Source organism: Phyllopteryx taeniolatus, chromosome 15 (genome assembly GCF_024500385.1).
Source record: "Phyllopteryx taeniolatus isolate TA_2022b chromosome 15, UOR_Ptae_1.2, whole genome shotgun sequence".
NCBI classification, from domain to species: domain Eukaryota; kingdom Metazoa; phylum Chordata; class Actinopteri; order Syngnathiformes; family Syngnathidae; genus Phyllopteryx; species Phyllopteryx taeniolatus.
The window spans coordinates 19,071,364-19,208,373 of NC_084516.1; the positions used below are offsets into that span (position 1 = coordinate 19,071,364).

At 42.3% G+C, this 137,010-nt stretch overlaps 7 protein-coding genes across 14 annotated transcripts; 5 read left to right on the forward strand and 2 right to left on the reverse strand.

Moving 5' to 3' along the window:
• The first annotated feature begins 875 nt into the window (after positions 1-875).
• On the forward strand, positions 876-21,085 carry c6 (complement component 6). Its single transcript, XM_061747588.1, has 23 exons — positions 876-1,346; positions 1,455-1,627; positions 2,184-2,314; positions 2,769-2,907; positions 3,024-3,094; positions 4,605-4,686; positions 8,515-8,682; positions 8,761-8,917; positions 9,314-9,458; positions 10,485-10,626; positions 11,084-11,222; positions 12,107-12,286; positions 13,628-13,871; positions 14,506-14,628; positions 14,721-14,887; positions 14,995-15,220; positions 17,064-17,232; positions 17,366-17,477; positions 18,707-18,839; positions 18,938-19,132; positions 19,311-19,398; positions 19,500-19,744; positions 19,839-21,085. The coding sequence occupies exons 1-23, from the start codon at positions 1,224-1,226 to the stop codon at positions 20,018-20,020; spliced, it is 3,534 nt and encodes a 1,177-aa protein (XP_061603572.1). The 5' UTR covers positions 876-1,223; the 3' UTR covers positions 20,021-21,085.
• Positions 21,086-24,411: 3,326 nt separating this feature from the next.
• c7b (complement component 7b) lies at positions 24,412-35,390 on the reverse strand. Its single transcript, XM_061799573.1, has 19 exons — positions 35,300-35,390; positions 35,012-35,058; positions 34,739-34,800; positions 34,413-34,488; positions 33,864-34,005; positions 33,599-33,743; positions 33,006-33,144; positions 31,960-32,088; positions 31,601-31,844; positions 31,248-31,361; positions 31,002-31,168; positions 30,174-30,402; positions 28,501-28,672; positions 28,286-28,373; positions 28,025-28,157; positions 26,045-26,236; positions 25,241-25,337; positions 24,989-25,149; positions 24,412-24,603 (listed from the first exon to the last, which is right to left on the reverse strand). Exons 3-19 carry the CDS (start codon positions 34,792-34,794, stop codon positions 24,431-24,433), a joined length of 2,457 nt encoding a protein of 818 aa, XP_061655557.1. The 5' UTR covers positions 34,795-34,800; positions 35,012-35,058; positions 35,300-35,390; the 3' UTR covers positions 24,412-24,430.
• Positions 35,391-39,510: 4,120 nt separating this feature from the next.
• On the forward strand, positions 39,511-54,486 carry ghrb (growth hormone receptor b). The gene is given in 10 exon segments (XM_061799574.1): positions 39,511-39,699; positions 40,800-40,878; positions 46,708-46,843; positions 47,781-47,959; positions 48,105-48,283; positions 48,502-48,646; positions 50,251-50,341; positions 50,556-50,625; positions 51,227-51,530; positions 51,533-54,486. Coding segments are annotated over 10 exon segments (1,782 nt in total). The 5' UTR covers positions 39,511-39,660; the 3' UTR covers positions 52,093-54,486.
• Positions 54,487-55,649: 1,163 nt separating this feature from the next.
• LOC133490051 (coiled-coil domain-containing protein 152-like) lies at positions 55,650-64,409 on the forward strand. Of its 3 annotated transcripts, none has more exons than XM_061799581.1 (8): positions 55,650-56,129; positions 56,294-56,399; positions 57,396-57,464; positions 57,676-57,740; positions 58,153-58,288; positions 59,592-59,719; positions 61,905-62,006; positions 62,940-63,925. In XM_061799581.1, the coding sequence occupies exons 1-8, from the start codon at positions 56,067-56,069 to the stop codon at positions 63,024-63,026; spliced, it is 756 nt and encodes a 251-aa protein (XP_061655565.1). In that variant the 5' UTR covers positions 55,650-56,066; the 3' UTR covers positions 63,027-63,925. The 3 variants fall into 3 exon arrangements, with proteins under 3 accessions (XP_061655565.1, XP_061655564.1, XP_061655566.1); XM_061799580.1 differs by lacking the exon at positions 62,940-63,925 and adding an exon at positions 63,952-64,409 and having other exon boundaries at positions 55,651-56,129; XM_061799582.1 differs by lacking the exon at positions 62,940-63,925 and adding an exon at positions 63,952-64,409 and having other exon boundaries at positions 55,655-56,129; positions 56,304-56,399.
• On the forward strand, positions 63,985-72,345 carry nim1kb (NIM1 serine/threonine protein kinase). 4 transcript variants are annotated; one of them, XM_061799578.1, is made up of 4 exons: positions 63,985-64,124; positions 67,363-67,654; positions 68,972-69,240; positions 70,159-72,345. In XM_061799578.1, exons 2-4 carry the CDS (start codon positions 67,381-67,383, stop codon positions 70,921-70,923), a joined length of 1,308 nt encoding a protein of 435 aa, XP_061655562.1. In that variant the 5' UTR covers positions 63,985-64,124; positions 67,363-67,380; the 3' UTR covers positions 70,924-72,345. The 4 variants fall into 4 exon arrangements, with proteins under 4 accessions (XP_061655562.1, XP_061655563.1, XP_061655560.1 ...); XM_061799579.1 differs by having other exon boundaries at positions 64,020-64,128; XM_061799576.1 differs by lacking the exon at positions 63,985-64,124 and adding an exon at positions 64,746-64,870.
• A 36-nt stretch (positions 72,346-72,381) lies between these two features.
• LOC133490052 (growth arrest and DNA damage-inducible protein GADD45 gamma-like) lies at positions 72,382-74,546 on the reverse strand. Its single transcript, XM_061799583.1, has 3 exons — positions 74,211-74,546; positions 73,896-74,103; positions 72,382-73,804 (listed from the first exon to the last, which is right to left on the reverse strand). The coding sequence occupies exons 1-3, from the start codon at positions 74,522-74,524 to the stop codon at positions 73,691-73,693; spliced, it is 636 nt and encodes a 211-aa protein (XP_061655567.1). The 5' UTR covers positions 74,525-74,546; the 3' UTR covers positions 72,382-73,690.
• LOC133490053 (growth arrest and DNA damage-inducible protein GADD45 gamma-like) lies at positions 73,815-79,030 on the forward strand. 3 transcript variants are annotated; one of them, XM_061799586.1, is made up of 4 exons: positions 73,815-73,887; positions 77,413-77,717; positions 77,825-78,032; positions 78,124-79,030. In XM_061799586.1, the coding sequence occupies exons 2-4, from the start codon at positions 77,617-77,619 to the stop codon at positions 78,235-78,237; spliced, it is 423 nt and encodes a 140-aa protein (XP_061655570.1). In that variant the 5' UTR covers positions 73,815-73,887; positions 77,413-77,616; the 3' UTR covers positions 78,238-79,030. The 3 variants fall into 3 exon arrangements, with proteins under 3 accessions (XP_061655570.1, XP_061655569.1, XP_061655568.1); XM_061799585.1 differs by lacking the exon at positions 73,815-73,887 and adding an exon at positions 74,107-74,136; XM_061799584.1 differs by lacking the exon at positions 73,815-73,887 and adding an exon at positions 74,374-74,530.
• The last annotated feature ends 57,980 nt before the right edge of the window (positions 79,031-137,010 follow it).

Below are 137,010 nucleotides of genomic sequence, written 5' to 3' on the forward strand. Positions count from 1 at the left end.
CACCTTCCAAAAAGTTCAACTTTCATCTCGTCAGTCCATATAATATTCTCCCAAAAGCCTGGGGAATCATTCAGATGTTTTTTTTTGTTTTTTTTTGCAAAAGTAAGATAAGCCTTTCTGTTGTTCTATTTGGTCAGCAGTGGTTTTCGCCTTTGAACTCTGCCATGAACGCCATTTTTGCCCAGTCTCTTCCTTATTGTTGTGTCGTGAACACTGATTTTATCTGAGGCAAGGGAGCCCTGCAGTTCTTTAGAAGTTGTCCAGAGTTCCTTTGTGGTCTCCTGGATGAGTCCTTGCTGTTCTCTTGGGGTAGTCTTGTAGGCCAGCCACTCCACATGTTTCTCCATGTTTGCTGGAATGCTAAAGCTTTAGAAATGGCTTTTGTAACCCTTTCCAAACTGATAGATGTCAATGACTTTATTTCTTGAATGTTCGGGAATTTCTTTGCATTTTGTTGCAGCTTTTATCCGACTTGATTTTGTCGGGACAGGTTGTGTTTAGGCGCTTTCTTGATTGAACAGCTCTGGAGGTAATAAATAAGGCAAATTGTGACAAGGGCGCTAATTACTGTTTCACACAGGGCCAGGTAACTTTGAATAGTGGTTTTGTTTTTTGTTTATAAACCATTTAAAAATAGCCTTATAAGTTAACCGGAGTTATATTTGTCTGATGTTTACATTTGTTTGACGATCTTAAACATTCAAGTAGGAAAAATATAAGAATGCCTGGAGAATCTACTTGTACGGCAATAGTATAATTGCAGCAACTTTGTTCCTTCCCACCAGCGTTGATTTTAAACGGCACTTTTATTGGAGCAAACAGGCAAGTCACTTTGAAGGCAAACTCTCGTGTCTTGTAAGGTCGAAGCAGACAACAGTGTCATGGCGATGAGCACTACAGAATGCGGCCTCTGAAGGGTTAACACTCAGCCAGGCGGGCGCAGGCGGGCGCAGGCGTGCGGCGGAAGACGTCGGAGCCTCCCCCTCGGCCTTCACGAGCGGCTGAAGGTGACTCGATCTCCTCTCGGCTGGGGGATGCAGAGGGAGCTGCTGGCGGCGCTTCCGCCCCGCTACACCGTCCTCAACCGGGGAACATCTGTCGGCACGAGCCGGGGCTCCAGACGTTGACTGCGCTTGTCTGCAGCGTCCGAGGCGGCGGCGTCTTTGTGCTCTGCGGAGAGGACACAGCAAGCCTTCAGAAGAAGACGGGCGCTCTCTGCATGCATGAGTTCTGCACCGAGCGGGCGGAAAAAGCGCCCCAGATCTGCAGGCAGCGTCTTGCCCATCACCAGAGGGCTGCAGACGGAGTCGGAGCTCCGGGAGAGCACCGTGGACGGCAGCAGGATGGTGAGTGTTTTTTCCACGGTGTTTTCACATTGTTTCCAAAACACCGTGCACGTAAACAGTGTCCGTGCTGGTCTGCTAGAAAACGTCACAGCGATGCTTTGTGTTCAGACTGTGCAGGAATTCAACACCCTGGTGGCTCTGTACCGAGAACAGGTCATTTCTGTGGGTGAGATGTCAGCCGACTGCCCATCTCTGCGGGCTCAGATGCACTACACGCGGGCTAAAGGATGCTCCATGGCCCGGGCTGCGCACCAAGACCTCGCCCTCATTGCTGTGTCTGGGTAAGCGGAGTCAAGCTGATAGATAACCTTCTTGCAAGTTGTAGACACGTCAAGCCCATTCCCACAGACACTCCATGCAACGTCTCCAAGTTGTCCCAGAATCATGGAAGCTGTTTCGGCTCCAAAACAGGCCCAACTCCCACATCTGCATGTATTCTGTCTTATTCTGTCACATCCAATACATTTGCCCGACTAACGTGTATGGTACCTTACCTACCGCATCACATGTATCCTGCGGCTATGTAAACATGAACTGGCACCGACATGACAATTACCAATGTAACACCAACCAGAAGTCAAAGCCACTATAAAGAAATGTGCTGTATTATTGATTCGTAACAAGCCAATACCTATTGTCTGTTCCGGAATCTCCCCTTGATCATTATTCTTTATACAATCAGTGCTCAGTGCATCATCTTTATTCACCCTGCGGTTAGGTTACGACTATTCTATGTGTTATTATGGTCACATTAAAGGGGTAAATGTCTTAAATGTCCTTCTGTTTTACCAACTGTGTGCCCCCCGCCCGCCCTCCCCTCGTCACCCGCCGATGCAGTCCAGAGGATGGAGAGATCCACCCCGAGATATGTCGGCTCTTCATCCAGCTGCAGTGTTGCCTGGAGATGTTCATCACGGAGATGCTGAAGTCCATGTGCCTGCTGGGGGTGCTGCAGCTTCACAGAAAAAGTACCTTGACCATACAGTGCTGGGGCAACGTCACAATATAGGCAGATCGTACAAACTCACAAAAGGAGCATTGCAGTTCTAACCTAATACCTGCGTTTTTATTGGTGAATTAAACAAACAAACAAACAAAGATACGTTTGTAATGAATAAATCATCGTTTTAATCGTTTGGATAATTCACTGAAATTGGATTGGATTGAAGACGAAGACGATTAAATGGTGAAACATCAGAGGGCAGCAAAGATCTGACATTGGCCGAACAGGTCAGTCTTGACTTCATGAACAATGATGTTTAATAACGGAAATGAACATGTGATGCTTCAATTTCAAACCATTCCAAAATATATGTCGAAAATGGAGCCCATTCACGTTTATGTATATATTTTGTAATTGCTTGATGAAGATTTGTCTTTCTTTTTACTTCAAGAAATATTATTCCGTGTTTGTCCCTCAAGGAACCGACTCAGAGCCGAAGATGGACTTCAGGGTGGACGAAAGTTCGGATGTTCCCATCCTGGAGGACCGCTCCTCCTCACCCATTGACTACCCTCATGATCCGTGGCTGGTGGGAGTCCATATTGAAAACATAGAGCGGTACGCAGACTTTGATTGAGTGCTATAGCATGGATCTTTAATGAAGATACGATAATAATATTAATAATAAACCCCAAAAGCAGGCTTGTCCTGACACGTTGTCTTTGTATTGGCAGAGATATGCAGGAAATGAGAAATCTGCTCAGCAAACTCAGGGAGACAATGCCTTTGCCACTGAAAAATCAAGGTGTGTAACATTTGTGAAATATGATTTTTACAACTATTCCTGCTCATTGTATAGCGAATGAATGGAAGGAATTCATGTGATAGTAGCTTTTGATACACCACAAAAAGGCTGGGCTCTGAGGGTTCAGTTCAATTCTATTTATAGCGTCGAATAATAACAAATGTAATCCCGTGGTCGTTATACACATGGTGCCTTTCAATGAGCAAGCACTTTTGCAGGAGTGGCAAAGGAACATCTCTTCAACCGGAGGGAGTCATACGTGCAAAGACGAATCGGAGTGAGGAGTTCCATGAGAATTGCATTTATGGTGGAGAACAATAATATATGCAGGCTGCGATTAAAAAGTCAATTGAGATTGGCTCGAGCTCACCCGCGACCCTAATAACAAGCGGTATATAAAAGGGATGGATGGCTATACAGTATACAAGTTATCGTCGGATTTACAGCTAGTATTACAACTGCTATTGTGCTCAAAAGAGTTCGAAACCTAATGCATAGTCGTGATAGGGTACGAATGTGAATGAACAGGGCAGAGAGAACTTTGGCGCAGTAACAAAGTTCAATCGGATCAATCAGGGAGAATATAGTTACTGCTTCATCTTGTTTACTTGCGAACTAACGAACAAACTAATAACAAAAACGAGATCTCGCCTCTCATCAATTGCATTTGTTGGAGATGCTGCCTTTTGTGTTCAAAATTGGAAAACAATACCTGGTTCCCGTATGAATATATGACACAAGTATGAGAATCCATCTATTTATTTTTTTATACCGCTCGTCCTCATTAGGTTTTTGGCCTATCCCATCTGACTTTTGCGTAAGCGGCAGTGTACAACCTGGACTCAATTGATGAAAAAGTGGGGATGTGGCTGTTCAGATTTAACCAATCACATTCAAACTCTTGTTAAATGGGGAGTCAGCGCACACCTGCCACCATTTAAAGTGCCACTGATGAAACACCAATCGAGTTCAGCTGTTCTAGTAGGCTTTACCTGCGTTTTTTGTTGTTGTTGTTTTTAATTTGGAACTTTTGATAATTCCCTCCAACTCGACTTAGGCCCTATGCAGAACCATCTTAAGAAAAACATCGCCAAAGAATGATGCTGTCAGCACCATGCTTCACAGTAGGTATGCTGTTCTTTTGGTGATGCTCAGTGTTATGTTCGTGCCAAACATACCTTTTGGGATTATTCCCAAAAAGTTCAACACTGGTTTCATCGGGCCGTAACACATTTTCCCACAGGTGTGTGGAAGATTTCAAGTCTTTTATGTGTCTTTGTAAGATAAAGTTTCCGTCTTGCCACCCTGCCCCCTGCCCCATACCCCAGACGATCGTTGTGGGATGTTCTAAACTTTCCATCAATTTTGGAGGCACATCCAGTATTTGGTTTTGCCATATTTTCTCATCTTCCCTCTGTTCAGATGGTACATTTATTTATTGGTCTACTTGAACTAACTTACTGAATGATCAATTATGGAACTGTCACTTCTTCTGTACGTCATGTCACAGATGACAGCAGCTTGTTGAACCTGACTCCACACCCGCTGGTCCGCCAAAGGAAGAGGCGCGTCCCTGGACTCTGCTGCATGGTGTCTGGTTAACGGTCCGAACTCAATTCATTATGTACTGTATAGCAACAATTTTGGTTTATTATTTTCCTTCCACAGTACACTATAGTTCCCCGGTTAGCAGACATTCCGCTAGCATTTAAGGATGATTGGCTTTTTTTTCTTTTCCCATGAACTGCACTACTAGTGTCACATCAGCCATCTAGGCTTTAGTCCTGTTTTGAGGAGGTTAGAAGGTACTTATCTTTGCATTAATACATATATATTGAATTCAATTGTATATATTTGGGCTATGCACAAGCATTATAATTTGTATGTTGTTTACCCTCTGTGTCATAATGTGTGTCACAATACACAGTGTTTTAGTCGCAGACATTGTATGTTTCACAGCCGTTACACACTGTGGACAAAATAGCGTATCAGTGTTATGTTGCATACACACAACTGGTTCCAATTATGTGTTTCGTTTTAGAGAGTGTGAATGGGAATTACACTTAGTATCTGATAAGTCAAACCGTGTATTTCTTTGTAGCTGCGGTTCACCGTTGATTTCACCCTTATAGTGTTGACGCATGGTTGTATTGGTTGCTTGGTCTATCTGGTGCTGACTGTCGACAATGACCATCTCAAACTGCAAGATTTATTAGCATGAAAATGACTTTTACTGATCCCCCACTGTTGCCGTTTCCACCGCCAGTTCAAGATCCGACTGTCCAGTATCAAAAATACAATGAATTCAAAAAATTCCAATCCAAATTTTCCATTGACTACCAGTTCAAACAAAACTGGCCACATCTGACCTTCTCTGTGTCTATATTATTCCCCCTGAACCCTGAGTGTTAATCGTCAAAGTCTCCATTCATTAATAAAGATGGAATTACGTCATGAGTTTTCTATTATGCACGCATGACTTGAACATTGCGCCCACTAGTGGACAATAGCAGCCCTTGCAGTCGTTTTCATTCGCACAGCATGCCAAACATCTTATTCAGCTTCATATCATTTCATTTGGAAGAGTCCCCACCCTCACATAGACGGAACACAATTACACTACAAGACTAAATTCACGTATAACATTGATCTGTTCGTTTATCACTGAATGTAAATGCAATGTATTGTATTCATTTGTAAAGTTGTTTACGTGCAACCTTTCTTTTCATGTGTGATAGTATATATATATATATATATATATATATATATATTTTTTTTTTTTTATTATCATGGCATGTATTGTGTAGTTAGGGTCCTTGTAGACAAGCATCAGCTATGTATGTACAGCTTAATTTTATAATGTGAATAAAGTTTTCTATCCAGTTGGGGAGGTGTTTCTTTTGTTTACTTGCTGGTTAGTCATTGTACAAAAATTCCGATATTTCAATGTTTTAGCTTCAAATTCATCTATTTATCCATGGACTGACATAGCTCCTTTTAAATCTGATGTCCACATATTATCCATCCATCCATTTCTATAACGTTTATCCTCATTACGTACGCCATGTCAAAGTCAGGCCCGGGGGGGCCAAATCTGGCCCACGATGTAATTATATTTGGCCCGCAAGACCACATTAAATGTGTATTAGAGCTGGCCCGCCAGTATATAGCACATGTGGCACGAATGTTACAAATCCCAGAATGCTTTGCTAGTGTGTTGGCCCATCAGTCTAGACCGGCAAGCGCCCCTTCCCTTTCTGTTGCAGTCGTTAGCAACTATGCTACCAGTGTCCTCGAGCAAATTTGCACTTCCCCTTCCCAAAAATGGCCAAATGAAGATTGTCGGTACCCCCCTACCCGCCCTCGAGGACTTGCACGCTGCCAGAACTAAGACAAAAGCGTGCAAAATCCTCTTGGATCCTCCACATCCTTGGTCACCAGCTCTTCCAGCGCCTTCCCTCAGGTAGGCGCTACCGATCAATGCAAACTAAAACTAGCAGACATTCCAACAGCTTCTCCCCTCTCGCAATCAACTTCTTAAACAGCTAACCTACAATTCCATTGCCACATGCTGCCAATTTTTTCGTCTTGAGTTTGTTGTCACATTTCTGTCGGGCCAATTATACATTACTCGTGCACTCACTGTAGTAGTCTCGCAAAACAACAAATAAATACCACTGATGTCTTTTATCGCAAATTTGTTTCTCGTGTTTAGAATATTCAAGTTTGTTTATTCCAGATTCAGTCTTTAAGCAAAATTTAAGTTTGTTGTCAATGATAAACTTTAACGCTACATTTCTACTTAGAAAGGAAACATGCACATCGCAGTGATTTTTCAGTAAATATTGAGTTTGGCTCGTGACCTTGTCCCAATTTTTTATTTTGGCCCACCGTGAATTTGAGTTTGACACCCCTGACGTAGGGTTTCACCCCTGATTTTTGGCCCAGAGGTGGGCTGCACCCTGGACTGGTCCCCAGCCAATCGCAGGGCAGGTTATACAAACAACCATTCACACTCACATTAACGCCTATGGACAGTTTAGTCTTCATTTAACCTAACATGCATTTTTTGGGGAAATGTGGGAGGAAACCCAGGCAAGCACAGGAAAAACATGCAAAAAGCAGGAGTCTGGATTCAAACGTCAAAACTGTGAAGTGGATGTGCTCACTCGGCCTAACCCTCACAGGTAGGCACAGATACTACAGTACTGTAAAATGTGAGGATGGCGACTCTAAGTGGACAAAAATAATGCCTGCACCTCACATGTATATACAGTAGGATGCCACCTGAAACTTTGAAATACATCTACAAAATAAAAATATTGTCACGACTTTTTTTGATTTTGTCGTTCACGTGGGTAGTGTGGAGCGTAACCTCTGCGGTAAACAAGAGATTAGCGTGTGATGAATTAACATTGTATGTGCCGTTAGAGTTTCAAGTTAGTACTCTATTGGAAAAGATGACGATTGGAATCATTGACAACAATATATATATTATGTGACTTTTTGAAGTCCTCTTGCTCATTTAGCATTCATAACAATTCATCTAATTTGCAATTATGTAATGAATAAAAAAGATTTTGTGTAAGATTATGCAAGCACAGGATGAGCGATGTTCTTCTCCCACATTGTGAACGTGTCAAAATTCAACACGAAACATCTGGAGCACATCTTGCAGACGGGAAACTCCCCTGTGTTTTACTTCCCGTAATTTGGAAGGACAATTGGTTTATGTGACTTCATGTTCAGTATTTTGTTATCAAAAAAAGGTATGCTGGGTTGAGACATTTTAGTATCCTGAGAGTGAGCTTGGTCCAAAACAAGCTGGATTCCTGGAGAAACTCCAGAGGGAGGTTTTATATATCTGTCAACACAAACTTGAGTTCAGATTCAGGTCTGCCTGCAGTGCAGACAACATCCCATACACGAAAGTTATTTGCTAAGACGGCAACCCTGTGTGCGGTGAGTCAGACTATTGAAACCATCTCTGTATTGTGTACAGTATTGTATTGTTTTTTAACTTTATTATAAACCACAGTTGTAACGATGCATGCAGAAACATTAATTGGAGAATAAAAGTGAATGGAAACATTTTTTTTTCTTTTTCTAATGACCTGTAAATGTAATAGCATATTATGCATGAACAAAAATGGTGTTATATTAGGAAATATTAAATGTCTAGTAAATAATGTATAATAAACAGGACAAGCGGTATACAGTATGTATTGATGGATGAATGAGTGGATGAATGGGTGATTACATTTAATATGTACTGTAGTGTAATTGAACCCAGTTTAACTGTGTGTGCGTGCGTGCGTGCGTGCATGCGCCTACTCGTGAATTACATCAATGTGAAGAGTTCACTTGATGCATCTATTTGAATGACGTAATTATGTGATGGATATCCACTTTTCCTTTAGAACCTTTCTTGGAACTCTCCTGATGGAGCCTTCCGCTGGTTGGTTCCCGCTGCTCTATCTCCTCGGCTTGATATCTGCCGGTCTGTCTTGTTTTTGTGACCGGTACCCCTGGGGCTCATGGTCCGCCTGCTCCCGGACATGCAACCACGGCACACAGAGCAGACATAGGTGAGGCACATGGGTTGACACGGAACGCTTCGAGATAGGTACACCATGGATTCTGATGAGAAATATTTGGTTCAACAGGAGCTTTAAATATGATGATTACTACTGGAAGAGCAGCTGTCGTCAGCTGTGCCAGAGACATGACAGGAGGGCTTGTAATGTGCAGGCTTGTCCCATAAATTGCCTGCTGACAGACTTTGGGCCCTGGTCTGACTGCTCGCCCTGTGCCAAGAAACAGGCAAGACACATTGCAAAACCCGTACATGAAGTTCCTTTATCTGTGAGAGGCTCCAGCTCACCCTCGACCATAGCACTACAGAAAATGGACGAATGGAGGGAATACGCAAGTCTGTTGCCATCAAATTCCAAGTTAATGATGATTTGCTAAAAACAATCAACTTGATCAGTTTGAACATGAAAAATCTTGTCTTTGTAGTGGATTCAATGAAATATAGGTTGAACATGATTTGCAAACCATTGTATTCTGTTTTTATTTATGTTTAACACAACGTGACAATTGCGGTTGTACATTGTATCAGGTGTGTGCATGTAAGCCTGTGAAATCAATAAGTATCCACACATTTGGTACGAAACATTGTCCTAATATCTTTTTCTTTTTATGTTGATGTCATAGTTACGGACCAGGTCCATCCAAACACCATCCCAGTTTGGTGGTGCATCATGCAGTGTGGAACTGATGGAGGAGAGGCCCTGTTATCCTGCCACAGAGTGCAAGTTGCCACCAATCGACTGCCGCGACAACTTCGAATGTGGCAATGGTATAGGCAGTGTGCATTATATTGTCATTACAGTTTTACTCAAACTGTGGCCTCCACTTTTAAAAGGTTGTTCCACTAGCTGCAATACCTTTTCTATAGCCAGGGGTATACATAAGGTGCACACCAGCATTAAAAAATATTAAAAGCCCACCAGATTTGATTGTATCACATTTGTAGCAGTCGACGAGGCTGACGTAATGTTGTCGTAGACGAATGATTTGTTCAAACAAACACATCTCTTAAGCTAACGTACTGAATGGAATCACTTCACGAAGTGACTAGTTTGCTCACAACGAGTAGGGCCAAAATACCTGTTGACAAATCTTATTGAGAGTTACAGAAATCGTTTGATCGATTGTAATGACTGCCTCAAAAGTTCATCCATCCATCCATCCATTTTCTGAGCCGCTTCCCCTCACTCGGGTCGCAGGCGTGCAGGAGCCTATCCCAGCTGTCATCGGGCAGTAGGCGGGGTACACCCTGAACCGGTTGCCAGCCAATCGCAGGGCACATAGAAACTAACAACCATTCGCACTCACAGTCATGCCTACGGGCAATTTAGAGTCTCCAATTAATGCATGTTTTTGGAAACCGGAGTGCCCGGAGAAAACCCACGCAGGCACGGGGAGAACATGCAAACTCCACACAGGCGGGGACGGGGATTGAACCCCGCTACTCAGAACTGTGAGGCTGACGCTCTAACCAGTCGGCCACCGTGCCGCTGCCTCAAAAGTTACGCAACATAATTAAGGCTTCTGTCCAGGTCAATTTCTGAAAAAATAATAAAGGCCTACATCTAGAGCATAGATGCATATTTATTGAACCTTTCTTTATCCAGGTCAGGCAATTGAGTGGCGATTCTCATTTGCATTGCAAATGTAATATATGAGGATACGGTATGAATGTAAAATAAATGTATTGCGGCTTAAATGTGTTCTTGTTTTGAATTATTGTATTGACATTATCTTGCTTTATGAATACGATCAAAAGTTTCAATTTCATCCAGATTTGATCTCATACCGTCAGGACGCTGCATCAACGCCACGCTAACTTGCAACAAACAGAACGACTGTGACGATAACTCTGATGAGAGGGACTGTAGTGACTTCAAAGTTGTTTGTCCAGCCGAGAAGAGAGTGGCTCCTGGTGCTGACCTGGTGGGGAATGGGTAAGATAAAGGTCAATACATCCCTGCTGAGCTTCATGTCAATCGTTCTTGCATTCCGTCCTGCTGTGCCCATAAATTAAATTCCTTTCTGTCAAGTGCCTCCAGTCTACTGCTTCTCCAAAAAACAAGATTATCAGTTGGACTGAACACCCTAACTTGTGCACGCATCCCAGTGTTGAAACTAAAACGCAGTGTTGTTATCTTGATTCTCCCCCACAGCTGAAGAAAAAAAAAAAAAAAAAAAAGCCAGGGAGAGCTGGCAAAAATCAATCAATCAATCAATACAAAGTTAAGCAGACAAACAGCACTTTAAGGCTCATAACACATATTTAGGAATACACTACCTTCGTTTTAGAACACAGCACCATCTGCTGGATTGCCATTTGCTTGCCCCAAGTAAAAATCACTAAAGTAACAAGTGTTCGAGATTCAACAGCTCACTAATTTACTTTGGAAGGTTCGATGCGCTTGCAAATGAGCCGAGGGGGGTTGTCCTGGACAACATGTTTATGGGAGGAAGTTGCATCATCAGGAGGCCTCAGAGCACGCTGCTTTACCATCGGATCCCTCACAACTTTGAGAGCTTTGACATTAAGGTAACGTGAAATACCTCCTTCTCCATTGTGCTGTGTTACTTTAGCAATCCAAGATTTTTAAAGGGGGTCAATACAGTTTGGAGGCAATATTTGATAATAAACCAGCCCCATCTTTGTTTGTATTCTTTATATTATTTTTACCCCACTTGCACAATCACTTACATATTCAGTCAAGGAAACAACAAAATATGCAGTAATTGCCCAAAACATACAGCAAATGCTCGATTTCCTAAAATCCCATTTAGCGGGCTCTAAATTGCATTTTTTCGCTAACAGATTGCGCACGCTGTTGGTGCACAACTTGCAAGTGATTTACCAAGAGTGCAATGTTTTACTAAGATCCCAAACGGGGGGCTCTAAACTGTGTGTTCACTCACTCTAACAGAATGTGCACACTGTTGGCAACAGGTGTAAAAGTAGCGGAGACTGCCATATTTAAAAGAGGGTTTTGCACTTCGCACTGATGGGTTTCACAATGGACAATATGGGAGAGCACTGCAAGTTTGAGGAATGGAATTGGAATTGTTAGTGGAAGAGGCAAATGAACTTATTCCTGAGGTACAGAAACTAAATGGATTGCTTCTGTGAAGGTGTGGTTCAGTTCTCACTCAGTGAAGTCTGGTAAGTCTTGTAGTGTGTAATGTTAGTTCAAGCCTGCTTGACCACCAGCTCAATGCTGAACAGGATAAGGGTTAGAAAACAGATGCATGGATTGCCTTGTGGTTTCAAATGTTAATCACATTTGGAAAATATCTATGGTGATACTATTATTCACATAAAAAATCTTAGCAGCCTATGCGCTCTCATAGAAGGTCCAATTAACATACGTTGCTTAATAATATGTAAACAAAGTTGTTTATTTTGTTCTTGTTGTGGTCATACAGGTTGGGGTGACTGAAGACTTCAGCACGGATCCCAGCCCTCTGCACTCTGAGTCCATTAATGTGAAGAAGTCCATTTCCACTGAAGAAGAGAGAAATAAACAGATCTTTGGTCGGCACTTTTTCCCCCCTTTGACGTCACATATAAAATCAAAGGATGCATTTGAAGCATCAAAGAAAACGGTGAGCGAGTCCGACAAAGTGCAAATATTTATGCCTATGTTGGAATGCTTGGGCCCCCAATGACCTCATTTAACTTCTTGACCTAAATCCTGAACCTGAGTCTAACTGTCAAACACAGTTCTAATGCCTTTCTTTTATGTGTGTCTATGTGGAAACATCACCTTTCTCTAGAAGAATGAATCAAAAATGTAGAAATGCAGGACAACTTGCAAGACTTGAATTGAAGTTTGGAGCAGTAAGGGGAAAACATTTATGTATACATACAACTACAGTACATACTGTATACATATCCATGGAGTAAATAAAAAACATAGACCATGCAGTTGCATTGGTATTTACGAAAATATTTTTTCCTGAAATGATATATATAGTTGACTGCAAAAGCTTGTAGGAAGGAATGACGCAGTATACTGTTTGTTGGAAAAAGTTGAAATATTTTCAACTATGTTCAATTGCGTCGCAAGCCTGCAAGTGCAACATTTTCATCCATCCATCTATCTTTGTACTGGTTAACCTACCATGCATATTTTTGGAATGTGGGAGGAACCCACACAGACATGCGGAGAACATGCAAACTCCACAAAGGAAGGCCAGAGCCTGGATTTGAATCCATGACTTCTGAACCTCACCACATGGGTTCCATTAAAAATTAATAGAGGCAAACCAACATTACCTGCCTCATCTGGAACCGATTAGAGTAAAATCTTTAAAATTGGATTTTTTGTGCTACTTTAAAGGCATATTGGTATGAACTCTGAATTGTACAATTAACAGGGAGTTTGACATACAGTCATGGGAAAAAAAATATTAGATCACCCTTTTTTCTTCAGTTTCTTTTTTAATTCCTGGTACAAATAAAGGTACATTTGTTTGGACAAACATAATGATGCCAACAAAAAAATATCTCGTAAGACTTTAATTTAAAGCAGATATCAAGCCAATAGCCAACAGCCAAAATCACTGGGAATACAATTAAACTGAAGCATGTCAAATAGGACATAAAGTACAGCGTTATGGAATCGGCTACAGTTTTGTAGTGTTCATTGTATTCTTCAGGTAATTGTACCATAGCGGTACCGGGCATTAAAATGAACAAGAAATTGAAGAAACAAGGATGGTCTACTTTTTTCCATGACTGCATATGTTCTACTGTTATATCTTTAAACTGAAGTCAACTGATGTTGAATGCTAATGCATACCAAAAATTATAAACGAGGTGTTTTAGACTGAATCTCATGAATGAGCTTTTATCAAATGACAAATATTGAATGATAACCCGATGAAAGTTTAATCTACCAAGCTATCTCAAGTTGACATAAATGTTATCTTTTCTCTTGTTAGGATTCCATGTTTTTCCGGGTGCATCAGGTTCTGCCTGTGTCTACATTCAAAGTGCGGGACCCAAGCGATTTGGTCTTGTCTGTACCTTTCCTCAAGTTCCTCCATGCTCTTCCCCTCCGGTACAACTATGGCCTGTACAGGAACATCTTTCAGCACTTTGGAACACACTACTACAGCTCAGGCACACTAGGAGGCCTCTATGACCTGCTCTACCAGTACAACCGAGAGGAGCTTACCAGTTCAGGTACAATTTGTTAAAGCCTAGAGGATAAACTTCAAAAAGACCCCCTAGGTTACAATAGCAAACAAAGTTGCTCCAGTAACGTTAGTTCTTCATACTTCCTAGAACTAAAAGGTTCTGCTACCCATTCAACTTACAGATTGTTGTGTCTAAAGGTTATTACAAAAACGTGTTTGTGTTCTATATGAACCTAAACTTGATTTTTGACAATCCACTGATCACACTTAAATATCAGATGAGCGTTGAGTAAATTACTTTCTCATTAGATGTTAGTTATTAACACTGCCAGTCCTCCATGTTAACATGAACATTTGAATTCAACAGCCGTCAATGGCAGTGAATGAGTTAAAACATTAATTCAATGTGAGCAATAAGAACTGCCTTTTACAGAGATAACGCACTGAGGCTGAACACGGTGGACTCTTCCATACATACCGGTACCTGCATATTTAGACAATGTTCTCAGCAGTCCATGTCTGCTTTGAATTATCATAAACATCCAAAATACTTAAAATGATTGCTTAAATGATATGTTAGATTTAACCTGTAACGCAGGAATTTCTACAATATACTAAATTGGAAAAATACTATAAATGTGTTCCTTTTGTGCGGTGACATTATGGTTCCTCTCTAACAGGTGAAACAGAGGAGCATGTTAAAGGCTGTTTGGGCCGAGAGACTAAATGGACAGTTGTCCTCTACACTCCACAGAGGGCTCTGCCGATGTGCTCTGACAACAAAATGACTCAAAATTATCAAGGTTCCTGCCACACAACAAGAACAAATATCATTAATTTCCTGAAAAGGGTATTGTTAGAATACAGTATGTTCTCACTTTTTTGTGCGGGCCAGGCTCATACATTCAGGCAGCGGAGAAGTCTTACTCTGCGGTGAAAGGCGGACGAACCAGAGAGGCAGCATCTCTGGCTTGGGAGAGGCAGGGTCCACGTCCTGATCAAAACTCCTACAAGAACTGGGCCAAGTCTGTCCTTGATAACCCCGCTGTGGTGGATTTCAAGGTTAAATAGAAAAGTTAACATTCTATCATATCAAATGTATTCTGTTAAATTCAAAGAAATTAACTTGACAATAAAAAAGGAACAACTTTACATTTGTGATTGTCCAGGTGCAGCCAATCATAGATCTGGTGCAGGGGTTCCCCTGTGCAGTCACAAAGAGGAGGCAACTGAGGAAAGCCTTGCTGCAGTACATGCAAGAGTTTGATACATGCAAGTGTGCCCCCTGTCCCAACAATGCCCAAGCTTTTCTTTCTGGTACTGAGTGCAAGTGTGCCTGCCAGACTGGTACATTTGGCCCCAACTGTGAGCAGCGTGCTCCTGACTACACTTCAGGTATTGTTTACCACTACAGAACAAACATCAGACACATTATCTTCACCTCTACATTATATGCAGATCCAACACAAGAGCTGTATTTTTTCCCAAAGATTTTTTTGATGCCACTCTACTCCTTGAGTGTCACCTTGTTGTGGTGGAGGGTTTTGTGTGTCTAAATCATCCTAGGAGCTCTGTTGTCAGGGGCTTTATGTCCCTGGTAGGGTCACTCAAGGCAAACAGTTCCAAGGGGAGAGACTATAAAAAGTATGGCTCAAATGTCCTCCTATGATGTTGACAATGACGATGACAAGATATGACAATGTTGGACCTAAATTTCCCTCGCTGGCCACTGGGACTCTTTCTGGAGCTATGCTTGGAGGTGGGACTCAAAGGTGACTTCCTGACGGCCGTGCCTGCAGCCATAAGGTCCAGCGGCCAGCCTGAACAGCCATTGTGGGTTTCCCTTAACTTGGGCTCACCATCTGTGGGAGGGGCCAAGGGAATCAAGTGCAGTGTGAGCTGAGCAGTGGCTTAATGCGTGGACCTTTGTGTTCTGATCTCCGGCTCCAGAAGCTAGCACTTGGGACATTAAAATTTACCTTGCTGGCCTGCAGGACCCTGAGCTGGTGTGCAAAGTCAAGAGGTTCTGACCAGATATGGTCAGGTATGTCTCAACACACAGCTTGGGCTCTGGAACCAGTCCTTTTCAGCGTGCTTTGGATGTGCCAAGCAGGTGTGGGCATATTTAGTGCCCCCAGCTTGGTGCTTGTACATGTTCAACCCTCTGGATGAGAGTGGCCTTTCTCCACCTTAGGACCTTGAGAGTTTTGACTGTAGTTTGTGTCTATGCACCAAACATTGAGTCCAAGTGACCTTCTTCTGTGGAGCCGTTGCTGAAGGGCCAGACCATAGCTGTGGCCATATGGTGGTCAGTGTCTGTCGTGGCAGACATCCAGAGACCCATTGGTGCACATCAATATTGAGGGATGCCATCAAGCTGCAGAAGGACACCTATTGGACCTTTTTGGTCTGTAGCACTCTGGAGACAGCTGATAAAGGCAGGTCAAGAGGAATGTGCTTTCAGCAATTACTAAGGCAAAAACTTGCTTGTTGGAGGAATTCAGTGAGGCCATGGAGAACGACTTCCCGATATCTTAGAGGTCTCTCATCCGCCAACTCAGGAGGGGGGATCGTTGCACCATCAGCAGTGTGTTTCGTGGCGATGGGGCGCTGGTGACCTAGATTAAGAACATTGTGCGTTGGCAGAGAGAATATGTTAAAGATCTCTTCAATTCCACCGACATGCGTTCCAATGAGGAAGAGTTAGGGCGTTCTCCCAACTGTGGGGTTGAGGTCTCTGAGACTCTAGATGTTGAGGGGCTATGTTAGTTGACAGGCCTGTGCTATGTCGCATGGACATTGGGGACCGTGCCTCGGGATTAGTAGAAAGGGTACCACCACCCCAAAGATTGTGTTCCAACTACAAGGGTACTCCACTCTTCAGCCTCCCTTGGTAAGGTCTATTTGGGGGTCCTGTAAAGGAGGGTGCATTGGAAAGTCATACTTCAGATTCAGGTGAAGTAGGGTGGTTTATCTTCTGGCTGTGAAACAGTGGAACCATCATTGGGGTCCTTGCGGGTGCATGAAAGTCTACCAGTCTACATGTGCTTTGTGGACTTAAAAGAGGCATTGGACTGTGTCCCTTAGGGAGTTCTGGGGAGGGTGGTCCAGTAGTACGGGGTACCAGTCCCCCTGATACAGGCTGTGAGTTCCATGTAAAACTAAATTACAATAATAAAATAGAATTGTTCAAATAATACCTCTATGTTTATCAACTTGGACGGTTTGATTCTCACAGAGGAAGTAGATGGTTCCTGGAGCTGTTGGGGCCCGTGGAGTCGCTGTGCAGCCTCTATGAAGAGACATCGCAGAAGGAGGTGTGACAACCCTGCCCCCTTGAGAGGAGGCCAATCCTGCGAGGGTCCTGACAGTGATGAGGAACCATGTCACATCTCCCTTTTCAAACAGTAGGGGAAGTTAGAATGACAACACACATGTACAAATAGTCATCTCTGCCTGCTACTATTTTTATCTCACAATGACAGTGATTTTACAACCCCAGCAGTTAACATAACTGTTCATGTATGTTCTTGAATCTAGACATGAAACATGTGACAATGATGATGACTACACTACGGGATGGAGGGACGAGCTTCCTCCTGGTGTGCAGGGTTGTCCCAGGCCAAAGCCGCCTGAAAACAGCTTTCTCAGGGTAAAGACTATATCATTCATAAACGAAATTTGCTTTTACTCTTTTGGAAATCAATAGTTGGGTCTCTGGTGGCCCGCCAATCAAGTGTGAAATTACACAAACAAGTACATCTTTTACTTAGCTATTAAGTTATGAAAATGTAAAATGTAACAAATCTAAGCTTGCCATTCTGAATTCTGTCGAATTGTGACGTAACCATTAGGCTGATTTACAAACAATACCGCCCGAATGCTGAGTTTCTCTTCCAATGACTTGGCAACCGGACTCAAAATTTGCTAATTTCAAGTTGCCAGCTCACTATCATGCCAAAGCCAAAATTAAGCAGAGCCGTAGTTTTAGCACAGAATTCTCCAAAATCTCTTGGTGTGCTAAAGCATTCTGAGTTCATTTCACTGGAACTAAGCAGCCAATATTTTAGACACTTCTGTGCTCTCAACTTCTGTTCCATCATAGCTATGCAGCGTTGCACAAAGCAAGGTCCATCAAGACCGATGACAAAGTTTTGTGTGGATGAACACGACTGACCTGCACAGAGCCTTAACCTCAATCTGATAGAAGCAGAGATTGAGAGCCAGGCCTTCTCGTCAGTGTGTGACCTCACAAATGTGCTTTTTTTTAGAAGAACACACACCTTAACCAAGGAGTATTGGAGTATTTCGCTGGAGGTAGTCCAGTTTGAATGAAATATGATGCTTAACATTTTTGATGATAGCCTTTTAACTTATTGTGAGAACATAACATTTTTCATTATATTTTGTATTTGCTTTTACTTTGCTTTGTTTTCCTCTGTTGTCTGAGAAACGCAATTACCTCACTTGGATAAATAAATCTTGAATAAATAAAATAATACATTTTCAAAGGAGACAGGACTGGAGAAAGTAAAATAATAATGTTTTCTTATAATTGTATGATTCAGTTGTATGCCACTATGGAAACCCAGGTATTTGATTTATCCAAGATTTTATGGTGAGCTAGTTTTATTTTGATCACTTTCATCATCATCAAATTTGGTTTGTATCAATAATTATGATCTCGGCCTTCGGTTTTGACACATTTTTTACTCATTGATTTACAGTAATATAATTCAGAAGAGACAAAAGATTTGTTGAACAGCTTGTGTGGTGCATACACAATCAGAGGCTGTTTGGTAGGATACATTGTGGTCATCTATGATAATTTATTTCAATTTTTGTGCTCTTTTTTTCAACCTTTCTATGTTTTATTTCTAGAAAGCAAAGCAGTACTATAACTTTGGTGAGGATGAAGACTTCCGTTGCTTCACTGGATTTGACCTGGAAGGTTTCCAGTTCATCCATTGTCTTCCTGATGCGACATGGACTCAACCAAAAGGAAGTTGCCGCAGTGGGTTTTGGATTCTTAGAATAGAACAGACGAGAATAGAATTTGTCATATAATAGTCTGTTTTTCTTCTGTAATTGCATGTTCTCCTTCACTTTTAGGAAAGATCTGTCTGCCCCCTGATATCCCCGATGGCATGATGCTGTTCCCGAACAAAGAAGAGTACAAAGTGGGTGATTCAGTGAGTTTTAACTGTGTTGAGGCGGATTTGTTGCCACTGCCTCGAGGCTCTTACCGGTGCAGCAACAGTCTCAACTGGGAACCTCGCTTACCTACAGGACTGCACTGCAGTGATGGTATGTGCATGTAGTTTTACAGTTTGTGTCAGAAAAGTAATTTGGTTTATATTGTCTCGTAGTTGTGTCTTTTTAACAGTTTATATACAATTGAAATGTTTAATCGATTAATCTATTATGAATTATTTATAGACATCTTTTCCCCCAAGAAACAAAGGCTTCTCTTGTTACTTTATAGCGGAACCATTTGAACCTGACACTCAGTGTGGTCCAGGTGAGAAACGTCAAGGCTCTCAATGTGTCTGTATACAGCGGGAGAGCTGCCTGTAAGTTTTTAGTAAATATTCTTTCATTTTGTTCACAATACATACAGTAACGTGTGTGTGTGTGTGTGTGTGTGTCTGTGTGTCTGCGTGCATGCACCCAGATCTGAACCGGAGAATCTCTGCATCCTAAACATTGACATCAACGTCACTGTGCCGATGTCCCTCTGCTCCTTCCACGCTGGCCGTTGCCACGGCGATCCACTCTTCTTTGTCAGCGAAGGTGCCTGCGACACTTTGGAATCGGATAAACTGGAGTGGGCCAGGTTCAGAGCCAAGTTTTCCTCAAAGAGTTCCGTCCAGAAGTCGTGCGATCTTGACACGTGTTACGAATGGGAAAGCTGTTCAAGTGAGTGAGACAGCATTTTTTTTTTTTTGCATTCTTCCCAACTGATTGAAAACAATGAAAACAAATGAATTGTCTGTCCTCCATTTGTTTTCAGCATCTAAGAAGTGTGATTGCATCGCTGCTCGGGACTGTCCCAGAGTTGAGGAGCACAAGTTCTGTCTGATGCTGACCAGCATCCAGAGGACTCGCAGCGTGGACCTTTGCTCCATGGCTGCTCTGAAGTGTGCCAACTATCAATTTGAGATCCTCAATGAAGGTGTCTGTGAATCCAGATAACCCAAAATGACTTCATTATATACGACCAGAAACATTGGTGAAACATTACTCCAAAATGTGCTACAAATGTGTTGTTATTGTGAGTCTGTTAGTCTACTGTTAACATCACCACTATACTGCCCCAACCAATTCCAATTTGTTCAATTTTGAAAACAAAATGTCCTATGGTAGTTAAAACTGTATGTAAAAAAACAAAATCATATATCCATATTTCTTATGACTTGCGAAGAGCATGCACAGGAAAGGGAGGATGTCACACACGGCCAACTTTTGGGTGTACATTCCATTCTTCTTCTTTTACTACTATAGTTTACCTTTTGTTGACTAGGCCATATTGTGCTGAGCAGCCTGGACATAAAGACACATGTAATGAATGTCTGATCATATGACTAATTTGCATAAGAGACCAAGCCAACTGGTCTTTGTTTTAGTTTTGCTCTTTGGTATTACTGGTACACATTTGTTATGGCATCACAAAAGCAACCTCAAAAGTCAAAGAAAATTATGCAAATACACTTGTGAGGTCGCTCACGAAACTGAAAGTCCCATAAGATTTGTCGACGTCTCTTGTGACGTCACAGATCATGATGGTTCGACCTTTTTAGGTTTTTATGAAGATTTCAAAGGAATACTTTTCCCATAAATATTGGTTGAGCTCCTAAGGATAAGACTTTGGAGGTTCCCCCATAATATTAAAAGACCAGCAAGCACGTTCATTGAGGTTTTCAACAAACTCAAGATGAACTACCTAAACTAGCCCTACCTAAGTGTGGTGATGTAAATCATTTGAGAATAAACTACTTTTGAAGCATTTTGGGAATTTGACATCCAGGTGGAAAAAAATGTGTTTCCATACAAAAATAATTCTAAGACTCTTTTTCATCTTTGTTCATTTTAGAACGTGCATAGGCACTGTCAAGTCATTTTAGCCTATTTAGTATATGAGATACGTACTAAATAAACTCTGTTTGCGCTTACCACTTTTCGATGGCATAAAATGTCACATTATGGTACACATTTACTTGGACATAATAAAATATAAGGATGCACCATTCTAAAACTGGACTGTGTGACTGAAAGACATGTTTCATCCATCCATCCATTTTCTGTACCGCTTTATCCTCACAAGGGTCGCGGGCGTGCTGGAGTCTATCCCAGCTATCTTCGGGCGAGAGGCCACCTGAATTGGTCATCAGCCAATCGCAGGGCACATATAAACAAACAACCATTCGCACATACATTCACACCTATGGGCAATTTAGAGTCTTTAATCAACCTACCATGCATGTTTTTGGGATGTGGGAGGAAACTGGAGTGCCCGGAGAAAGCCCACGCAGGCACGGGGAGAACATACAAAGAACATACAAAGAACATACAAACTCCACACAGGCGGAGTTATTTGAACTGTGAGGCAGATGTGCTAACCAGTCGGCCACCGTGCCGCCAACATGTTTCATATTTATATATATTTTAAATATATATTTGTATAGATGTATTTGTGCAACAGGGGAGTTTGATTTACAGTACTTCCTCTGCGGTTATTTACAGTATATTGTGATGGATATTTATTGGAAAATGCAATACTTTAAGTTGCAAAAGAGTCACGTTCAATTTTTATGACGTATTCTGGGAAGGTAGCTACACGCTGTGAGAAAGGGACACAACGAATAGCAAATAGGACAGGACGAGACAGGACAGCGGTAGTTAGCCAGGAAAACGTTAGTCATTAGACATATTATAGAGTTGCTGTGCAGACACAATAAGGATGGGCGAACTAGCTCCATAGGACACTACCCATACCCAAGGACCCAGGGGCGGTCAATCGACCCAGTTGGACAGGAGGACGCCTGGAACCCACTGCCGCTCCCACAGCCAACCACCACCGCCAACCACTGGCCAGTTTGCCCCACCATCACTAACCCTCAAAGTTGAGGTTCGATGCTCTTCATCCACTCCCACCCACCTCCAGGAGAGCAGGAGGACACCACCCGCTAACGGGGCCATCTGTAGGAGCCAGCTACTGCCCATGTGGGAGGGCAACAGCCTGCAGTTGTTGAGCCAGTGACCCGTGCCATCTATAGAAGAGGTTCTTTAGCGGCGCCTAAGAGGGGGGACAAAGATAAGGGCTAAATGGGGCCGTCGCGGGGTGGCTCTTAGGGTGGTTGCGGTTGGTGGATTGATACCCTCTTTAGGAAGTGACAGAGCAGACTGTCCTTCTTGAGGAGACTCAAATAATTTGACATCTGTAACAGGCATCAATGATCTTCTTACATTCTTCGGTGGGCAGTGCACAAACCTAGAGACAGTGACTGAGAGGAAGATGAAGGACAGAATCAGGGACATCTTGGCCAACTCATTTTCCCTTCTCCACGATGAACTGTAGCCGATGGGCAGCTACTTTAATAAGCGCATCATACCACCAATGAGCAGAACTGAGCGCTTGAGGTGGTCCTTTGTGCCCACTGTACTGTACTGTACACGCAAACTGTACAACAGCAGTGAGCCACAACTTATCAGTCCACCCATTATTACCAACCTCAACATACACATAGACTCGATGCCTGGTTTAAAATCTGCTGTTATCCGAATCACAAAGTCACTTTGTTATTAATAAAAAGTTGTGAATTATTTTCCTTTTTCTTTTTAGCACCTTTCTGTATACTGCTTTATTCTGTACTGCTGCAGCACACAAATGTCCCCTGTGGGGATCAATGGATCAATACAAGATTATTATTATTCTTATCGTTTATTCTTATCGATTATTATTCTTATCTTATTATTCTTATTATGGGGTTGCCAGAGTGTGTCATTCTTTTCCATGTAAGTTTAACTCCTCCATACTCCTCTCTAAAACCAACAGCCCTCACGTCTTCCCTCACTACAACTATCTGCCTCCTCATGGGTCTTCCTCTAGCTCTCTTGCCTGGCAGCTCCATCCTCATCATCCTTCTACCAATACACTCACTCTCTCTCCTCTGGGCGTGTCCAAACCATCGAAGTCCACTCTATCTAACTTTGTCTCCAAAACATCGAACCTTGGCTGTCCCTCTGATGAGATCATTTCTAATCCTATCCAACCTGGTCACTCCAAGAGATAACAGGGCTGATCCCTGATGCAGTCCCACCTCCACCTTAAATTCGTCTGTCACATCTACAGCACACCTCACCGCTGTTCTGCTGCCCTCGTACATGTCCTGTATTATTCTAACATACTTCTCTGCCACTCCAGACTTCCGCATGCAGTATCACAGTTCCTCTCTGGGTACTCTGTCATAGGCTTTCTCTAGATCTACAAAGACACAATGTAGCTCCTTCTGACCTCTGTACTTTTCCATCAACATCCTCAAGGCAAATAATGCATCTGTGGTAGTCTTTCTAGGCATGAAACCATAGTGTTGCTCGCAAACACTCCTGTCCTGAGTCTAGACTCCAGTACACTTTCCAATAACGTCATTGTGTGGCTCATCAACTTTATTCCTCTATAGTTGCCACAGCTCTGCACATCACCCTTGTTCTTAAAAAGGGGCACCAGCACACTTTCCCTCCATTCCCTTCAGGCATCTTCTCACCCGCTAGATTTCTATTGAACAAGCTGGTCAAAAACTCCACAGCCACCTCTCATCAGGACCAACTTTCTATGTTTCATCCTCGAGTGCCTTTCTAACTTCCTCTTACTAAGCATTGCTACTTCCTGGTACACCAAACTTGCCTTATAGTGCACACTACTGGCACCAGCCAACACATTTCCATCTCGATCCTTAATCACCCTAACCTGCTGCACATCCTTCCCATCTCTATCCCTGTGTCTGGCACAACCTGTAGAGATCCTTTTCTCCTTCTTTAGTGTCCAACCTGGCATACATGTAATCATATGCCTCTTGTTTGGCCTTTGCCACCTCTACCTTTGCCCTATGTCGCATCTCAATGTATTCCTTTCTCCTCTCCTCTCAGTGTACCAGCTCTTCTTAGGTAACCTCTTTGCTTGTATGATTTCTTGCATGATTTCCTGTAACCCGGGCCATGACCGATACAGTATGGAATTCTTTGGCTGAACGTTCATATTTGTTTGGCAAAGTTTTAAGCCGGATGCCCTTCCTGATGCAACCCTTTGCATTTATCCAGGCTTGGGACCAGTCTACAGTGTGCACTGGCTTGTACCCCCATAGGGCTGCATTGGATCAATACAAGATTATCTTGTTTAAAAATACAAGATTATCTTGTTTATACAGAGTTTTAAGCTTTTAATTTGTCATATTAATAAAATCACATTTCTTTTGCCATTTTTCCATTTTGCAAACTGTTTCTTTCTGGAGCTTTTTATGAAAAGAAAGTCATGGCCTTATAAGTGGCTGTTGGACATTAAACATTTGCATTACAGAGAACAATTATGATGAGGGAAATTAAGTATCTTTATTGGGGACATGCGTCAATGTCAATCACAGTGAGCTGCTCCCCAGCACACCTCCTGGACCCCACTTGACATTCGGTCATCGTCATTGCAACACTGCCAACACCTAAGGTCACACACAGGGGGGGCGAGTCTTCTGGGCACTCTGATGCATTCTGACATTGACAACTTCCAGCTAATTGTAGGAAAAAAAAGGGGAAAAAATATACAGTAAGTGTAGTGGATTTTCATACTCCAGTTGCTTTCTACAGGAATGAGGAAATCAGCTATATATTTAAATAAAGAAGAAACAATAGTAAATAAATGAAAAATAAATATACTAGTACTGTACTTTGTTAAAAACAAAACATTATTCTCAAATTCTTCACATAACCTTCACAATTGTTCTATGAGTTTTCTCATAATTACATCAAATTGAGTTTATGGATCTGGCTGAAGTCCTATAAATTCTGATTCAAATCTGTATGCATTTTCTTTCACAACCTATGTTGCAACAGGTTAAGACCTGCAAATTGTATTCAAGAAAATTAACTAAAAATTGTTCCTAAATCTTGACTCACCCTGACATTTTGTTCCACTGGCAGTCTCTTTTGACCATTCACACTCGGTATCATTGACCAGCGTAAAGCTGCGGCCCAAACATCGCAGAGCTCCAAGCTGGCAAACGCCAAGCACCCGAGGCTGGCTCGAGCTTACTCTGGCACATAACTCCAGAGAAGTCCTGCAGAACATATGGAGAAAACCGGTAAACTACTTCAATTCACTATTCAGTAATTTAACCCACTGAATACATTTGGACAAAACGTACTTACGGGCACTGAACTGGCATTTTACACACACACTCAGTTTTTCCAACATTCTCCCACAGTTTACACTTCAGGCCAACATGAGGAGTAGGAGCTGTGGGGCCTGATTGGGAATATAAGTGTTAAAACTCAGGTTACACTTTAAATACAAGCAGATGTTGGATTATAGTAGTTACATAAAAATACAAGGGGAAATGTTAACATAAATAAAAGGTTTTCTAAGTACAATTGACACAAGATTGGAGCCTTTTCCAGTTTATGCTCACCTGATGAATTTAATATAATAATATTCCAGCCATTTGGATTCACTTACAAAAAAACTGTTCATGTTACCAAATAATCGCGGCAAAACTGCAATATAGCATGGTTGGTCAGCTCTCAAACACTTTTGCATTCCTTCCACCTATTTTCTACAGCCTATCCTTGTTCAGGGGCATGGAGAGACAGATCCTATCCTAGTTGGCTGGAGGCAAAAGATAGACTAGAACATTTGTAGTCCCAAGGGCACGTGCCGTATATATAAAAAAAATCATTCTCACTCGCATTCCCATCTTCAGTCATTGAATGTGAATCACTCCTATGCTTCGGTTATTTGAAGACTGGAAATATTGCACAGGTGAGAAAAAGAATGATTATTTGTCTCGTTGTGCCCTGAGATTGGCTGGTGACCAGTCCAGGGTGTAGCCCACCTCTTGCACCAGGGATAGGCTCCAACTCACTCCTAACCCTAATGTGGACAAGCGCTCTAGAAAATGGATGGATGAGCTTTAATAGAATGTATGAGGCAATGTTATTTATTACCACTTTCACCTTTACTACAGTGAGCTGCAGAGGGAGAAGGAGACCATTGCAGACTGGGACTGCAAATGACGTCTGACACGTCACCAGTCAGCACCAATCCCTCGGGACATGACAAGGACATCCTGTCTCCGATCTGATAGTCCACTTTAGTGGGCGTGGCCATAACATCACTGTTGAGATGAGGAATGTTACATGTAGAACCTGTGAATGAATGTGAAGGAAGTGTATTTCAGGAATTATGATGAACTTGAGACTGGTTGACAGTGGTACATAATCAGAAAACAAAGTCTTACTTAAAGTTACAGTATAACAATATTGCTTTGAACTCAAGGTACATTAAACACAGGTGTCACTTTGCCAGCATTTTTCCAGATGAGGAATGTGTAACCACAAGAATGTGTCACTAAAAACCCTTACATTTGGTACAAGTATCTAATTCCAATGCTTCATGGAAAATTGTTATAGTGGGATAAATATGTGAATGGAAGCACCCTCTAATGGGAAGTCATTAGGGCTTCAAACTTATTTCCATAGGGCACTAGCTTGTAAAAGGGAGAATATAGTAGGTAAATAATGAACCAACTCAGCAATTTCTTGAACTCAAATGGACTTTTTTGACAAATTTCAATCAGGTTTCCAAACTCATCACAGTACAGAATCCATTCTTATCAAAGTGATAAATGATATAAGGTTGAATACTGACTCAGGAAAAGTGTCAATTCTGGTCTTGTTGGATCTCAGCGCAGCTTTTGATACGATAGATCATAATATACTGCTGAATAGGTTGTAAACGTGGGTAGGACTAAATGGAACAGTCCTTAAATGGTTCAGGTCCTGCCTGGAGGAAAGGAGTTACTTTGTAACCATGTGTTCAATCTTATCAAATGGCAATGACCTATGGGGTCCCTCCAGGGTCAGTTCTTGTGCCCCTTCTGTTCAGCCTGTATATGCTACCCTTGGGTCAAATTCTTCAGAACTTTAATTTTGACTATCATAGCTATGCAGATGTCACACAGTTATATCTAGCAGCGTCTCCAGATGACTATAGTCCAATTGAGTCTAAAACAGATAAATAACTGGAGGAGCCACATTTTTCTTCAATAAACCACAACAAAACTGAGATAATTGTTTTTAGCAGTAAAGAAGAGAGGATTACTGTTAGTAAATACCTGGAGTCACTCTCTTTAAAAACCAAAGACCAAGTCTGAAACCTTGGTGTTCTGATAGATTCCGACCTGACTTTCAACAGTCATATCAAATCAATTACTAAAACTACCTTCTACCATCTGAAAAACATATCCAGAGTGAAGCCTTGCATGTGCCAAGCAGACCAGGAGAAGCTCATCCATGCTTTTATCTCAACAAGACTTGACTATTGTAATGGTCTTCTGACTGGACGGGTGTCACCCCCACCACCCCCGCCACCCGCCCCCCCCCCCCCCCCCCCCCCCCCCAAAAAAAAGAGCATTAAACAACTGTAGCTCATTCAGAATACTGCAGCTCAGGTTCTGACCAGAACAAAGAGGTCAGAGCATATTACTCCAATTATAAAGTCTTCACACTGGCTCCCAGTCAGCTTTAGAATAGATTTTAAAGTTCTGCTGCTGGTCTATAAATCACTAAATGGTTTAGGTCCTAAATACACGACTACTCTTATGTTTTGTTCTCTTTGTTTTAAATGTTTGTAAGCTGTTTTTTTTCTTTGTTTTTAAATGCTTTTAATCATGTAAAGCACATTGAGTTATCTTGTGTAAGAAGTATATCAATAAAATTTGCTTTGCTTTGCTTTTGCTTTGCTTACTTGCTGCAGTGTTTATTATAGTCTTATAAAGATGAGATTTATATTGTATCACTAAGGCCAGAATCAGACTAGCCAACCTGCAACGTCAAATCAGTGCTTCTAATACTAGTGGCAAAATGTAATGATGTTGTACAATCACCCTTATTATATTAGGATTACCTAATGAAGTTGCTTAATAGTAGACTTACTTTTACAAACCACTGCTCCAATCTTCCAGGTCTGACTTTCAGTACATACAGCCAAAGGGTTTCCACTGAGGTAATAACCTTCTATGCAAGAGTACTGCACTGTGTTTCCAGCCAAATAAAAATCACTAGGATCCTGAAAAAGACACAGGTAGTGGTACACTTATTGGCTATACAACTGAAGACATAGCCAAACATCGTGACCTTTCCAATTATGTGAAATCCAGACAACAGACGACAATATATTAGTCACACAAAGTTCACCTGGATGAATCCATTTCTGAGGTTTGGAGGCGGTCCACAAGTCTTTGGTGGCGTCACAGACAGACTGAAACATTGGGGCTCCATCATCCTGCACAGAGGTTATAGACAGAAAACACAAATTAACATCCTCATTGTTATTTGTTGTCATTTTAATTTTGCAATTAGATCAGCTCAATAATTGCTTAATGTGTGTGTGGGAATCTGTGTGTCCTTACTGTAAATACTGTATGTCTGCGTCCTCACAGGGTAATTGCTCTATAGGCACCCCAGAGCAGTGCTGGCCACCTCTGCTGGCGCTGGGGTTATTGCAACTGCGTGACCTTGACCTTTGACCCCCAGAACAAGAATTCCAGGATGACCAGCAACTCCAGCCCCCGTGGATCACCCCTGGGAAAAGATTAGATTAACACTTGAAAGGGACATACTTCATGTACGTATGTGGAAAATGTATTTGGCATTCATTGTATTGCCATCAGTTAGTTATCAGCAGAGGTGGGTAGTAACATTTACTCCGTTACATTTACTCAAGTAATATTTTCGATAAAATGTACTTGTCAGAGTACTTTAAATGCACTGTACTTTTTACTTTTACTTGAGTATTTATGTGAAGAAGGATCGATACTTTTACTCCGTTACAATGATCGACATGCCATATCCATTCATGCGTGTACGCGTCTATTTTTAGACTCCATCTTCTACTTCCGCATAGGGCACCCATTGCGCCAATCAAACGTGAACACTAATGTTATTTGACTCCAATTCACGCAGTTACATGACCGCGCACGTAGCCTTTGCGAGCCAATCAAAATGACTCATTTTGGGGGGGAAAAAACAGCCGTGCAAGTGTGTTCACAGACCAAAAAACAACAGCTTTGTCATGCAGCTCTTAAATTGTGACTGCCCAAACTTGGATATTTCAGCCCACTTCTAACTTGGGAAAACACCTTGCGGTAAGTTGCAGATGTTTTTGCTGTTGTTTTGGCAGTGGCTGTGGCAAAATTAGCACACGCACGCACACATACACACCTACACCCACACAATCACTAAGTCTGGTCAGCAAACAGCTTCTTCATTAAGTCATTTAAGTGAATAAAGCAAATCATGTTTCTGTAGGGCCCAATGCATGTGTTGTTGGGTTTTTGGCAGTTCAAAATTGAAATGGTAGCAGATGTGTGTCGACTCCCATATATTATTTTTTATTATTTGATGTTCGTGCGCTGATTTAAAAAAATTAATAAAATAAATCAGAAGTTACTCACAAATTACTCTTTTCTTGAGTAGTTTTTTTCATTGAGTACTTTCTTATTCTTACTCAAGAAAATTTCTGGATGACTACTTTTTACTTTTACTTGAGTCATATAATTCTAAAGTAACAGTACTCTTACGTGAGTAAGAAGCACATATAGCCAGTAGCTACCCTTTAGCGCTACACCTGGTTGTTAGGGTAACACAAAGCCATACTCACTCGCGTTTAAACTTTTTTATTTACCAACTCCTTTTTAAAAATATATTGCATAATATTTGCAGTTTTTAATATCTCTTTCCTTGGCTTTTGATTTTAATTGAGACCTTCAACATTTCTCAACAATTTCAAAAATATTTCTGTGACATTCTTTTGTCAAAAAACCCAATGGATCAATAACTATAACACAATTTTCACCCTTTTTTTCTTGCCTGTTTTGAGGGGGCAATCCTTTCTCATGCCCACCTCAACTGCAGCGCCAACGCTGAGCATGACTTACGTACGCTTCGATTAACACTCTTCTGAGGAATGTTCTGCACTCTGATTACCGTTGCGTAACCAAACAATAGGGTATAGGTTTAAGTTTATTCCTGAGAGATCTAAATGTTCATCTGTTTTGTCCAAACAGTGAGTATCATCATTTACCTGGTTGCTCTCCAATCACAGCTCCATGCTCGCATGCTCGTCCTGAGGTTCCAGGGCGGCAGGTGCACCGACACTCCGAACCAGTTAGAAGCGCTTGGCCATTGTTCTGGCAGGGTTGGCAGTGACATGGATGCTCCTCTGCCAAGTATTCTTCAATGGCTCTTTTCAGGTGAAGTCTCTTTAGTCCTGCACACTGCACCTCCTTTATAAGCTCATACACGGGGCGCAGCTGGAATACAAATTTCAAGACGATCAATAAACCATTTTATTACTTATTGGTCTACCAAACCGATGCCACAAAACGTTTGCAGTGGCAGAAGTGCACTGTATCACAGGAAGATGATTACTAGCTATTTTGTGCTCAAGCCCCTGTAGCTAAAGATAAAAACAACGACAACAGCTTTGTTTTGAAAATGGCAGAAGGTAATAACTATATTTCTTCTAATAGTAAATTTGAAGTAACTAACAATAATTTGTGAGAGCAGCCTGGGCTCCCCTAAAAGTTGTCAAATGTTATTTAACATTAAGCTATGTTTAATAAAGACAATGGTGAATGTTAACTGTGCAAAAACTGACAGGGTTCGCATTCTGTTATTAATTAAGTTTTGAATGCCCACTATTATTATAGAGTACTTAGGCAATAGGTCTAGAAGTGTTTGTTTAACCAAATTCAAAGTCAGTTGTCTTATTGCCCAAAGTCTAAAAGCTATGTTTACTTTTTTTTTTTTTTTTTTGCACACTGGTTCGTATCAGGGTCTGATCAAGCTTGTTTCTGATGCATTCTTTGACCCCCAATCATGTCAATACTGTCAGTGCTTACTGTCATACCTTCTGGTCAATGACGTCAGGAAAGTCTTTAACAGAGGAGGCCCAGTTGTCATAGGCCTCTCCATTTACTGCTGGATTTTCAAGATCTAGAACTTTCAAGACATCTGAAAATGATGGATCTCCTCCAAACGTCTTCACCTTAATGGGCATCTTGGTCACACCTCTTTCTGTTGAGAATACACAACTTGACAATGAATAATTGTCCACAGGTAATGCCATCTTAGCACGCCAAATACATATACTCACCTTCACCAAATGATATAGAGTTGGAGAATTTTTCACAGATGATTTTGACTTTTTTCCAGAACAGCCGTCGTTTAACTTTTCTCCAGCAGTGCTTGTAGTCTATCTGTGTTGCGCCTTTACACAATTTCAAGAGCAAGACCACATTACATCAACTGCCTTTCATCACAATTTAAACAAGTTACAACAATCTTTGCTCGACAGATTACTTTCTACATAAATTCTCCATATTAGGTTACTCAAAAAGTAACTCAGGTTTGTGTTTATTGAAGACAAAACTTTGTTTTCCCTTCACTTTACCAAAAAACAATTAGCTTCTTTTTTAAAGGCCGACAAAAATATTTAGAGGCTCTTACTAGATGATACAAAAGTCTGGCGGTCTAACTCCAACAAGCCTTGGTATTCGCCTCCAAGAGAGCCTTCAGAGAGATAATGTGTGCCGTACGTCTGCAGCAGTCGACGATAGGCAGCATAGTTGTATGTGAATGGAAGTGCGATTAAAGCCTTCCAGAATTCTTCAGCCAGGGTCAGATACTGAGGGGCTGAGTTTTGGAACTGGGCCAACTCCACTTTATTCTTTAGTATTATAAGTCTCTGATTCTGTTTGATAGGGGTGAGAATTGAATGGAGACAAAGGAAAGCAAGGTCAGGATACATAGGCTACAAACCCCATCGGCATAAATCCTTTTTTAATGCAGATTAACCAAATTGTTACCTTTGTTTCTGTGAGCTCTTTGTGAAAGGTGCGACGGTCATGTCCCACTAAAGCGTTGGCCTGGATGTGTTGCATGTAGGACCAAGAACTTTCGTAGGATTCGTCACTCTCCTCATTGTCTACTTTCACCTTCAAAACCAAAACATACTGTATGAACATGACAATTCAAATATAAACATTTGAAATATTATGCTACCCCCTCCTCTACCATTCTGCACATGCACTGTTATTCCTGGATTTGAACAGCATCTTCATATTAAGAGTAGTTAACTTATTACATTTTTATGACTTATCACTTAAGAATGTACAAAAAATCCCAACAGAAGGAAGAAGTTAAATACTCTAATTACTATGTTGTGACAATTAGACAATGCAATTGATCATCAGGGCCTGAGCAGCGACCTCTGCAATCTGTTCAATCACAGAGGTTGTTATCAGCATGACTACAGCAAAATCAGATCTCTTCACATTTCTCTGGTGGATTGTTGCATGGTTTTATTTACTATGTTTATATTTCAAGAAGCCGCCACGGTAGCCGACTGGTTAGTACATCTGCCTCACAGTTCTGGGCACCCGGGTTCAAATCCCGGCCCCGCCTGTGTGGAGTTTGCATGTTCTCCCCCGTGCCTGGGTGGGTTTTCTCCGGGCACTCCGGTTTCCTCCCACTTCCCAAAAACATGCGTGGTAGGTTGATTGAAGACTCTAAATTTCCCGTAGGTGTGAATATGAGCGCGAGTGGTTGTTTGTTTCTATGTGCCCTGCGATTGGCTGGCGAATGGTTCAGGGTGTACCCCGCCTCCCGCCCAAAGATAGCTGGGATAGGCTCCAGCAGCCCGCGACCCTAGTGAGGATAAGCGGTAAACATTTCAAGAACATTATTCATTAATTTTAAGTTAATGAATTAATTTTAAGTTCAGTTTCTTAAATGAGGAAGGCGGGGTTGCCGCTGCTGCTGTTTTTTCCATGGTGATATACTGTTTTGTTTTTTTGTTTTCATATCACAAGCACATGTTTGTCAGTGACTACATTAAATATGTTTTACTCACCTCAAAGTTGTACCTGAGAATGTTCTGTGGAAGTCGATAATAAATTTTATGGTCACCACTGAACACCGTCCTGCACTGCCCTCCAAAACTCAGAGTATTGATCACACCTGCTCTCAGCTTCCCTGTAAGCACGTCATACCTGGTAATAGCAACAACGAAACCATCAAATTTACAAAAATCAATCTATTATCTAAAACAAAAATAAAAGTAAATACCGCAGGTTTGCACAAATATGTAGTAGCACTAGGAAAGCACAACTATGCTAAATAAAAAAGTGTTTATGTATTCAAAGACCTGACGAAAATCAACCTTTGAAGGCAATAGACACAGACAAAGATTAGAATGGAAATGTAACACAACCGGCTGCTCTACGTGATCAGTTAATAATATATTTGTATTTAAAAGTGAAGTTACTTAAAAGTGAAACAACAAAGCTAGAGGTGTCCTAGTAGATGTTACGTTATATAGGATTATCTGAAAATCAACTAACAACTCGCATACAGCACTTAGCTGCGGTGCTACATAAAGTACATACATACAGAATACATACATACAGAATAGTTGCTCCTGCGGTAGAGGTTTGAGATACTCACCCTCTGCCAGTCAAATCAGAGTTGGGCGGTGTTTTATCAAGGCCGCATATAAACTGACTGTCATCTTCATTACAGCCTCTCTCATCTAGACCATCTTCACAATCCTGGTCTCCATTGCACACCAGAGACTGGCTAATGCATTGACCTTCATGGAGGACATTTAAGAAGTTATACTGGCAACATTTAAAGAAAATCTCCAAATTCAACAAATTTCATTTTGTTTTAAATGGAAAAATGTTTTTGATGGTTGATGCTTTTAGCTCACCGGATGTGCATCGGAACCTTCCTCCACACCCTGTTTCTAGAGGACACTCCTTTTGTGGGACACAAGGATGAGATTCTGTGCTTTCTCCTGAACATGGCACACCCCAAAACTGGGCGTACACACCCACGTGTCGAGTGCGCACCTAATGGAGATAACGCAAATAAAGCTGTAAAAAAAATCCAATTAAAATAAAAAAAAAATAATAATAATAAAAATGTACACAATGTGTATGTAATAAGCACTGCTAAGATTTTAGGCAAAATACTGTAAATTCTGAAAAGATTAGGTTGTCACACAAACAAAATGAATACAAAATTACAATAAATATAGTCATAGTATAGTGATGGATGCTGACATTTTTTTATTGATGCTGAATACGTGACCATAATAACGTACATTTAAATTAGATGTTATTTCAAGAACATGCTTGCAGTAAGTAAATTGTAAATAACAATAGCTTGTTATTATTGTAATTAAGCTTACATTTAAGGCACACCACTACTACAGTTCTATTCCATGCAAAATATTATGAGTGTATGTTAGGGTTACCTTCGTTTTGGTGCAGCCATCACACTCTGACCAATCTCCAAAAGACCCCCATCTGCAGTTTATTGGCTGCTGACAGCTGAAACAAGTGAAATACAGTGATTAAAAAAGGAAATCTCATATACTCGAGCTTTTTCATGGATAAATGAGATTATGTATCAAGTACTAGCTTCTCTCATTGATGCTTAGGAAAACAGCTAACAAACCAAATTAAATATTGTTGTCAAATAAATGAAGCAGTAGTAAAGGTCCATAGAGTATCATGGAAAAAATAGTTTAAATGTCGTGACATAGTATCTGGCCATCTTGTAAGGTTATTCATTACTTACCAAACGGGAAAAAGAAATGCAAGCAGCAAAGCCAACGAAGACAAGGCTGCAGCCATCTCCAACTGTTACCATATAAGAAGCACATTAATTGGCTAATTTGAATAATGTTACCAGCAATGAAAGCAAATATTGGTGGATCAAATTCACTTTGGTATCTAGCATTCAGGTATTTTAATTTGAGCTCTGAAACAAAACTGACATCATCAGAATGAAGAGCCTTCATCTGATACAAAGAGTAATTAACCATGAAGTACAACAAAACAGAATGTTTACCTTCGTGGTGTCTTCCTTAGATGATGGTCTTGTTCAGCGTTGTAACCCTCAGTGTCATATAAGCAGCAGAGAGAGATTACTTAACACAAGTCCATATTTTGGAATTCCCCCCACTGGGGAAAGTCTCATCTATCAAATAGGACCAAGCGCATTTCAAATGGCTCAGTACACACAGTGAGACATGAACATATACAGTGTTCTTTTCCAAGATTTCCGTTCAGATCATTCAAGTTAAATATTTCGAGTGTCTCCAACAACGAAATCTCATTTTCACTTTAATAAAGTTACTGTATTCTCATCGTGATTGAAGGCATATGCCGCATACTACTCGGTCAGTGCTCCATAATAGGAACTGTTGCTTAATCATTGTTGATTCTGAATAGGAGCATCAGCAGCTGAGTGTACGGGAACAGGACAAAGGTCAACACATCCCATTTGGTAAGCTGTGTGTTTATATTGCTGAATTAAAATAATCACACAAAACAAGTATGCATTTATTAGATACAAAGCAATGCAACTGAGAATTCAGTGGAAGGAAAACGTATGTGAACCCTTTGGGATTTCTCAAATCTGATCTTTATCAAAATCACAAGAACAAACAGATAGTCTGCTTAAACTAATACCACGCACAATTATATGTTTTCACGTGTATTCAAAATAACGTAAAAGTTCACAGGACAGGGAGGAAAAGGTAAGTGAACCTCGAGGCTATGGATTCCTTCAGAGCTAATCAGAGTCAGGTGTGAGCCAACTTGGAGTCCAATCAATGGGTCCGATCAATGAGACAAGATTGGGGGTGTGGCTTAAAGCTGCTCTCGCCACAAGAAAAAACACACCAGGTTATCTCCTGTGAATATGTATTGCCCTATGCCTAACATGCCTCGCTCAAAATAACTCCTCTCAGAAAACCTACGATTAAGAATTGTTGGCTTGTATAATCCTGGAAAAGTTGACAAAAGTAACTTTTAAAAGTAAGTTTTAACGTTCATCAGTCCATGCTTAGACAAATTGCATATAAATGGAGAATGTTCAGCTTGTTGCTTCTCTTGTGGCTGTCTGTAAAGATGACTGACTGGGCGTTACAACAGGACAATGATCCAAAACAAAGAAGCAAATAAACAACAAAATGGCTTCAGAAGAAGAAAATATATGTTTTGGAGTGACCCAGTCAAAGTCCTGACAACAACCCAAATGAGATGCTGTGGCACGACTTCAAGAAAGCTACTTACACCAGACATCCCAGTAATTTTGCTGAACTGCAACAGTTTTATAAAGAGGAATGGTCAAAAATCCATCTTGATCATTGTGCACGTGTGATCTGTAACTGCAGGAAACGTTTGGTTGAGGTTCTTGCTGCCAAAGGAGGGTCAACCAGTTAATCCAAGGGTTCACTTACATTTTTCTCCCTCTCCTGTGAATTTCGACATTCCATCCATCCATCCATTTTCTGAGCCGCTTATCCTCACAAGGGTCGCGAGAGTGCTGGAGCCTATCCCAACTATCATCGGGCAGGAGCCAGAGTACACCCTGAACTGGTTGCCAGCCAATAGCAGGGCACACATAAACAAACAACCTTTTGCACTCACATCCACACCTTAGGGCAATTTAGAGTTGTCAATTAGCGTACCATGCATGTTTTTGGGATGTGGGAGTAAACTGGTGCGGCCGGAGAAAACCCACGCAGGCACGGGGAGAACATGCAAATTCCACACTTGGGGACGGTGGACCCCAAGTATTTAAAGTCCTCCACCCTCGCTATCTCTTCTCCCTGTAGCCTCACTCTTCCCCCGCTACCCTTCTCATTCATACACGTATATTCTGTCTTACGTTGCCTAATCTTCATTCCTCTGCTTTCCAGTGCATACCTCCATCTTCCTAACTGTTCCTCCGCCTGCTCCCTGCTTTCATTGCAGATCACAATGTCATCTGCAAACATCATGGTCCACGGGGATTCCAGTCTAACCTCATCTGTCAGCCTATCCATCGCCACTGCAAACAGGAAGGGGCTCAGGGCTGATCCCTGATGCAGTCCCACCTCCACCTTAAATTCCTCGGTCACACCTACAGCACACCTCACCACTCTTCTGCTGCCCTCGTACATGTCCTGTATTATTCTAACATACTTCTCTGCCACTCCAGACTTTCACCTGCAGTACCACAGTTCCTCTCTGGGTTCTCTGTCATAGGCTTTCTCTAGATCTACAAAGACACAATGTAGCTCCTTCTGACCTTCTCTGTACTTTTCCATCAACATCCTCAAGGCAAATAATGCATCTGTGGTACTCTTTTCTAGGCATGAAACCATATTGTTGCTTGCAAATACTCACTTCTGAGTCGAGCCTCTACTACTATTTCCATAACTTCATTGTGTGGCTCATCAACTTTATTCCTCTATAGTTCCCACAGCTCTGCACATCATCCTTGTTCTTAAAAATGGGCACCAGCACACTTTTCCTCCGCTAGAATTCTATTGAACAGGCTGGTCAAAAACTCCACAGCCACCTCTCCTATATGCTTCCATACCTCCACAGGAATGTCATCAGGACTGACTGCCTTTCCATTTTTCATCCTCTTTAATGCCTTTCTAACTTCCCCCTTACGAATCATTGCCACTTCCTGGTCCACCACAGTTGCCTCTTCTACTCTCCCTTCTCTCTCATTTTCCTTATTCATCAACTCCTCAAAGTATTCTTTCCATCTGTCTAGCACACTACTGGCCCCAATCAACATATTTACATCTCTATCCTTAATCGCCCTAACCTGCTGCACATCCTTCCCATCTCTATCCCTCTGTCTGGCCAACCTGTATAGATCCTTTTCTCCTTCTTTAGTATCCAACCTGGCATACATGTCATCATATGCCTCTTGTTTGGCCTTTGCCACCTCTACCTTTGCCCTATGTCGCATCTCAATGTATTCCTTTCGCCTCTCCTCGGTCCTCGCAGTGTCCCACTTCTTCTTAGCTAACCTCTTTCCTTGTATGATTTCCTGTAGTTTGAGGTTCCACCACCGAGTCTCCTTCTCTCCTTTCCTGCCAGAAGATACACCAAGTACTCTCCTGCCTGCCTCTCTGATCACTTTGGCTGTAGTGGTCCCGTCTTCTGGTAGCTCCTCCTGTCCACCGAGAGCCTGTCTCACCTCTTCACGAAAAGCTGCACAACACTCGTCCTGTCTCAGCTTCCACCTCAGAACTACTTTATGGATCTCCTTCCAGAATTTCTCTTTCACCTCTAGGTCACATCCTACCTGTGTGGCATAGCCACTAATCACATTATACATAACACCCTCAATTTCAAGTTTCAGCCTCATCACTCAATCTGATGAGATATTCTTAGCCAACTCTTCTTTTAAAATAACCCCGAATCCATTTGTTTTCCCATCTACACCATGGTAAAATAATTTAAACCCTGCCCTAAACTTCTAGCCTTACGGCCTTTCCACCTGGTCTCCTAGACACACAATATATCAACCTTCCTCCTAATCATCATGTCAACCAACTCCCTAGATTTTCTTGTCATAGTCCCAACATTCAAAGTCCCCATATTCAGTCCTAGGCTCTGTGCTTTCCTCTTCTCTTTCTGCCGAAGAACCCGTTTTCCAGCTATTCGTCTTCGACCCACACTAGCTGAATTTCCATCGGAGCCGTCAACCTGCAGGGCGGACGTTGTTAACCCGGGCCACGACCGATCCGGTATGGAATTCTTTGGATGAACACTCATATTTGTTTGGCAAAGTTTTAAGCCGGATGGATTTATCCGGGCCTGGGGCCGGCCTAGAATTTGCACTTGTGCCCCCCATAGGGCTGCATTACCACAACATATGTATCAGGTCAAGTTAAGATGAAATAAAAAGAAGATGGCATATGTATACCATCTTCTTTTTATTTTAGCTTAACTTGACCGTCTGTATTTCTGTTGTCGTTGTTTTAACCTACTGTGGTCTATTTTATTTATATTCATTAAGTACCACCCATTGTTTTGTTTTTCTAATTGTGAAAGAAACTTTGTTTTACATTATTGAATGTTATTTAATGAATGAATTGGGAATTTTGTGGTTCAATACATGGCATGACTAATAGGTATTATGGGCGGTATCATCAAAAACAGTATTATAATAGAGATTAGATGTTAGAAAATTCTTTTTTCATTGTGTTTTTCTTATCTGGTCTTCTTTCGTGAGTGACGGTGCTATCGTGACAATGACCTGAATGCAGTTCAGGTAGTGCGGCTTCAGTTGCCAATCAACTTACCCTGCTTTCCTATACCCTTTCAAAGTAGAAATGCTCAGTTTTGGTAGTTGTTGGTGAACATAACTGTTCTTGCGGCTATTTTCTCGAGACAGTGCAGGCATCCTAAATTCGGTTGTCTTCACTACGCGCACTTCCGGGAAATCTCACTTTTTTTTTTTTTTTTTTTTTTTTGTAGCGCTTCCCAAATTTCACCAACAGGTGGCGCGCGCAACTCCAAGTCTCCGTTTCACCCAATTGTGTCTGTCTGCACAAGGACTGCTGCTGCACTCACAGCTTTTTTTTTTTTTTTTTTTTTTTTTATACAACGAAGCATACGTCGACCTTGTAAACATAGGCAATTCCCTGGTGTTATGGAGGGAGTTGAGTCTTCCAGTTTGGTGTAGTTAAATCAACGAAAGCGATGGAATCTTGCGGGTGCGGGACGCTTGTTTGCTCAGCGGTGAGTGAGTTGAGTCAGCTCTCGTGTCTTCTCTCCGTGTTTCTGCATGTTTACTCCTTGGTTTAACCATCTAGCCATCAAATTTACGGACTGTCTAACGTGCTATAAAAAGGCAAGTGACAACTCCGCTGTTTTTGATTGGTTTTTTTTCCCCCCCGATTGTTTTGACTTTTCTCTGGGAGTGTTGCGCAATCCTCCTCAGCACATATGGGAAAAATCCCGTTTTGCAGCGAAAACTATCTGGAGATGTAAAGAGAATAGTCTTTGTAACCTACACAACGTGCTGTTTGCTACCAAATAGCGTCCTTCAGCCTGTTCCACCAACCTAAAAGTTGCTGAAAGTGAAAATGCCGACGAGGTTTACTAAAGCAGGTTTAACCCACGTCTATTTGAGCAATGACCAGATACTATACAAGAATGGGGGAGGGAGGTGACAAAACTCCACATTGTAATTTCAACGGCGTGAGGTCATTTATGTACTCTTTCCCGTACTGTATGTGTAATGGGCGTCCTACGAAAATGCAGTTAAATTGTCAACTGTCAAGCGCCTTTGAGCAAGGCTTTTGTTGTTTGCTCATACTGAATTAAAGAACCTATAGCATCCAGATGGGCTATATTTCACGAACATTTTCACGAGTATTTTTTTACTCAGGAAAATGATTTCCAATAATATCAATCTGTTCTGGAGCAATCGCTGAATAACGAATTGCACTAGGAACGCCCCTTTTACATCGACAAAATTGATATGCCACCATGTCTTATTGCAAAAAAAAAAAAAATAATAATAATAATAATAATAACAGCCAAAGTGGGGACAGATCAATAGCATCGTTTTATGAAGAAACTAAGAACGCATCCTAGTATAAGGAAATATGCCCGTCTTCAGTCGCTGGCATATCAGCAGGCAGATTTTTGGCCTGAATGTGGCTGGGCCAAAATCTGTCTGAAAATCTTATTAGAGTGTGGAGTGTATTCTAGTTCCCGTCGTCTTGAAATAAAAGGAGTAAGGAGTGTCCCGGACTCACAGTGCAGATTGGCTATGCCTTGTGGTTGGAGCTACGTGGGTTGCACTGAGCACAGTTCCCATGTTTTCTCCACAGGTCAAGATCATGGCTGCTGTTCTCGTTCTATTTCTTCACTTTCTCACTGCTCCAGCATTGGAATCCGCTTCTGACAAAGGTATGTTTTTGAGATAAGGTTTTATTTACACACCATTGTCTTTGGCTTATTTGTTGAAGATACTCTGATAGAAGGGTCTTAGCATGTTGGCACAACTCATAATGAGGTACATTCATCATGATTAATATAGAGTATATTGTCTTTTGGATTTGAAACACCTGTTGAGCGCACAAATGTTGCATGTACACTCCCTACAAACTGCTTTTCTTGCTTTAAATGCATGGGAAAGAACACTGCTGCACTGGTAATTTGCTTTCAATAGGTTTACAAGAACATTTACAGTAAATAGTGGAATATCATACAGCCTGTTGAATTGGAGAGTCCTGCGTCGGTGGTAAAAAGTGTTGCACGACCACAAAGCCCTCCACGTGGAGAGGATCCTGCAGATTTCTAGGGAAGTGGCTTCCCAGGAATTCTGCAGAGCAAAGAGAGCTCCACTCTAACAATGGCAAGTTGTTTAATGTGTCCGCTTTGACCATTCAACCCTTCTGGGACAGAGGAAAAGCTTTGTATACATGGATCCTGTTTTATCCACCGACATATAGTAAATTAGATCCCCAATTGACCATTCGCATCCGGACATCCTGTGCTTCATCTGTTATGTAACTCGGTCTGTTTACTGTGGACGATACATTCCTCTCGACTGTCGACCATAGGTTTTAATCTTGACATTTGTAATACATGTTTAGTAGAAGTCAGTGATGGTGTAGTGGTACACTCACTTTGTCCCACATCCCCAAGAAATGCATGCTAGGTTGATTGAAGACTCTAAATTGTCCATAGGTGTAAATGTGACTGTGAATGGCTTTTTGTTTATATGTGTTCTGCAATTGGCTGGCGACCAGTTCAGGGTATACCCTACCTCTCGCTCAGAGTCAGCTGGGATAGGAGCCAGCATGCCCGCGGCCCTAGTCAGAATAAGCGTGCCAACACCCTGAGGTTTCCCAGGCAAAGTTGGCGCATAGAATACTGTCCTGCGCAGCTCCCTGTATCGCCCATATCAGAAACCGCTCCTAATGTCACTCAACACAAAATGTAGCTTCTTTATCTACATGTTTTGCCCATAATTTAAGTTACAGGTAAATTAGTTCAGTAGCAGAACGGCAAGTGCAATCACCAATAGGCTAGAGTTGTCCGATCTGGCCTATGTGCATGAACTGATGAAGCCTGCTCAGATGAGAGGCGAAACATCTTCTTAGACAGCCAGAACAGTCCAGCTGCACTCAATTCAATGACCTGAGAATGAAATGACCTGGATACATGAGAACATTCGCAGGCACTAAAATCGGTGTTGTGAGTTTTGGCTGAATGTGAAGGATCTGCCACAATTCGGATCGGTGACTCTCCACAACATGTATGCACTGTGAGCTCACCAGGAAGCCGATGGAAGTGGTTCTACTTGGCAGATGTTAATAAGACAGTGACACAGTAATTATTATCAGGCCAGTACAAACACAAAAGCTGTAAAGTATTATAATTGGCTTTAGAAGGTATTGCACATTGTCATTCAGAGAAAGTGTGGGAAAAAAACAAGCCGTTTCCTGCTCTTCTGTAAATCACTACAAGTAAGTGCATATGAACTCGTCTAAATATGATGAAGGAGGATGTCTGGTTTCACGCTTAAGCCTTTGGTAGCCTGCAGTTAAATAAAAGAAAGGGGGGCGGCGGGGGGGAGGTTTGCCTAGCTTCAGAAGGAGTAATTGGTAATACATATTGCTATCTTAGAAATGTGTTTGGACGCTGTACTAAGTGCGAACAGACTGACAGTCTAGTGCGCACTTGTTCTCTCCCAGAGATTGAGCAAACACATACTTTGGCATGGAATCAAAGAAATGCAGTCTGCTCAGTTTACAGGTTGACACTATGATAATTATGTGCTCTTAGAAAAAAAAGCCTGTTTAAATCTGTAGTACGGTATTTCACAGCCATTGTCAAAGTACTCCCCACAAAACAAAGTGCAGTATGTAAAAAAAATGCGAATATGCAGGTCGGGAAAAGTACCACATATAAAAGGGGATAGGTTCCCCCGAAAAATCCATAAACAGTTGTATCCGCAACTATGCGGTGGTCCACTTCATAAAGGATTTGTTAAGCAATGTATGTACTGTATGTATAGAGGAACGGTATCGTTTGTATTGTAGAACACCTTAAGCTGTATTTTTTTTAAAAATTTTTAAATCAAGCAAACCTTCGAGTTTCGGCAAATTAGACCAACCCACAATTGCTTAAGTCTACAGAGGCCATTTTGTAGAACACTTCTTTGTGAAATTTCAAGGCAAACACACTTGATGGATGGGGGGAGTGGCCTTTTTTTGGGGGTGCATTTTTTATTATTTATTCTTATTTAAAGATTCATTTTGCACTGAAAACTGTTACATATTGTTTGTTGAAAGGTAGTGCAATAAAAATAAAGATTTTTCGCTAACATGAGGAATACTCATGATTAATAATCGTGATTACAATGTTGAACATCCATCCATCCATCCATCCGTTTTCTGAGCCGCTTCTCCTCACTCGCGGGCGTGCTGGAGCCAATCCCAGCTATCATCGAGCAGGAGGCGGGGTACACCCTGAACTGGTTGCCAGCCAATCGCAGGGCACATACAAACAAACAACCATTTGCACTCACATTCACACCTACGGGCAACCTACCTGTTTTTGGGATGTGGGAGAAAACCGGAGTGCCCGGAGAAAACCCACGCAGGCACGGGGTGAACATGCAAACTCCACACAGGCGGGGCCGGGGATTGAACCCCGGTCCTCAGAACTGTGAGGCAGACGCTCTAACCAGTCGCCCACCGTGCCGCCCAATGTTGGTCAAATAATCGTTATTATTATTATGGCCATAATCGTGCAGCTGTAATTAAGAAGTTCCAAAATTGCATTGCTGATTCGACGATATGTGATGATCATTTTCGTTTCGGCATTGAAAAAATGCCACCTCTCATTTTGCCTGTGATTCTCCCTGTCGCAAATACTGCTGTGTGTTTTTTAAAGACGCAAAAATTAGCCACCATAATTTGTCTCAGGCGCATTTAGCAGACGCAGTCTAGATTAGCTTCCACATTTGTATGCGTGAGCAATCAAGTCTGCGCCTGTTTTTGCACGTGAAAACCTTTAGTAAACAAGGCCCTACACGTTTTGTTTTAAGGCACAATAATCCCCCCTTGCCACATTTGAACAGCTTTGTGTTTCCTCCTTCAAGCTTGGGGGTTGTCTTAGTTATTCCTACGACTACCGTATGCTTTTCTGCACAGAGATGTTGTTCTTGGAATTTGCAGAAGCCACTCCCAGTTTAAGGGTCACCAAACTAGGATTGGTTTCGACTGTTGCTTTTACCTTCCATCTTTTTTTTAGCTGTTTTTTTTTTTCCATTCCTGATAATGTTCAGATGTGTTTATCCTTCCTTTTGATTTTGCTGTCTCTTGGGTTTGCTACATCAGTTACAATTGCTTTCTTGTGCTGTCAACCACCACAATGTTTTCATTGGCCACCACTAGCTCTATATATTACGTAAACAGTATACACACACACATACTACTCACAAAAAAAGTTGGGGATATTGGGTGATATTTCAGGATGAATCGTGTGCTGCGTCCCACACTTTAAGAACCAATAAAGTGATTTGACATACTGTATGTACACTTCTGGGACTGTTGGATCCATGGACCGAACCTCAGCAAGCACTGTGAAAATCATATGGATTTTTCCCTTTATCTTGAGCGCAGCATATTTCTAAGGAGTCACTCGTCTTGTAAACAGATTATATTACCTCCTGACACCTCTAACCCTGAAGCCGTGGAGCCAGCAAAAGTCATCAATCATCTTTACTGAGTCAGTGTTACCTCAGATCTTGTTCTCACTTTGCTTCTCACTACTCAGCCCATCCAGACTTGTTATAGTCCCTCTCTGCAATGTTGGGTTTGGCTCACTGCTACTGCTTTCCCAGAAATGTAAACAGGAAAGGTTTTGAATGAATCTAATTCAAAACTAATTATCAACTAATTATCCAACTGGTTACGTCTGTCAAGAGTGATACAGGCAGTGTTTTCAAGGATTCACAGATTTTTATTGTCAGTGCTTTATATATCTAGGACATGCAGAAGAACTGAAATGTCATTTCTCTCTCTCTCTGTTGTAACAAGTAACACAAGATGAAAACAAATAACAATACAAACTGTATTTTTTTTTTAAAACTGTATGTTTGTAAGTTGCTTAGCAAGATTTTAAAAAATCTACAACACTGATTGCCATGAAACTGTGGCTCTATGGCATTTGTGGCAGGCAAGAACCCATTTAATTGTAATGCAAATGGCAATTTAAAAAAAGCTGCTATACAAAGTTATTTTGCCTTACCACTGTTTGTTAAAGGATCCGTCGATTCACTGCCAAATTAATTTTTGTGTGCTGCGAACACAAGTCATGGTGTTACTGGGCTCATATTTACATTTTGTATGTTTTTTAACAGTACTTGAGATCTCAACACAGACCAGAAAGTGTATCTCTTTCTTCAGTGATATTTAAGTTATGTTATTTTTATCATATATTCAATGACATTGAAAAGAGAGCTTCATTTGAGTTTGTCAGAATTGCAGGTGGCAGTAGTGTGCATTTAGGGACGGAGCTAGGGATGGGGTTTAAATAACATTATTTGGAAGCATGGCTTAAGCGTCTGCGGTTTACGGTTGACTAACAGATGGATAAAAAACTGTTGTTATTGTTAATTGAATATTTATAGTGCCAATGAAAAGGCAGAATTTTTGGGACAGCTTTTTTTTATGCATATATTTAACATTTTACAGGTGGTCATAATCTTTTGTTCACTTTGTGTACTGTATGCAAACGCAAAGCAAATCAGTTTTGTTGATGACAGCGTGGTGGTGGTCAATGTTTAAGCAGCCTTTCGTAAGATTGGGATCGGTACACGAAAAAGGTCCGAGGTTAATTTTTGATACTGTAACCTGTTTTATTGATAGCTATAAGCAGACACACACTTTCTTTGCATGAAAGATTTTTGATGCATGTTAATCGTGATAAATTCATGTGTTGTGTTCTTTATCACACAATAGTTTGGAGTGTCTGAAAGGCAAACTTCTTTTAAGTATATTCTTAAAACTCACTTACGGTTTGGCTTTTACTTAATTATTGATTTTTGCCATGTTCTATTGATTCATTTGCTTTTTTATACTGTTGAATACTGTTTTTGGTAAAAATGTATAAATAGCTATTGTTATTTTATATGTCAATGTTCGAAATGTGATACATTTTTTGTAAGGCTGGATCTTAAGGTGAAAACCTTTGTGAAGCAATGATGTAAGGCAATAAGGTGACAGTACCTAACATATCCACGGGCCACAATTTTACCCTAGGTTTACCCACTGATTAATGTGCTACAGCCTAGTAACTGATTAACTTGGTGCGCAACAAACTAATGGTGGCTAATATTCCCTGGTAAATGTTTGTTCATTGCTTCAACAAGTGAGTGTGCGTGAATAGAGGAAACACTGTGTTCGGAATCAAAATAATGAGAACCTTTTTGTTGAGCTCATAAAGCCTGTAAAACCTCATCTGAAAAAAATGTGTGCCATTGTAGACAGAAAATAGTTGCTTCCATAAGAGGTGCGGTGGCCATGTGGCAGTTTTCGTTGAAGAGCAGTAAAATGACTTCCAGGAAGCTTGGAATGTTTGCACTGTGGCTTACTAAAAGCTTCAGTTGCTCCACTAAAGTACAGCACAGCTTCCTTCAAAGGAAAAAGAATAAAAATAGCTCTTTAACGTGTCATATTTTAATGCTTTTCTCTCTTGTCGTTTCCTTTTTCGCTTCCCTAGACTCACCGTTTAAGTACCCACATCTCACGAGCTGTGTGTCCACCAACATGGAGACTTTCTACTGCAGATGGGATGTTGGAACCTGGCAGAACCTCTCAAAACCAGAAGATTTGCGCTTATTCTATATTACCAAATTGTAAGGGGAAACGTTCAGTCCTGATTAACAAAGTCACTATATTCCAACAACAGGGTGCATTTTTTGTTGTTGTTGTTATTGTATGTTTTATTTGAAATTTGGCTTCGTTATGAATCAGTGCATTCTCAGAAAGTCGTGCTTCAATGGATAGACACCGATTGGCCTCCACTTACAGTATTTTGCATGGTCTGTGTTTAAAAACACATCCAACATATACATTTGTACTCATACAACTCTCCCTTTATCATGCATAAGATAATATGACAAAAATAAATACTTTGCATATTGTCAAACCCCCTGCACACTCACATCAGTGGTGAATGGTCAAAAAAATCCATTTACCATTTAAACTTAAGCCAATTAGTTACTATTTTACTTTCACTTTACTTTAACATGCGGGGGTACTTCAACCTTGTGTATGCACCTGGAGCAATGTGTGTGTTTTTACTGCTGGCCTTCCCCCAGTCACAGCACAATTTGCGTCAAACAAAGCGCATTTGCTGACATGCTGTACAAGAACACTGCTTGGAAGTACAGCATTACTTTTCTCTATGTTGGATAAAGATGTGCTTTTCGTTGCTATTCTTAACATTATTTGGAGGATGCCCGGTGAGATGCAATGTGGTTGTCTACAATGATGCATTTCAATTTTTAATAATTAATGACAAAGGCGTAATGCAGAGGCGATTCATGTTAGTAGATGTGCTTTACATCACTCTTTTGACAAAAAGCAAGTGTGCTTTTAGTAGCATATATATACACACACATAAATAAAAGTACTCTACCCTAACTTTGAAAAAAGAACGGTTCCACGGTAAGCAATTGCTATCCACAATGATTAACATGCTCATTGTTCCCACACTAAATTGTTACTTCCAGCCACCTCTTAATTTACAGTGTAGATGATCACATATTGTATTCTTTACCATCCTTCCAGACCCCTGCATGCATCTTCTAAAGAGTGGAGCGAGTGTCCTCATTACTCCATAGTAAGGTTAAACGAGTGTTTCTTCAGTGAAAACCACACATCCGTTTGGATAGATTACAGCGTTCAACTCCGCTCAAGGGATCAAACCATCCTCTACGATGAGAAGCACTTCAATGTCCAGGACATTGGTAAGTTTGATGCGAGACCATCTAGCCACCATTATCCAGTACAGCAATAGGTGATTGAAAATATGATTTCAAACAAACCTTTGCCCTAGACTCACTTAAAATATCATACAGTAATTAAAAAAGAACTCTATACTTTTCCTTGCAGTGCAACCGGATCCACCTCTCGGCCTAAACTGGACAATGCTGAATGTGAGTTTGACTGGTAGCTTCTATGATATAATGCTCAGTTGGAAGCCGCCTCCATCTGCTGACGTCAACATGGGATGGATGACTTTGCAGTATGAGGTCCAATACCGTAAAGTACATTCTGAACACTGGGATACGGTGGGTGTTAAATCTGCTTTATATATATCTTTTTTTAAAACTATACTATATTTATGTGCTCTATAAAAAAGCAGTATTACAAATATTGTAAAGGAAGATTATTCTACATTTAGACAAGGTTATTTGTTATTTAGTTTCCTTGTTTATTAATATGACCTAATATTTGAAATATGAATGCAAAATAATTTCAGAAAGGTGACTTATTCTGTTGACCACAGGCTGAGCTTGTAAAAAGCACACATCGCTCCGTGTACGGGCTTCAAACTAATGTAAATTATGAAGTGCAAGTCCGCTGCAAAAAGCACGGTGAGAAGAAGTTTGGAGGGTTCAGTGACTCTATATTCGTCCACGTCCCATCTGAAGGTAAAAACCAAACACAGCAGTATATGGGGACACTATACAGGAACATTATAGGGGAATATTTCACATTATCATCAAGTACAAAAAGGGTTGCTTCAGGAATGCTAGATCAGGGTACTTAATCAGAATAACTATTTTTTACTGGCTTCTAGATTTTGATTACAAATATTAATCGTCAGGTAGCACGGTGGATGACTGGTTTGCACATCTGTCTGACAGTTCTGAGATTGCGGCTTCAAATCCGGCCTCGCCTCTGTGGGGTTTGCATGCTCTCCCCGTGTCTGCATGAGTTTTCTCCGGGTACTCCGGTTTCCTCCCACATTCCAAAAACATGTTTGGTAGGTTAATTGAAAACTCTGAATTGCCCGTAGGTGTGAATGTGAGTGTGAATGGTTGTTTGTCTATATGTGGGGTGATTGACTTGGCCAGTCTAAGACCTTCCACTTTTTACCCCTGATGATTTGTTGTGCTGGCAGTGTGTTTCGGGTCATTGTCTTGTTGCATGATGAAGCTTCTCCTGATTAGCTTGGGTGCATTTTTATGTAAATCACCGGACCTTAACCCAATAGAGCATGCATTTTACCTCCTAAAGAGGAGAACCCCCCAGAAACAAACAAGAACTGAAAGAGGCTGCAGTAAAGGCCTGGAAACGCATTTCAAATGAAGAATGCAACAATCTGGTGAAGTCAATGGGCCATAGGCTTGATGCAGTTATTGGAAGTAAGGGTTATCCCACCAAATATTAACTCTTATTCACTTTAAGTTAATTTAATCATGTCTGTTCCATTAGTTTTGCTCACTTGAAAAGCAGGTGGGTTCAAACAAAAGGTGCTTTGCCCTGAGTTGTTTAACACATCTTGATGTAAATACCATGAAATAAAAGCTGGAATTCTGAACTTTTGTCTCTTATTAATCTTTTGATCTGAAACCCAAATGTTTTTGGTATATAACAAAAACAAAGGAACAAACAAAAAAGGAAATGACCTTGCCGTTCCAATACTTTTGGAGGGGACTATTCATCCCTCCATCCATCCATTTCCTTTACTGCTTATCCTGACTAGGGTCGCGGGCGTGCTGGACCCTATCCCAGCTATCTTCGGGTGGGAGGCCGGGTACACCTTGAACCGGTTGCCAGCCAATCGCAGGGGACACGAAACAAACAACCATTCGCACTCACAATCACACCTACGGGCAATTTAGTCTCCAATCAAACTACCAAGCATGTTTTTGGGATGTGGGAGGAAACTGGAGTGCCCGGAGAAAACCCACCCAGGCACGGGGAGAGCATGCAAACTCCACACAGGCGGGGCCGGGATTCGAACCCCAGAACTGGGAGGCAGATGAGCTAACCAGTTGTCCACCGTGCCGGCGGAGAGGACTCTCTCTCTCTCTCTCTCTCTCTCTCTCTCTCTCTCTCTCTCTCTCTCTCTCTCTCTCTCTCTCTCTCTCTCTCTCTCTCTCTCTCTATATATATATATATATATATTTTTTTTTTTTTATATATATATATATATACCACACATGGAACTACCACACACAGGAATGAGCTTTTTTACTTCTTTTGTTTGTTTGTTTTTCTAAGAACTGTACTGTTTTTTTTTCTCCAGCATCAAGATTTCCTTTGGTGGCTTTACTCATCTTTGGCACCTTGTGCTTGATAGTCATCCTGATGTTGGTTATCTTATCGAAGCAGGAAAAGTGAGTGATAAGCAGTTTCTGCCATTGTGTCAAAACAACAGTTTGCGACTTTTTATTGGACATTCTCATGAAAAGCTACTGTACAAGTTTATAGAGGACTTGTTTAAACAAATAAAAAACAGTGCAATAAACCAACAGTGTGCGATAATATGCCAGCTCAGATGTGCTTGTTATATTTATTTGCATTTGACAGTTTCCCTTTTGCTAACTAAAGGTTGATGGTCATTCTTCTACCACCTGTTCCTGGACCTAAAATAAGAGGAATTGACCCTGAACTACTAAAGGTATTCATCCACGGTTTAATACTTGATATTGATTAAAAAAATACATTATCACCTGTAATAAGAGGCAAGAAGTGCTTAATAACATGACCAAGTACCCTCTAAAAAATACTTGGCTCGCCATCATGACCAACATTAAAACTCGACAGAGTTTGCACATTAACACTGCACTTAAATATAGGGGGGAAATAACTGTACTTCAATAATGAAGTACAACTGCACATAGTAGTTAAATATAACTGTACCTAAGTTAATGTCTATCACCACCTTGTGATAGAACCAACAAATGATGGCACCCAGCTTGTTGTTCTAATCCATGAGTTGCCAGCTCTTTATTTGCTTTCGAGACGCCCTGTGCCTGTATTGTTTTCCGCTTGTAAGTGACAGTATTGGTTCATTATCACTGGCTCTGTGGTGCTCCCCTCCGTTAAAGGTGTTTTTTAGTAGCAAGCACCTTATTTTGTGGGAAAAGCCCATGTTACGAGGGCAGGACCCATTTTTGACCAATGTCTGTATATGTGGTTATATATTGATATATTTGATGTGATTATAAAACAAAAGTTGTCAACTTCTGTGTCAAATTTGTATTTTTATAATCCCATAGAAAGGGAAGCTAAAGGAGTTTACATCTATCCTGGGCTCCCCCCCTGAACTGAGGCCAGAGCTGTACACCAATGACCCCTGGGTGGAGTTCATCGATCTGGACTTTGAGGAGCAGAGCGACAGACTAACGAACCTGGACACTGATTTCCTCATGGATCGATCCTTGTTCTCCAATTCCTCACATCTTTCCATCGGTTTCAGGGATGATGACTCGGGCCGCGCAAGCTGCTGTGATCCTGATCTTTGCAGTGATCCGGAAACATCACATTTCCATTCCCTCGTCACAAACCAAATCCACCACAAGGAGCCAGCTGCTGCGCTGCTGCCGGACCTGGCTCTGCAAGCCCAAGCACCACAGCAGGAGAGCCTCCTTCAGTAGTCCCTGTCAGAGAAGCACTGTACACGCAGGTAAGCGAGGTCAAGCCTTCTGGCAAGGTGCTGTTGTACCCTGAGGATGAGATGGAGGAAAACACACTCAAAGACTCCAAACAAATTAAAACAGATGAAAAAAAGCTCCTGCTAAATACAGATCACAGAGGTTACACCTCAGAGCTCAATGCAGGAAAAATGAGCCAATCTTTGCCGACATGCAATGTCAGTGACTCATGTTCAACAGGGGAAGATTTGAGTTCTATCACATGTTCTTCTTCAGAGGACTACCATCAACCTTCCCATGAATCGGTTACAAATCCCACATCCCACTTTCCCCCTACTCCTGTCTATACTGTAGTAGAGGATGTCGATAGGCAAAACAGCCTTGTACTGACACCAAATTCAATACCGGCCCTGCAGCTGACAGTCCCCAAGGCCATGCCGACACCGGACGGCTACCTGACCCCCGACCTTTGGGGAAGTATAACACCATAAACCTGAAGCGACCTATCTAAAGTTAAAAATATTCAGTCACCAGTAGAGACAAACTCCTAAAACACTCTTTATGATTAATGACTGAGTCTTATGCTTCAGTGTTGAATGTCACTTCGCCTAAAATAGAAAAGGATGACCGTCCTGCCACCAACTCTACAGGCTCTGGTTTGAACTACCCCGAGTGGCAAGAATGCTTATTAATGCAGAAACAAAAGGGAACTCAAGAACTGGAATCTGTTGCTATAATTCTATACTGTGAACCCCCACATATTATATACCCTCCATTGTTTGCTGGAAGTCTTGGCTATTTGCTGTTTTTGTTCAAGAGCAAGAGAAATCAAACTATGACTTTGGCACCATCTGGTGGAATCGTGGTGTTGTTGTTAGGTCTAATTTGTCGATGGTGTTTCTCTAGTCTGCGTTTGAGATGTCCTGTTATGTTGTCGGTCCGTAAATGCACCTTATACACAGTCAAAGTGAAATTGAAATTATGTTTTTGTTTCTCTCTTGTACCAATAGCCAGTGTAATCTACTTTACCATTACAATTTGCCTGTATTTGTAACATTTACAATTGTGTGTAAATGCCAAAATGTGAGTTTAATGACTTAACACTGTTTGTGTTAAGTGTCAGTGCACGTATCGCTGGTGTCTGGCCGAAACGTCCTATATTCAAATTTGGTCAATTTCATCCATCCATCCATTTTCTGAGCCGCTTCTCCTCACGCGGGTCGCGGACGTGCTGGAGCCTATCCCAGCTATCAGGAGGCGGGGTACACCCTGAACTGGTTGCCAGCCAATCGCAGGGCACATATAAACAAACAAGCATTCACACGCACATTCACACCTACGGGCAATTTAGAGTTGTCAATTAACCTACCACGCATGTTTTTGGGATGTGGGAGGAAACTGGAGTGCCCGGAGAAAACCCACGCAGGCACAGGGAGAACATGCAAACTCCACACAGGCGGGGCCGGGGATTGAACTGTCCTCAGAACTGTGAGGCAGACGCTCTAACCAGTTGCCCACCGTGCCGCCTGGTCAATTTCATTTTTCAGAAATTCATGCTATTGGTATGTCCCCACACGGGTGTGTTATTTTTTATTTTATTTTATTTTATTTTATTTTTACAAATTATTGACCAATCTAAAGTATTTAAAATGGCTTGGTCTCTTTGACAATGCAATGTTAATGGCTCACAAACAGTTTTTGTTTTTTTTGTTTTTCTAAAAAGTGATGGTTTTGGACATATAAGGATTTTGTCCGACGCCAGTGATATGTTTCCCCATGTGTGATGTCACATCAGTTTGTCCTAGCGTGTATTTTATGGTAGTGTGCTAGCTAATACTATGACGGTGGTTTGTGTTGAATAATTTTACTGAATATTTGTTTATGTAACATTGGTTTGTAATTATGTACAATTTAGAAGCATGGTGTTGATGCTTTATGATCCTCTTTTAAGTGCTTTGCTCTCATCTTGTGGCATATACAGTATGTATGTATTTATGTAGCAAATTGCAAATGACTTTTTGGGGGGCTTCAATTGTTCACAGATTTTTGCTATTTGCAGCAGGGGGCGGTCCTTATCCCTTTCAAATAGTAAGGGCTCACTGTATTATGCTACCCTTTCTGAATATCTCTCCATCATTAAATTCTAGCCACTCTAAGACAAATTATTAGCCATCAGCTCTCGGACAGGGTGTCATTTCCCTCTTTTCAGTAATTAAAGGCCTCTGTACAGCTACAGTCATGAAAAAAAACTGGAATTTTACCACTGACATTTTAAATGCATGCATTTCTTCATATAAACAGGTACTGTATATCCTGAAAACATTTCTACGTATACAGGGTGTTTGTATTCCATATTCTGAGTGAACATTCATGTTAACAAACTATTCATTGTGCACTTCAGTTCCAAAAGCGTCTCATAATGTGTTAGTAAGTTTTTATACAGCTACAATAAAAGTGTTTAGCTACAGATATACTGATATCCTGATTTCTGAGCTTCCTGAGCACTCCCTGCATGTGTATGTTATCTGGTTCTTCTGCTGTGTAATTCATGCTATACTTAAGACTGAAAAAAGTACATTTCTCTTTAGTGATTGTCAATAATCATATTCATTTCAAACAATTTTGCCTACAAACTTCTGAAAAATTATTCAAAAATAAAATCCAATGATCAGCATATCCAATCCTCGTTGATCTTTTTTTAGGTATATTTACTTGCATATTTATTTTTCTGACCACTTTTTACTTTTACTCCCTACATTTGTAAACAGACATCTGTACTTTCTATTCCTTACTTTGTCAAAACAGGCTTGATACTTTTTTCATCCTTCGGGGATGATGACACGATGATGGCTTGGCACAAATAAAATGTTTTCCTCTTTTATTAACTTGTTCCTTAACAAATTCCTTGTGTGTTTTGGACATACTTGGCAAATAAAGATGATTCTGATTCTGATTAGTGCTCATACAGAGAAAAAATAAAGCACTGAACACTGCTTTGAGATAAATTCTGACACGATAATTTGGATTGAACAGACAACAGGGCCCTGAGCTTTTGGGGGGGCCCCTGGTCTTCCTGCAAAGGGCCAAAACCCCCCTTGTATGTTTTTTTTAGATAAAACAGAAGTTTTGAACGCCAGAAGCATGTGGTTTTTAGGCTACCACAAGACACATACTTCTTCACCACAAATCATTCTTGGAGCTGACAATATCAAACAATTCTCTTAAATAAGGCCATCTCGTTTCTCGGAATCTGTTGCGCCATCGTTAATGCTCCTGTTTACATTTTGTTTCTGTCCCTAAGTTTTTCTGCCTGACATCCACAAGATATCAACTGCAGTTGACTTTACCTTTCTCTAGTTACATCCTTATTTACATTGTGTCATCATCCCCGAAGGCTGAAGAAAGTAATAAACCTATTTTGACAAAGTAAGGAGTCGAAAGAATAGATGTGTGTTTTCAAATGTAGGGAGTAAAAGTAAAAGGTGGTCAGTAAAACAAAATACACAAAAAAAACACAAAAAGATACTGTACCTCACAAAATCTACTTAGGTATAGTAACAAAATGTATATATATAAAAATAATCAGATGTAGTACATTCGGTAAAAACATTATTTATCGTGATCACAAGAAGGGTAAAAGGTCAAAATCTTCATTGAGACCTCAATACTCCTAAGGTTGACTTCCTCCCATGTTTTCCATCTTCATAATGTTGGTCTGATTGATTTTGTACACAACCTGCTCCATTTTTGAAACTGGAAGACCCTTCACATTATCAACATCGAAAACAAGAAAGTCTTTTTCCTATACAAAAGATGAGTGGAAAGACATCATTTTGGAAGACGATCTTTTGGAAGTGGATCTTGATCAGGAATACGCACAGAACACAGACACGCACAAGCTTTTCTCAGATATTCATCAACTTTCTGAAAAAGATCTTAAGTTAAATCTTCATATGCATATGATAAGCCTGTCTTATTATTGGAGGAAAGATTGCGTTTGTTTGACTGTAAAAAATTGTTTTTAATTTTTTATTCAATTACAGTTCAGTCTCTACTTTTTTGTTTTGTTTTCTAAACACATCTTTACGTCTACTTAAGTACAGTGTGAGTACAGTTGCCACTTCTGCCGTTTTGGTGTTATACAGTGCATCTTACTTCATTAATTCCTACTAAGTGAAAATAAATCTATTTTATATTTATAATAATGCAGCTATCGTGTAAATTCAAGATGGAAAAAAATGTGGGCCTAATGGGGGCAATCCAACTTTGAAAGTCCTTACTCAGATGACGTTCTTCTTTCTTTTTTTCTTCGTTTTTTTTTTTGGTCTCGTGCGGTAGCTAGTTGTAGCCGTTAGCCTTAATTGTTGCTAAGCTAGCTGTTACTTGGATGCATTTTAGTTTTCTTCTCCCTTGTTCAAACAATTTGAGACATTTTAAGGTGTCATTCTAACTTTTAGTGTACTATATGGCTCTGTTAAACGGTGTAAATCTTGATAAATTAATAGAAGAATACACCGTACTTGAAAATGTAAGTTAATGTTTAACTGTCACCACAGGTAGTTTGGCACGGTACTGGATGTACAGTACTGTATTTGAAGGCCCGTGCCTTTGCTGAATATTCGATACAAACTCAAAGAAATAAGTGCCATAGAAGAACATTGTCATAGTCTAATCTTTACTAATACAATACAGACAATTACAGAGTTAAATGGCAAAGCCATCCTGTTGGAGACGATGCTAGACGACGCTAAAAGACACGTGAAATGTTATGAGACCAAGGAAAAAGTTGCCACAGAAGGTGAGTTCCTGTTTCAAAAACAAAAATCATTTAAGCCTGTCCTGTTCAGCCGTATGGCGATGCAGAATGGTTGGATCAGAATGTGCTGGAACGGTTTTGCTGTGCAACAGGGGAATTTGAAATATTCCCTCTGCTTATTTATTATTATTATGATGTCTATTGAATATTCAGCCGGACAGAAAATGGTTTTAGGGGACAGACAGAGGGACAGAACGGACAAGGGGGAAAGTGGTGTGAACTATAGCTGAACAATAATTAGACAGTCTAGCTATTTGACCGCAAGTACCTTTACAACAGTCAAATCGTTTTCTTATTTGTAGACGGGGTGCGTGTGTGTATTATTAGCGGTCCCAGCACACATCTTGAACTTATTAGTGAGTGAACACCATATCACATTCCTTTTTTATTTTCAAGCTACTGCGTATGATGTTGATGTGGCACGGCTATGTACAGTATATGATACCTTTTAGGCTATATACTGTACTACATTGCCTTGGTGATGTGTTTTTTTTCTGAGGCGTATTTCTATCGTCTACTGCATGCCAGGTTACTGCAACGAACGTCCTCAGGTTGGATTGATTTCATCCGCAGGCATGCAAACATTAATATAAAGTTTTTATTAATACTGTCTGAGAAGTATTCATTTAGGTATATGCTTGACACATGACAACTGTGCAACATCATACTGAGAGCTATTATAATCAGCATCCTCATCTGTGCAAAATGTGTGCTTTTATTTCATAATTTGCCACGTTTATATACCAAAATAAGCTAAAGATAACTGAGATATAATGCGTCTACGTATTAGATTCTGCAGGTGTATCTAATGAAGTGACTGGAAATACCTAATAATACATACAAAGAAAAGACCTTATGCCAAGCCACATTATTAGACACACTTGATCTGCAATGCAATTCAGCAAATCTACCTAATGATAGGATAACTGACTAGTAGATCAAACACACTCCATTGTGTCTTTGACCAACCTCTTTCAGAAAGGGATGCCCTACTTGCCACAGTGAACAACCTGCAGCAGGCTTTACAGGAGCAGTGCGAGCTCAGAGGTAACACAAGTACATGTGTTGTATTAGGATAAGTGTTATTACATATGGCCATCCCTCGTAAACTAGTCAAAGATGATTTCAATTCCTTTCTGTAGGGCGTATCCCCAATGTATTTTGATTGTTTGTTATATATATGACATCACAATAATACAATTGAGGGTAGAATATGGCTCATAAGAATAGTAATGCAAATATCTTCTCCATGTTCTAGTGGCGAATGAGACATTGAGGCGCAATATGGCAGTCTTGAGGCAACAAAGTAAAAGAACAGCAGAGGTAAAAACTTCAATAAGTGAAGACTGGACTTTATTCAAGGGCTTAATTTCCACTATATGGTTGTGTGGCGGTGTTGTGGTTTATTCGCCTGACTTGTGGTGCAGGTAGGGTGAGATTACGCCACTTACCAATGATGTGAATGGTTGTATGTGCCCTGCCACTGACTAGAACCAAAGTCCAGGGTTTGGCTAGTTTGCCTTTAGCCTGTTCTCTGCTGCTGCTGTTCTCTTCTGTGAGCCTGAACAGGAAACTCAGTCTCGAAAATGGATGGATGGATAACTGTTTACTAGTAATATGTAACCTAAATATGTATCCTATGCGCAAATATTTAACTTGTTTGCATTTTTTATTAATTTATTTTGGACAGAAAAACAATTATGTGGTTGTGTTGTATGTTGTTTGTTATCGTCAGGATGGAAAGGCTGAGATCCAACGACTGCTCGGTGAAATGAAAGCACAGACAGAGAGCCACAAGAGGGGGCTAGAGACTGTAACGCAAGAGTGCCGGCGACAGCTGGCGCAGGCCCACAAAGAAGGTTTTAGTCAACGTAAGAGCAGTAAACATTACTCTCACACTACCTCACTGTGTTAAGAGCTTTTTCACTGAGCTCTGCTACTAAAATAATCCAGCCATATGTTACGTGAGACATCAGTAGTCTGGAGGAGAATGCATATTGCACACATGAGGGATTCGGACAATGAAGTCACAATGTAGGCAACTGTAACATTCATGTATCACAAGCTTGGAGGGACTGCGCAGTTGGCTATTTCTCAAGCAAGACATTGTGTCCAAATTCTTGCCAAATATAGGTCAAATAGGTATTGAGAAGTTGACCAATAGTTCACAAAGCATAATCAATAACCTGATCAGTTATGTAAAGGAGGGAAGTTGTACTGTGGTGATCATTCCACTGGCATGTTTTCTCACTTGTTTAAAAATACTTTAAGATATACTACACAAAGGTCACTGAAAATAGTTTCAAAAGTTCTGGACAGGATGTATACTTGTAACAGTTTATTCTTACTTATGTTGTCATTATTGGTGTCTATTATTATTATGATTGGTATTATTGGTGTCTAAATCCTTTTTTAGATAAATTCATGAAAAATTAGGACAAATATGTACTAAAAGTTTAATTAATATGTGTTGAATGGGAAACCATATCTTATCATATCAAAGGTAGTTAACAAATTCCTAGAGCTAGTGAGTAATTGTTAAGAAAATACACTGCTTATGTATTACCCCACCAACCAATGTAATTGGGGTGGGAGATATAATTGATTCATGGATGGATTGGGCTGCAGGAGTAAACTATTCTGAATGAAATATTACGTTTCATATTGTTTTAATAACATTTTCTTTTTAATAAAAATTTAGACTCAAATCATGAATCGTTTATTTCTGCAATGGTAATACACCAGTATTTAGAAGCTCTTTAACTAAAATGATATTTTTAATGCTGAAATATATTAATTTTATGCATGAATTGTTTTGTTCTACCAGATAAATTGAAAGAAATGTTATCATTTCTGTATCAAATATTATTATTTATTCACATTCCTAAACAGAAATATAGTTGGCTGTTGTTGACTGTTATGCTTAATGCATTTCTGACTTTTCAGAAAATCTCCGCAAGCCAGTTCAAAATCACCTATAAAAAGGTCAAATCAGTTTGAAATGTATCATTCCAGTTCAAAATGGTAAAGCTTTTGAGAGCATACTAAAATTGATTTCACATTAAAGCACTTCGTGGTGATTGATGTACTCGTCTCTTTTTATGACAGGAGGTCTCATAAATTTGTCAAGGACTGTATGTAGAGTATATTTAGGTGAGATGTCTTTTACTGCAGTGCAAGCCAAAGAGGCTGAATTTATGAAGTTAGTGGAGCAAAAGGATCTGGATCTGGAGGAGATGAGCAGGAAGCTAAAGGACCAGGAGAGAAAACAGCAAAGTGAGCTTTTGAAGTTGCAAGTGGAGGTAAATGGAATTGAATTCCTCCAACAGTGCTGCTGTGTATTGTAGATATTTTGTTAAAGTTGTGTTCATGGGCCCACTAGCCAAAATGGTAAATACAGAGCTAAAGCAGTAGGTAGTAGTGTCGTGTATTTGTTAATGACAAAGATATCATGAGAAGTAGGGCTGCATGATATTGGGGAAAAAATGACATTGTGATTTTCTTTAACCCTGCAATATATATTACGGTGTTAAAAAATACAGGTTTACATACATGTAACGTGAAAACCAGCGCGCATTTCTCTTTTTCCCTCTCTAGAAAAACTATGCTCAGTCGAGCACAAAAGTATAGGCTCGTGTTACATCACAGCGCCGGATAGAGCCGAAGACCGGAAGGCACTAGAATACAACCCAAATTCCAATGAAGTTGGGACGTTGTGTTAAACATGAATAAATACAGAATACAATGATTTGCAAATCATGTTCAACCTATATTTAATTGAATACACTGCAAAGAAAGATTAAAATATATTTAATGTTCAAACTGATAAACGTTATTGTTTTTAGCAAATAATCATTAACTTAGAGTTTTATGGCTGCAACACATTCCAAAAAAGCTGGGACAGTTGGTAAAAAAGACTGAGAAAGTTGAGGAATGCCCATCAAACACCTGTTTGGAACATCCCACAGGTGAACAAAGCTAATTGGGAACAGGTGGGTGCCAATGATTGGGTATAAAAGAAGCTTCTGTGAATTGCTCAGTCATTCACAAGCAAAGATGGGGCGAGGTTCACCTCTTTGTGAAAAAGTACGTGAGAAAATAGTCGAACAGTTTAAGGACAATGTTCCTCAACGTACAATTGCAAGGAATTTAGGGATTTCATCATCTACGGTCCATATCATCATCAAACAGAGAATCTGGAGAAATTACTACATCTAAGCGGCAAGGCCGAAAACCAAAATTGAATGCCCGTGACCTTCGATCCCTCAGGCGGCACTGCATCAAAAACTGACATCAATGTGTAAAGAATATCACCACATGGACTCAAGGACACTTCAGAAAACAAATGTCAGGAAATACAGTTCGGCACGACATCCGTAAGTGCAATTTGAAACTCTACTATGCAAAGCAAAAGCCATTTATCAACAACACCCAGAAATGCCGCCGGCTTCTCTGGGCCCGAGCTCATCTAAGATGGACTGATGCAAAGTGGAAAAGTGTTCTGTGGTCCGACGTGTCCACATTTCAAATTGTTTTTGGAAATTGTGGACGTCGTGTCCTCCGGGCCAAAGAGGAAAAGAACCATCCGGACTGTTATGGATGCAAAGTTCAAAAGCCAGCATCTGTGATGGTATGGGGCTGTGTTAGTGCCAATGGCATGGGTAACTTACACAATGCTGTGGCTCTCGCCCCAAGTGTAATCTGATCCGACATGCTTTCATTCATCACATTCTGAAAAGAGATACAGTAAATGAAGGTCTGTAATTATTTGTCGTGTCCTCATTAATAGTTATCATACAAAAAAAATAAGTGTATAACAATCTGGGCTGCTTGTGTATGTTGTTTAATGGGTTATAATTCACCGTGTCATTGGTGCTAATCCTATTGGCATGTCCAACCAGGTCGCTCTGCTGGTCACTTAATAGTACATTCGATTGACTGCATATCAATACACCAACATTATGCAGGATCCTGGAATGTGACTATTGTGCACTCCTACATTGCGGTGACAATTCTCAAACGATATATTGTGCAACCCTAAACAGAAGCTAAATAAGCCAAAGCAATGAATGTAAGTGCAAAAGAATAGAAATCAATGACATACATTTTTTTAATCATTTAAATGATGATGTGGCAATGTTTGTACAAGCACTGAAGACAACTCTGAACAATAACTGTGATGATTGGTGACACTAGTGCCAACACAACAGATCCAGGCTTGTCTCCACTAATATTATAGAGCCGACGACAAAGTTAGGTGATTCAGGGTCACATGACAATGACAGGAATGCTAGTCTCCTCATTACAAGGCCGTGTACTATCAAAATTATTGTTGATGTTGTTATTTTAATGTTAGTACACATACAATTGCTTTAAAGTTGAGTAATTTAGCACTGTAGTTATGCTTTGATTTTTAATGATATTGCTACATGTGTGCCAAGCATATTGTTTTTTTTTTTCTTTTGTTTGTTTTTTTTGTTTTCGTAGTTTGGTGAAAAGTTGGGAAGAATTCAGAATACTGCTCAGATGAGCCAGTACCAGCAGAAAAACCATGACTCTGTTTTTACTGCACAACATTTCTTCAAGAGGGTAAGCATGCTTTTTTTTTTATTCTGCTTAGAGCAATGTTCATGTTCTAAAACAATGTTTGTTTGGACCTTTCGTCAACCCTTAAAGGTTGCCTTCCATCAGTTTTTATGAATTGTATTTTTATCATCTGTGATGTCCTTTAATGCTTTAATATAATTTGGGTTGCAAATGGCCAAAATGTTCTTTTTGAAGTTATTCTAGTTGTTCTTTTCCACCTGGCATTCGAGACGGCCGGATTTCTCATTAATATGTGACATGTAAATGAGCTTTGCTTTGATTGGATCGCTCATCATCCGCAATTTAAATATGGAAAACAGCTTGGCTCTGATTGGTCCATGTCACGGTGTCTGCTACCGTTACGCAGTGCTTCTCAATTGTTTTCTGTTACGACCCCCCCAGGAAGAAGAAAAAAATTTGCGACCCGCAGCCCCCGCGAGTACAGCTCTATATAACATTGTATATAAAGGATAATATAGTCTAATCGTTATAAACATTGAAGAAAGTACAAAAGAAAGATATAGATCAATTTACAAAATATTTTGTTTTCAGTCTGTAACAGAAAATAAAGTGCATCAATTTCCCTGAAATAGAAAAGAGCGAGCGCAACGAGAGCACCACTGCCATTTACTGCAGTGGATGTGCAATTAGACTTTATTCTAGTACGGCAAATCATGTTCTTCAGGGTCTCACACGCCCCACATGGCATCGCAACGCGACCCCCCAGGGGATCCCACCCCACTATTTGAGAAGCACTGCTCTAAAAGCTTGGGGCGGCCAAGCATTCATAGCGACATCACGTCCTTCAGTGCTACGTTAAGTTTCGTGTCCCTCCCAAGAGTTTGATTGGGGGATTATTTATACTGTACACACTGAACGTGCATTCGCCTCATTTGCACCACATTGATATGCTCCTCCCACCTCGGTCCTCTTCAGCGGGTCGTCGGCGCGCTCACGTCTGGCGAAGGTGTGCTGGGAGCGGCCACGGCCAGCGCGACAAGTCATCGCGGTGGGTTCGTTTGATTTAGATTTTTGTCTTCCCAGTTCCACTCCACATACCAGCCCCTCTGCCCCCTGACCCTCACGGCCCCTGACAGTATGCTGTGAGTGGCCACGGCGGCCAGCTGGTCGCCCATCCCGGTACTATCATTGTCAAGCACAATTCACCAAGCGTTGGATTGTTGGCCCACTTACTCTATAGGGAACCTGATGGGTGGGTGAAAATTTAAAAGAGAGGGGGGATATTTTTAGGTTATTCATGCTTGTCATCCGCTCCCATTCATTTGAATTGAACCTGGCACAATGAATGATCATTGCTGACGACAATGAATGCAAGCTTCACTATTTCATCCAGTGTTACATCATAAATTATGAATATGGTTTAGTATTGTTTTAAAACACAACATGTCAACTTTGCAGACTGCATATGTATGGCTAAAGACTGGCTTGCTTAAAACCTGGAAATGCCCTGTTGCCGTTCCACTTTGTTGAGTGGGTGGGTACCAACCACGATGTGGGCAGGTACTTGAGTATGAATTGTCAAAGCTACATGAAACAGTCTGTGATTTCAAATTCACCCGTTTTGCCAGCCTTATGCTGTTTATTGTCTTTTGCCTTCAGTCGACAAACCGCATAGATGTCAAACCATGTAACAGACTCATTTTGACCAATGTGCATAAAACAATAGAACAAAAATGGATTCTGATGGAAGGATTTGACAAACATCTGTTATTTGTTATTAGATTCATTTTACTTAGAATAGATAGGAAAATGCCTTACTTCCATAGTGACTGTAGGCCAGAGAATAAACAATCGTTGAATTTTCAAAAAAAAAAATGGAGGCAGTCTTGTAGGTCATAACTCATACAGTATATTAGCAAATGTTCTGGGAAATGTAATCTTTGTGTCCAGGATGTGCATGTTTCTATTAACTGTGTTTGTCCTTTAGAAGCTGCAGTTCTTCCAGGAAGAGAAGAACAAGGAAATTGGGGCTCTACGTCAGAGAATAAAAGAGCTGGAAGACAGCCAGCGTACTGCCAGCCTCTGCAGCCGTTCGAAGAAAAGAAGGACCTAAATTGTTTAAGGCTAATAGTACTAATGGGCGGCTGCCATGTCACCTCTGTAGGTTCGAGCAACAGTTCACTCGTCTTTAAATTTTACATTTCCAGATTCTTTGAGTTCAGGTATTTGACTTCTCATAGGGTCATTTAACAAGAAAATCATCTCCCATGCACCGTGCACTGTCATACATTGATTTGCAGTTTCACTGCCATGGTGGCAGGTGACCAGAGTACTGAGATCACAGTTAAACAGAGGCTGTATTTCTAAGTCTTTAATCCAGTCAGACACCTGCATCGGTTCATGGCAGGCAGGTGGAGCAGTAAGTAGAAAAACACGAGACCAATTGCCATTAAAAAATAAATTCTGTTGATGTTTTCCCTAGTTATTTCACTGCAACTCATTTCATGATTGATTTCTTGAAGTTAACCTCAACTCAAAATCACTGATGCTGTTGTGACACATTTGTCTGACTTTGCAGGGTTCAGTTCCAACTCAGCGATGGGGTGAATGTGAATGGTTGTCGGTCTTTCTATGAGTCCACTGGATGAATGGTGTAGAAAATGCATGTATGGATGCCTAGTTCAACTCATCTTGATTTTTGATGGTGATTTGTATCTCATCCTCTTTGTGAAAGAGGCGGAGTACACCCTGGCCTTTCCATCCACCTCTAAAACAGATCTATGCTTGATGAGCTGAACATGTTTTATGGAGTGTTGCGGTAAAGGTTCACTGTACTGCTATCTGTCTCAGTCTTCTCACTCTACTGCTCACCATGACGAAACACCTGAATAAAGAAGCTTCTCCCGGTGAGGCTTTGTAATCTCTTTATCTGTGCTGCTCAGACAGTGTTTGAGAGGGAGCCTAGTGCTAATCTCACCAAGAACATTATTATGTAATACTGTTGCGTAACATTTCATCTCACAAAAGCTCAGATAGAGCAGTTGTCGCCACATTCCACACAGCTACACGGTAACAAAAAGCATCCATATTTCCTATGACTGACGTGATCACATTTCTTAGTGATAAGGTTGGGCCTCATTTGTTGTTATAAGATGACATCAACCTTTTAAAAGGGTTGGGACAGACTTAAACTAGAACAGGATTACAGCTCATGACACGAGTGTAGTACGTCTTCCCTCAATGAGGCAAAAGACTAACGGGTGGGCGGAGGTGAGGGGTGTGGCCTGAGAAACCTTCCTCCTCATCAGAGTGTTAGAGTGCATCGGAGGGCTGTGATGGGTTAAGATTCCTAGGTTTGGAAATTAATTAAAATGGACACCACAATTTTGTTTTGATGACATTCAGCAGTTTGGAAACTTGGTAAGCACGTACATTGCTTAAATATGTCCGATGAAAGCCTTGCATCTATCTGTGTAGTGTTATTGTTGGATAATACAGCAGGGGTGTCCAGACTAAGGCCCGCGGGTCATTTTTTTTTGGACCCCGCAGCATATACAAAAAAATAACATTTGACAAGGCCCGTAATGCTATTGGTTTGGGTGTTGAGAAAAAGACTGGGGTGGTGGTCCCCTTTTTTAAGAAGGGGGACCAGAGGGTGAGTCCTGTGGGGGGTACCGAACCCCCTGATATAGGCAGTTCGGTCCCTGCATGATCAGTGTCAGAGTTTGGCCCGGCAGTTAAGTCAGATTCGCTTTCGGTGACGGTTGGACTCCGCCAAGGCTGCCCTTTGTCACTGATTCTGTTCATAACGTTTATGGACAAAAAAATTTTAGACGCAGCCGAGGCGTAGAGGTGGTCCGGTTTGGTGGCCTCAGTATTGCATCTCTGCTTTTTGCAGATTATGTGGTTCTATTGGCTTCATCAAGCCGTGATCTCCAACTCTCGCTGGAGCAGTTCGCAGCTGAGTGTGAAGCGGCTGGGATGAGAATCAGCACCTCCAAAACTGAGACCATGGTCCTGAGTCGGAAAAGGGTGGAGTGCCCTCTCCAGGTCGGGGATGAGATCCTGCCCCTAGTGGAGGAGTTCAAGTATCTCGGGGTCTTGTTTGCAAGTGAGGGAAGAATGGAAAGGGAGATCGACAGGCGGATCGGTGCCACTTCTGCAGTGATGCGGACTTTTTATCGGTCTGTTGTGGTGAAGAAGGCGCAGAGCCGAAAGGCGAAGCTGTCAATTTACCGGTCGATTTACGTTCCTACCCTCACCTATGGTCACGAGCGGTGGGTCGTGACCGAAAGAACAAGATCCCGGATACAAGCGGCCGAAATGAGTTTCCTCCGCTCTTCCTTAGAGATAGGGTGAGTAGCTCGGTCATCCGGGAGGGGCTCGGAGTAGAGCCGCTGCTCCTCCGCATTGAGAGGAGCAAGATGAGGTGGCTCGGGCATCTGATTAGGATGCCTCCTGGACCCATCCCTGGTGAGGTGCTCCAGGCACGTCCCACCGGGAGGAGACCCCGGGGACGACCCAGGACACGCTGACCCAACCTCAGATAAGCGGAAGAAAATGGATGGATGGATGATGAAGAAAATGGGGGGTGGTGTGACACCCATATCCCCCATGTGTGTAATTCACCTTACAACTACTGCAATTACCACTACTACTAATAAGAAATGGGATTGAAATATAGAATAGGGTTTTTGTCGATATGCAGAGAGAGTATTGACAACTAAAATAGTAACAAAATCTCTCTTTATAATGCCTCATAAATAAAGAGAAAGTTTCAGAAGCAAACGTTTTCATCCACTTTCTGCTCTGTGTCAAGGTCTAATTTGTGAACATATTACATTATTGATTTATTATCAACTTCAAGTAAAGACAGCTTTGAAGAGTGTCAGTTTATTACAAATTGCTCTTGTTTTAGTTCTGAATATGGGGATCTGATTAGGGCAGAGGCAGATCTATTCTAGTGGGATACAAGGCTGCGCATCACCCCAAAATCATGCAAAATCCCAAACTATTTGTCTTTTTTCCTTTAACAGAAAGCTGTGTTGTAGCAGTCTCTCAGAATAACTGTCATGTATAATTGCTTGATGGATTGCTTTTAGTGTTGAATAAACTTGAAGAATGTCAAAGTCGCCCTTACGTCCTTTGATTTATTTTTTTTTCTATGCGGCCCTCGGAGCAAATGTTTAGACATGGCTGGTGTACAATACGATGTAATTAAAATGTGATGTTACATTCAAAAAGACTAAGTCCAGTGGTTAACTTTTTTTGCACTCAAATGTATTTGTGTTATTAGTTAAGACTTAGTTGCGTTTGCGGTGACATACTGGAGATTTGGAAGTTAATGGAAAATGGTTCGACTGTTTATAATTTACTAGGATTATGATTATGCTTGCAGATGAAAGCATCATAAAAAATGCCTGCTGGACAGATGCGGGTAGCAAGCCCCAAACTTCATCACAGCCTTTACAGCCTGACAGACAGCTCAGACCCTGACCAAGACGGTGAGGAAGCAGTTGGACCGCTATGCCTTACCCCCCTGCAGAAGCTCACAACAGACATGCACAAGGACGACAGAATCATCAAGGAACTGGTCATCGGCCGCAGGGTGGGCTTCTACAAGGTTCGAGGGGAGATTGGTCATGGGACTTTCTCCAGAGTCAAACTGGCTTTTCATGCTCTGACAAAAGGTACCACTAGCACAGATGTCAGTATTGTGAGTTTGTTATGTAGTGCATTCATCGAGATGTGTGTGGGTCGATTGTTTGTTGAACGTGTTAATCATAGCTCGACACAACTGTTACTCTTCTTTGGCTTTGGATCATGGATGCTTTCCGTTCAGTTGCACAAATACTTTGGGATGCCCTAATACATAGGTGCCAAACTCAAGGCCCGGGGGCTAGATGCGGCCCGCCACATCATTTTATGTGGCCCGCGGAAGCAAATCATGCTCGTCAACGTCCGTGCTTTTTGCTAAAGTCTGTACCCAAATTCCAAATTGTCATAATAATAAACAATAATGTGTTTAAATATTGCATTTTTATGTTACCAAACTCTTCTTCTCCAGTAACTTAAACAATACTTGAACAAACTATTATCCTTGTCTTCTGATTTTAAAACTAGTTATCCCTCAATTAGTTATGTACTGGTAATAATATGTTTTGGTGATGATTCAACATTTATATGTTTCACTGTTCTAACGGCCCCTTGAGGGAAATCATAACTACAATGCGGCCCGAGACAAAAAAAAAAAAAAAAAAAAAGAGTTTGACACCTCTGCCCTAACACATTCACTAAGGTCTGCAGTGTCAATAGAGAATTTCAAAAATATTCTCTGGACAGGCTTTGGGTTTTTTGTTTCAATAAACGTTTTTAAACAAATCATACTTTTTTGTAAAATGTAGTAATGTCGCGGGCAGCGCCGTGATTGAACGGTTACCACATCCGCCTCACCGTTTTTGAGGTTGGGGGTTCGACATCTCGAGATTACGGAGTTTGCATGTTGTCCCTGTGCTTGCATAGGCTTTCTCAAGGTATATTCCGGCTTCTTCCCTCGTTCCAAAAACATGCATGTTAGATTAATTGAAGACTAAATTGTCTGTGAGTGTGAATGTTTGTCTATGTGACCTGTGACTGGGTCGCGACGGGTCCAAGGGTGGACCTTGCCTCTCGCCTGAAGTCAGCTGGCATAGGCTCCAGCTCACACGCAACCCTAATGAGGATACGTGGTATAGAAAATGGATTAGTGTATAGTAATGTTACTGAAATAAATCATACAAAAAAATCCATCAATAATCAGTTCATTACTACTAGCTATCACCATCACCTGTCTTGGTTGTGTGACCAGAATTTGTATTTATTTAATCAATCATGCAACTATGACAAATTTGAATTTGTTTCTGATTTGTCACATATAAAATTGTCATTAATTTTCTATACCTGCACTCTTGTGAAGTTATTTATCCTGGCAGCCAGTGTGGTTGAAGTCCTATCATTTGTCCTCATAGACAAAGTGGCCCTTAAAATCCTGGACAAGACAAGATTTGACAATCAGGCCCAGCGGCTTCTCTCCAGGGAAGTCAGCAGCATGAACTCCATGGAGCACCCTAACATCATCCGTCTCTATGAAGTGGTGGAGACGCCAAGTCGCCTCTACCTGGTGCTTGAGTACGCCGGTGGAGGAGACCTCCACAACAAGATCTGCAATGAGGGAAAACTTGCTGACAACACCAGCAAGGTCACATTCTCACAGATCCTCTCTGCCATTAAATATATGGTGAGTCAATGCAGTGAGCAACTGCACTAGTCACAAAACGTAAGGGATATTCAGCTGTCGAGTAACATTTCAGGACGAACCTAAAATGCGCCATAACCGTTACAGGTAATGTGACCTTCTCTCAACTTTTAAGTGCACCTCTCCAGCTGTTCAACGTTTCCAAACATTGTGTTCAACTTGCTGTTCTCTAACAAGTACCGGAATGGCAAAAAAAAAAAAGTTACATTTTCTTTTAAATTTCCAAGGAAGTCCACTTCTGCACCCTTTTTGTGACTCTTCCAGTCGTTCTGTATCTCTGTTGTAACCTGTTGATGGATGACACACTGTGACAGTCTAAGCTCAGTGGCCACTTCAGAAGTGTTCATCACAGAGTTGTATTTTTTTCATTGCTAGTAAAATGGGCGATGGCTGTATTCAAGTTAAAAGAGCAAATATTCCAATAAGATTGCTTGAAACTGCGACTAAAAGGGTAAAACATGCAACAATTTCATCCAGTCGTATTAGTGCGAGTGCATATGTTTTATTGCTCCCTGTAACATAGGCACGATATTAGACATTGTGGTTGAAAGTTGTCCTCTTTTTCACCGGTCTGTAGATTCCGCATTATTACCCGTTTTGTCAGCCACTCCTTGTACAGACCAATTTCATATTCACAGTAAAATATTTAGCTACTATAACTCAAGTTACTGATACTCTTTACTTCATATGAAAGTATGGTATGCCAATTAAGACAACTACTCATGCAAGGTCATGCTGCACCCCCCAAAGTAGTATGCAACCAAATTTTGTGCCAGTGTGACCAAGTGAGAAAGTTGGTCACACCAGTGCTACCAGTGGAAAGGTTATAGCATAGCCCTGACATGCAATAATAATATTTGCAAGATTAAGAAATTAAAGCAGCTTTGATTTACCTTGCAGCACAATAATAACATCATCCACCGGGACCTGAAGGCAGAGAATGTTCTGTTCACCGGCAGTGGCTGTGTCAAGGTGGCAGACTTTGGATTCAGCACGCAGATTTCCAACCGCAATGATGCCCTCGACACCTTCTGCGGCTCACCCCCATATGCCGCCCCGGAGCTCTTCAGGGACGAGTGCTATCTGGGCCCTCCAGTGGATGTGTGGGCAATGGGGGTCCTACTTTTTTTCATGGTGACCGCCACCATGCCATTCCGTGCTGAAACCATGGGCAAGCTGAGGCGCTGTGTCATCCAGGGCGTGTACAGTATCCCCCCGTGGGTTCCTGGTCCCTGTCAGAGACTCATCAGGGGCATCTTAAAGGCAGATCCCATTGAGCGTTATGCTGTTGACCAGATGCTGGGTTGTGATTGGCTTTTACCTGTGGAATTCCCTTGGTCGTTGGCATCTCCGGAACCAGCAAGCCCTCTGCAGGGCCTGTTGGATTCTGAAAGTAGGGACCTTGTGGAGGAGGAGGAGATGGAGGAGGTCCGTTGCTCACTAGAGAAGCTCGGGTTTACCTCAGCACACCTACGGAACAATCGACTAAATGACCGCCGCACCCCTGTTGCAGGGGTCTATCGAATCCTGCTGCACCGAGTGCAGAGGAGGAGGGGCTGCGACAGCCTGCCGGTGGTCCGAGGGATGGTGAGCGACCCTAAGCGGGAGGGACTTAGAGCATACAGGGGCCTCAGGCACACGTCCAAACTCTGTGTGCTTTCATAATATGGTATGCAGGTCTGCTTTTTATTATACCGCTTTTGTATTCGCATTGATTTAAATACTGTTTTCAATTTCCCCCTATCTTGAATTACCCACTCGACCAATCATTAGAACACATTAAGAGAGTAAGTTTTCAGTTTTCAAGACCCTAGATGCCAGCTTAGCCCTTTTGTATAAGCAATGTATTTAAAAGAATGATTTAACATTTACAGTACATTATTGTCGAACTCAAATAAATGTTTGCTGTCGCGCTCTCCAGAAGAAAAGAAAATGAAATTGTCACTTTGGTAATATTTCATATTTATGCAATATTTCCTTGCACTGAAAAAAAAAAACAGCAATGAAATAATGCAAAGCTTGAGTGTATCTTTTTTTTTTTTAAAAAACAATAACAAAAATATGTGCCTGGTAAAAGAAGATCGAGTTCTTGTGCATCTTTGGAGATGTAGGAGAATTATATATGAGTGTATGTGGGTGTGTGCGGTGGCAGTTTCTTGTATGTGCGGCTGCACTGGGGGGCATTTCTGGGGAGCAGTAACCCGCTTCCCAAAAAAAAAAAAAATGCTCCGTAAAATGGTTTTCTTTTGGCAAAATGTGAACGATTGCTGTTTGTATGGAGAATTTGTATCCCCTTGTGCAGACATCATAAGGAGTCTTCAAAATGTTGCTAATAAATGTTGACGTGAGATGTTATCAACGATTGCAAGTTGCAATGTTCTTTACATTTTGGATTTAATTCAATTGACGTTCATTTTCTTAGAACAATGCCAGTAGTGTGTAGGTCTACTGAAAGTTGAACAGTAAAAGTACTCAATGTGCACTTAAACCGGCCCTTTTTGTAGCTGTTTGTGTTAGTTTACTGTATTAGTTGAATTAACATGTAGCATGTTCATGCATGCCGAGTCCATGCATGATTCATATCAAAATTATATACAGTATTTGTGTGCAACAGCAGGAGCACTCTTCAAATATTTTGGAGCTTCATCGGCCACTGAAGATGATGGACACCATCCATATCTCCACAACTCACATTGATTTTTTTCCTTGATTTAAAAATATTTTCTGTTGGTGTATTTTTATTTGTTTATAATTGAATATATTTTAAAGAAAATATAAGGTCCACTCCTGTGTGTGAGTGTGTGTTTGTTGGGGGATGTGTGTGTTAAGAGACACCTTTTTAAAATCACACAAAATCAATTGGAACATGTAAACATTGAACTCCATAATCTTTTGAATTCCTTTTCATTGTGTCTGATTCACAATAGAACCATTTTGGTCCATGATAGCAACTACAGGGGTAGTACACTTGGTCACTCAGATGATGATCACATGAATGTGCAAATATGAATATTTCTGTAAATCTCAAACAATAACAAAGGCTGCACTGTGTGCTTAAATGACACAGTCAGTAAGCCAACCGGCTAGTCGCGTAGGTCGTATTAATATGACTTACCTACTTACTATTATTCTTCCGGCATCGAGCAGGTGGCCGCTGCACCCGAACGGAGCTGAAAGTGCGCCTTTATGTGGCCTGTTTACCAAAGTTTCACCAAGTTCCTGCGAGTAAACAATAGCCACGACAGCAGCTGGCAGGACCCCAGATGCCGCACGGTGGGACCCCTCTCTTTTTCACAACCGGCCCAAACCAGCTGGCCCCAAAGCCAACTTGTCCGTTTTTTGGTACGGGAGAGCACACTAAAGCCTCCCTCAGCCATGCCCTGGCCGACCCCCTCCTGCAGCAACAGCAGATGGCGTGGCGTGGCTGCGGAGACATCTGCAGGGCAGACAATGGGGGCTGTGTCCGGGCCGCTGGAGCTGACAGGCCCGGCCGGAGCTGCGCTATTGTGTCTTTACACATGCAGATTAGACGAGGGGTTGGCGAGGGGGGCGTTTTTTTTTTTTCTGTCTTGTGCTGCAGGGGGACCGCAGTGAGCAGATGACAGACCAGAGCCCCCCTCTCAGACAAATTTGCTGAGTTTGAAACTTTTATTTGCCCTTCACCCCTCCTCTATGAGCCCTGTATTCAAGCATTACTATTTGCAAAAGAAAGTGAAAACACACACCAAAGATTATGATTTCTGCTGATGTCTTTTTTTATTCTTTTCCATTTGTAAATTCCAACAATATCAGATTTTCTTGTTTTTTTTTTTTTTTACATTTTTTTCCAAGAATGAGAATGTACAATACTTTCATATTTAGCATTAATTTAATTCAGCCGGATTCTAAAGTGAAACCTTTAGAGAACAGGCATGTATGTTCTCTTTTTGATATTTATCTTTTTTTTTTTTGTCATTGTTAAACGTCTAAAGTGAAACCTTTAGAGAATGAAGACAATTCTGGAAAGTGGGAAAGATTTTCGCTGACTGCAACTGTTGTCACGCTGCTCAGCCAAGAGGCCATCTTGAAAAAGTCTCTTCTTAAGAAGTCCTCTTCCTCAGCACCGCTTCTTCTCCTGCTGCGCGTGCTTCGACGAGCGACGCGCGCACGATCCGTGAGACCGCAGCACGCACGCGTCGCTTCTCCTTCCTCTCCAAACCTCATCCGCACAAAGAATGAGGGTCGATGATGTGTCGCTCTCGAGGCATACCTGACCTCATTCACACAAAGAATGAGAGTCACCTCGGCACGGACGGACCAAGAGGCGACGTGCTGCCTGGATTGGGAATCCTCCTCGGGAGTATCCAGGGACGAGCAGAGACAGCCTCATCCTGTCCGTCAGGATGAGTGTTTCCTAGATGACGAGCTTCACAGAGAAGAGCCCGATCCCGCATCAGCGCCCGGGGAGGCTGATCTCGGGAACCCAGTCGTTCAGACGCCGGCTCTCCTCACAGAACAGATGCAGCTTCTCCAGAGAAGGGTCCTCCCAAGCTCCGTCGGCTGGGTTCTGTTCCGCCAGGAAGAGGAGATGGAATTTACACAAATTGATTGCAGCGGCGTGGGAATCGGAATCCCGCAGGCGGATTCGCTGTACGTACCGTGATGAGGACGCAGTGAGCATCTTCGAGATGCTCCGACTTGTCGGCGACAATCTCAGCCAGACGCTGCATGTCGCTCACTCTGACGATGCTGATGTCGTTGTCGAAGCAGAAGGACTGGATGAGGGTGAAGTGGATCTGCAGAGCGATGTCACACTCGAAATCCTCGTCCACGGCCAGCACGCAGAAGGACGCACTGTCTGGATCACTGGGGAAAACAGAGAGCGAGAGCGAAAATCCAGTTAGCTATCATCTCCATCGTTACTCAGTCATACAAATTTGCGAAAGTTCGGTTATCTTAAATACAATTCTTACAGATTCATCACTTTTGCGCACTCGTAGACCCCCACGGTGAGGGAGTGGTTGTCCATGGCGGTCACCAGCACCTCTTCCAGTGCTTGGCCGGTGCACTCGGCACGTTCGGTGGTTTTCTGGGTCAGAACTTCCTCAAGAGTCATGTTGATGACGATGCCGAGACTCCTCCAAGGCAAAGGGAGTTTGGAAAGGCAGTGAAGCAGATCCGCAGAAAGAGCAGGCTGTTCTCGGAGGAGAGGCTTCCCTCTTTTATACAGAGCAGCTCGTGCGGGGCTGCCAATGAGCTGCTCTCCGATTGGCTGCAGCCGCGCCATGTATTGGTATGATAATGCTATTGTCACACTTCTGGCTCGTGGCAGATTGATGGAGGTCGTCGAGCCACGCACGCCCCCCCCCCCCACCTAACCCCTTTTGGGATGCAGCGGCTACAAATACCCTCATTTACGCACGCACAAAAGCGCGCGGCGCTTCTTTTGTGCAACTTGCAAAAGACAGAACACGTGACTCGGTGCACGCGCGTGCTCGTGGAAGACATATACCCGCTTGCATCACTTAGAGGAATCGATAGTTCTGTTGTTTTCAATCAAAGACCGACACGCGCGAGTTCTTGCGGCCACAATCCACCCCGACAGAAAATGCGCAAACGAAGCTTCATGCAGTTGTATCGCTTTTATGCAGGTTTGTTTTTATCTTAGAATTAGCGTATAGAGAAAGTGTGCAACCCCCCCCCCCCCCCCGATCCGAGCCTCAGCAGTCCACGGCGAGAAAAGGCAGGTGGACGATGCCATCTGTGGGCTCGGGGCTGCCCCCCCCCCCACCATAAAACAGTCCTATTGTGTGCGCAGAAGCCTTCTATTGTCACAGCTCCCATACAAATGGAAATGAGCAGCGCGTGCCAGAAGCTGGTGCGTGCTGCTGCAGGGGTCACGCAGACCACGTGATCATCAGCTGTCCACAAAAAAATCCTTGTCTGCTTCTTTTTATTTAATTACTCTGCTCGAGGCTCCAGGGACTGGAACGTTTCACTTTTCTGCATTTGGTCATGTGCGACCCAATTTTTTGTATTTATTTATTTTCTTGCTTTGATTTGTTTTTTTTTTGGTTTTTTTTTTAAACGTGTAGTTAAACTCGCATTGTCCGCACAGTATTTCACCAAACTCTGGTGAATGATACTTCATTGCTGCACGTGTTGCATTCGTACCCCTCCATTACATTTGACTGAGTCATAAACGTGCATAATAATAATCGCAGAGTCATCAGGCGTGTGGCCACTGCTGTATGTAAATATGGGAGTGATTTTTAATGCTGCGGGTGAAAAGGCGGCGCAGGACTCAGGTTCGTGCTGATTGATTCCGTCTATTGTTGAACTGAAGGCAAAACGACAGATGGAGAAGTGTCGCAATGAGCCCCCCCCCCCCCCATACTACCTCCGTCCTACATCTTTTGTCCACGACTTTGCATGCGGTGCCCTGTCTGAGTTTGGATTCCATTTGATCGGCAAAAAGGTTTCGGTCCAAAGTGCAATCTGCTGTAGATGATCAAATCACCCGCAATGTGTGCTGTAAACATACGGAGGGAATGTTGAGACAACAAACGCTTATCGGGCCATTATTGCACCAACAACAAGAAAAAGAAAGTGTTTACTCGCAAAGTGGCAACTTGCAGTTTCTGCCCCGCACGTGCGTGCGTGCACGTCGCCTCACGCACCAGCTGACGGAGGCGCAGTCCAACGCGGATCTGTTTGAGACTTTTGAGGATTGGCCGCGAGGCTTTGTGGCTGCAACACATGTGCTTGGCGGAGGTGTTGCTCGGGGATGAGCTCCTGATCTGTGGTGACTCCCCCCCCACCCACACCATCATTGGAGCGCTGCCGTGCAAAAACGACTTTTTGGGGGAGGTTACACACGTTTGAGATTCAAAATAAAATTTAAAAAAAAACAAGTCAATGACGCTCAGTGGCGCTCATCTTGCTAAAAAGTCGCAATCTAGCGTACGACTGCAGAACCACGAATCGCCTATCTTGTGTTTTGGTTGCAAACTTTGTAGTGAATGAATTAACTAATGAATGAATGTAAAAGTGCCCTGCACGCGCGCAGCAGGTGCTGGCTGACTTCCTTTGTCCGCCCTCCCCTCACCTTCCCCAGGGGGGACAGATGGCGCCCCTCGGTCGTCATGGAGATGGATGCAGACAGAGAGATAAGACCCGGCGGTATAGCTCCAGATGCCACGCGCCTCGAGTCAAGTCGGTCTTTACGTATGCAAACTAGTGGCGCGTGTCGCTGCATGCAACTTATTACATACGTCTTCCGAAGTTGTAAAAGTCCGACATGCGATTTCATTCATGACACAGCCAGAACATGCAAGCGTGTTTCCGAGAATAACTTGCCAAGAGCAGACCGAATTGGATGACTTTTTTTTCTTTTAGGATTTTATAGGACAAGTGCAACACTGCATGAACACCGCATTGAGTTACCGTGAGAAATCCAAAATGTTGCAAGGGTGTACACTGTCTTTTTCATAACTTCTCCTTCTTTCATGTTATTCATCTTTGGTGTCACTCAGTTACCAAACTACTCTCAACAGCTTTTTTTTTTTGTTTTTTTTTTTGAATTAACTATTGTCACAATTATGATTGCTTTGACAAACAGATGCAAAAGTTTGCAAGTTTAAACAGTCTGGAATTTAGGGACTCAAGTGTCAAGTGTGACTCGTCAATTCTAATTAAAAACAACAACAATAAGGAAATAAGAAAGTGATGTTTTTAAACAACTAAGAATGTTGAGATGCATGCACCCGTTGCACCTGTAACATGAAACGCGACTCACTTTCACATCAGGCTTTCATCATGAAGTTAAAATCATTTCATTTCAAACTTCTTTTCCGTCCTTGTATGACACTTAATTACGGTCAAATCTTCCTTCAAACGTCTGTGTAGGCTAGAGTCAATAACAGTAAAGTATGACACTATAATTGATCATTTCTAGTTCCATATTTCTCTAGGAACAATCTTTATGAGCAGACTCACAAAATGATTTTATACGACGTTACGGCATCCAAGTCATTAAAATACGTTCAAATCACGAACTAAACATGTCGGTTTGGGTCAGAACTTTGACAGAAGTGTGCTCCTCTTGTGTGGTTTCATTATTCCAAAATAATCAAAAGGTCTGAAAGTCTCTACATCTGATCTTTTCTTTCAAAGGATGCCGCCCCGACGTTGGAAGACTTCTAAAGGCACGCGTCCCTGAGGGCAGGCGGAGGGCAGCAGGCCTGTCGGAGCCATTGTGCCTGAAAGAGCCAATCAGAGAGCGGGCGTGTGCCGGGACTATAGCATAAAAGGTGGCAGAGTCTTTGAAGGCAACCCAAACAGCTCATCATCAACGGAACTGGAAGATACAACCTCGCCATGCAGTCTGCTGGAAAATCCCTGAAGGAAGCTCTGCTCTGCGCTCACAGCGAGGATCGTCTCACGGTTGGAGTCTACGAGAGTGCCAAAATTATGACCGAGTAAGTTTCAATATGACTTTGCGCATTGTGTTGCTTTGAATTCTTCATCGTCACCATGCAAAATCCAAGCAAATCAGTTGCACGTGGTTTCTCTCTGTTTTCCCCAGTGATCCAGACAGTGCGTCCTTCTGCGTGCTGGCCGTGGACGAGGATTTCGAGTGTGACATCGCTCTGCAGATCCACTTCACCCTCATCCAGTCCTTCTGCTTCGACAACGACATCAGCATCGTCAGAGTGAGCGACATGCAGCGTCTGGCTGAGATTGTCGCCGACAAGTCGGAGCATCTCGAAGATGCTCACTGCGTCCTCATCACGGTACGTACAGCGAATCCGCCTGCGGGATTCCGATTCCCACGCCGCTGCAATCAATTCGTGTAAATTCCATCTCCTCTTCCTGGCGGAACAGAACCCAGCCGACGGAGCTTGGGAGGACCCTTCTCTGGAGAAGCTGCATCTGTTCTGTGAGGAGAGCCGGCGTCTGAACGACTGGGTTCCCGAGATCAGCCTCCCCGGGCGCTGATGCGGGATCGGGCTCTTCTCTGTGAAGCTCGTCATCTAGGAAACACTCATCCTGACGGACAGGATGAGGCTGTCTCTGCTCGTCCCTGGATACTCCCGAGGAGGATTCCCAATCCAGGCAGCACGGCGCCTCTTGGTCCGTCCGTGCCGAGGTGACTCTCATTCTTTGTGTGAATGAGGTCAGGTATGCCTCGAGAGCGACACATCATCGACCCTCATTCTTTGTGCGGATGCGGTTTGGAGAGGAAGGAGAAGCGACGCGTGCGTGCTGCGGTCTCACGGATCGTGCGCGCGTCGCTCGTCGAAGCACGCGCAGCAGGAGAAGAAGCGGTGCTGAGGAAGAGGACTTCTTAAGAAGAGACTTTTTCAAGATGGCCTCTTGGCTGAGCAGCGTGACAACAGTTGCAGTCAGCGAAAATCCTTCCCACTTTCCAGAATTGTCTTCATTCTCTAAAGGTTTCACTTTAGACGTTTAACAATGACAAAAAAAATGAGACATATATTAAAAAAAGAACATATACAGTGTGCCTGTTCTCTAAAGGTTTCGCTTTAGAATATGGCCAAATAAGCCAAAAAAATGGGTGAAAAAACCTCAACATTACAATATAAGCTATTAACTTAATTAACAAATATTGACTGAAAAGGTCAAACTAAACTGAAAACGTGTTTAAAAAGACAAATGAAACACAAAAAGCACGTAACAAAACAAGTTTTCCCTTTGTCAAATGATATGCCATAATAGCTGCACGGGGAATAGCATTTGTAAGGAAGCAATAAAATATTTGAACTCATCATATCTCTCTCTTTTTCACTGACTCTGTAGTGAATCCAACATTTTTGTAAAGCTACCGCAAAGATGTTCTTGTCAGACCTGCTTGACCCATTGACCGTCGCTCTTTGGGAGTGTCTTTGTAGGCTCGCGTTCATGTTTTGGTCAAGATTAAACGCACTTCACTGTGAATTTCTTTGAATTGACTCACACAAATGTCAGTAAACATTGCTATAATACAATCTCCCCAAAGTCAGGTTATTTCTGGTGTTGAAAAGCTGAAAGGTTAAAGCATGACAAAAATATTAATCGATTCAATAATCAAGGAGGGTTTATATCTCAACTCATATTGTTCAGACGACTTTATAATTCCAACTTTGTAGGAACATTTTGGGAAACGCCCTTTTGTGTTCCAGCACGAATGTGTCCCAGCGATAATGTGAGTTTGGTGTGGAGGAGCAGACCTCAGCACCCAAGTGGGCTTCACCTTGAGGTCACCAACCGATGGCCGAACATTCTCCTTCTGGTAAAGAGCAAAATACATGGTTCCATCAATCACAGCAAGTCGTCCAGTTCCTGAATGGTGAAGCAGCCCCACAACATCAGACTACCACCGCCATGTTTGACTGACCACTACAGGCATAAACATACAGCATTCTACACCTGCTGAGCTTTTCTTTTACGGTTCAATTTTATTTTAGTCTCAGTGACATTGTGAATTTCCTGATCTGTGGTGATTTCGTTTTTAATGGAAAATATGATCCCACAAAACCTGAAAATCCAAAGGTGTTCCAAAGGTCTCCTTCGCCACAGCTGCCCCTCACGCTGCCCAACTACCCTGTGTCAACCGTCGAGACCTTCACGTTCCTGGGAATGAACAGTCTCTCGGGACCTGAAGCGGGAGATCAACATCAACTCCATCCTCAAAAAGGCCCAGCAGAGGATGTACTTCCTGCGGCTTCTGAGGAAGCACGGCTTGCCACGGGAGCTGCTGAGGCAGTTCTACACAGCGGTCATCGAATCAGTCCTGTGTTCTTCCGTCACAGTCCGGTTTGGTGCTGCCCGGAGAAAACCTACCCCAGCATGGGGGAAACATGGAAACTCCACACAGGCATGGGCCGGGATTTGAACCCCGGTCCTCAGAAATGTAAGGCAGATGTGCTGGCCAGTTAAAATCAGCCCAATTCATTTCATGCCCTTAGATTACCTAATGTTGGGGCTGTTGAATCTTGACTGATGGATTTTTCCCACTGAAAAATACAACCGAAACAGCATCACAGTTTCAACTCATCATCCTCTTCTCATTCTAAAATCTATGAAATCCCACCCAACCGAGAGGTGCAGCATAATGAATGTGAGATTTTGGACTTGGCACGCGTACTTTATTCTCTTGCTTTCTTGCGATTCAGACATTTGTAGTCATCTTTTGTGACTTTGAATTCAGACTCTAAAGTCACTGACCCGCAAGTATTGTATCACTATTGCAGAGTCAACAGCTGCTGTAGCCTCCACGCCCCACAGTCGCACACAAAGCCGGACCAGCTGAAACGCAATCAGCGCTTTAAATCTCCTCGGCAACCCACCCGCCACTTACTCCATCTGCTTTTCATTTTAATTAGCAGAAGAAAGAGAGGGTGAAGGGTGACAACGACAGAGGCTTCTGCAATTCACTGATACGTTACGTGGCTGTACTGAGAGCAAAATAAAAAAAATCCAAAATACACGGAACCCCCACGTTCATTGCGGGTTTTACATTCCAGACGCACCCGCTATAGGTAAAAAGCCACAGTATAGCGAGAACTTATAATTTGTTTGCTATAGTTGTTCGCCTACCCTATGCTCTCAACATATTTAAACGGTTTAAAGTATTCCTTATTGGCTGTTCTCAAACTCATTCACACAGTTCTGCAAATAAAAGGCAGAGCATACTTGCTTCAAGCTGTTTATTTCTCACTCTCAGTAGAAGTTCACTGTAAAACTAATATGTATTTAAAGACCAAAATATTCAACCAAACCATACGATTTGTCGAACCAAAGTCCTTATTAGCTTAATGCTAATATAGAACGCAAAGAGGCATAGACGGGCTAACGTGAATTAGCATAGATGTTCCAGTAATTATAAACTTTAAAACAACTGCTACTTTAACACTTGAAGGAGCAACACATACAGGCAGTGCACACAACAATACTCACAGGAATACATTTTTCTGCTGTGTGGGAACACTGACTATTTCTGGATCTCAGTTGGGGACCTTATCTGCCTCTTCTTCTTGATCTTAATTATCCTGATTCTTTTCTTGTGTGACACAACGTGGTACTACACCGAAGATGTCCAACTTTTGTCTACTTTTTGCCTCTCGTAGAAAAAGCCCTGCATGCGTGCAGAACACCTGCTAAAACAAGCGGTATTGTTACTTTGCAAACAGCGCCTGAACAACTTCACCGTGAGTAACCTCGTCCGCCCTCTTCCTCCACCTGAGCTGGAAAGGTCTGCTGCTGCAGCCACATGCTGCTTCTCAAGTGGCCCTTCAATGCTAAAGTTACCCTCCAAGATCGTTTCTGAATGCAGAGAGCTGCAGCAGATGCTACTGGTTTATGTAATATGGACAATTTATCTGTGAATGAGAGATATTCATAGTTGGGCTATACACTGTCTGGCAACTATGCTAATATTATGCTCCATTATTACCATGAAAACACACACACACACACACACACACACGCACGCACATCTGTTGCAAAAATATTGGTCTGCCCCTCCATTCAGTACTGGCGGTTTGGGGCCCTCAAGGGTTTTCATACAGACGCAACAGCAGTCGTAGTGGATGTACACTAATGACAGCAAGTACTTAAACATGTTGAGGTATCCAGAATATAAGGAAAAGCCTCCTGTACGATACATTGCAGTTCTACACCACTTCAAAATAATCCCACAGTGGTGCCTTGAGATACAAGTTTAATTTGTCCATTCACAGCCTAATGTGACTGCTTTCTACAGTAATTATGGCAGTATGTAAAAAATGTCACAGTACAATGTGTTTAGTGCTGCATGTCGACCGTGTTTGTGGCATTTACGAGTGGTGTCCTGGTTTGTGCATGCAGATTCATAGTCACATCATAGTCTCAAAGGGCTTCACAGGCCCACAGTTGCGGAAGATCGGCGAAAGCCCCTGATCCGAATCCCCCAACTGGCCAATTAATAACTCAAAACCCCATTGGGGGGGAAAAAAAGAAGGAACTTTGAGAAAAGGACCACAGATGGAGGGATTTCCCCCTTCCAGGATGTATAAGTTACATGGTTTAGGGGGGGGGGGGTTTAAAGTACATTTGAACTGGGAGTGGCAATAAACAGCTTGAAGCAAGCACACTTGGCCTTTTCTTTTAAGTCTTCGCAATCTGCCGAACTGCATACAGCACACCCAAGGAGGGCAGAATAGACATATTTGTTAAAGAAAAAAAAAAAAAAAAAAAAAAAAAAAGTCACTCGTACCTCCGATATTTGCTTGCTACACAAAGCAAAAAACCAAAACAAAACTTGAGAAACCCCGTAAGTCCAGGCACCACTGTACAGTACATCCTCACATATTCACGGTTTGGGACCCGCAGATTCTCAGATTTTCTTTCCAATTATTTGTCAATTTTTTTCCATTTTGTTTTCAACTTTTTATTTTTTTTGGGTAGGCGGGAACCGACCCCAAAAATGCTTATTGACGGTATACTGTAATTATAAGGGCGGTCAATTATTTGCAGATTTTCGCTATTTGTGGTCTGGCACCGGTCCCTATCCCCACACAAATAGCGGAGGATCACTGTATAAAAAACAGTATTTTTTAAAATGGTCTCTATATTTTCACCTATTGTGGGTGGGTCTGGAATGGTTAGTTCTTCATTTTGTATAATGCCGCAAAAAGAGTATATGTAATCATATAGCACAAGATGAAACCTTAAAACGTCCTGTTCCGGACCCTACCGTTGTCTTTTTGACATTTTAGGTCAAGAGCAGCTTGCAGAAAGTCAGTTTCTCAGATTTGTTCTTTTAATGAATGAATATTTTTTCAAGACCAGTTTTGGTATAAAATCTGTTTTGACTTTTTGCATGAGCTCATGTACTCATCCCCATCCTCACATTGAATTTGTGCTGTGCTTCTGTGTTGGTGTGCATTGCAGAAAAAGATCAGGTGGCTAAATGTGCTTGTACCGCACCCCCTTCACAACTCCTCTCACCAAAACAAAACTCAGACAAAAGCTACAGCCAACACTTCTGCACCCTCTTCAATGGCTGCATGGAGCAGAAAAACGAGGGGAGGGGCTTCAGACAAAGGTGCATGGGGACCGTGGCCCTCTCTCCTTCTTTGTCCTAAAGAAAAGCGAGGTCCAGTAGCAGCTGCTGCGGCTGCATTAGACATTTGAGATGGTGCCTTTCACCCCAAATACAAAGTCTGGAGCTGTGAGTGTGCAGGCTGCAGAAGGGGATGGGTGTGGGTGGGTTCAGGGGGTGTCATGGGGGTCGGAGTATCCAAAACGAAAGGCGCACTTTGTCAGATCAACGTGGGGCTGACTCGTCATTCAGCCAGCCGATCAGCAGAAGGGGGAGGAGGACTTAAAGTGCACGAGGAAGCCTTTAAAGTTGGGAGGCGCATCAGTCACAGAACAAAGGAGTCCGAGAGGTCTACCATATGAAACGCACGCACATCATCTGTTCTCCAAACAAATCCAGTCTGAACCAATAACAGCTCATGCTTGAGTCTGGTTTCTGGTCGGCTCTTTGTTGGTGTCATTAGCAAAGTGTCTCGATTAGTTGGCTAGCTAGTGGTGCCTTTTATTGCCTTACGGTTTCAGCTTGTTGAGTGAATCTCAATGATGTGTGCTTGTGAAAACTGTACATTCAGGAGCCATTTGAAAGTCGATTCAATTTGCTTCCTTTTTGCAACTTTCCAAAGTTCACACTCTGTAACTCTCTAAAATGTCACTTATTGTCACACATGTTGGATTGCAGTTAAAACTGGATGAAGTTCAGATGATATCAAATTGAGAACCTAGGCGCAGTACAAATGGCCATATTCGTAACTGTAAATTAGGAATCACACTTTTTTTTTTCAAACTGGATGGAATGGATGGATGGATCACTTGAAATTTGATGTGTTCCATTTGGCTTTTCAAGCTGTCATGCTAAACGGGAAAGGGTGGCCTACAGCCTGAAACAGCTCAGCTGCAGAGGTACCTTATGAACAGCAGGGACCGATGTTCCTGCTGTTAGCACTTCTAAATACATACTTTATTTATTACATGATGATTTGAAATTTTGGCAAAGATTTTAGCAAGTATCCTGGAAGTTGATGCACATGATTTGCTTTCACGGGCCACATAAAATGATGTGGTGGGCCGGATGTGGCCCCTGGGCCTTGAGTTTGACACCTGTGCTGTCGTAAGTTAGGAAAGAATAACTCAGTGCCCAATGCACTGTTTGTATTGGCGATGACGACACACTAATGCCGAGAGCAAACCGCAGGATTTTAGCCCCGATTAGCTATCCCGGGCGATTTCCCAGATTGGGCCCGACATATTGTCGGGAAAGACAAAAGGTCTTCTGTGACATAATCCACGACTAATGATTTGGACCAACGATAGCCCTGCCACGCCAAAATGAAAAGTCTTGCATGTTTGATTTTTGGGATATCTTCCATGTAGTGTGATATATCAACAACGCTCCGACAGCACACCTTGTCGTCGACCAATAGGACTGCGTATTGTGAGCGGAGCTTCGGCTCCCTTGCTCGCTGTTGTCGACATACTTGGGCGACGTTGTCAACATTTTTTCAAGTGCACGAACCAATGTTTACCGAAGCTTTAAAGCATGACTGGATAGAACGCCGGCTTGTTTACGTACAAACTTGCTAGGCTATGTAATATTATGTTCCCTGCTTGCGAGCTCTTCTTGAATGGACAGCCCACTCCCAAGCAATGGTGACGACATTACGCTTTTCCTCTTTTTGTTCTTTTTTCCCCCCGAATACAATACATTGGCGCCATCCATTGTTGTTATCGTCACCATGGTAATGAGTGTATCCGGTTGCCTTGACCGGTGACACGTTTTCTGTTTCCGCCTCTCCTGTAGTGTTTGATTTGACAAGATAAAGCCCAGTGATCGTAAAAGACAGGATACAGTGGTATCGGAATAAATATTGTGTAGTGTTGCCACTGTTTGACCAAGTCGAAATTGCCTTGTAGTCTGATCCAGGTATAAACCTGATCCAATCAGTCCTATTGGGAATAGTTTTGTTGAATTTGCAACTTTTTCTGTCTGAGTTAACGCCGTGTATGCAGCATTACATGTAAAAAAATATCGACAGTAAACATCTACAGGTTATCCATTCAAGGCCACTTACTATATTTACAGGTTTCCCCCCCCACCCCCAATTGCTTCAACATCTCATTCTATCACAAAACTACACACAATTAACACAACACACAAGTAGCAGAACACCTCAGATCCTTTGCAAAACGAAACACTTTCACAATTCATCAATATATAAAAATATTTTGTTACCATATGAAACACACGTTTTACATGCCTTGATTTTGTTTGCACCATTTACACACTGCCGTTGCTAACCTAAAACACTTTTAGCAAATCTACTTCTCACTGATTAGAGTACTGTAAGTTAAGTACACAAAGAAGGTGTAAATATACACAATACTTAAATTCACCAAACACTAGACAAGACCAATGCTGCGGAATGATGAAAATCTAAATGTATTTCTCTCCATATACTCAACTCAGTCAACATGGAGAATCACAATAAAACATGTCCCAGTTTTCAAGCTACTACAGTCGTGCGCATATTGTAAACTTAGCAACTATCAGACAAACATAAAATACTGTAGCCAGCACAGGCTACAATTACAGTAAAACATTTAAAAAATAAAAATCATTGGCAAGACAACTTGGAAAGATCCGTCTTGAAAATGTCGATTCCCCTTCTTCCCCTCAGTCTTCTTCTTGTGACTCCTTCCATTTTTGGTTGAAGACATTTTTTTGCTGCATTTTCGTAGTGCTTAAAACCGACTGGTGTCTCTGCGGTTAAGCAGTCATACGCATATTCGCGCACCTGATGGCCTGATTGGCTCAGCTAATTTGCTCAGGTGTGGTAATTTGACAGTCAGTGGTTTGGAATTGCAAGGAAGTGACATCATGATATACTGTGCAGTACTGTCTGTGTGTTTTGATATTTGTGTAATGCTTTTGATTTTAGTTGAGATTTTACGCAGTTGAACAAAAAGCTCTTTTTAAAGGATTTATTAAACATAGGTAGGCCTATATGTTTTCAGGTGCCCGAGTAAAGGGGTTACGCTAAACAGCAAAATAGCATACAGCATAAAAAGTATACTCTTGATGGTTGAACTGGATGAATCAAATAATATGACGATTTATCACCCATTTTTCTTGAAAACATAACAAACTACTACTACTATAATTACTGTTCCAAATTAAAAAAAAAATGCTAGTGACCTCAAATCCTGAAATGACCCGTCTAGTTTTTATTGATGAAGTTTGCAATAAGGAAATCCAGATTTGAAATAACCTTTAGGTGTAACTTTATTCACTATTTTTGTTAACAGCCAAAGTAAATGTTTAGAACCCTTTTAATTTGGTTGTAACCTACTGAAATTAATTTCGAGGCATTCATTCAAATCCTGTCCTTTTCACGCTAAATCATTTGAAAATGTTGAAATATTTCACTTGATCTTTTTCTGCCACCAAACGGTGAAATGGAAATACTGCAGGTGGAAATTGCTCTTCGACTCTTAGGTATTATAGATCACAATACTACCGCCTTGTGGCGAAAAGTTACAAACATGGTTTTCATAATCTCTAAATAGTACTTCTCCATTCATAATTAACACGAGGAAAATCCCCATAAACGCACTATCTGTGATAAAACCGACCATATTTAATATTACAGTATTATTCTCGCTATTATTTTTTGGTAGTAGTAGGAAGGAGTAAAGAGTATGTGGCCGCACTTACAGGAAAAAAAAAAACTGACAAGATTAATGTCATAATATTACGATAAAAAATGAAAGTATATTTGAGAGCCTTTCTGCAAATGTACTTTTCACACTGAGGTCCGCAGTGTAGACTTCTATTATTTATGTATTTAGGACATTTGACAACAACAAACGGACAAAAAACGTGTTTAGTCACTAACCAGTAATGTTAGTTAGTCCATCATGTTAATGTTGATTTTACACATATGAAACCTTTTCCTTCGTCATTTTTTTGTGTGTGGGGGAGGGCATTTTTCCTTGAAAATATACTTTTTTTCCCGGGAAAAACTCCATGTTTCATCCATCCATCCATTTTCTGAGCCGCTTCTCCTCACTAGGGTCGCGGGCGTGCTGGAGCCTATCCCAGCTGTCATCGGGCAGGAGGCGGGGTACACCCTGAACTGGTTGCCAGCCAATCGCAGGGCACATAGGAACAAACCACCATTCGCACTCACAGTCATGCCTACGGGAAATTTAGAGTCTCCAATTCAGGCATGTTTTTGGGATGTGGGAGGAAACCGGAGTGCCCGGAGAAAACCCACGCAGGCACGGGGAGAACATGCAAACTCCACACAGGCGGGGCCGGGGATTGAACCCGGGTCCTCAGAACTGTGAGGCTGACGCTCTAACCAGTCGGCCACCGTGCCACTCCATGTTTCAAAAATAATAATACTGCTGTGTAGGATTTGTTGTTGTTGTTGTTTTGAATAATGCTATTTTTGAGCACTTGTGGGTCTCTAGTTAAAATTTGATTGTAGGCAGTTTTATTTTCCGTACTGCTTATGCTTAGTGGCGTCGCGGGTGTGGTGGCTCTGGGCGAGAGGCGGGGTACACCCTGAACTGGTCGCCAGCCAGTCGCAGGGTATATACAGAAACAATAAATCATTCGCACTCACATTCACAACTATTCAATTAACCTCTCATGCATGTTTGGGGGATGTGGGAGGAAACCAGCGTAGCGGAAAAAAAAACCCACGCTGGCATGGGGAGAACACAGAGAACCTAGGGGTCTCCCTGTTCAAAAGTATCAGTCATGAGAAGGGTGCAAGATCATTCCCAAGGCATTAAATAAAACATGGAATGGAGAAAATATGGCTCAACAATGACATTACCGAGAAGTGCATGTAAAATTCATGAAAAGACATGAAGAAAAGTGGTCAGAGAGGCTGCCGAGAGGTCTCGTTGAAGGAGCTGCTTGAATTTCTGGCAAGTACTGTCTGTTTAGGACATGTGACAACATCTGAGCTATGGGGTAGGGTGGCGAGGCTTTATCTTAAAGAGAAAAAAACACCCCCGAAATCTCCCAAACGCATGTGGGAAAATGTACCATGGTCCGATAGAACAGCAAGACAAAGATGGCGCAGAAGACAGAGAGATAGCCCGAGTCATCTCGACTATCTACAGCGGTGGTTCTCAACTGCTGTCACTCTATGACTCACATTTTCCTTTCGTTGGGCAGTTGTGACCCACTTTCATAGACATGAAGACCAATAAAGAATGGTTTTGTTTGAAAATAGCCGCTGTAAACACATGTACAGTCAATGATATTTTTAAACGCTGTTTCAAACGAGGCAGCACGGTGACCGACTGGTTTAGGGCATCTGCCTCACAGTTCTGAGGACTGGGGTTCAAATCCCAGCCCTACCTGTGTGGAATTTGCATGTTTTCTCCGTGCCTGCGTGGGTTTTCTCCAGGTGCTCCGGTTACCTCCCACATCCCAAAAACATGCGTGGTAGGTTGATTGAAGACTCAAAATTGCTCGTAGGTGTGAACGTGAATCATTGGACTTCCCACTCACTCTCTGACCTCTAGCAGCAGAGTCACAGCACGACTCTCTGGATCCTGAACCCTCCACTTTGGTCCCCTAGCCTGGCCTCTTCCAGAACTCTCAGAACTTCTAGCACACCACATATGTATATATATATATATATATATATATATATATATATATATATATATATATATATATATATATTTATTTATTTATTTATCTGTATTCATGTTGTACACTTCTGTTTTCTGAATCCGAATCTAAAATTTGTGTTCATAAAAGTATTTTGTGCCACACTGGCAACAGCAAGCTTTTAAGAATGCGACAAGAAACAACAGAGTGTGAATATGAATATAACAAACATATGTCCTTATTTTTTAAGTCATGATCAATGGATGACTTTTAAATGTACATAACCTCTGATTATAGTTATTTTCTCTTCCTTCCTAATTTCCCCTCACTGTGTGTGTGTGTGTGTGTGAGTGTGTGTGTTTGTGGTTGCACAAATAACAGATCGGAAGTAATTTCAAAAAAGAAATGAAGACCAGCGTCTAATACTCTATTGCTTCCGACACCGCAAATTGGATTCATTCGCTTCACCGACTTTGGGTATCGGTAAATTACAGGACACAAAGCCTTCTTGCAGCTTGTCACAAACACACACTCAAGCAATGTCTCAACGCTCCTAAACACTCTACTTTCAGACATTGTGCAAATAACATTTTTACAAAAAGAAACACTACACTAAGACTGCTTATCGTGTTCATGGTTGATCAGGGATGGCTGGAGCCTACCCCGGCTGATTTTGGGTGAGAGGTGGCTACACCTTAGACTGATCACCAGTCACGTGACTGACACATGGAGAGACAAAAACAACACTGATTGCAGCTGAAAACGGAAAAATTGTGTTGATTGTTTTCGTCATTATTCTTTTTTTAAATAATATGCTTATTGCTTTTGTGTGAACAACTGTGACTGAAGAATGTGCACAGTTTTGGAATGTGGGAGCAGGAGTACCTGAAGACTACCATTGGGACAATCCGAACTGGAAAGCGGGAGCCGCAATTTAACTGCAGAAGCAAAGAAGTTCAGAACTATGTTCTTTTGAGGTACCAGCTAAAGTTGGCCCTGCCATGTCAGTGTGCTGAAGTCTGCAGAATCCGTTTTGCTTGTTTTTTAATTCGGTGTCCTATGAATGGACTCTGTCTGACCAACACTTGAAAGTAACATATTTCATTGGAAGCATTTTGCAAGGACAACATCGATCCACAGCCAAGACGGAAATATCAAATATTGCTACTCTTGTGTTTAGCTCCTTGAACCATGTCGACATTGTTCATTTTTAACCTGACACACACACAGCTATCATATTCTAGCCCCATTACCTTCCTGCTTTCACCCGTAATCAAACAAATTAGCCTTTATGCTAATGATGTATGAATCGATTATGTTAAAAGCCTGGGTTAAATGACAGCCATAATTAAGGTCATAAAGCTGGTAGAAATATTAGGGGAGAGTAATGATAATGGATATGAAGGAGGCTGCATGATCTCTATGAAGATGCTGCTGGAGAAATAAACTAGCTGGTGATCTGTTTTTGTTCAACACAGGCAAGCATACTTGAGGGGGCAGGCAGAAATGTTCAGGGGGAATCATGTGACAGCATATTTTTATTTTTGTATTCATTCATTTTTTTAAATTATTATTATGACGCTATCTTAGCGATTGCTACTCCACATCTGTCACTACTTGCTACTTTCAATCGAATAACACACGGGTATAGCATATAACAGGTAATGGCTATTGTTAACAAGGCACTGTTACTTTGTGTGTCACTACTCACTTGTCATTAAGCACACAACTGAACAAATGTATAATCCCGCACACACACTACTTGTATTTTCTACCAGCTGCATAGCAAGCTATGCTCCTCCAGCCACAGTGACGTTACCACTCATGCACAAATTGAACTGAACCGCTCGACTAAAAATAATACACAAATGAGCGCAAAACTCAGAGAAATGCTTAAGGTATCCCAATTGAATAGATTCACCCTAGATTATTTTCATAATCGATTCATCTGTTGATTACTTTTTGATGAATCGGTGAATCAGATTTGCAAAATTGTTTTTTAATATCCATGACTGTATTCAGGCGGCACAGTGAGAAACTGGTTAGAGCGTCTGCCTCACAGTTCTGAGGACCCGCGACCCGAGTGAGGAGAAGCGGCTCAGAAAATGGATGGATGGATGGACTTTATTCAAAAACAGGACATTATTTCAGATTGACAATGCAGAAAATGCAAAAACACAAACTGATTATGATTCAGTTTCTAGTTTGGTCCATGTCATGTCAGAAAAAAGGCGAAAGTTTTGACAATTTTTTTTCCAAAGTAAAAGAAGATGCTTGCAAATGTATTATTTTGATGAAACACAAAGATAATCAGTCTGCTTTATTATTATAATAAATATTATTATTTAGTGCTGTATTATTATCCATCCATCCATCCATTTTTTGAGCCGGTTATCCTCACAAGGGTCGCGGGCGTGCTCAAGCCTATCCCAGCTGTTATCGGGCAGGAGGCGGGGTACACCCTGAACTGGTTGCCAGCCAATCGCAGGGCACATACAAACAAACAACCATTCGCACTCACATTCACACCTACGGGCAATTTAGAGACTTCAATTAATCAACCGTGCATGTTTTTGGGATGTGGGAGGAAACCAGAGTGCCCGGAGAAAACCCATGCAGGCACGGAGAAAACATGCAAACTCCACACAGGCGGGGCCGGGGATTGAACCCTGGTCCTCGGAACTGTGAGGCAGACGCTCTAACCAGTCGTCCACCGTGCTGCCCTATATTATTATAAGAAATATAATTATTGCTATTTACTCTTGGGGGTTCAAATCCGGCCTCGCCTTTGTGGAGTTTGCATGTTCTCCCCGTGCCTACGTGGGTTTTCTCCAGGTACTCTGGTTTCGTCCCACATTCCCAAAACAATGCATGGTGGGTTAATTGAAGACTCTAAATTGCCCGTCATTGTGAATGTGGGTGTCCTGCGATTGGCTGACAACCGCACCACCGCGACCCGAAATTCTACTGCTACTACTACTAATAATTATTTTCTATAGAGCTTTTCTAGATTTGTGAAAACATGAAGTACTAATTATTATTATTATTATTATTATTATGTGATTATTATCCCAAGGCCTAAGCTTCTCTGAGATGGACTGATGGAAAGTGGAAAGGTTTGTGGTGATCTGACAATTCCACATTTCAAATTCTTTTTGGAAATCAAGGACATCATGTCCCCCAGGCCAAAGAGGAAAAGCACCGTCCAGATTGTAATCGGTGCTAAGTTCAAAAGCCAGCATTTGTGTTGGTATGGGCGTGTGTTAGTGCCCATGGCATGGGTAACTTGCACATCTGTGAAGGTAGCATTAATGCTGAAAGGTACATACAGGTTTTGGAGCAACACATGCTGCCATCCAAGCAACATCATTTTTAGGGACGTCCATGCTTAATTGAGCAAGACACAGTGGCTTGACATTTCAAACCACTGTGTCAGGGTTCTGATGGTAGGGAGGACCCAAGTGCAGAAACGATGACGAACAATAAGATTAAGATGACGCAAGTTTATTGCACAACAGGTGATGGAAGGGTTGATGCTGGCAGGGGAAAAGGCCTGAGAGCTGATTCCGGGTGGATGGGGTGCTGGGAATGAGCAGGCTTGCAGGAAGCATGGACAAGGCAGCAGGTTGAGCAAAAGAGCAAGAAACAAGTCAGGCTTGGTATTAAAAAAAGTATTTCTTTTAGAAATGGACTGAGTGACTGGATGTATGAAGTCATCATAGAAAGCTGACAATCTAGTGGTGCGGTGGAGTCCAAGGCCAGCTTAAGAAGGGCAGCTGATTGGCGATGGGATACAACTGCTGAGTGATATCGACTCGACACACCTGCAAGGACACACAAACGCACCCAGACACACACACACACACACACACACACACACACACAGTGGGTCGGAGCTCAGGGTGCTGAGACAGCAGATCTGATATTTTGCACATGTTAGAGCGTATAAGACTGGCCTGCCAGCAGTCCAGACCTGTCTCCCATTGAAAATGTGTGACGCATTATGAAGTGTAAAATACAACAACAGAGACCCCGGGATGTTGAGCAACTGTTAAAAGGAAAGCTGTGCCCCTGTCCCAGCTTTTTTTTGAATGTGTTGCAGGCATCAAAGTCAAAATGAGAGAATATTTGAAAAAAAAAAAGTTTTTCAGTTAGAACATGAAATATCTTGTCCTTGTAGTGTATTCAGTTGAATATAGGTTTAAAATGATTGATTTTTATTCACATTTTACACAATTTGCGAACTTTATTGGAATTGGGGTTTGTATGTAATGAAGTTGAGTTACAAACTAGCATTCAGCAATTAGCTTTTTCTGAACAAAATCAAGTTTTCACTTATATATAACCTATTAATTACCATTGTTTCACAAAGGTCAAGCACACATTTGAATATTATTGGACCGGCCAGTCATGTCTCGTCTGACCTTTTCTGTTATTTCTCAGAACATGTGACATTTGACTTGCTCATGTTTAGTCATTTGTTTTGATGACTTCTTTGTATCCAAACCACTGCATGATGTCCTGACTGTTTAATTAACCTTCCTATATGTCATATGTGTCACATAGATGGGCTACTATGGCATCAAATGGAACAACAGAGACACCTGCACTATATAGTGAATAGATGAAAAGAAAAACAAATGTGGCTCATGAACAGGAGATATTCTATTGCTATACTCTGGAGTAAATGAAGGAAATAATGAATATTCATGTGAAGATTAGCAACGGTTAGCTATGGTTATAAATCTTCAGCAGACAAGATGATAAACTGACTTGATGCATGCTTGTTGATGCCCTTAATGCTTTGCTGTCTCCATTAGCTGCTACTCATTTGGAGCAGGATATGGATCGCTACTGTTATCACTCCACCGCTGCTGTTCAGAGTCTGATAACTCGGTCCAATGGGATCGCAGAAACCGCTCGCGCTCGTTGCCTCAGCTCACTTTTGAGGGTGAAAAATATGACAATTACCGCAAGTATCAGGAGGTGGCCCTTGTTTCTGTTGTGTGTAAACAGGTTGGCATGACTGAGGGATCTCATAAAGTCTGTGAGGCACATTGGATACTTTAATTCTTGATGCTGCACAATCTTGATTTTGTCTGGTGGAAGGCAGGAGATCTTCAACGTGTGTACGAAGAAGATTAGATGCTATGTCAAGTGTATTTTCGAGAGATAGTATTTCTGTGTGACATCAGAATTACATTAAATCAGACACCCCTGCAAGGCAAATTTAATATATGAATCAAAACCTGAAGCTCCAGGAGAGACCCTGACCGCCGAGCTGGACAAAACACGGGATATATATTCGGATATGCTCTGTAAATTGCTTTTTTGTGAGATTCTCCTCATTGTTTTTTTTGTTTTTTGAGAACAACTGTACGGAATCACTGGGACAGTGATTTATCCAGCAAGACCAAGTGGGTGTCATTCACATCAGCGAATAGGACATTCTTGGTGTCTTACCGCATGACTGAAAACATGCACTCTGCTTTCTCTTTTTCGACTTTCCAGATCTATTGCTTGGCGGGGTACACCCTGAACTGGTCGCCAGCCAATCGCAGGGCACATATGAACAAACAACCATTTGCACTCTCATCCACACCTATGGGCAATTGAGAGCCTTCAATTAACCTACCATGCAGGTTTTTGGGATGTGGGAGAAGGACCCGGAGAAAACCCACACAGGCACGGGGAGAACATGCAAACTCCACACAGAGGCAGATGTGCTAACCAGTCATCCATGGTGCCGGCCTGAAAAGTGTTGCTGACAAATAAACCCACAGAGAGAGCGACAGCACCCTGTCTTGCCTCACTTGCACTTTGGTTCAATGTTAAATGAATCTGAAAAATGACAGCACTTTCTGTCATTCGTTCAAGTTAAATAACCAAAAAAAGTGGAAAAAAGCAGTACTCCATCCACATTGCGACTACCTTTGTTGAAAGTGTTACTGTTGTCAGTTTAACACTTTTTTAACATTAACATTCGGAAACAAGCAATTCCGCAGCTATTGCAGGAAGATGATGTCACAGGAGACACAAATGATTACGTCTTACATCATATGCAAATGAGAGGTTGTTTCATTTCTCTGCAATGTACCTTCATATTTCAGATATAATCCACTTTCACGGTGATGTTGTCCTCATCACACCAGTAATGGTGATCATTATGCTTCAACTGATTTGATTTTTGTCTCATCGCCTGGTGCTAAGTGAATATATTTATGACTGGACAAAAATTGCTGTTAAATGACTTTCACTTAGCTTAGATGCAGTTATTGCTTAGGTTATCGAGCCATTGCCTGACTTACGTAGTAGAGTGTTATTATAATCTTCGTTTCATCTAATAATATAAGATTTAGAGCTGTTGTTGCTCTTCATGCTTTATTCATGATTTAGCTTCCTGCTAAAAATACTTTTCAGCCCTCGAAAGAAATTCGATAATGTGCCTTATTTTATGAAGAGGAGCGTTTGCACGCTGGCCAAGTCTGGACCACATCCATCTTACACGTCTGAGGTCGGGGGTTTGTATCCAGGCTCCAGGTAATCTGTCTTCCTCCCACATTTAAAAACATTCATGTTAGGTTGATTGAAGACTCTAAATTGTCCATAGGCTTCAATGTGGGTGTGAATGGTTGTTTGTCCATATGTGCCCTGCGATTGGCTGGTGACCAGCCCATGGTGTACCCCGCCTCTTGCGCAAAACCAGCTGATATAGGCTACAGTTTATACAAAATGGAGGAATGGATGGTGTAGTGCTTCATGAAAGTTGGACAAAACTTTGTTTGACTTGCTGACGTGCAAGATGTCAGCATAATATGCATGACCTCAGTTCAGACACTATGGAAGTCATTCCATGTTTGTCTTTTTTTTTTTTTTTTTTTTTTTTTTTTTGCAACACATTACATGGGAGTCTCAAAAAGGGGTGTCGAGACAAAAAGAAAAGAACATTTTCAGACAAAGAACAATTAATAGGCTGGAGGTTTTATAACGTGGTAGGTCTCACATCCAAAGATTTCAGCATCACTTTTGACCAAAGTTGAGGCAAATTGTTCTGTCATTTTTACATTTTTTTGTGTGACAAAGGATGTTAGAAACTCTGGTGCTAGTTACTGACAATGTTGTGCTTAACTCGCTTGACTTTTGTGTAGGCAGAATGGGTTCAGCACCCACTCGGTGATGCTATTGCTGCCTGTGTAAGTGGTTGTCTGTCTCTATATGTGTCCTTTGAATGACTGGCACCCAGTCCCGGCTATAGTTTGCCTTCAGCCCAAAGTCGGCCGGGATGGATTCCAGCTTCCCCCAACTCCGAACAGACTAAGCGGTATAGAAAAATGATGCATGATGGATAGGAGTTGCTCTTACAATTCCAACAAGTCAGCCAAAGGTCAGTCAAACTGTTCTCAAGATGAACAGCAGATTGAACAGTAACATGTTTTCACGATTTAAAGATATCTTCTTGTATTTCACAGTCAACCTATAATTTTTTGATTTAACTCAAAGAGTCCTTGCAACGATTGGAGGCAGACAGTTTATTGGACTTTAATGATCTTTTATGTCTGGACCTAAGTGAAAACATGTTTTCTCCTCATTTAACATATAGGACTGGTATCCACATGGACACTTTATTTTCCTCTTAGGAATTGTTTCTTCCTGGTTACCTGGTGAGTCCTTTCCATGCTCAAGGGATGACCGATACCTGATCTGGTTCAAGACCCTAGGAGACCTTGGTCTAAGCCAAAATGAATGAATGTGATTAATAAATATGTGCATGCTGGATCGCAAGTAAGTATGGTTTGAGTTAGACCTGAGCCAGGGAACGCGACACATGCACCGCAGAGAAAATAAAAGATGAGGAATAATATGTATCACCTATTTGTTCTAGCCTTTGCTCAGGTCAGGACAGGAGAGCACAGCATTTGTTTGATGAAAATCTACTTGAGAGGACCTGTAACCATGAAGGCTGTTGTTGTTAGACATTGTTATGATGGCAGAAGGACTTGACAATTGCTCAAATAGTCCCATCCATCCATCCATCCATCCATCCATCCATTTTCTATTCAGCTAGTCCTCATTAGCCTCGAGGCTGAGCTGGAGCCCAGCTGATTTTGGGCAAGAGGGAGAGAGGATGCATCCCGGACTGGTCAGGCCCACGACCTGTTCGACTTTGTGCTTTGTGGCTACTGTATATGCAGTTGAGTTTAATGGCAGGGGCACAATTGGGGTGCTTCTTTCATGATCCTAAGAAAATTCTTGGGCACACATTAGTGAATCCATCCTTTTTCTTTTCTTTCAGTCAATAGTGAGTGCTCTGCTTGGTCCTCAAAATAAAATCCTGACTGCCGAAGCTTCTGTCATCGTTTTAGTATTATTTGTATGTAAAAGCCACTAAGATCTTGTGAAAAAAAACTGACAGGTCCAATTTGAAAAAATTAAAGAGATAAACGTGAGTGGCAGTCACAGGACAACAAATATGATATAAACGTTTCGGCATGGAATAGTTTTGGCAAGTTATCTGTACTGTTCAAGGCTGAATTTACACGACTGGTCTATGTGCCCAATTCCAAAACCGCTTGTCCACATTAGGGTCATAGGTGAGCTGGAGACTCCCCCAGCTGAGTTTGGCATTGGTAAACAGTGAATCGCAGGTAACGTAGACAAACAACCTTTCACAATCACATTCGTACAAATGGACAATTTAGAGTATTCAGTTTCATGGAACATGCTTGTTTTTGGAATGCGGGAGAAAGCGGAAATAGCCCGGTAAGTAAGTCCATGCAAGCACGGGGAAATTCTACTACTGCGCTACCGTGCTGCCCTATTTTTGACGAATTTGCATGTATTTGAACAATGCAACGACATTGTACGATTTACAATTCATTTACAAGTCCATAGCAGCAAAACAATTTGAATGCACGGATTCACAAAATACACCTAAACAACTACATACTGTGTACATACATACATCAGGCAGTGGTAACGCAGAAGTTAACAATTCAAAATGAATACTCAAGTTATGAATCATTACAAACCATTTAGTTGACATGGACTGACTGCCCCCCACCCCGCCCCACATTGGTTTTACTCCACCGACTGCAATAGTTTTCCTTATTTAATGGTCTGTGCACCACTATATTTAATGAGCTATGCGTTTACTGTTGTTTAGATTTACTTTCATTTGGGTGTTTTTAATGTATTGTTTTTATTTGTTTAGTTTGTGCCGATGTTTGGTGGATTTATTTTGGGGGGGAAGATGTGTGTGTCTCACTGGTGTCTCACTCTTACACTACTACCATGACACACATTAGAATCAGAATCAGAATCAGAATCATCTTTATTTGCCAAGTATGTCCAAAACACACAAGGAATTTGTCTCCGGTAGTTGGAGCCGCTCTAGTACAACAGACAGTCAATTTACAGAACACTTTGGTGACAAAGACATTGACAAAAAACAATTGTGCAAAAAGATGCAGAGTCCTCTAGAAGGCGGACTACACCCTGAACTGGTCGTCAGTCAGTCACGGGGCACATATAGACACGGACAACCTTTTTGCACTCACATTCACAGGGTCACTTAGTGGGAACTGAACCCACACTGCCCACACCACAGTCAAGCGAGTGTACCACTACACTATCAGTGACTCACCTGAGAGCCAAAAGTCATAATTGTGTTACTTGAACTTGTAGACATGCAGAATATTGGTTTTGGCCTGTGTGTGTGTATGTGTGTTCTGTCTGTGTTTGTATAAATTCTCTCTGGATCCCACAGTTTAATAAAAAAAATAATAAAAAAATACACTTAGGTTTACTGAAGACTAAATTCACCAAAGGTGTCAGCGTGACTAGTTGTCTGTCTCTATAACCTCTACACAGCAATCACACAAAAAAGCTGCATGAGAGCTTTGAGAGAGTACCCAGCATTCAGTCGCGCTTGCTTTTTACTTAAAAACCCAGCAAAGACAGGTTATTTTCGTAACTCTGTCTTAGTTTACACAGTGACATAACCTGATAATAATCTACATTAATCTACTTCATACGGTTAGTTTATAGCCCTTTCAAGACTAAAACATTTAGAGTCTCAGGAAATCCTTGAGCACCACCTTGGTAATAACACAATTATATTTTTATAATCTTAGTATTAAAAGAAACATACCTTTTTTCAGTGAGTGCACAAACTGTTAAATATAAATCGGTTTCTGTGAGGTTTCTGTGAAAAGGTGTGTGCACCAAAGTCATTTTGCACGTTCAATAACAACAAGCTGTGGTTCAAATTTAAGCAATTTCGCCAGGCTAAAGAGTACGCCTATTGAAGTGGGAATACAGCCCGTATAATTGCGCTAGAAACCAGCTGACTAAAGAAATTAACATAGCAAAGAGCAATTATGCAGTAAAGATAGAAAAACAGTTTCAGCCAACAACTCTGAGTTAGTCTGGCGAGGATTAAAATCGCTAACCAATTGCAAGCGACCATCCCCCCCCCAAGCTGAAAACAATAAAGGACTAGCTGACGACTTGAACAGCTTTTACTGCAGATTTGAAAAGGACACTTTCCCACCCCTCACACACCCAGCCGCACCACCTACCACCAGCACATCTCTGACTCCCCCTCCTGCGTTGACCATCCACGAACAGGATGCGAGATGTATTTTCAAACAACAAAAGATCAACAAAGCGGCAGGCCCAGACCTCGTGTCCCCATCCTGCCTCAAAGTCTGCGCGGACCAGCTCTTCACACAGATCTTCATTTGATCTCTGGAACTGTACGAGGTACCATCCTGTTTCAAATGCTCCACCATCATCCCAGTCCCCAAGAAACCTGCAATCTCGAGTCTGAATGACTGTTGAGGCAGTGGTACACAGTTGGTTCTGTGTTTATCCATCACAGTCTGGTTTGGTGCTGCCACAAACAGGGACCAACTCCGACTGCAACAAACCATCAAAACTGCTGAAAAATTTGTCGGTACCCCCTATCTCCCCTATGAGGACTTGCACGCTGCCAGAACTAATACAAGTGCACGCAAAATCCTCTTAGACCCTCCACACCTTGGTCACCACCTCTTCCAGCTCTTTCGCTCAGGTAGGCGCTATCGAAGAATGCAAACTAGAACAAGCAGATATTCCAACAGCTTCTTCCCTCTTGCCATTAACTTCTTAAATAGTTAACATACAATTCCATTGTAACATGCTGCCAATTTTGTCTTGAGATTGTTGTCACATCTCTATTGGGCCAATTATCTATTATTCGTGCACTCGTTGTAGTTGTCTCGCCACTCTGCACTACTTGCATATCTGTTGTTGACTAATCCCGGCCACTCATGCCAGAGTAGCATTTGCCCCATTTGCACACTGACTGAGGAGTATCTGCAACATTTGCACAATCAACATTGTCCCAGATTATCGCACTACTCGTCACTTTAAACTGCATACATTCCTTGAAGTCTCGGCGCCCTTTGCACAATGGTCATTGCACCGGACTTTTGCTATATTAGTCATTCAAACTGTTCTAAGTGCTAGAAGACTCTGCATCTTTTTGCACAATTGTCAAAAAAAAAAAAAAAAAAAAAAAAAAGAATTGTACCGGCATTGCCAGATAACTAGCAACCCTTTATTGCCCAGTGACTGTTTTTGTCAATGTCTCAAAATTGTTCTCTGTCAATTGACTGTCTGTTGTCGTACTAGAGCGGCTCCAACGACCGGAGACAAATTCCTTGTGTGTTTTTTGGACATTCTTGGCAAATAAAGATGATTCTGATTCTGATTAGTGTGCTTCCTACTTCCGAATCCCTTGCCATAGACAAATGTCTTTGACAAGAGTCCAGAGACGTGTGTGTCGTACTTCTCTTTAAGTTAACACTGCCGCCATGCTGCTCGCGCTCTCTCTCTCTCTCTCTCTCTCTCCCTCTCTCTCTCTCTCTCTCTCTGCGCAGCGCTGTATGCGACAATGGACAATAGATAGACCCATGATCACCATGGCCGGCAGTCAATGCATAGCCTGGGAATGTGCCACATTCAACATGGTCGCCACGTAGGCATAGGAGGTACGCCTTATGGTTGTGGTCTAGTCATATTGTACATCCGTGACGTGTTGCTCCGATTCTCTGCCTGTATTGCACCACAGCAGCAGTAAACAGGAACTAACAGATTTTGTCAACGCCGGTTTAAATGACAACACTGGAAAGTATTTTTGGACACATATCTGTTGTTGACCAATACTGGCCACTCATGTTCCTGAGAAGTATCTGCACCATTTGCACAATTGACATTGTTCCAGATTATCGCACTACGAGTCATTCTGAACTGTATACATTTCTTGAAGTCTGCATCATTTGCACAATGGTCACTGCACCAGATTATTGTTGTATTTAGTCATTTCAAACTGCTGTAAATTGCTAGAGGATTCGGCATCATTTGCACAATTCCATCCATCCGTCCATTTTCTGAGTCGCTTCTCCTCACTAGGGTTGCGGGAGTGCTGGAGCCTATCCCAGCTATCATCGGGCAGGAGGCGATCAAAATCACACCTACGGACAATTTAGAGTTGTCAATTAATCTACCGTGCATGTTTGCATGTTCTCCCCGTGCCTGCGTGGGGTTTCTCCGGGCACTCCGGTTTCCTCCCACATCCCAAAAACATGCATGAATTGGACTCTAAATTGTCCGTAGGTGTGAATGTGAGTGCGAATGGTTGTTTGATTGTATGTGCCCTGCGATTAGCTGGCAACCAGTTCAGGGTATACCCTGCCTCCTGCCCGATGATGATGACAGGCTCCAGCACGCCCGCGACCCTAGTGAGGAGAAGCCGCTCAGAAAATGGATGGATGGATGGATGGATAAAAAGACACAACATGTCAAATGACAGAACTTGAGGCCTCAAAATCAGAAATCACAAAATCTGAGAAAGTCACAAAGGTTATGTACACTTTATTTACACAGTGTTCTGTTCTGTTTAGGAAACAGCAATGACATTGATCAATTCCACCGTGCTGACTGACAAATGTGAATTTTGCTTTTTAATGTCTACATAATGTTTAGGCATAAACGTCTGGAGGCAGTCAGATGAAACATGGTGTTTTGTTGAGGGAGGCTCATAATTGCGCTGAGGCCCCTGGGGCCTTCTCACTCAGTGGGCAGTGCTCCTCATGTCATAACCCTACGGTGACCCTCACCACTGCTCACTTCCCACTACACATTTTCCCACCGACACAATGACACAATGTTGATGACCTGGGCGGTCCTTCTTATATGACTGCTTTTTCTTTATTTAATTTGACCTTCATTACAAGCCCAAGGGGAAAGTCTTGTCAAAAGGTGCTCCTACGCCTACTCTCCTAATGAGTAAAATAAATGGAACGTGTGGTTGTAACATCCATCCATCCATCTATCCATTTTCTGTACCACTTATCCTCACTAGGGTCGCGGTGGTTGTAACATAGTAAATTATTATTTTTTTGTTTATAATGCAAGTTGATATGTTCACGTCAGTGCAGAGGTTGTTTTTGGAGTGACAAATAAACAGAATTTGAACTGTAAGCCCCTGGTCCCTCCTTTCCCTCCCAAAGTTATTGTATTGTCTTTGCTACTTGCATGTGCTTCTCTGGAGAGTTGGTCATGCACAGTTAAATGAATTTTAATGACCATTCACGATACACATCTCTAGGAACATGGAACGAGGACCCTTGTTTTAATGAAGCATTGTATAATTTAAACACTTGAGAAACCTCATCCCTAGCCACAAATAAAGGAAAGCTCAAGAGATGCATGTAATATTTCCGTAGTTATGAATTTAATGCCATCGTATGCTTATGAGTAATGTGCTGCCTCAAAAAGGTATATCACATGGACTCTAAGGACAATATTTACTGCCGTTTGAATAATTCATAGCAGTAAGGTCACATTAAAATGCATAGATAAAATCACAGATGTTACAATACAGTATTTATTTATTATTTAGTTATTTTTGGACAGCTACATAGTGTCTTGGCTACAAAGTCTCAATTAGTGATGCCACAATTTATTTGTAGCTCCATAAGCTGCATCGTTCTTGATATGCTGATTGGGCACTTTCTGAGTCCAAAGTTTGTTTTGTGAACTTCTGACTTTTACTTACCAATAACAATAATAAGAAATCTACTGTCCAAGTTATTCAGATGTGTCAATGATCCAGCAATCTTGTACTCAGTATTTACCGTAACATCTACAGCCACGGCTATATACGTTTGCTATTTTAATAACCTTTATTACAGTGGGTTGCTGAACTATACATATAAAAATGACTAAATCAGTTTCCTCCAATCTTCCAATGGGGTGGTGCATGGGCCAAGGAAAAAACAAGGAATTTATGTTATTATTTTTTTTATTGACTGTGGCAAATATCTCCAGAGCCTGTCGATCAACCTCCATGCAGAAAGTGGCCTGCTAAAAACTTGCATCAATCAGACTTATCAAGGCTGGGTGCTGGAGAGCGCTCCCGCTGGGGACTCCCTCGTTCTGCTGGGGGACTTCAATGCTCACGTGGGCAATGACAATGAGACCTGGAAGGGTGTGAGTGGGAGGAATGGCCCCTCCAATCAGAACCCGACCAGTGTTGTATAATTGGACTTTTGTGCTCGTCATGGATTGTGCATAATGAACACTATGTTCAGACATAAGACAGACATATGGCCAAACATATGTCCATAGGTGCACTTGGCATCAGGACACCCTGGTCGTGTTATTGGACTTGCGGTCGTATGTCTTGGACACTCGGGTTACGAGAGGGGCGGAGCTGTCAACTGGTCACCACCAGGTGGTGTGTTGGCTGCGATGGTGGGGGAAGATGCAGGTCCGACCTGGCAGGCCCAAACGTATTGTGAGGGTCTGCTGGGAACATCTGGCAGAGTCCCCAGTCAGATGATGTAGTTATGTTGGCTTCATCAAGCCGCAATCTTCAACTCTCACTGGAGCAGTTTGCAGGTGAGTGTGAAGCGGTTGGGATGAGAATCAGCACCTCCAAATTTTATACCACAGCACTCAGTTGGAAAAGGGTAGCATGGCCTCTGCAGGTCGTGGAGAGGCCAGATATAGGGTGAGAAACTCTTCCGGGAGGAGTTCATAGTTGAATCGCTGCTCCTTCGCATTAAGCGGAGCCAGATGAGGTGGCTCGGGCATCTGGTTAGGATGCGTCCTGGATACCTACCTCCCTGGTGAGGTGTTCATGGCACGTCCCATCGGGAGGAGGGCCCTGGGATGTCTCTTGGCTGACCTGGTAACTGGGAACTGGGATCCCCCCAAAAGAGTTGGAGGAAGTGGCTGGGGAGACGGAAGTCTGTGTTTCCTTGCTAAAGCTAATGCACCCGGATAAGCAGAGGAAAATGGATGTATGGACGGTAGGCTACAGTAGGTCTTAAATTCAGCAACATGACATTCTGGTGGACAGCACGGTGGACGACTGGTTAGCATATCTGCCTCACAGTTCTGAGGACCGGGGCTCAAATCCTGGAGTTTGCATGCTCTCCCCGTGCCTACGTGGGTTTTCTCCGGGCACTCAGGTTTCCTCCCACATCCCCAAAACATGTATGGTAGGTTGATTGAAGACTCTAAATTGCCCTTAGGTGGGTATGTGTGTGCGAATGGTTGTTTGTTTATATGTGCCCTGCGATTGGCTGGCGACCAGTTCAGGGTATACCCTGCCTGTTGCCCGACATCGAGTCCGAGTGGACCATGTTCCGCACCTCCATGTTCCGACCGGAGCTGTGGCCGTAAGGTGGTCGGTGCCTGTCGTGGTGGCAATCCCCGAACCCGTTGGTGGACACCAACGGTGTTGGTGGACACCAACGGTGAGGGATGCCGTCAAGCTGATGAAGGAGTCCTATCGGGCCTTTTTGGCCTGTGGGACTCCTGAGGCAGCTGATGGGTACCGGCTGGCCAAGCGGAATGCAGCTCTGGTGGTCGCTGAAGCAAAAACTCGGGTATGGGAAGAGTTCGGTGAGGCCATGGAGAAAGACTTTCGGACGGCTTCGAGGAAATTCTGGTCCACCATCGGCGTCTCAGGAGAGGAAAGCAGTGCACCACCAATACTGTGTATAGTGGGGATGGGGCGCTGCTGACCTCGACTCGGGACGTTGTGAGTCGGTGGGGAGAATACTTTGAAGACCTCCTCGACCCGCCTTCCCATGAGGAAGCAGAGTGTGGGTTCTCTGAGGCGGGCTCTCCTATCTCTGGGTTTGAGGTCACCGAGGTAGTTAAAAAGCTCCTCGGTGGCAGGGCCCCGGGGGTGGATGAGATTCGCCCGGAGTTCCTAAAGGCTCTGGATGTTGTGGGGCTGTCCTGGTTGACACGCCTCTGCAACATCGCGTGGACATCGGGGACAGTGCCTCTGGATTGGCAGACTGGGGTGGTGGTCCTCCTTTTTAAGAAGGGGGACCGAAGGGTGTGTTCCAACTACAGGGGGATCACACTCCTCAGCCTCCCTGGTAAGGTCTGTTCAGGGGTGCTGGAGAGGAGGGTCCGTCGGGAAGTCGAATCTCAGATTCAGGAGGAGCAGTGTGGTTTTCGTCCTGGCCGTGGGATAGTGGACCAGCTCTACACCCTCGGCAGGGTCCTCGAGGGTGCATGGGAGTTCGCCCAACCAGTCTATATGTGTTTTGTGGACTTGGAGAAGTCGTTCAACCGTGTCCCTCGGGGGGTCCTGTGGAGGGTACTTTGGGAGTATGGGGTATCGAACACCCTGATACAAGCTGTTCGATCCCTGTACGACCAGAGTCAGAGTTTGGTCCGCATATCCGGCAGTAAGTCAGACTCGTTCCTGGTGAGGGTTGGACTCCGCCAAGGCTGCCTTTGTCACCGATTGTGTTCATAACTTTTATGGACAGAATTTCTAGGCGCAGCCGAGGCGTAGAGGGGGTCCGGTTTGGTGGCCTCAGTATTGCATCTCTGCTTTTTTTTTGTGGTTCTGTTGGCTTCATCAAGCCGTGACCTCCAACTCTCACTGGAGCAGTTCGCAGCCGAGTGTGAAGCGGCTGGGAGGAGAATTAGCACCTCCAAATCTGAGACCATGGTTCTCAGTCGGAAAAGGGTGGCATGCCCTCTCCAGGTCGGGGATGAGATCCTGCCCCAAGTGGAGGAATTCAAGTATCTTGGGGTCTTGTTCACGAGTGAGGGAAGAATGGAACGGGAGATCGACAGGCGGATCGGTGCATCGTCTGCAGGGATACGGACTTTGTATCGGTCCGCTGTGGTAAAGAAGGAGCTAAGCCGAAAGGCAAAGCTCTCGATTTACCGGTCGATCTACGTTCCTACCCTCACCTGTGGTAGGAACGTAGATCGACTGTGGGTCGTGACTGAAAGAACATGATCCTGGCTACAAGTGGCCGAAATGATTTTCCTCACATTAGGGTGTCCGGGCTCTCCCTCGGTCATCCGGGAGGATCTCAGAGTAGAGTCGCTGCTCCTCCACATCGAGAGGAGCCAGGTGAGGTGGCTGGGGCATCTGATTCGGAGTCCCCGGCGAGGTGTTCCGGGCACATCCCACTGGGAGGAGACCCCCGGGACGACCCAGGACACGCTGGAGAGACTACGTCCTTCGGCTGGCCTGGGAACGCCTCGGGATCCCCCCGGAAGAGCTGGATGAAGTGGCTGGGGAGAGGGAAGTCTGGGCGTCCCTGCTAAAGCTAGTGCCCCCGCGACCCGACCCGGATAAGCGGTAGAAAATGGATGGATGGATGGAGTTAGCAGTGCCTAATTTCAGGAAATCACAAGAGAAAAGCTAAACTATCGGGGTTGTAACCCTCCTCAGGCACAGATCAGCAAAAACCCCTTTAGAAAATGGATAAATGACCTCATCTCATTCCACTTTTCAGGAGACTCTAAGACATGCATGGATAGTAATTGAACACTCTTTCTTCTAAAGCTTGAGCAACATACCAAACATGCACACACGGTGGTGTACAGGTAATGTTACATATATGCACCCCAGTTTTAAGGACATTGATACTCAAGAACCCGTTGGTGGACACCAACGGTGAGGGATGCCGTCAAGCTGAAGAAGGAGTCCTATCGGGCCTTTTTGGCCTGTGGGACTCCTGAGGCAGCTGATGGGTACCGGCTGGCCAAGCGGAATGCAGCTCTGGTGGTCGCTGAAGCAAAAACCCGGGCATGGGAGGAGTTCGGTGAGGCCATGGAGAAAGACTTCCGGACGGCTTCGAGGAAATTCTGGTCCACCATCCGACGTCTCAGGAGAGGAAAGCAGTGCACCACCAACACTGTGTATAGTGGGGATGGGGCACTGCTGACCTCGACTCGGGACGTTGTGAGTCGGTGGGGAGAATACTTCGAAGACCTCCTCAATTCCACCGACACGCCTTCCCATGGGGAAGCAGAGTGTGGGTTCTCTGAGGCGGGCTCTCCTATCTCTGGGTTTGAGGTCACCGAGGTAGTTAAAAAGCTCCTCGGTGGCAGGGCCCCGGGGGTGGATGAGATTCGCCCGGAGTTCCTAAAGGCTCTGGATGTTGTGGGGCTGTCCTGGTTGACACGCCTCTGCAACATCGCGTGGACATCGGGGACAGTGCCTCTGGATTGGCAGACTGGGGTGGTGGTTCCCCTTTTTAAGAAGGGGGACCGGAGGGTGTGTTCCAACTACAGGGGGATCACACTGCTCAGCCTCCCTGGTAATGTCTATTCAGGGGTGCTGGAGAGGAGGGTCCGTCGGGAAGTCGAATCTCAGATTCAGGAGGAGCAGTGTGGTTTTCGTCCTGGCCGTGGAACAGTGGACCAGCTCTACACCCTCGGCAGGGTCCTCGAGGGTGCATGGGAGTTCGCCCAACCAGTCTACATGTGTTTTGTGGACTTGGAGAAGGCGTTCGACCGTGTCCCTCGGGGAGTCCTGTGGAGAGTGCTTCGGGAGTATGGGGTACCGAACCCCCTGATACGGGCTGTTCGGTCCCTGTACGACCGGAGTCAGAGTTTGGTCCGCATATCCGGCAGTAAGTCGAACTCGTTCCCGGTGAGGGTTGGACTCTGCCAAGGCTGCCCTTTGTCGCCGATTCTGTTCATAACTTTTATGGACAGAATTTCTAGGCGCAGCCGAGGCGTAGAGGGGGTCCGGTTTGGTGGCCTCAGTATTGCATCTCTGCTTTTTGCAGATGATGTGGTTCTGTTGGCTTCATCAAGCCGTGACCTCCAACTCTCATTGGAGCAGTTCGCAGCCGAGTGTGAAGCCGCTGGGATGAGAATCAGCACCTCCAAATCTGAGACCATGGTCCTCAGTCGGGAAAGGGTGGCATGCCATCTCCAGGTCGGGGATGAGATCCTGCCCCAAGTGGAGGAATTCAAGTATCTTGGGGTCTTGTTCACGAGTGAGCGAAGAATGGAACGGGAGATCGACAGGCGGATCGGTGCAGCGTCTGCAGTGATGCGGACTTTGTATCGGTCCGTTGTGGTAAAGAAAGAGCTAAGCCGAAAGGCGAAGCTCTCAATTTACCGGTCGATCTTCGTTCCTACCCTCACCTATGGTCATGAGCTGTGGGTCGTGACCGAAAGAACAAGATCCCGGATACAAGCGGCCGAAATGAGTTTCCTCCGCAGGGTGTCCGGGCTCTCCCTTAGAGATAGGGTGAGAAGCTCGGTCATCCGGGAGGATCTCAGAGTAGAGCCGCTACTCCTCCGCATTGAGAGGAGCCAGATGAGGTGGCTGGGGCATCTGATTCGGATGCCTCCCGGACGCCTCCCTGGTGAGGTGTTCCGGGCATGTCCCACCGGGAGGAGACCCCGGGGACGACCCTGGACGCGCTGGAGAGACTACATCCTTCGGCTGGCCTGGGAACGCCTCGGGATCCCCCCGGAAGAGCTGGATGAAGTGGCTGGGGAGAGGGTAGTCTGGGCGTCCCTGCTGAAGCTACTGCCCCCGCGACCCGACCCGGATAAGCGGTAGAGAATGGATGGATGGATGGATGATACTCAAGAGCATCTATTAGGTATACTAATGTGATGACGATAGCTACAGTGGATACAAAACGTCTACACACACCCGTTCAAATGCCAGATTTTTGTGATATAAAAAAAATGAGATCAAGACAAAGAATTACAAAACTTTTTTTCACCATTAATGTGACATATTACCTGTACAATTCAATTATTATTGTTATTATTAGTCTTTTTGAAAGGACAAGTAAAAATTAACAAATGGAATAATGTGATTGCGCAACTGTGCACATCCTCTTATACTGTAACTGGGATTTGGCTGGGTTCAGAATTAACCATTCACATTCCAAATCATGTTCAATGGGAGTCAGCACACACAGGATCCATTTATAAGAGGGTGTGCACACTTTTGCAGCCACCTTACTTCAGTAGTTTATTATAACTTCCCCCCTCATTTAAAATATTAACTGAGTTGTACAGGTTTAGGTCAAATTACAGCCTCCCAGTTGTGAGGAACCGGTTTCAAATGCGGCCTCACCTGTGTGGAGTTTGCATGTTCTCCCCCGTGCCTGCGTGGCTTTTCTCGGGGTACTCCGGTTTCCGCACACAGTCCAAAAACATACATGGTTGGTTAATTGAAGACTCTAGATTGCCTGTAGGTGTGAATGTGATGGCAAATGGTTGTATGTCTATACAGTGTGCGCCCTGGATAATGATGTCTTGGTCTATTTTTTGAATCACAAAGACCTGGCATTTGAACAGGGGAGTGCAGACCTTTTTTCTATCCACTGTATATTAAAAATCCATCTCTGCATTTTCTACACCTCTTGTCTTGATTAGGGTCGCGGGTGATCTTTTTAATATGTTTTTAAAATGTTATCGGTCCGTAGATTTGTAATAACCACACACCCCTACTGGCAGTTAATTAACAGTGATGAGTGATACGATTTATTCTGTATGTTCTTCCCAAAGGATAAAATCATAGTTTAAAAGTTTGTATTGTGTTCAGTAGTAGATATACAAATACCACTTTGTTTGGTTTGAATAAATATTATAATTTAGGTTACAATAAGTACTTCGCTAGGTTTAGGAAAGCACTGTGGCTCTGGGTTAAATGGAGATTGCTACATAAATAAGCACGATGCTAATGTAAGCGGACAAATGTGATCATAGGTTAAAAAAAGAAAAAAAAGAAATAAACAGTGGCCTCCCATCCATCAACTCCAAGCTCTTCACTTGAATGTGACTTGTCACTGTTGCTTCATAATAACATCATTAGATGTCTTCCTTTGCTCCTGTTTCATTCCTTACAGCGGCGTGAGTGCTCGTTCTGTCACAACGCAGAAAGAAGTGATACTGTTATTTTTCTTGGGGCAGAGTCCAAACTACTGAGTGCCAAAACTGGTGGTTGTGATAACGGTTACTGAATGACCTGAGGTACGGTTGAAGGAACTCAATAAATTTACTGACTCATTTTATGGTGCAGACATAAAAAGAATGCAGTATCCCATTCAGTCTTGAGATATACTGTACCTTCGTTTGAATCATGATGCTTGCTGTAAGAAGTATGATTTCTCCTTTTTTAAATTTGAGATATTAGAGAGGTGTAATAGGGATCATAATTTGTAATTGGAGGATACAATACAGTACATGCTGATGCAGAACAAGCTCCTGATGCTGCCGGCAGGGGGCACCGCAAGTTACCATTTCTCTGCTCATGCGTCTAGTTGCATAGCGCTCAGCTTTCAACATATCGTTCATGACGTGTGCGTGCGTGTGAATGTGTACGTGTGCGTGTGCGTGTGCGCGCGTGCGGGACAAGATGGCCCGGTCAGAGGGGAGTTTAGCCTTCCAATGCTCTGGAGTAAATATAGCAATAAAGCATCGCAGGAACGCCCCTAATTAGTCCGTCAGTACTTCTCACAAGCTCACCATGCAGACCACCACAGCAGCAACTCTTCACCCACCACTCCCTAACCCTCTCCCCACTCCGCCGTCCTCACCCCGGCGGTATTTTCTCTCGCTGTCAGAGTCGGTCATCAGTGTGAGACTGAATCTGTCGCTGGGGTCGAATGAGCCCGGGTGTGTTTATCATAGATAGAACAGATAGAGGGAATGGCTGGGCCCTGGAGAAGAAAACAACCTGACAAATTCAATAATTCAATAAAACACCTCAGAAGAGCGTGACTGTCGCTCTCTGCTTCACTTAGTCTCACAGAATAAATAGGAGTTTGTCTAAATGTGACATGCAGCACATTACTGAGCGTGTGGTGAAAATTGTTTCACTTTTCCTGGACCACTCACTCCTCCTGCTGGCTTGTTCGTTAGCGTGAATTCAATTACAAGTGTCACCATTGCTCAGTTTGGCTGATGGAGTAAATAATATGGAGAATTCATAGATTGCTAAGAAGGAACTATTGATTATATGCATGCTGCACCGGTCAACTATATCTGTCTTGTGAGACTGAATTGTTCAACACTGGAAGCACACAATGTTTCGTTAATGGCCTCCATTACATGTGCACATGCTCTGATGCACCAGTGATGATGATTTTTACCTAAAGTTATTTTTTCAGATTTTCATCTGAGGGCAAGCGGTGAAGAATGTACAAAGCGTGTTGCGGTGTAACGTTACTTCGTGAAAAGTTGTAAAATAAATAATGTTGGTAAATTCACAAGAGCCTCTGCATTAGGGCGAAAGAATGCCCCAGCAGATTGTGTGTTGGATTTTATATTTGTTACAGATTGGTCTTTCAGTTGCAAACGCATTACATTTTCCACTTGCTAATTGGAACCATTCGTGGAAGTCAGTACGATTTCCAAATTCTAACTTGCACGTTCATAGCTCGTATACTGAAATGTGGAAAAGGCTACCGATCACAGTCACCATCATCTCTTTCCCCTTCTGCAGTTGGAACTGAAGCCAACAGCATCGCTAGGCCAAAGTTAAAGAGGAAATAGCATGGAAAATGTATTTTCTTAATTGCTTGTGTACACATTGTTGAGTCTCTGAAGTGCCTGCCCATCCATCAAGTGTGAAATAAAACAATTAAGTACATCTTTTATCTAATTCTGAACATGTGTCTTTGGGCAAACTGTTCTGAATTGTTTCAGTTTCGTCCTCCCAATTTTGCTCTTTAACATAATAACATTTGCCACGATTAGTTTCTTTGTGCGTGACTTGACAGCTAGATTCAATTTCAAACTAAATTTTGAATTGACTAATAGCCATTAGCAGCACGTACAGTACTTGATTGCTTGGTCCAATTAGCGATGCATGTTGGCGGAGGTATGGAGTTTGGCCATGCGTCCGCTTCGGTGCAAAGACTGATCCGCGCACTGATTGACAACGTGGCAATGAAGTGCTGTCGCCACAAGGGAAAATAGAAACCACGCTATCCTTGGTGCAGCCACCCTAGCTTTGTGCCTAGTTATGGTAACAGAATCTGTACACGCCATTTGACAGGCTGAAATCTGGGGCAGGGTAAGAGCTGTCTCACTTGCATAAGACAGGGCTACGCCCTCAAAACAGACTAAGTTCAGCCAGACGAAAAATAGGGTGCTTAACATGTACTGTAATTCTTGATCCTTGGAGTGTTTTGAAGAGATCCATGTCACAGACACCTGGAACCTGATTTAAATTGTGAAAAAATGCACAATACATTTATTTCAAGTTAATACTATTAAAAATATGCTATTCAATATGATTGAAAATATTTTTGCTCAATATAACGTGTGGCTTTTTGACATCTATCATTATCAATAATAATAAGCAAAGCATTGATCCTTTTTGCTTAAGCAAATACACATAATCATAGTATGATTCTGTTTTTTGGCCCCTGGGGTCACACTTAAGTAGACAGGGTTAAAGATGCAGAGAACCGGCCTGCCCTCTGTTTTAGGGGCCGAGGGCAAGAATCTAAGTAATCAATGATAATTGGCTTTCAAAGACAAAAACGGAGCTATACTACAAAGAGGATTCGCAACATTTAGAATCAACTTTAATTGATTAGTTGTATCCCACCGGAACCTGGAAACCACTAACATCACTCGTCAAACTAGTAATTATAAATCAGCCTATCAAGTTTTCAGTTACGTTATGTCAGTCAGTCACCTATCTACAGTGAGCAATAAAAAGTAATTAAAAAGTGTTTCAAAGTCGACAAAAAACTATATTAGCAAGCACGTAAGTGCTACAACAAGTTGAAAACTTTTCTAGAAAAAACTATTGTCTCAACAATACACATTCACAGATCATGTGGGGTACACATACAGGATGTCACGAAACATTCAGACGGCCTGAAAATCTAAAGAAAAGGAAAGACAGGTAGTAGAAGAAGAAATAGAAGACGCGAGACGAACTGTTCGCTTATCAGGTAACTACAAAGTGCTTGCAAACTCTTCTCTTTGGCATTTTTACTGTGACGGAAAACTAGTGTGAGGATTCAGCCGAACTCAGTGTTGACCACACAAAAGGGTTTGGGATTTGTTGAGGTTTAACATTTGCCATTGCTTGTGGCCCCTGATCATTTTCTGAGCAGAAGGGGGAGGGAAAATTACTCTTAACACCCGCCCCCCCCCCCCACACACACAGGATAATATATCAGGATAATCTTTTTGGGATGTCTGAGAATCTGGCCTTAGCTCACGTTGATTGCAAAGGAGGGAAAGTGCTCAAATTTGTCCGGCTTGTCGGCATGTGTGTACCCTGCTTTAAGACATTTTTGTTTATTTTTTTTTAACAATCAAAAGGAAAATGACTGTACCTATATGTCCAAACAAAGGCTATACTATATAAAGGAACCACTACACTACCGAAAGTCCTCATATATTATGTACATTTAAACAAACAACCAAACAAACAAAAAAGCTGAGCAGAGCTGCTGTGTTGTCGGGTGCGACAATAGCCACCAAATTGTAATGTAAATCTTGATCATTGTGGTTTTTGACCAAAAAATGTTGTGTAAAATTGCGAAATATTGTCTGTAAATGTTTATATACAGTAATATGCCTTCATTTTAACTCACCCATTGAAAAAAAACAACTGTGAGGGTTGAAAGTATACGTTTCACATCCATGTATTAGTCTGTTAACTTACTTTTCTTCTCAGGCTCCTGCAGCACAGCGTGGAAGTTCTGGCAGAGCTCACATGCGCTAAATGATTTTATGTAGGCAAACACAGCAACATTAACCAGGAATGTGTGCAAAGAAAGAATAGCCAGCAGGGAACATATGCACAGCCTCTCGAATGTTTGTCTTCACTTCAACCACATCCATAAAAAACACGTGCGAGTTGCGATTAATCAGTCTCGGGGCTATTAGAATTATTATATCGGCATAGTAGTATATTTTAGATACAAATCTAAATCTGGTTGCTGTTCACTTCTCTGTTTTGTTAGCGTCATCAATATTTTGCTGGGGTTAGTGATTCAGTATCGATGGGGGGGCCTTGCACTTCAACGAAAAATGTTTCACATGAAAAGTGGAAACATGGAAAAAAACAAAACAGGGTGGGAATCACAATAGAAGGAACAAAATAATGCAGAAGAAAGCAAAATAAAACAGTATAAGTAGAGTATAAGTTAATACATTAAGTTAAAAAAAAAAACAAGGAAGAAAAAAACTCAGTGGAACTTTTGCAATAAAATTCAAATTTTTAATTTAGTAATGTTACACCCTCACAATTCGGAGCATACAACAATATGCCATCAAATAACCTCTTGTTTTCCAAAAGAAGTCCCCACATCTTGCTCTCTTTCTTTGGCACATTTGTTCATTTGAAAATGTAGCAGTAGTATTTCTTACAGTTTACAATAAGGCTAATTTTGCAAGTTTGGATATCATTACTGTAAAGTCATACCTAATAGTTTCTCCCTCTCATTCAGCGAAATTAGGTGACATATACAGTATTGTAAAAACAGCTCTCAATATGATGTTGTGCACATCTGCAAATTACAGCCATAATAAAATATTTTGTGACCTTGTAACAATTTATGTGTACATTTCGTTAGCACTATTGTATCTCATCGTAGCAGCTGCACCTAACGTTTTGACAGGTGAGTGTATACAATATGTGAGTAACCGGTTGCTGATTTAATATTCGGGCTCTTTTATTGTATGGTACCCTTGCTGCCTTAGATACACAGAGAAGGCCGTGGGAGAAAGTGACAAAACTTGGAGGAGAAACACGCAGGAGCAACGAGAACCTGCATAGTCTTCACAGAAAGGCTGCAGAAGCTCTTATTGTGGGAAAAGAAAACATTCTGCACCACTGTGCTGCTCAGCTATCCGGTACTTCACAATAAACTTCCTTAGGTAAATACTGCACATTATAACTCTTTGGGGAACGTCCTGCTTGGGAACATTTGCTTATACAAATCGTGTGGATGTGAGAATAAGAACAGTACAACTTAATGCTGTAGGCCTGACACAAATTCAGAGTAGATCATAAAAAGAAGAAAGAAAGGAATACATTTTTAAAATGTATTCAAGTTGTGGTTGTATATGCAGTGAAGTTTAATTGTGAGCGTGCAGTTGGGATGCTTTCTTTTATGATCAGGAATGGAATCGGAGCTCATTCGGATGACTTTGCTTACTAAAAATGATCAAAGTTGGCTCATAAAGATCTCCCCAGGAAGTTCCTGCTATGGTTTTGTCTTGTCCCCTGGAGTTTGCAGCATGCCATAGGGAATACATGTGCACGTGGTTATTTCCTCAGGTACAGATAACTGCTGTGTTCTGTGATATAATTAGTAGCTTCCCTTGACAAGAATGAGGCGACTGTTTATCTTTGTCGAAGCCTGTCCGTTAAATCATTATTAGCTGGCTAAATGCTGTTGGAGGAGTGAACTGCCTCAGTATGAGTTATGACCAAATATCTGTTGTGTCTGACTGCTCTATAATAGATGGCTCTGGCTTTAGCTTGCGTCCAGTATGAAGAGCACTGTGGTTCATGCAGGCCTGGAAATGGAGAAAATATGAGAAAGGGGAGGCGGTGAGTCACGGGAGGCCATCGAAATCCCCATATGAAAGCCAGAAAAGACACGACATATATCAGTGTGTAATGTAATTTTGCACTTGTCCACCCAGATCATACTATTACTTCTCCAGAGATTAATAAAACATGCACAAAAAGTGGCACTCCTGGGGCCTTTATAATGCTTTCATTTCAGTATGTTTTTGCCATGTAATGATTAGTCTTCATCCACGAACAAGACAGTCTATAGCCACTTGCAGCTCGGTGACCTGTTTATTTGTGTATGTTCCTCAGGCTAAGAGGGTGTTTACATGATTGGTTTACTTTCAGTTATAAACCAGTTGGGGCCAGCAAGGTCTAATCTGTAGGCCTGAACACAATCATAACCGCTTTGTTCAAATAAATTGTATTAATTTATTCGCAACAGTCTATTCTCTTCATTTTGTAGCATTTCTCTTGGCTGGACTGCCTCCATTTTTGTCCAATCAGATTTCAACCTCTATGTGTCAATCCAATCTGTGTCATGATCTGTGCCCTGCAGTTCCTCTTTGGAGCTTGGGTGGCGCCTTGTGCCTCGCTTTTCCCTCTCTCTCCAGCAATCATCACCTCCTCCCCCGCACATCTGTTCTCAAGCAACACTCATCACTGCCTGCATTTAAGCCTGCCAGATCCAGGGATCCAGCGCCAGAGTATTTGTGCTCATCCGTGGTACACAGGCCGACCCTCGTATTCCTACTTATATTAGCGTATATCCATCCATCCATCCATTGTCTGAGCTGCTTCTCCTCACTAGGGTCGCGGGCGTGCTGGAGCCTATCCCAGCTATCATCGGGCAGGGGGCAGGGTGCACCCAAAACTGGTTGCCAGCCAATCGCAGGGCACATACAAACAAACAACCATTCGCACGCACAGTCACACCTACGGGCAATTTAGAGTCTTCAATTAATGAATGTTTTTGGGATGTGGGAGGAAACCGGCGTGCCCGGAGAAAACCCACGCAGGCACGGGGAGAACATGCAAACTCCATACAAGCGAGGCCGGGGATTGAACCCGGGTCCTCAGAACTGTGAGGCTGACGCTCTAAACAGTCGTCCACCGTGCCGCCTATATTAGCGTATATTAGTTGAATAATAAATGCAATTAATTTAGGAGAAAAGAATAAGCCGGAAGCAACGCCTGAGTTACTTCCGGTTTTCCGTAATTTAAGTTTAATCGTTAAAATCAAACTAATTTTACCTATTTACCCATGTCACTTTTTACATGGATAAAATTTAGGGAAAGTGACGAGAAACCTTTTATCAGTCTCGTAATCAAAAGGTTGCTACACTTTATGACATTTAGCGTTCTAGATGACAGAGGCTTACTTACACTCAGAATAAACACAAAATACAGCGATCCATTTTCTGAGCCGCTTCTCCTCACTAGGGTCGCGGGCGTGCTGGAGCCTATCCCAGCTGTCATCGGGCAGGAGGCGGGGTACACCCTGAACTGGTTGCCAGCCAATCGCAGACACAAAATACAACCGAGTAGAATTTTATAGTATATTTAATCACATCTACAAGGGATCTAGAGGGAAACACACAAAGGGGTCTAACTAAAGAAAGAAAATAACACTAATCATGGTAAAAAGAGGGAAACTAGGTGTACAAAAAGGGAAATAGAACATTGTGTGTTGGACTACAGTGGCAAACGTGAGCGTTTAGCATGTCCATTCCGGACGAGAGAGAGAGAGAGAGTGGACAAAGTTGATATTGTGTCTGAAGCTAGTCATTTCCCCCAAATTATTAGGCATTTTGGCAAATGTTTGCCGTGTCTACTCACGACCGTACTCAGCTGGCCTCTGAGAGTGGTCTCTCTCAGGGCGCGTCTCGGGAAGCACGGTGGCAGATTTGGTTGAAGAAGGAAAAAAAAACAAAAGAGGTAGAAGACAAAAAATGGTTGTTCGTCACGCCTCCTTGGGAGAATATGATCGTCTCTCTCCCTGCCTGGTTTCCGGAATCCGCTGGCAAGTTTGGAGAACTCACGCTTGGCTGGCAGCCGAACCGCAACTGTTCGGGGGGCTTAGCAGTGGGGTTCCACAGAGGCTAGGGAGCCGGATCTCCATCCCCACGGCTCGCGGTTACCGAGCCGTGTGCCCAAACAAAGAAAAGGCAAAGGGAGGAGAGATTGCCGAAACCAGCCCGTGGCTGGCGAGCTGCTAGACAGAACACTTAAGAAGTCAGAGGAGAGAAAAAACACATGAGCGCCAGGGACGTGTCGAAGAGGGACGGAGAAGACCACAACCGTTAGCACAGATTAGTATTGTCTTGTAGTGTTACCAGCATTATCTTCTGATAATAAAGTTAGAATGATATTTGCCTAAGTTGCCAGCGTGAGGCTGGGGGGACGGTGTTGGGTGGGGGGCCTGGGGGGTGAGGGGTTGTGTGTTTGGTGATGACATGCGCAACGCCACAACGACACGAGGATACAGTTTTGAAAATGTAGTCCCCAATACGTGTAGACTGAAATTGCTAAAATATGAAACCACAAAAGGCTTCTTTCTTTTACTGGCTTCATCCACCCACTTTACACCGTCTATGGTCAGATGAGCAGCAGTAGCACCTCAAGCTGCAATATTGCATAAGGGGATGTCGCGGATGACACAGTAAATGATTAATGTGGGCAAACACCCCCTGCTTATTAAACAAGGAGCAATTGCTTGCTGACTATCAAAGGGCAGCAGTGGCCTGAAGTGTAGGGAATAGAGTTCAAAACCAACTCAGAATGATTCATGCAACTGGCCAAAGTACCAATATCATTAATTTTAGCATTATATACATATTTATGCACCAACTTTGTCAAAATATTCAGTAGACAAAAGAAGGTATTTAAGATAACTTTTTGGTGGCGCTTCAGGAAAAGATCACCAAAGTCTTGGAATCACAGAATTTTATTTCTTGAAATGCATCACTGTGCATGGACACAAATTTCGTGTGCGTGCATGCATGCACGTTCATGACAATAAAAGATGATTCTTCTTCTTCTTCTTCTAGTGTTCCAACTGAGCTACCACAGTGGGAGAAATTGGACCTTTATAATAAGATGACAAACTTGTGTTCCTCTTTTTTAATGAGTGCCTTATCTTTTTGATACTCACAAGAAATGCCAAGTTTAAACTGAAATCTATTCATATTTGTTTGTAGACAGGAAAATGCAGTTTCTTGCTGTATACCCAATGTGAATTTAAGAAAAATACTGTTGCTTATCTAAAAGACGAAACCAATTGGTCATTCATGAGTCAGTGAAATGTCAAATTTTCTCTTGTGTATTCATAATTACTCTTTAACCAAGCAAAAATATATCCATCCATCCATTTTCCATACCGCTTATCCTCACTAGGGTCACGGGGATGCTGCAGCCTATCCGAGCTGAGTGCCACCAAGAAATGCCATAATAATAAAAAATGTATGTTCACATGAAATTTCTTGAAGGAAGAATTTTTCATTAGCGTGTGCAATGTTAATTTACCCGAACAGATCGCTGCATGTGATCACATAATGTTTTTGTCTTTAATGATGGTAGAGTAGCATGCGATCCATTATCCAAGACTATTCCTGGACGCGGTGTTCTCTTTAACTAAAAACAAATTATATGACAGGGTCTCAAGTCTCTTATAAGTGCCACCCACACTGTGTGCACTCAATGATGAACAAGGTGACATTAACTCATAATTGTATGTCAATATAAAAATGGTATGTTGATTGTTTTCTTAGGTTTTAATCAAACACAATTTTGTAGAACAGGTTGCCACTTAATCAAAATGTTAAGTAAAGTCACAACTTCATTTTTTGAGGGAGGATCACTACTATTATTGTTGGATAAAAAAGTCAGGGATCTAAAATGTAAAATAAATAAAATATTTTATTTAATATAAACGAGACAGAACAGGTCACAGGTTCTGTAAAAAATGTGACACCTGCAAACTGAGAAATGCAATTTAATGGAACTGAGAAGTGCAATTTACAAGGTTACTAAAAAACTTCAAAGTGTGCAGCAGTATGTTTGCTCCAAAAAATAAAACAAGTTGATACCTGACAATAACGAGGTGAGAGGTGTACTACTAAGACGCGGCCTTAGTAGTACACCTCTCACCTCGTTATTGTCTGGTATCAACTTGTTTTATTTTTTGGAGCAAACATACTGCTGCACACTTTGAAGTTTTTTAGTAACCTTGTAAATTGCACTTCCGCGTAACAAGCCTCTGCTGTGGCGCGCCAAACTGTGATTTCCGCCTATTAAAAACACAAACCCTGAGCTCACCCTGGTTGTCGTTATGGAGAGGGTCAACGCTGACATGGCGCTTGGCTCTGATAGTGTGTCTACATCTAATTGTAAGAACGCTCATTATGGCTGATAAGAAAGAACATAAATCACTCAGAGAGGTTTGACCTGCAGCTGCTCCTGGATGTTTTTGGCTGGGAGGGGGCCTCTCATGGGCTGACTCAAAAGATCTCATTATATCTTTGTCTTGACAAAGATAGCCACATCTATCATAGAGTTGGAAAAACCCGCTGTCATACATATTGCCTTTTTTCCCTGTGTGGTCAGATAAAAGCTACCTGACACAAAGTGGCTGTCCATCTCTCTAAGAATATAAATGATGAGGTTCCGAAAGAGCCAGTCAAGACTGTAGGGACTGTGATATGTATAGTAGAATATTTTGTTGTAATGCAATATAATGATGTCATCTATCTATCTACAGCATTTATTCATCGAGCCGTCTGTCTGTCCGTCACTCCATTCATCTGTCTAGCTATCTATTTAGGGGTGACATTTTCCGCCAGTATGGTACATACCTTGGTTTTAAGATTATGGTTTTTTTACGACTTGGTGTAGGGAAAATAATGCAAAAAATCTTATCTTTCATGTAAATTGGAACTGATTGACATTTCACTGAAAACTGCTACAGTACATTTGCCAATAAATCCAATAAAAGAAAATCTCATACAAAAAACTTATATAACAAAATAAAAAATATATATTGATAGTATTTAACAGCTTTTCTTTAGGAAAGTGTATGTTTTTTTATTTGGGAAAAATAAAGTATTCAGACAACAGTTGTTTGAACAGTCTGAATTATTATGCTATGAAAACACAAATGACATTTGTTATTGTTTTGGCTCGATCTAAAGAGCTTGGGAGGGGCTGTTAAAACATTGTGTATGCTAGCCATGACGTCTGCTAACCACAGGCAGGGCTGCGCCGCATTTTAGATGTGTGGCTAGAGCGAGGGGTAGTTACACTCCCTCTCCCTTACCTAAATAGTCCAATGTGGGAATTCGGTATGCCGCTGAACCATATTGAATGGTCTGCCACAACATCAGAATATGGACGTATGTACCATAATACACATAATAATATCCACATTCATGAATAAATGCCACACCTTAAACAGATGCCTCTAATTCCAAGTCAACAAAACTCAGGGCAGCTCTGTTTACCTTTTGACTATCATGTATAGTAGTGTTTCAGACGGTCTAATCTTCCAGCCCGACTGCGGCCGTTCCTTGAAGGTGGCTCTGGATCTTCCCTAAGCCTAACTGTCAAGCTGAGGGCAGGGAATGTTAGGTGTGATGAATGTTATTATGTGAAATTAGCCCCACTGTTACGCAACAGTGGAGCCGAGGTGCAGAAAGGCGCACTCACGGACACATTTTCAGAAATAGGCACAAAATTTAATTTTAATTTTCGGTTCACAGCCGAGTGTGAAGCGGCTGGGATGAGAATCAGCACCTCCAAATCTGAGACCATGGTCCTCAGTCGGAAAAAAGTCGAGTGCCCTCTCCAGGTCGGGGATGAGATCCTGCCCAAAGTGGAGGAGTTCAAGTATCTTGGGGTCTTGTTCACGAGTGAAGGAAGAATGGAACGGGAGATCGACAGGCGGATCGGTGCAGCGTCTGCAGTGATGCGGACTTTGTATCGGTCCGTTGTGGTGAAGAAGGAGCTAAGCCGACAGGTGAAGCGCTCTATTTACCGGTCGAGGTACGGTCCTACCCTCACCTATGGTCACGAGCTATGGGTCGTAACCTAAAGAACAAGATCCTGGATACAAGCGGCCGAAATGAGTTTCCTCCGCAGGGTGTCCGGGCTCTCCCTTAAAGATAGGGTGAGAATATATTTCCATCCATCAATCCATTTTCTACACCGCTTATCACTGGGGAGCTCAATTTTTGTTGAGTTAGGTCTGACAGCTGTTTTTAACTAATTTTTGGGTGTGGAATCCAAAACTGATCTCAGTTTTTCTCTATCATGTCAAGTTTTTGAACTATAGACCCCTGTTTTCTTAAAAACATGTGAAATGTGTGATCAGTGCTTTTTAATCAAACTTTTCCAATATTGACATACAATGAAATATAAAGAAACAGGCATAACTGCAATGTTTACTTTAACACAATTATGTTTTACAAAGGTCTGGCATGCATTCCAATCGCTGACTAATTACATGCGACGATCCCCCCAAGCTGAGAACAATAGCACACTAGCCAACGACTTTAATACCTTCTACTGCTGATTTGAAAAGGACACTTTCACACCCCACACCCATCCGGCCGCACCCCCGACCACAAACACACCTCTGACTTCTGCGTTTACCATCCACCAACAGGATGTGAGCCGCATCTTCAAACAACAAAAGATTAACAAAGCGTCAGGCCCAGACCATGTGTCCCCATCCTTCCTCAAAGTCCCTGCTGGACCCCCTGCTGTTTGCCTACCGAGCGAACAGGTCTGCGGATGACGCAGTCAACATGGGACTGCACTTCATCCTTGAACACCTCGACAGTGCAGGGACCTACGCGAGGATCCTGTTCGTGGACTTCAGCTCATTGTTCAACACCATCATCCCTGAACTCCTTTCATTCAAGGTTCTCCAGCTCAGCGTCTCACCTGCCATCTGCCAGTGGATTTACAACTCCGACTGCAACGGACAATCAAAACTGCTGAAAGGATTGTCGGTACCCCCCTACCCACCCTTGAGGACTTGCACGCTGCCAGAACTAAGACAAGAGCGTGCAAAATCCTCTCGGACCCTCCACATCCCGGTCACCAGCTCTTCCAGCTCCTTCCCTCAGGTAGGTGCTACAGATCAATGCAAACTAGAACTAGCAGATATTTCAAAAGCTTCTTCCCTCTTGCGATCAACTTCTTAAACAGCTAACCTACAATTCCATTACAACATGCTGCAATTTTTTACTTACACTATTTGCATATCTGTTGTTGACCAATACTGGCCACTCATGCGAGAGTAGCATCTGCTCCATTTGCACACTGATTGAGGAGTATCTGCAACATTTGCACAATCAACATTGTCCCAGATTAACGCGCTACTCGTCACTTTAAACTGCATACACTCCTTGAAGTCTCGGCGCCCTTTGCACAATGGTCATTGCACCGGACTATTGCAATATTAGTCATTCGAACTGATCTAAGTGCTAGAGGACTCTGAATCATTTGCACAATTGTCAAAAAAAAAAATATATGTACCGGCATTACCAGATAACTATTAACCCTTTATTGCTCAGTGACTGTTTTTTGTCAATGTCTTTATGTCTCAAAAGTGTTCTCTGTCAATTGACTGTCTGTTGTCGTACTAGAGCGGCTCCAACTACCGGAGACAAATTCCTTGTGTGTTTTTGGACATTCTTGGCAAATAAAGATGATTCTGATTCTGATTAGTGTGTTTCCTACTTCCAAATCCCTTGCTATAGACAAATTCCTTGTGTGTTTTTTGGACATACTTGGCAAAAAAAGATGATTCTGATTCTGATATGGCACAAATCCTCTTAATTCCGACTATGCTAGCTTTCTGTTTGCAGATATTGATAGTACTGACGTATTGGGAGCTGCACACATCTCTCACCGCATTGTCTCAATTGTGACTGCACAAACAAGTTGCCACGTAGCTGTAGATTACCTGGCAAGTCTTACTGCAGCTAATCAGTGGAATTTTGCTTATCTGGAGGGTAAGCTGTGGAGAAAAAACTTGACGTGCAAGAAAAAAACTGACTGCAATTTTGGAATCAGCATGGCAATTTTAGTTTTAATCAGCATAAAAATCGAACTCAACAGAATTTTTTTTTCAAATTGTTCCCCAGTGTTATCCTCACTAGGTTCCCGGGTATAATGTAGCCTATCCCAGATAACTGCGGGCGAGAGGCGCGTTACATCCTGAAATGTTTGCCAGCCAATCGCAGGGCACATATAAACAAACAATCATTCACACTCACTATCACGCCTACGGGCAATTTAGAGTCTTCAATTAACCTACCGTGCATGTTTTTGGGACGTGGGAGGAAACCGGAGTACCCGGAGAAAACCCATGCAGGCACGGGGAGAACATGCAAACTCCAAACAGGCGAGGCCGGATTTGAACCCGGATCCTCAGAATTGTGAGGCTGATGTGTTAACCGATCACTGTGGCGCCTGACGGAATATCCATCCATTATCTGAGCTGCTTATCCTCACAAGGGTCGCGGGAGCGCTGGAGCCTATCCCAGCTATCATCGGGCAGGAGGCGTGGTACACCCTGAACTGGTTGCCAGCCAATCGCAGGGCACATATAAACAAACAACCAGTCGCACTCACATTCAGACCTATGGGCAATTTAGAGTCCACAAACCTACCATGCATGTTTTGGGAGGAAACCGGAGTGCCCGGAGAAAACCCACGCAGGCACGGGGAGAACATGCAAACTCCGCACAGACGGGACCGGGGTTTGAACCCCGGTCCTCAGAACTGTGAGGCGGACGCTCTAACCAGTCTCTCACCGTGCCACCCCTGACGGAATATTTTTCCCATTTATTTGTCCTATTTTGATCCCAGGTAAACTTTAGAGTTGGAGGGGGGATGTGGCTCTGCTCAGCAGGGAATGTATTTCTTTATGAAAGTGGTTGGCCTTTGACACGGCCTACAGGCTAATTGGCTGCTTGAGCGTTGACATCGCACAACGCGGTTCAAACGCACCTCGCCTGTCTCCTCCAGAGGAGCAGATCTGTGCATGACTGTAGGAGTTTGATAAACACTGTTATTTCAGGACATGGCTAATTTTCTTCTTGACACACTGAAAGCCAGGACAAATACTCTCTCTCTCTCCTGTGTGAGTTTGGATTTGTGAGTCGCAAATTTGACTGAACAGTATGGAAAGAGAAGACTGGAACATTTTGCTTCTCTGGAGCACTGTTATGACTCGAAAGGAAAGCATAGCACTGGACAAAAAGTTTATTTTGACTAGATCAAGGAGGTATAGATGGATCCATGAATCAATGCAAACACTCACTATTAACATTCCAGCGCTCGGGCTCTATCATTGCTCTCTATCCAACTTTTAACCACCACTGACCACACTTATTGCTACTTTATTTCAAGGATGTCTGCTACAATCTCATGACAATGAGCTATGATTCTCATACTGTGGAACAATTTTCAGCTTTGCGTCTTTTATATGAAGGGAAAGAGAGCAGTCATTTCACATGAGTTACTTTGCTCTATATTTATGCTCTATGCTCTATAAACTTTCCCAAGTATCTAAGTCAATTTCACCTCTTCTCCAGAAGACACAAAGATACTAAAGGCACGTTAACATTTTAGGCATGGAACATTACACCTCGCAGGGCTGTATAAACGGACAGAAATAATTGACAGTTAACAGTTCTCCAAATTGGGACACAGTAACAACTCATGAAGCAGCTCCGTCTTAATACATATAATGTTGACAAACACATCTGGCAGCTCGGTGATTGAAGGGGATGTTATAGTACACCGGAGGTCCCATGTGTAATACATCAAGCCTCACTATCACCTTATGGGATATTTTGTATTTGTATCCACACAACATGAGAGCACTTGGGAGTGTGTGTTATCAGACAAGGGGAAATATACAAAGTGTCGTGGTAGGAAATTGGCTCCTGAAGAGCATACAAGCAAACAAGCATGACACCAGACTCATCATTACAATACAAAACCAACCTTACATTTTGGGGGTATTGTTGGGAGACATTTAAGCTTTAAAGTAAATACAGTATTAAGGGCATCCATGAAATTCCTGAGATCAGATCACTTATTGCGACAAATAACTCATGGATATGCGAATTGCTTGTGTATTCCCTCACTCATACTCTCGCCCTATAGACTTTTATCATTTACATAGTCAATCCCACCCCACTTCAGTTGTACAGCCGGGTTCATGACCCTTGTCCTGGATTCTTCTTCTTCTGTCCTTGTCCTGTCCTTCCTTTCAGTGTGTAGCACTACAGCCCGTGCAACACTCATATTTAATGTTTCATTGCTGTAGATAATAACTTTTCTCATCCTGTTTACAATTAGTGCTTTGTCTTTTGTCTTTGTTTCTCTCTCCCCTCTAGAAACTTTGTTATGTTCGACTCTGATTCTCAATAAACTTCAATTATAATACTAAGAAACCACACCGGAAGCTTAAAAACTCCACCGTGAAACAGTAAAACTGTTCCGGCATCAAAGGGATATACATCTTCCATTCTACTTAATACCAAAATAGGCTTCTCCATCAACGAAAAATGGTGTACTGATGTCACGGAGCTCAACACACACTGCAGCCCGCACGTGGAATGGCTGTTTTTGAACTGTAAGTCATTATACTTGCCACGCGGGTTTGCTTCATTCATACTGGGCGGGTTTTCGGTTCCTCCCAGGCTAAGAAGAATGCAACACTGCAAACACTGGCTGACCAAGTAAACACATTTGAAAAAACACTACTACAAGCGATCATCCGCCCCAAGCGGAGAACAACAAAGGACTGGCTGATAACTTGAATACCTTCTATTTCAGATATGAATTGGACAGTTTCACATCCCACACCCACCCAGCCGCACCACTGACGACCACCATCACACCTCTGACTCCCCCTTCTGCAATGACTATTCACGAACAGGATGTGAAACGGGTCTTTAAACAACAAAAGACCAGCAAAAAGGCAGGCCCGGACCCCTCCTGCTTGAAAAGTCTGCATGGACCAGCTTGTTCCTGTTTTCGCTCAGATTTTCAATAGATCTTTGGAACGGTATTAAGTCCCATCCTGCCTCAAATGCTCCACCACCATTCCGGTCCCCAAGAAACCTACAATTTCAGGACTGAATGACTACAGACCTGTCGCCCTGACATCTGTGGTCATAAAGTCCTTTGGAACACCTCACGCTGGACCACCTCAAGACCGTCACATGACCCCTAATGGACTCAGTGCAGTTTGCCTATCGAGCGAATAGGTCTGTGGATCACGCAGTCAACTTGGGACTGCACTTCATCCTGGAACATTTCGACGGCGCAGGGACCTAAGCGAGGCTCCTGTTCGTGGACTCCAGCTCTGCGTTCAACACTATCATCCCCAAATTCCTCTCCTCCAAGCTTCTCCAGCTCAGTGTCTCCCCTGCCATCTGCCAGTGGTTTTATAGCTTCCTGACTGGTAGGACACAGCAGGTGAGGCTGGGGTACAGCACCTCATCCACACGCACCATCAGCACCGGTGTCCCCCTAGGATGTGTCCTCTCTCCGCTGCTCTTCTCCCTCTACATGAACGACTGCACCTCAATGCACCTGACTGTCATTCTCCTGAAGCTTGCAGACAACACCACTGTCATTGGCCTCATCATATACGGTGAAGAGTCTGTGTATGGACAGGAAGTGGAGGGGCTGGAGTTGAGGTGCGGCCAACACAACCTGGAGCTGAAGCGTCCTTCTTGGTCTGCGTCCGTGGAGCCCGTCAGTGTGTAATGTCCGTTGGAATGTCCACCTTGAGACGTTGCCACAAGCAGAGTCCTGATTCACCAGGACGGCCTTGGTGCCTTTTTCATCTCTTTCAATATACTCTTGGCCAGCACAGGTGTCACTTTTGGCTTCCAACCACGTCCTCTGAGGGTTTCCACAGTTCAGTACATCTTGTATTTTTTAATAATACTTTGCACTGTAGCCACTGGACCTTGGAAACATTTAGATATGACCTTATAACTCTTTCCTGACTTGTGAGCAGCTATAATGCGCAGCCACAGGACCTCAGTGAGCTCCTTTGTTTTTGCCATTACTGTCCACAAACCAACTGCAGAGAGCTGCTGTTTTTCACCTGTTGAGCTGATTAAAATAGCTGTTCCGAGTCAATCAGGGAAATTCGGATGGTATGGAACTTTAGACTTTTTAACTTTTCCCACAGACTTTGACGGTTTACAAAGGGTATTTATAATTTAAAAAATCATTTTTGTTCAAATGTGAATAAAAGCTGATAAATATTATTTTCCACAGTGATGTATTATTGTATTATTGTTTTATTACCTTCTGGCAGATGCCTGTGCCATTTCCGATCAAGACAAAATTTGCTCGTTGAATAAAAAATAACTCTAAGTCCAAATTTGCCAGGGTTACGAATGATTTCAGGCTTGGCTGTACGTACTCACATTATGATTGTATGCAAATGGAAGACAGATGCAAAAACTGACGTGATGTCATGTCAGACAAGAAATTTATTAACCTGCAGTGTGACCTGTGTCAGCAGTGGATTTATAAACTCTTATTTTTTTGCAAATGAATAATGATATGTGAAGGAAAAAAAGAATACATGCCTGTAGGACTTTGAAAAAGACAGCTGAAAATGTGATCAGCTCCTTTCCTCTCTTACAAAGTATATATGACTGCCATGCCAATCAAAAAAACATATTCAATTTTACTTGGCAAGGTTGGAAACTGTGCAACTTAAATAATCTAAATTGACAAGTGTAACTTTATTTTCCATGCACCCAGTTGAACCCTAACCGTGACCTTTGCAAAGACGTTTAACACAATGATCACAGGCCAGAAGATATCATGTGCAATCTAGCAAGCTGATTGTCAGAAGGTTTTTGCATATTTGCAGTGAGAAAGTGTACCAGTGTGTTTAGAGGTACGTTTCGTACCCGTTGTTTAAAATGTGAACAGAACAGGCAGGTTAGGCTGGAATTAGAATTTCTCTTTTCATAAATAACATTAAAATCCTCTCTACTCATACCTCTGGAATTTGGTTAAAAATGTGCCCTGCTGATGACCCTAGTTGAGGGTCTAGAAGGATTAGCTCACAAATGAGTGTTGTAAAGTGGCAATGAGCATTTATCACAGTTTAGTGTGTGCGGGTGTGTGTGTGTGTACATGTACACGTGTTCTGTCTGTTTTTGTGAATGTTTGTATAAATCACAAAGAGCATTGTTCAGTTATTTACACATTAACTCTCCACATTCTACAATGCAAACATTGCAGCTTTAACGTGTCCCTAAAATGCCCACATTTCAAAAGCAAGTCAAGCATGAGCCAGGTTAATTGTTAAGGTTAAACATTTCTACAGCCACTGATAAATTACTGTAAACAAATGCAGCAGGCCGAAATGTCAGTGAAGAAAACCGAACAATTACACACAATTCAGGACCACATTTCTTAACCAATTTTGTCTTGTTCAACTGCATCGGAGGTGTGTGTTAATGTAATTACCAAACCCTGTAAATGTGTCTACATACAAATACAAGTAGGCCTGATCCCAGCTCCTCAGTGCATTGATTGCACTGTAGCATGGGAAACAGACCCAGATGTCGCCTCACTGTAAAGTTAAGCTAATTGGCTCGGCAATAAAAACAATCAAGCTAATCATCACAAAAAAAACAAAAAAAGAAAAAGGAAAAAAAGAAAAAAGAGAAGAAGAAAATTGAGGGATGAAAAACAAGTAGTTTTATTGTGAGGCTAATGCAAGTCATTATACCTAAAATAAAGTTACATGGCTCACTGCAGGACTCCTAATAGCCCAGTGAACTAATCTTACTACTTAGTATAGCAACAGAATAATATAATCAACATTACTACTACTGGTGCTGGCACGGTGACTGACTGGTTAGCACATCTGCCTCACAGTTCTGGGGCCCGGGGTTCAAATCCCGGCCCCGCCTGTGTGGAGTTTGCATGTTTTCCCCGTGCCTGGGTGGGTTTTCTCCGGGCACTCCGGTTTCCTCAGCTGGGATTGACTCCAGCACCCCCGGGACCCGAGTGACGATAAGCAGTATGGAAAATGGATGGATGGATGAAAGTAGTCGTTTTGTTGACACACGATGATGTAAACCACAGGAGGGAGGCTTTTTGAAGCCAAGGTGACGTCATGTATTGGACCTTTTAAGATAAACTTTAAAACTAGTTTTAAAAGAAGATAAACGATGTATAGTGAAACAACTAATATACTATTTTTTTATCAAAGCATTTTTTTATCAGTGCATTACCACTATCTAGCTTCAAATTATGATTATCTGGTTATTACACTTTTCACAACAAAACAGCCAAAGAAAGAGCAAAACACTCGTGGAATTCTTTCTTCGGCCGCTCGTTGATCTGAAAGATAACTTGAAGTCACGTGTGATATTACGCATTTTCACAATTTGACCTTCACGCCTTTGTGTGACTTCAGCAAAAGATCTTTGTTTGGCTTTTTTTCCTGTTTTACGACCTCGGCGGCATGCAAATGGGGGCGTGCAAATGAGGCCCCACTGCGCCATAGTGATCCCGTTTAAACTTACTAACAAAATAATCGAACAGTTATTTTTGGTGTAAATTGAAAACATTTGAGCTTGACATCAAAAGATGATTATGGGTTTACATACATGCGGATCTGAAACACAAATTAGAAGAAGGCACCTTTTGTTTGAAAAGCCACCCAAGTATAGGAACGTGTCATTGTCAGGTGTTCTTTTTTTTTTTTTGCCGAGATGTTTCCTTTTTCTTTGATTATTCAAACAATTAATGGTGCTTAATGTCTACTACATTATCTTATTTTGTACTAATTCTACTGGGGCAGAGATTGTTCCTCCAGTGACAGGTTGTCTATTTGTTTTTACACGTTTAACTCTGCTGCCCTGTCAGTGAGTTGGCTCCCATGAGGTTACGAGTGTGTGTGTGTGTGTGTGTGTACATACAGTAACAATATGTGTGTATTTGTGTTGCAGGTGCCCTCCTGGGTGGGGAAAACACCTCCCTCTGCAGCGACTGCAGCCCTCCTGAATTCCCCATGCTTTGTAATAATGTTGTTGTTATGTTACAGTTACTGTCACATGTCGTTAAAGGATTCACAGAGACACCTGACAAACCAAAACTATACAACGTCTAACCAGTAAATAAGCAAATCAGTTGCTTATTTAATCAGTTGTCTCTGACAGATTATCCTGAGTGATTATCCTGTGGTGGGGTGTTGTTAAGATACATTTTTATCCTCCCTGATATGCTCAGGGCTGACAATCGTAAATATTATACCTGTTAAATACTAATACACCATTTTAGTATTGTTTTTCAAAAATAAAAAAACACTTTATATAATATTGTAATTTATAAACATACAATAATGACATAATTTGATAGGATGTCAAGAAACCGTCTTTGCCAAATTTTTGCTTCAGTTCAATGGATATCGTGCTGCTCCTTCTGGTGTGTGTGCCTCGGGCACCTGGTGGCATCTGTTATTGTCATGAACACGTGCACACAAAATGTTTCCTCCGCATTTATCCCATCACAGTTGTGGACGTAGCAAACACACACTGATAGTGGCATACGTTGGAGCCGCGGTTTTGGGGTATCGGTGTCTTGTTCAAGGACACCACAACCGTGGGTCCGGGGGATGTTGGGGTTGGATGGTCTGTTGCTGCATTCTCTCAAGCTCTGTCTAGCTGACGTCTATCTTTTTGCTCCCGTTCTTCTGCTGTTTGTTTGTTTCTCCTGCTTGGTTAGGGTTAGTCTGGATTGCCTGTGGGACCATGCTCTCACAGGTCAGTCTTGGTACTACGATAGATAGACATGGTTTCGGGGCGAACATATTGCTGTGTGTGCTGTGCTGTGTCGGTCACCTTGATTACACCACATGGTATAAGAGCAGCAGGAACACACTCAACTCTAAGTCATCTGCTGCTTTATGTGTTGTTGTTTTTTTAGGTCCCCAAAAGTGGCCCACATCTGGTCCCCACAACATTGAGATGCACGTTAGAGAGATTGTACCACGAAAAATCAACCAAAACAAAAAGAAAAATGTGATAATTGCTCTTATTGCATTATTGTACTTTTGTAGCGTGTTACTCAAAACACTGACACGAGATTTGTGGTGCAGAGCAATAATTCATATTTAGTTATTTCACTTCTTTTCTGTGCAGTACACAAACAAGACATTATTATATTATATTATATATAGATAATGGAATTACAGTCCTTATTGTGTCTGTATAAAAGATTGAGAGAATTTCAATGGCCTTCAGAGTGGGGCTCTCTCTGTGCCTTTTCTCCTTTCACAGATCTCATCCAAGCTCAGAGTCATCGACAGCAAGAGGAGGCGAGAGCCACGAATGAAGGTGTTCTTTTCAACTCAGTTTTTATATTTAGTGTTGAGTAGAATTACACATGGCCTACATAAAAGTGAATGGGGCTTCATTTTAACAGCGGGGCATTGAAGTGGTCGGCGTGGCATTGTGTGGTCTCCATTATGGGAATAAGGGGAAGTTTAGCAATACAGGCTGTCCCTGACGACAGCCGACATCATTTTTCACGATGATTTCAAAAATGGCTTTCTCCTCAGGGTTTATGTCTGCATTGCCGCAAGGTCAAAGGTCTCTGCTACTCAAGAAGGCAGGACAACTGTTTAGGTACTGATATTATCTCTTATTATTCCCCAAAACGGTTCATTTACAAAAGGCCCCAACCAAACTCCATCTGTTTAAGCAGTCAACTAAATTGAAGCAGACGGGGAAAAAAGTGTACTGGAAGCATTAAGAATTGTAGTGATTATTTTACAGGAGGCTCCTCTTGTGAGATCAAATTAACACGAGCCACAGGAGGCATTCTTCGGACCGGCGTGAGAAGAAAATCAATCAACTTAAATGAAGGATTAAGGATTACAGGGTGTCAACTCGTAACATACCAGTCTGTAAAATATGTTGGATATTTTGACTTTCCAGTACAGCCTTACATCACATTTTTATCATAGTGTCGTCAATGTGTTCGCTATTCTTATTTAACTTTAAATCACATTACCACATCTTAAGCATTCTACCAAACAACTTTCATAGGAATCTGATGTTACCAAAAAATGAACAAAAATAAAAATAAAATAAACTGATTGACATATGGCAGGTTACAGCCAGTTTCTGAAAACACAATTACAACCACAACATAATTGTCCTCCGAAGGGATTCTCCAATATTCTCCATTACATCGTAGACGATCATCCATCAATTTTGTATTTTTTTTTTTGCTTACCTGGATTCAGGTGGCTGGGCAGCGGCCTAAGCAAGAGGCCCGGGAGTCCCTCTTCCCGGCCACTCGGCAGGGCAGTCAAGAGACATAGTCTCTCTAGCATGTATTGGGTCTTCCCTGGGGCCTCCTCCTGGTGGGACTGGCCTCGAACATCTCACCAGGGAAGCGTCCATGAGGTGCCCAAGCCACCTCTTCTGTCTCCTCTCAATGCGGAGGATCTGCAGCGCTATTCTGAGTGCTGTTTTTAGACCAGCTACAGCTTTGTGGATCAGTTAAGTGTTGTGGATGAAAATGCTAAAGTCTAAAACTACAGGCATTGTGGTCAATTGCTTGCTTCCATTTTGTACAAAGAGCTTGTTGAAGGCCCCTTTTCTGTTGGAGCTGTGCGCCAACCAAATTGCATAGTGACATCTTGGCTGTTTGTCCTGACCTCAGCCCATCAAACACCTTTGGGATGAACAAGAATAGAGATTGTGAGCCAGGCCCTTTCAGGTCCAACACCATTCATTGACTTTCACACTGCAAATTCTTAACTGAAGAAGCTGTTAAGTTCCAAACGGTAACAATGTTTACTGTAATTTTTAGATCATTTTACATGAAATGAATGAACATCGATATAGGTTTGTCAATATAATATATCGTCTTCAATGTACCTGACACACATGTAGAGCAAGCTAAATGGTTTCAGACCATGTGAGGAATCCAGAGTTCCTGCAGAGAAACCAATGTAAGCACAGGGAGAACCTGCAAACTCCAAACAAAAATGATTTGAACCCAGAACCTTCTTGCTCGGAAGCCGACACTCGTCTTCTACGCCGCATGACAAGTGTTTTTCATTTGTACTTATGTTTTGTGTTTTACATTTCATTGCAGTTTGGCAGGGCGTTAGTTCGCAACTACTTTGTCAATTGACACTCAAGCTCCTCTCTCAGACCAAACAACAGCAGACACACTGCCTGCTCCCCGTGACATTCTCCCAAGGTGGCGAGTTTCATCACTGCTGACTTAATGAAAGTGACGAGCCTCAAACCACCCGCCAAGTAGGCTGCTGCTGGGGTTGCACTGCAAATGAGGGAACTGACAGAAAACAGCCTTTTGGTTTTACAGGTTTTTGAACAAATTATTTTAAGAAGCGGAGTTTAAGAGTTTGGAGACTGCTTGATTTATCCGGATGACGTTTGTGATATAATGATGGATTGTAAAGGATTACACTCCCAAGATAATCTACATATTTTACAATCTTAAACGGATTTAGCAGAGCAGAAGCAGTAAGTGGCAAATCCTGTGCTGTGAGTATTTTTCTGGGTTTAGCCTCTCTTATCATACGTTGAGAGTTGAAACACACAAGGAGTCGTCGCACAGGTTAAGCACTTCCTATATCCGTCATGGATAACGCTGATTGAATGTTTACATCCTTAAACTTTATCACATCGAAGTCCAAGGATCACGTAGGCTCATCTCAAACTCCCTGAAGATGCTGTGATGCATCAATGTCAAGTCAGTATAACGATTTCTCATCCAGCATCTTAAATCATTATAAGTCCCCCATTCAGTGCTTGTAGCACAGCGAACGGGAAGTGTCAGTCTGATATATATATTTCTGCTGACCAACTACGCAGATAACAAGACAATGGTTATCAGTGGGAAGTCCAGGTCAAGGCGTTCGTTCCCACAATCCACCATCAATCAACATGAAACTTGTACAGCAAGTGGCCAAAATAATAAAAATGGTTCGGGGTGAAAGGGCTTCAAGTATCTTACTGCCAGTTACAAGAGACAGACAGACAGACAGACAGACAGACAGATAGATAGACTCTTTCTCACACATAAATTAATTTCGTATTATAAACAGGTATTGTAGGTAAATTAAACACATGGCGTAGCTTTAGAAGAGTTGTAAGTGACGAGTTTGGGCAATTCTCTATACATGTGATGGACCCTCCCAGTTGGCACACGCCGTGTCAGACCGTAGTTGAACACAACGCGCAGGCTCGCGTTGGGCCCGTTAACTGTTACAAGCCTTTATTGAACGTGATGAAATGGCTATCAATCAATCAAGCAATCAATTAAAACCACTATTTAGAACCCATTGAGACCGAGGGCTCGGCACAATTCATGTCAAAACAATAACAATACAATGTGTAATTGGATAATGTCAATGTTGTGGTCTCCCTAGGCTTTCTGTGAGAACCATATAGCAAAACGGGATGAAACGGGCACCAAACTCGACAGAACGTGACACAATTCGAAAGGACTGGGAGATGTTGGGGAATGCATATGCTTCCCATCCCACTACAGAGTTTTGATATGTCCTATTACGTACCGTCAGGTTTAGTTCTTTTCACCCCATTGCCATTTACTTTTGCCAACTAGGTTTCTCATCTTTTTTTTGACGGTATGAAAAATCTTGCCGGGCATCCACGGCAATCACTCCCTGTCACGTTTGCCCCTGCCACATTGTTTCACAACCATCCCATTTTGTCCACGTAGGCCTGGAATAGGGTAGGCGTGGCCGCAAGGAACATAGAGTCAATCTAGCCTACAATCACAACTGTTGGTAACGAAAAAGCAAAACATTGCACAATTATAGGGGCTTGACTTGCACTGCTTTGTTGGCGATCTTCTTCTAGTAGCAGCAATAGCATATATGCCATTCCGAAAGACAAATAATCAGAGTCAGATTTGGTCTTGGAATGATTTGTAATTACATTCAAAGACAGAAGAGACTGCTTCACATAGTTTTTTGCCCTGCGTCTTGTCGAGGACATATCAGTGGGCGAGAGGGGGCTTGCCATTGAGGCATCTAATTCTTTGGTGACGGCTGACGTTCTCATTGAGAGTAACCTTCAGACAAGATGTGTGGACAGATGGAGTACTTGAGAGGACTTTTTTTAAAAATAGAAACTTTTTTTTGTTTGGAGCAAACTCTTGAGAAAAAACATCTCAATTGAAGATCTAAATTGTATTTGAGCACAATGTTCACTTTTCTTGCATCTCATTTGGGGAAAAACTTACAGAGGAGGTGTGAAAGTAGAGATCATTCACATCCCTCCATCCATTTTCTGAAACGCTTATTTTTTTCTAGGATGAACTGGAGTCTGTCCCAGCTGACTTTTGGCATGAGGTTGCGTACACGCTCGACTGGTTGCAAGCCAATCCCAAGGCAGAAAGCATATCTTAAAAATTTAATTCTGAATCACTTTGTTTTGTTGATTTTTACCTCACCACTGATACAGTTAATTACACTCAGTGTCTGGCTAATGGGGTTTGATTAAGCATGCCAAACATGTTGAAGAATAAGAAGCGCGCCTGCCTCATAATGCTCCAAGTTTGAATCTTGGGTTCGGCCTTCGAATGTGGAGCAAGCGTGCTCCCACCATGCTTTCGTGGGTATTCCTAAAATTCCATTCCAAAATCACACACGAATCACGTATAGTTTCCTACATTTGTGAAAAGTGCATTATTGACCTTTTTTTCTGGAATTTGCAAGTAACGGTAGTCCAAACATTGATCAGCTAGGTGAAAGGTGACAATTTGATGAGGGATTCCTAAAGACAAAAGCTGTCAAGGAAATATTAAAAGCAAACTTAGTCCTCGGGCCAGTTTTTCAACTTTGTACTTTTGCTCCGAGGCCAAAATTGAAAAATAAAAAAGCTGCATTTTTTTTAAAAGTTATATTCAAAACTGACAAGAAAATAATCATTCACTTTTTTGTGTTGTTTTTCACTTGCCAATTGAAATGGAAAAAGTGAATGATTAACGAATTATTCCAGCTCAGGATTTCCCCTTCCGAACCGTGCAGAGGTAAGTTGAGGTGTGCTGTACTTCTTGGTAAAAAGGTGGCTATTCATTTGAATTCAAAAAGCAGAAGCCATGCAGTAAGGAGCTAAAG

Excerpts from the sequence above, each read along its gene's own strand:
- c7b (XM_061799573.1), bottom strand. The coding sequence starts at position 34,794 with ATGGCTGCAGCCTTGTCTTCGTTGGCTTTGCTGCTTGCATTTCTTTTT. Across the intron at positions 33,744-33,863 it reads AAGGTTCCGATGCACATCCG|GTCAATGCATTAGCCAGTCT; the intron begins GTGAGCTAAAAG and ends TCCTCCATGAAG. Across the intron at positions 25,338-26,044 it reads TGCAGCTCACTGTAGTAAAG|GCCCCACAGCTCCTACTCCT; the intron begins GTGAAAGTGGTA and ends ATTCCCAATCAG.
- LOC133490052 (XM_061799583.1), bottom strand. The coding sequence starts at position 74,524 with ATGGCGCGGCTGCAGCCAATCGGAGAGCAGCTCATTGGCAGCCCCGCA. Across the intron at positions 74,104-74,210 it reads TGCGCAAAAGTGATGAATCT|TGATCCAGACAGTGCGTCCT; the intron begins GTAAGAATTGTA and ends TGTTTTCCCCAG. Across the intron at positions 73,805-73,895 it reads CTCACTGCGTCCTCATCACG|AACCCAGCCGACGGAGCTTG; the intron begins GTACGTACAGCG and ends CTGGCGGAACAG.
- c6 (XM_061747588.1), top strand. The coding sequence starts at position 1,224 with ATGAGTTCTGCACCGAGCGGGCGGAAAAAGCGCCCCAGATCTGCAGGC. Across the intron at positions 2,315-2,768 it reads GCTGCAGCTTCACAGAAAAA|GAACCGACTCAGAGCCGAAG; the intron begins GTACCTTGACCA and ends TTGTCCCTCAAG. Across the intron at positions 9,459-10,484 it reads CAACTTCGAATGTGGCAATG|GACGCTGCATCAACGCCACG; the intron begins GTATAGGCAGTG and ends TCATACCGTCAG.
- nim1kb (XM_061799578.1), top strand. The coding sequence starts at position 67,381 with ATGCCTGCTGGACAGATGCGGGTAGCAAGCCCCAAACTTCATCACAGC. Across the intron at positions 67,655-68,971 it reads TTTTCATGCTCTGACAAAAG|ACAAAGTGGCCCTTAAAATC; the intron begins GTACCACTAGCA and ends TTGTCCTCATAG. Across the intron at positions 69,241-70,158 it reads TCTCTGCCATTAAATATATG|CACAATAATAACATCATCCA; the intron begins GTGAGTCAATGC and ends TTTACCTTGCAG.
- LOC133490051 (XM_061799580.1), top strand. The coding sequence starts at position 56,067 with ATGGCTCTGTTAAACGGTGTAAATCTTGATAAATTAATAGAAGAATAC. Across the intron at positions 56,130-56,293 it reads AATACACCGTACTTGAAAAT|ACAATTACAGAGTTAAATGG; the intron begins GTAAGTTAATGT and ends AATACAATACAG. Across the intron at positions 58,289-59,591 it reads CAAAGAAGGTTTTAGTCAAC|TGCAAGCCAAAGAGGCTGAA; the intron begins GTAAGAGCAGTA and ends CTTTTACTGCAG.
- LOC133490053 (XM_061799586.1), top strand. The coding sequence starts at position 77,617 with ATGCAGTCTGCTGGAAAATCCCTGAAGGAAGCTCTGCTCTGCGCTCAC. Across the intron at positions 77,718-77,824 it reads AGTGCCAAAATTATGACCGA|TGATCCAGACAGTGCGTCCT; the intron begins GTAAGTTTCAAT and ends TGTTTTCCCCAG. Across the intron at positions 78,033-78,123 it reads CTCACTGCGTCCTCATCACG|AACCCAGCCGACGGAGCTTG; the intron begins GTACGTACAGCG and ends CTGGCGGAACAG.